This window comes from Macrobrachium rosenbergii, chromosome 18 (assembly GCF_040412425.1).
Source record: "Macrobrachium rosenbergii isolate ZJJX-2024 chromosome 18, ASM4041242v1, whole genome shotgun sequence".
In the NCBI taxonomy this organism is placed as follows: domain Eukaryota; kingdom Metazoa; phylum Arthropoda; class Malacostraca; order Decapoda; family Palaemonidae; genus Macrobrachium; species Macrobrachium rosenbergii.
This window is the reverse complement of record NC_089758.1, coordinates 30,280,420-30,424,598: the sequence shown is the minus strand read 5'-3', so window position 1 is coordinate 30,424,598 and position 144,179 is coordinate 30,280,420. Positions and strand designations below refer to the sequence as shown.

Genomic DNA, 144,179 nt, shown 5'->3' with positions numbered 1-144,179 from the left:
GATGTGTGTGCCTGTGTAGCGGCCTTGAAGCCTTTGCTGGCATGGCCGTCGAACTAAAGCCACCACTACCACCTCCACCACCAACCACCACCATGCCTCTCCATCTTCCTCATCACTATCACCATCATCATCACCCATTTCTCCCTCTTTATTCCTTTCGCATCCCTTTACACCACCAATTCATTCAGCCTCCCTTACACAACAACATCGGTCTATTGCGTGATGTGTAAGTCTACGAGTGCAGAACCCAAAAAGCTTTCAAGTCAGCCAGCGTCTTTGCTATATACATAACGTGTACACACACACACACACACACACACACACACACACACACACACACACACACACACACACCCCTGAGTGTAATCATATCTGCTATCAGGCCCACCCCCTTGTACCACCAGTCTGACTACTCTTTAAAACACCCCTTTCATAACTTAATCTCTCCCAGCCACTTCAGACACAGAAATTCCACAGTGTCAGCCGTTCATTTTTATTGATTTTGTTGGCTGACCTTGTGTGACATATCACTAGGTTACGTTACATATTAAAGAGGTACTTTTTTTTTTTTTTTTATTCAAGTTTCAGCTCTGAGTAGTAACCGGTGAGTAACCAGGCAAAACTGTACTTAGCAGCGCTTGAACGTGAGAAAGCATAATTTGCTTGGGGAATGAACCGGTTTTGTGAATTATTTGGCTTTGCAGACTTCAAGTCGAGTGTGGCTCTGTACTTCATCATTTCAAATTTAACTTTTAAGGAGCTCTAGCATATTAGGATAACGTCTGATAGTTAGGATTAAATTCCCCATTGCCTTCTGTTATTTCTTTCTAATGAACACCATCATATTCTTTGGAAGCTTGAATTTCAAGTCAGCGGCCCCTTCGGTGGGCTTGTTCCATAATTATGTACAGGGTTCGTCTTCTCAATAATATATATATTAATAATAACAAAGGGATTACGTCTTACAGTTAGGGCTGCATTTTACATGACTAGGCTATGAAACACACGAAGGTAAACAGAACTGAACTTTTCCTATGGGCCAACCAGGAAAGACATAGGCCTAACCTGACACTGGCTGTATAGCCCTCCCCCCTATAACCTCTCCCTTATACATGTGTTCACAATGCCACGCTATGTGCTAAAATCGTTGCTAGATAGTACCCTTTTCTCCTCATTCAACGTTACGAAAACAATAAACTACTTTCAGTGCCATCCTATCTCCGCCTATATTTGCAAGCATTTCTCTCTTTCTTCTTTCCCCAGTCATGTCTGCTGAAGTAGACACGTTCGCCTGCTAGCCAGTGGCCATTAGACCGCTACCCATCTGGCATTCCACCAACACACAGACCCAATTACTCAACAATAATACAGCATTCTCGGATCTACAGCCCCCTCTCTCTCTCTCTCTCTCTCTCTCTCTCTCTCTCTCTCTCTCTCTCTCTCTCTCTCTCTCTCTCTGTGACTGATTGGTTGGTTAACAAGTCAACTTTGGGAAACACGTTTGCTTATTGATTTTTCGAGTTAGCAATAAAAACTAAAGTTTTGCTTTCCACTCATCAAGCAAGTTTTCAGGCAAATTAACCTTAATCTTACGCTGAGAAGTGAACAAGTCTGTGTTTAACCTTCTTCTGAAACCGATGAATACAAGGACTACGTAAACTGAAATTTATTAAAACGGAATTTATCTCTCATACGAACTCAAATTTATGTCATGTGGCATTCATCACTGACTGGCGCTCCAATCTTGATATTTTCCAAAAGTTCATAATAATGAAAGCGTTAACAACAAGAAATATGCAATTAAAACACTATACTTACTAAAAGATACCGATACTCTTTTCCGTTAAAGGGTCAATAAACAAAAAACGTCGTTATTTGGGCTTAAGTGGAGATCAGCTTATGCCTTTTTATTCCTTCTGTTTTTTTTCCCAAGTTAAACGAAATTTAAGTTTCAAACACGCCTCTAGAAAAAATGTTGAAGCCTAAAAGTGGCACCACAACAAAGGTATAGTGTGTCTGATGTGATCGTCACTCACAAACAGATTAGGTTAAATTAGTTTTGTTTGTTTAGAAGTCATTCCAAACGTAATAAATGTTTATGACACGGAGAGGCATACGACACCATAGGAAAACAGGAGCCTCCAGCCTTGAGCGTAAGTCCACACTCCCATGGGTGAGGGTAGGGGATCGTGGGGGAAGGGGAGGGGAGGGGAGGGGAGGGGGAGACATACATCTCTAATTTTATTACAGCAGTCACTCGAGGAAGACGTCTGGTGATATGGGGGCTCACTTTAAGACTCTCGGTTACTTAGCCGTCTGGCTAAGTAAATAAACAATTAAACAAACATAGTCAATAAACAATCAAACAAACAGACGGCTAAGTCAATAAACAAACAATCTAAGCAGCTGACTCTGAGGCTAGCGAAAGGGGCAAATACTAAGAAGCAAAAGACGATACTTTCTAAAATAACTTCCGTTGCTTTTGCTTCAGTTCCTGATGCTTTCCAACCTTTCCCGCTTCTTCCTTTCCTTTTTCCCAACCAACGGCGGACGATCGGTGCTTTTATTAAGCGCCGAGCAACAAGTGACAAGCAGCACATCGGTGTGCTGACGGTTGAATTAACGGGAAGAGGGGAAGGAGAAAGGGGGAGGGGGGGGGGGGGTGACGGAGAGAGAGATTTTGAAAATGCTATAGGGGAAGGGGGAAGGGGGAGAGCTAAGGAGTGGCGGCGGTCATACTCAAAAGCTATTCGTCGCCCTCTTGGAAGAAAATAAGAGGGGGGGGGGATATCACTCAAAAGGAACCTCATAACAGTAACTGGATACATATACAGGGGACCCACCCTCCAAACCCTATCTCTCTCTCTCTCCCTCTCTCTTCTTGCAGGAATATAGCATATACTGTTATAGTTTTCATCTTCACAAGCACTAAGAAAATTAACGCCTAAATAAAGCACAACTTAAAGAAAATGTGAAAAGAAAACACTGATCAATACAGCAGCTTACTGCAGTAGGCCTAAGATACAGTAAAAAAAAAAAAATAAACAAGTGCACACTACATGCAGCTAAGGCTTACGGTGCAAGTTTATCATCCTACGTTCTTCTGAAGAGGTGACACCATTTACAGAGTCCTATTATTTCAAAATCGTAATGCTTTCATAGTCACCGAAAAAATTCCAAGTAGGTCAGTAATCTCAAGCAGTTACTATCTAATTCCAGTGATTATCAAATCGTCAACAAGAAGACAAATAGATAAGGTGCAAGTAACCTACTTTAACATATTCCGAATTCTTCCACATTGTCACTAACAACTTACATTCTTCAACTTTGAAGAACAACGTTTGGTGTGAACATTTCAGGAACCTAGGTGGCAATGAATGCGTTCTTCTTCTTATTAGTATTTTGTTGAATAAAATGGCTGCATTTTGCGAAATGATTTTATACTGAGTTTTCTCATTTCTTCTAATAATTCACTTTTCCTGCACATCAATATCAGTCAATAATTGGCCAATGTTCATACTGATTGATACTGATGGGCAGGACAAGCGAATTATCAGAAGGACTGAGAAAACTCAGTATAAAATCAATTCGCAAATTGCAGCCATTTTATTAAAAAAAAACTTGCCTCAAAGAGGGTCTTCTTCCTTCGTATTATTATTATCATTATTATATTATTATTATTATAAGCAAAGCTCCAGCCATGCAAAGTACATTAGATATACCGTCTACAGCAAAATATGCAACTGAAGTTAGGACATTACTCAGTACAAATTGTGTCCCTTTTAAAAATGCTGAAGTTAGTACATTACTTAGTACATATTGCGTCCCTCTTCAAATGATCAAAAAGAACTTTCAAAGGGATTGTCATTTCACTCACACTGTGTTGAATAATTACCAAATTCACATACAACACATCATCCACACTGCCAAAATGATAATCTCATATTCTGCGGATATTTAAATGCGAAGTCAAGCAGAGAAGCAAAAGACGAACAAAAGTGCATAATTGCAGAAGGGACCAACTCCCCACCTCCGGGCAGGCGATCACAAACGAACTTACGGAGTGTATACGCATACCATAAGCTATTGGTCAGCAAGAGGAGGAGTCGGCGGGATCTGTCGGCGTTGGCCAGTGGGCATTGGGTATAGACCAGCAAAGGGCCACTTCAACCACACAAGAAGAAGAAGAAGAAGAAGAAGAAGAAGAAGAAAGGGGAGGGACAAGGCGGAATACTCGCCAAGGAAAAAGAAGAAGAAGACGAAGAAGCAAAGAATGCGAGCCTGAAGCTGATAAGTCAACTGAGTTCACATAAAAGATGAAAATTAATCATAATGAAGGAACGTACGAAAAATACCGAAATAACTGCGAATAACAGAACGGAGGAGATATTTATATGTAAAAAAATGAAAGAGGAAGACGAGGAGAGGAGAGAGGAGAGAGGAGAGAGGAGAGGTATCGGTGGCTCCTCCCTACCGTAACCATAACACAAAAACTTGTCTGCTGCCACCACCAACCAACCAACTCCACCTTCCTTCTCCATGGCTGGTGGTGGCTGCTTCTCCCTTGCATGGTCGATGCCCACAGAGCCTCTCCCTCCCCCATCTTCATCCTTGTGTTCATTCTTCCCCTTCCCCAGGATGATGCTTTTGCTGTTGTTGTTGGATTTCTCTCTCTCTCTCTCTCTCTCTCTCTCTCTCTCTCTCTCTCTCTCTCTCTCTCCCTCCTTCACCAGACGCACTCCTCAACAAAGACCATTCAACGCCCCGACCTTATTCCTAGCCTTCTCCACTCACTCCTTCCCCTATCCCCTCCTCCCGCTCCCTAGTTCTAAAAGTGCATTCCCCCTTGTAAAACTCCGATCTAGATCTCTTCTGTCTTAAAAAGGCAATCAGTCGCTCTTCCTTCATACATGCGTCAAGTTATTGACTCGTTTACTTATCTTCCCCTCGGCGCCGTTCTTCTTTCTCTTAAGAAATGAAATACATGATTGGGAAGATGACACTTACGAATTCTAGACTGAAATACATCCACGGGCAACTGTAGTTTTATTGAACCCGGCTTTTGAGTTCTTTCGTCAAGAGCAAACGACTCGAGAAATCTTATAACTAGAACATCGACTTTCTTTCAATAAATTTCTGTTGTTCATTAATTCCGTTCACAGGATTCTGAAGTACTCTGGACGGGCAAACATACCTCTTCTTCCTGTGTGTGTGAGTGTGTGTATGAGAGAGAGAGAGAGAGAGAGAGAGAGAGAGAGAGAGAGAGAGAGAGAGAGAGAGAGAGAGAGACCCATTCTTTCAAAACGAGGTGTAAGAAATTGAAGCGGTATGCTATAGCTGTAACATAAACGAAGTACAACAGCAAAAATCCAATCCCATTCATTTAATATATATATATATATATATATATATATATATATATATATATATATATATATATATATATTATATATATATGTGTGTGTGTGTGTATAATGTGTCACACACCACATTCCTTAGCCCACACAAGACACATTCGACGGCAGAGTGGGAAACTCAGGTAAGGAAATGTAGACAAGAACAGCGTGAGGGGAGAAGATAAAAGAATAAAAAAAATAACTACAAGCCAAGAACAGGGGATAAGACAACGCGGGGAGCACTCTATATTTGGAGAGAGAGAGAGAGAGAGAGAGAGAACCTCGCTCACCAGCTGATGGTCGCACCAGAGGGCTAACGAAATGAAGACTAAAGAGGGGAGGAATTATCTTCCCAAGAAACAGGGTACGTAATAGAAAAACAGACGCCAGATATTCTCATATATATATATATATATATATATATATATATATATATATATATATATATATATATATATATATATATATATATATATATATATATATATATATATATATATTATATATATATATATATATATATATATATATATATATATATATATATATATATATATATATATGGCGGCACACTACAACATGCATCAAGTTGGAAAATAGCAGAGTACTAATCTTCAAAGTGGAACCTCAAAATGCTGTCAACTGTCAACTTGAAAGTGGAACCTCAAAATGCTGTCAACTTTAAACAGGAAACTAAATTTAAGTGGAACCTCAAAATGCTGTCAACTTTAAACAGGAAACTAAATTTAAGTGGAACCTCAAAATACTGTCGACTTTAAAAGTGGAACCTAAATTTAAGTAGAACCTCGAAATACTGTCCACTTTAAACTGGAACCTCAAAATGCTGTCAACTTTAAATTGGGACCTCAAAATGCTGTCAACTTTAAAGTGTAACCTCAAAATACTGTCAACTTCAACGCGGAACCTAAATTTAAGTGGAACCTGAAAATACTGTCAACTTTAAAGCCGAACCTCAATTTAAGTGGAACCTCAAAACACTGTCATCTTTAAAGTGGAACCCAAATTTAAGTGGAACCTCAAAATGCTGTCAACTTTAAACTGGGACCTCAAAATGCTGTCAAATTTAAAGTGGGACCTCAAAATACTGTCAACTTTAAAGTAAAACCTAAATTAAAGTAGAACCTCAACATACTGTCAACTTTAAACTGGAACCTCAAAATACTGTCAACTTTATAAAGTGGAACCTTAAAATACTATCAACTTTAAAGTGGAACCTCAAAATACTATCAACGTTTAAGTGGAAACTCAAAATGCTGTCAATTTTTAAGTGGAACCTCAAAGTACTGTCAACTTGATAAAGTGAAACCTGAAAATACTATCAACTTTACAGTGGAACATCAAAATACTGCCACCTTTAAAGTGGAACCTCAAAATACTGTCAACTTTAAAATGAAACCTCAATAGACTGTAAATTTAAAAGTGGCACCTCAAAATATTGTGAACTTTAAAGTGGAACCTCAAAATACTGCGAGCTTTAAAGTGAAACCTCGAAATACTGCAAACTTTCAAGTGGAACCTAAATATACTGTCAGCTTTTAAGTGGAACCTCACAATACTGAGAATGTCAGTTTGGCGAGAAAAAAAATTCTACAAGGAAGATGATTTAGATTATGTTCCAACCACCTATCTTGAGACGTCTAAATTCCTAAGCCCTTCTAAGCCTATGTACTTGCTCCTCGTATTTGTTCTGTCAACACCAAGGTCCAAATGCCCATCAGAGCAGCGGGAAGGTGACAAGGGGGATGGAAGGGAAAGGTGACAAGGGGGAGGGGAAAGAGTGACAAGAGGGGAGGGGGAAGGAGGAGAGACATATCAACATGAGTAAACATCCGAGAGGTCTGTTGGCATCTTATACAGTGCTCTCTCTCTCTCTCTCTCTCTCTCTCTCTCTCTCTCTCTCTCTCTCTCTCTCTCTCTCTCCTTAACAGAGGCTTCATAAGGGCTTCTTCGCCTTCATGCTTTGTCACGGGAATCTGGCAGACCCTGGCTGCCTGCAGGTGTGCATAAGTACACGATTTATGAACGCAAGACGGGAGAATGTCACCTGAACTTAATGATCACTTACATTAAGCTTAAAAAGCTCAAGAACAATAAACAAGAACAACAGAGTTAAAACACGAAACGTATTGCTTTAAATGGAAAATAAGACGAGCTATAAAGATGCACTATGCAAAGTAAAGAAACATGGCCGTTTAAAAAAGCATGACCCAAGTATTTTGGAAAGAAAATGCCTCAAAGCAGTTCAGATTTTACTTTTGTTTTGAAACCCGTAGAAAACTATTAAAGTAATCATCTATTGCCTTTAAATTATGTTACAAAGGTTCTTCAAAGGGAAAAAGCCGAGAGTGTAGTCTTTTTAATACTGCACTTCGAAAACATACTTTCTGACCTACAAAGACAAGAACTAAATTAACAGGTTAACAGACTGACATCACCCCTACACATAAAAGATGTTTATTGAAGTTTACTGTCCTATTAAAGCGACTACAGTCAGGAAACAGCATGACAAAAAAAACTACGACAATCGCAAGGTGGCTTAAAACACAGCAGGCCATACCAAGAACATTATTTCTCTTAGCATAATAATAATAATAATAAAAAAAAAGTTGTAGCCATCCTCCTCCTCCTCTTCCTCGTGAGGTCCTTGAAGGAAACTCCCAGCCGAGGAACAGCTGAGCGCTCGACATCCTGACATATTTTCTTCCCCCGCTGCCACCACCTTCGACAGCAACAGCTGCGGCGGCCGTAGGAAGGAATAAAGGACAGCAGAAGGTACAGAACAACCCTGCTGGCCTCCAAGGAAGGTTTACTTGTTACAGTATCTGATTCATTGGAACCGAGGCTTCCCTTGCCTTCGGATGAAGATGAAATCGACTGAGGATAGAACGTGATCTCTCTCTCTCTCTCTCTCTCTCTCATCTAGATCAAAATATAATTTATTAACAATTTATTACCGATATAAGATGATATTCTCTCTCTCTCTTCATCTTAAATTTATAACGGATATAAAATTATATCCTCTTTCTCTAGATCAAAATATAATTTACTAATATAAAGTGATATTCTCTCTCTCTGTCTTAAATGTATTACGGATATAAGATTATATTCTCTCTCTCTCTCTCTCTCTCTCTCTCTCTCTCTCTCTCTCTCTCTCTCTCTCTCTCTCTCTCTCTCTATATATATATATATATATATATATATATTATATATATATATATATATATATATATATATATATATAGTGTATACATACATATATATAAATACATTCATACAATATGAAGTGTAATACACAGAAATACCATTTGACGAATCGTGTACCCATACATTAAAAAGCACCGACGAATAACATACACTCGAACACATTCTAACCACAAAATATCTAACGACGACAGATTACCCAATCACGCCAAAGGAAACAAAGAACAAACAAACGGGAGAAACGAGGCGATAACATCAGCATCACATTATATGACAAAATCTGCTCTTATCAACACCTGCCATCTCGACTCAAAAAAAACTACACAAAAAAATAGTTCGAAAACAACTGCCGCTATCATAACAAGCAGCTGCTGTTGTGAAGAAGACGTTTCCTCCTTTGTTTTTGCTGAAAGAGTCGTTTGAAATACAAACGATAACGCGGGCCGAAGGAAATGAAAACAATTAGGAAAAATACAAAAATGAGGAAACCTCCTCTACCGCACCCATTCAGCGTCAAGAATTGTCCCAATTTCAGCTCATTGCCAGTCCCGATGTGTTTATGCTGGCAAGAAAACAACACACACACACACACACACACACAAACACACACGTGGAGAGAGAGAGAGAGAGAGAGAGAGAGAGAGAGAGAGAGAGAGAGAGAGCTTCAGCAGCTGCAGATTTGTTGACTGTTGACTGAGTGAGTTCCGGCTGATGGAAGTCAAGACGCAACGGTCGCATCCGCTATTGAACGAAAAATTAGCCTAGCTACTTCAAACAAGAGAATAAACTCTCCCTCTCTCTCTCTCTCTCTCTCTCCCCCCGGTCGTACACATGTGAACGTACCAGACTAGACGAAAGTGGTCAGGTTAGTCATGCCATTTGAAATAGGAAAATGTTAATAAGCCGGTCGATTGCCTATCACATTTGAATACCTTGGTAAATTTACATTTTTCCTTAGATGGCACATTATTATTATTATTATTATTATTATTATTATTAATATTTGAAACAGAGCTAAACCCTATTCATATGGGACAAGCCAACCGCAGGGGCCATTGACTTGAAATTCAAGCTCCCAAAGGATATGGTGTTCATTAGAAAGTTTAACTGCAGGTAATGGGAAATAAAGGAAGAGATTACTTATCAAAACAGAAAAAAAATTAACATACTAATAAATAAATAGAAGAAATGTAAGTACATTATTAAAATATATATTATTAAAATACATGGATAATTGTATTTGGGTAGTAATGCATTACATCTGCGACTGAACTCCTGATAATATTTAAACATGAAACCCATATTACGTCAAATGAAGAGCAATTACGGAATTTGAGCTAAATATAAAGACATTTAAATCCATACACCTCATGACACACAACGCAACGTGGACAACTTGAAGTAATTAGGACAGCGTGGTGGTACACGATGATACCACATACACATTCCAAACACTTGTGTGTGTGTGCATCTGCAAAACATCTGTTTAACCTGAGCTGGAACACATATATACGTGGCACCATCGCCCTCTGGCAAAGCATGATATCATTTCAACCAATGGCCAACACGCGATCACATTTTTAAAATACACATGTTCACATTTTTTAAAATATTCATTTTTAAAAAATGTTCATATTTTCAAATATGTTCACATTTTTAAAAAACATTCCCATTTTCAAAAAGTTCATATTTTAAAATACATGTTCAAATTTTAATAAATATTCACATTTTTAAATACATGCTCCCATTTCAAAATACATGTTCCTTTTTAAAATACATGTTCCCATTTTGAAATACATGTTCACATTTTGAAAAACATGTTCACATTTCAAAATACATGTTCCCATTTTAACATACATGTTCCCATTTTTAAATACATTCACATTTTAAAATATGTTCACATTTTAAAATACATGTTCACATTAAAAAAAAATAATTTTGCGTTGAACTCAACTGAGGCTACACTGAAAGAAATACAGACTATATAAAAAAAATCGTTCCAATCACTTCTAAAATTACATGTTAGTTCACGTGACCACTTGTCACTGCGACCGTAAAAAGCAATACTTCCTCAAATTTAATTCTTATCATTCAAACAAATTCCTTCCGCAACAAATGCCAGCCTCTCCAATACATTATTCTGTAAGCCAGTTCACAAAAAAGGGAAATTCTACAAAAAGTGAAGTCTGCATTTATGAAACTAAAAGCAATGCCTCGAATAGGACATGATAAAGATATATATATATATATATATATATATATATATATATATATATATATATATATATATATATATATATATATATATATATATATATATATATATATATATATATATATCTGATTGATTAGATAGGAAATGAAAAGCTACCCCAGTTTTTGGTAAATAATGGTTCTTCTGATGCTGCGTTATATATATATTTACACACACACACACACACACATATATATATATATATATATATATATATATATATATATATATATATATATATATATATATATATATATATATATATATATATATATATATATACATACATATATACACACACGCTTCAAACTGACATGACGAACCTACAGCCTACACGGTGATACCTCTGTTCCCTAAAAACGAACAGACTGACAGACACACCTGGTGTAAAACCCGGGGACCCCTTAACAAAAGAAAAAGAGGAAAAACGGGTTATCAACGACCATAAAAATTTTGAAAGGTAAGGGAAGCTCCTTTCCTCTTCCTTGAATGGACGAGCGAACGAACACGTACACGTTAAAACACACACACACACACACACACACACACCTGCCACGCTTCCCAGCCCGGCATCGACCACGTGGAAGCGGAGGAAGAAGAAGAAAACTGAGAGTGAAAGTTATTCTTTTAAGATTCGACTCTTCTTATAGTCTTCTGTACACAACACTAGTCACGTAAGACTATAATAAACCTACAGTATATATAAGGCCACGTCAGAATATATTCTTCATTCCAGATCAAAAAATACAGGTTACCAACACACTACTCGGGTGAACTGGGCCAAGTAACCTATTCTCAATCACACTGTGGTCGAGCTCCGCATAACTGATATTTTCGAATTCAGGATCCATTTAATTCTCTCGGTGCACTGCTCATAGAAGATATGGCACAGGCAATTGAAGATCCATATCCTGAAACGTACGATAAATCAAAATACTTTATTACAAAGGCGAAAATACATTTAACCAATCAACGCATATCCCCACTACACCCGATGACCAAACGTCACACAAACACCTTCATAATTATGACAGCGGTGATCTGAAGGGCAGAAAAACAAAGGAATGTCAAACTACTTAACACATATTCGAAACACCTCCGTGCAGGTGTGTACTAGGATCTCAGCACCGGTCAGACCAGGTGTACTGCAAGTGTTGGAGGAGGAGGAGGAAAGCATAAAAGGTGATATATACTGTGCATAAAATAACGACATTTCTGCAGCCGACTCGCTTCCCAAGACGCCGAGCAGGAGAACGGACATCCTTGGCGGGAAATTCGAGCACTTGAACCAAACGTCGCTCGCTGTCTTGGCGGGAAACAGGGAAGAAGACTGACACACTCCTCTCTCTCTCTCTCTCTCTCTCTCTCTCTCTCTCTCTCTCTCTCTCTCTCTCTCTCTCTCTCTTAGTAGCAGCAGGTATTATCTTCAAATCATTATCGCCTTTTACAATGTATCCTGAAGACTGGCTGTCTGTTTACCTCATCATAGATTTTTTATCAGTTTTCCATACTTGTCCTTTATAGGTCATTCTACTGAATAACTTATAAAAACAAAGCAAGTTAAACACCAATGAAATGTATGATAAAATAAATAAACGACACCCAATCTACAGGATACGCGAGAGCTAAATATTCAGAAAAAGTCTGTCAGACTGCTACAAGACAAAAATACTGAAGAAACGAAGTGCATAGGAAGCTATCAATTGAAGAATTTAATATAAATAATTGCTTGCAGTATTGTAAGTAATCGGGTAATACCATCAGGACGTGGGGCAATTAGCAAGTATGATTAATGAACGGTTACCAAAAACAATAGGTACATACAGTAAATACTGTGCAGGGAAAAAATAAAGTTCAAGAGATTTCTGAATATCTTTGTAGCTTGGAAATATAAATGAAATGGACCAACCATTGCTGGCGAAAAAAAAAAAACATAATAACTGAGCCTAAATCTGAATCCAAAGCATACTAATCACTTCAAAAGGTGGAGAAATATGCCTTTACTGAGGCATACAATCCGCAAATTCCAGCTGAAATCTCGGGAAATGCACGAAGTATATTTAACTCGCTCCTGCATTTGGCATGCGCATACCACAGCACCTGTGATACTTGGCACCTAGGCTAATGCCCGAGAATTTTGGCTCCTTCAAAGGCCACACACTATTTGGCAAAGGGTACCAACCCTTCCCTCCTTTTACCCATTTCATTCTGGAACCTACGTAAGACTTACGACAGCTCGAATTTAACGGGAAAAGATTAACTCCCCCCCCCCCAGCTTAACCCAGGACCCACTCAACCCAACCTCCGCCCACTAAAAGGCCGCAGTTCTCCACACCGAAGGAGATAGGAAACTCGTGCAACTGCACTGCAACAGAAACTAACATGCACCATGTGACCTGTTATTCCCAAATTCTTAAAAATGCCTCCAGGTCGAAGACAACGTCACACAGAGCCTCCGATTCCCTTTCCCAAGAGGACTCGACTCAAACACGCACAAGACGACACCGGAACTGTCTCAACTCCTCCCCACCCATCCTCGCCCCTCCCGTCATCTACCCAACCAATCGGGGGACACCATCTCCCATGCATGAACTGTGCCAACCAGACAAGGGTTGGGTCGTAGACCTCAAAACTTTCGCTCCCAGCCATCATCATCCCTCCATTGCCATTATTTTGCAAGATGCCTAATGCTTAGCTTTCGTCTCCTGCTAGGTTTTCCCATTCCCACCCCTTCTCTCTCTCTCTCTCTCTCTCTCTCTCTCTCTCTCTCTCTCTCTCTCTCTCTCTCTCTCTCTCTCTCTCTCTCATAAGCAAGTTTTTCTATTGATCTAATATCCGGCCTCGCCCCTTTAGGCTTCAGGAAACGAAACAGGAAATTATGAGAGAATGTGGTATGTTTTCGAAAGAATGAGTTAAACAAAAATTCCCAGAAACAAATGATCCAGATGACATGCAACACAAATTCAGAGAAAACCCTTTGGTTCATTCACACAGTTTTAAAAGTTAAATGCTGTTGAAGTTACGGTAAGTTAATATTTCTAATAAAAAGGCTTTGCAATACTACACACACACACACACACACACACACACATATATATATATATATATATATATATATATATATATATATATATATATATATATATATATATATATATATATAAAGTCTTCAATCAGAACTTCGTATTTTACTGAAGCCAAATCAAACAAAAACCTTGAAATGACGAAAAACTCACTTCCAGCAGTCCCGTTCACCCACACTTGGCGTGTAACCACCTGGTATAATTCTCTCTCTCTCTCTCTCTCTCTCTCTCGGGGTTTATGACCCCACCTTCCAATTTATACACTGCCTCGAATCGGGTTACAGAAACCCTTCGAATACGGGTTATTCGTGTTTCTATATAAATAAAGTTTAATCAACTGTTCAACAGTCGACAAGTTCCACTTCCTAACCATTAGGTCGACGTGTTTGGTGAAAGACATTTAAAACAAACTGACTTCTTAATACTCGAGTAGAAGAATTTCTCTCTTACTGTTAACATCACAGAAAGGAAACTGTGCACCCGCAACTTTCTTAACGTCTTAGGGAATACCCTTCAAAATGTCAAAGAACCTTTAGGATACTACAAGGGATTTTAACACAGTAACCACACAAGTGCTGTATTTCAGTCGACTCTTTCCAATTTTTTTTTCATGTATAATGATGCCAATCACTAATAAGTTTATAATGTTCGATGTGTAAGGAACGAGGTTTATATAACGTAAAAACAGCCACAGAAAAGAAGACCATCTCTTAACAACGTCCTAGGAATGCTTATAATGTGGCAGGGGAGCAATCTCCCCCTCAGCCATCCCCCCCCCCTTTCCCTGGTAGCGTGCTATCAGCTGACATCAAGAAGACAGGCATAAACCCTAGCTGGCAACTCGCGTCAAAAGTACCGTAGCTTGCTCGAATGGAGGAGAACGAAAACCGCTGTTTATTATGGTGATCTCGTCGTCCTCCCCCCCCCCCCCGATAAGAATGACACAAGAAAACGCAGCCATCTCTTGAAAGGGGGGAGGGGGAAATAACTCCTACTTCGGGAGGCACACAACTCGAATATATACGATATGACCTCCTTGAATTATCTCTTCCTTTCCTCCCAGAAAAGGGTCCTACCCTATACCGCAAGTCATTGGTCTCTCTAAACATAACCATCTTCCCCCTCCCTCCCCAACAATCCCCCCGACCTCAAATCCGCCATAGCCCTACCTACCACTAGTCACGTCGACTGGGTTACTGTAACTACTGCTAACTACTATAGCAGGAGAGCTATTCATCAACCTACGACGTGGGATTTTATTGCCAGGAGACTGGGTGCGAGGAAACGAGAGGATAATCACAGCACAGGTACACGGAACAGCTCGCAAATCAAACAATATGCAAAGTAAGTTTAATAATCTCTATAGTGGGCCCTGACATACACACAATACAATCAAAATTTAAAGAATGCTCTTCAATTTAAACCTTGCCCATAACAAAATTTAGATAAACATTTGAAATACTGTTAATGGTCCGTTCAGTCGCATAACAGGACAATATATAATTACCCTTCTGTTTCATGTCCTGATAGACTTGATAACATGAGATTTATGTGGGGGCTTTACAATGGCAATGAAGGCATTAATTATACTGCAAGTGTCAAAATCAAAACCTCAAAGTATGACTGTCTAGACTGAAACAAATCGGTATACTTTCCAGCTACACAGCTGATTACAATAACTCTAGGATTGTACATAATTTACAATCTAAAATACAGGTAATCAATTTTCATTTATTAAGCGTAAGGCCATCCAGTGATGAACAATATATGATTTTTGTGTGCCATCATCTTAAAGAACAGCCATGTTGAACTGAGTTAGGGGAGGGGGCGGGTTAACGACAAACAACCAAACTGATAAACAGGAGGGAGAAAGCGAGAGAAAGCAAATGCTATTACCTCCACAGAGCCAAACCTTTCTTTTCCATCTCCGGAACTTTCACCCATCCACACACCATCCGCACACACACACACACACACACACAGGTCAATTCTGGAATTCACAAGTCAGTTGCAAAAATTGAACCTGTCCTTCAAAAGTCTCCACAGCCTTCTTTTCATACATTTTGCCCAAACCGCACAAACACACATACCAGAGTACCTATATGCAAAGGACCTTCATGAACTCAAAAACTATAAAAAACAACGCATTCCCAAGTCGTGCCACATGCCACTTGTACAAGACGACGCAGGGTGGAACGAGTTCTGTAATCGAGAATGAAAATACAAAGCAGCTGCGGAAACCTTGAAACAAAAGCCCAAAACGATTTGATCACCTTCAGGAGGGTCATTCCCTTTAATGTCATGCAATTCTTACCAAATATAACTGACGCTATAATTTCTCCTTCCCCTAAAAATCAGATCCATATTGTAATTAGCAGGTATTAATAGCACCAACTTCACTTACAACCTGAACGCACTTATTGACCGATAAGATCCAAACAAATGAATTCTAACAACCTAATCAGATTATGGATGGCCTCCATACCCAATTTCAGTCAGTCAAAACACCATTAGCACAGTACGAGGCATGCTTATCCTTTACGTGCCATAAATGCCCAGTATGACGTAATGAACAATTATCCCTTAACCATATACCCATCTCTCGGCCGAATGACCAAACAAAGAAACTCTTAAAACGCTGTAGAACCCAAAATGTAAACCCTTGTGTGATCTACACCACTCGTGGTTATTTCGTATGGCCATTCATTCGCTACTGAAGGCAACAGGAGCACTAATTATGTACTGTTTGTGTGTATATGAACGTGTGTATGTGTCCGTTTCTAGCGGGTGTCATTTCGAACAGAAATGGCTGGTGGTAGCGGTGGAGGTTGAGTGTGGAAGTTGAGAGTGAACGCGTGATGTCAGGGCAGCTTTAACACAGCCCCATGGAATTAGGATCAGGCTGGGAGGAGGAGGTGGTGGAGGGGTGGGAGAGGAAGGGGGAGGTTGTGGTACGTTAAGGGTGGGAAGGAGAGGCGAGCCTTGGGAGGAACGAGATGGCTGGGGATCCAACCTGGGTAGGGGGGAGGGGGTTACTGAGAACGACCAGACAAGAGGGAGGATGGAAGGCGAGGTGGTATAGGTGTTGGGGTTCGGTCGGGTGGGGTGGGGTGGGGTGGGGTGGGGTGGGTGGGGGATAGGGCATGGTGAGGGTGGGAGGAGGAGGAGGTAGTTGTGAAGGAGGAACCAACAACCACTCTCTCAACCCCTCCAAATCATCCTTCGCGGCCTTGCGAAACAGGTTTGAAAACACCATACAAGCTCTCAGCCTTGCCCATAAACTCTTCAATGTGTATGTGCTAATATGTTATCTATATAAAGTACAATTTATGAAAAATGTGCTAAATTTGCCATTTAAATATCTAACAAGTAACATTCGCAGCGAGCTACTGTTTAAAGCTGTTTTTGCCCTCCTTCCCTATATCTGGCAAGTGTGTATATCTAAATAGCTTATAAATATATCAACCTCCTTGATATATATATATATATATATATATATATATATATATATATATATATATACATATAAGAAAGAAAAAGAAACAACCAAGACCAGTCACGGTTACCTGAAGAAGCCTAAGAAGTTTCCTAAAAATACAGTAACCTGACTCCCTTCTGCAAACTCGTGACACAGAAGCCCCTTGACTTCCAAATGGCAGCAAATACTTCAGTAGTAGTAGTAGTAGCAGATGCCTTTACGATTTTTGACACGCAGGTGTTACACTCCTTTCGAGAGAGATTCCTACTATAAATACACTTGCAAGAAGTCTAAGATTCCTCACACACCCCTAAGTCACCACTATTGATGAAAACACTCCAGTTTCATCCTAATTAACACTAAATTCAAATTCACAGTGCTGCATAACTAGGTTATTCTACATACCGTATTGTCTCCACGATCTCATAGGCTCCATCATGCTTGTCCTGAAAAGAGAAGGAATTATTAATAATGACAATTATTGGATTATAATACATTTTCTTATAATACATTTTCTGATCATACGGCATTCGTACGATCTTGTTACTTCCTGTTACTACTCTATCACTACTAAAGAGGTCAAGGAAAAACGAATTAGAAGTTTGACAGTGAAAAAATTTACGTGACCTAATTTAAAAAGAATGAAATTCGAAGTGAATACACTAGTAGGCTATGCGATCATTCAAATGTTCATAAACTTATGACTGACGGCCATTACTTGAATTAAGGTTTGAGCTGACCTTGTTGTCAGCAAAGAAACAATTCGGAGGATGGATTCAACTATAAAAATCCCGACACATTTTCTCGAACGATGAAGCCAAATAGGAAAACTAACCAACCTAACGTGGCCACTTTACTGCCACGTTACTTTCATTGTACAAGTTCACCGGATGTGACGTCAGGCTATCGCGTTATAATAAATACCAACTTCGGATAACTAGTGACCCCTGACTCAAGGTACCTAGAACACATACCTTTCCACGAATTCAAATGAAAGCCTGACAAATGCAACGCAGCCCTTTACATGACCATCAAAGGCAGAAACGTGGAAGCTCCTCATAGCATCTTTTCAACTGAAAATTCAAGACTGACCCAGAAACATCGACAAGACTCTGAGTGTATCAAAATCCATCAATTCTGACGAGGACCAAGACGACCTTTGTATACTAAAGAGGATAAGCAACGATTTTGGTGATGCTGGTGATAGGAACAGAGATTATAAGGCTAAATAACCTGATACAGGTACATATACACCACTGCCTGACCAACCATGGGTAAACAAGATAATTACTTTCACACTGTCTTCCTTGGAGAAAAAGACAGCTGCCAGAGAGAGAGAGAGAGAGAGAGAGAGAGAGAGAGAGAGAGAGAGAGAGAGAGAGAGACCTTTCTGGTGGCATTGTTTATCAGCATAGGCTACCACAGCCTTGAATGATAAGCCCTATCATAAACCCAATTTTCCGAGATATGAAAAAGCACACACAACACTGAATTACACGTTCTCACTGTCCGTCAAGCGTTTGCCTACACATACTTTAGTTTTCACTTGGAATACAGAAAACGCGAACTGTGTCATATTCTAATTCTAAATTAATTGCACTGGTGTAAAGTGGAAACGTCATGATGAAACTTTTCTACAGTGCAAAAGTAAAGCGATACAAATTTCACAACTCAGCACAGGGTAGGGTCAAAGTGACGACACGAGAAACAGAAAAAAAAGAAGAGGAACCCATTAACATTAACAGAAATGACAAGAACTCTCCGTCGTTCTTAAAACAGGAAACCGCGGGAGAGGATATATCTCACCAAAGCAATACACGCACATTCCGTAATGACGGGTATGCACGTCAACGTACGAGGGAAGAAGGTGTTGGCATGATGCCAGGCTTCGTCTGCATGCCCTTCTAATTCTTCGCAGTCGTACTCAACATCGCATGAGAAGAGAGCTCGTCAAGTGTCAAGTAATAAGCAGAGTAGACACTAGGTGTAAATCTATTACGGAAAATTGACGACTTTAGCCTATTTCTGTCATAAAATCACGTACAGTAGGTCGATAACTTTCGTTTGAATATGATGTAGGGTTTACTCATAAACACTAGTTGATACTGATGAGCTATACGTATTGTTCTAGTTATGTTTAACTAACAGGTCCCTTTAATCATGCTCTGTGGACAAAGCTCTGCCACTGACAACAGGTTTGTACAACATTAAGCAAAAAATGGATCGATAATTTCTCTATAGTTTGAAAGTATAAATACCTACTAATACAACCTGTATTTGTTGGAAGGTTCACATCTTTCATGTATTCCCTAATATTCTTCAAAATGGAAGGATTTCTACCACAGACTAAGACCACAATATTCAAGTTTATGACTAAAACCCTTACAGATTGTTGCCTGAAACGTGTTTATATAGGGTCGATACACAGAAAAGACAGTGCTCATTCCAAGAGATTAGCAATGCATTTCTTAGAAACCTCGCTTCTTAATTATCATTGCACAAAGTTATCACATGCTTATCCGCAACCTTACACATACACACACACACAAAAGTTACAGTACTTTTTTTACACACAATGTTCATAAAGACACACAGTTACAGCACTTGCTACACACAAATAATGTTCATAAAGACACACTAGTTGCAGCACTTGTTACACACACAATGTTCATAAAGACACACAGGTTACAGCACTTGCTACACACAAATAATGTTCATAAAGACACACTAGTTGCAGCACTTGTTACACACACAATGTTCATAAAGACACACAGGTTACAGCACTTGCTACACACAAATAATGTTCATAAAGACACACTAGTTGCAACACTTGTTACACGCAATGTTCATAAAGACACAGGTTACAGCACTTGCTACACACAAATAATGTTCATAAAGATACACTAGTTGCAGCACTTGTTAGGTGTACACACACTGTTCATAAAGACACACAGGTTACTGCACTTGCTACACACAAATAATGTTCATAAAGACACACTAGTTGCAGCACTTGTTAGGTAAACACACTGTTCATAAAGACACAGGTTACAGCACTTGCTAGACACAAATAATGTTCATGAAGACACACTAGTTGCAACACTTGTTACACAAAATGTTCATAAAGACACACAAGTTACAGCACTTCCTAAACACAAATAATGTTCATACACTAGTTGCAGCACTTGTTACACACACATTGTTCATAAAGACACACAAGTTACAGCACTTGCAATACACAAAATAATGTTCATGAAGAACGTATTTATTGGAAATTTTTAGCATGTTAGAACTATAAACCCTTCCTGATAAACATACAATGCCAGCATGGATTAAAGGGAACAGAGTTGCACAGCCTGAGTTCTTGCGTGAGGAAAGCATCAGTTTAACTTCTCATAAGCATTCATTTGCGAACACCTGTCAGGTGTTGAAATTACATCTACTAAAAAAATTGTCTAAGCTTCCAGGAAGCGTGATATTTACATATAGATTTACATACAAAAAGCTAAACATACATACTGCTAACGCCTAACATTAAGACCTACTACCTTACAAGTGAGGAAAGAGACAAAAAAAAAGCTAATAAAACACTTGAAAAAACTATGATAAAGCCACTCAATTAAAAGACCGACTCAAAATTCACTACAGGAAAAAAGAAATTGAAAAACGTATAACTTCAAGAGCATCTGCAGTTCATTTTAAAAAATAAAACTACAGACAAATCAGTTCACCAGAAATAAAAAGCAGGAACCGAAAACGAGCCCATGATCAAATACGCAATACACTGCCAGGACTGGGTGTACTGTACTCTTGAAAATCAATAACTTGCCTCAGTTGACAACCTCCCCCCACCCCGGCCCACCCACTAACCCAACACCCAACAGAGCACTATCCCCTTAATCCACCAGTCTCACTCCCACCCCGACTACACTGCTAGCACAAAACCCACACCACACCATACATCGCGACACTGCAAAACCCAAAACGCCTGGAGATATAAAAACGGCCATTTCACACTCTCACAAACTCCGAAAAAGCTAGTGATGATGATCGTTAATGCAACCGTGATATCGCAATCATTGATCTGTTGGCGGAGAACAGTATAATACATCACGATATAAAATTTGGAACCTGATATCTATTTTGGCACGCGACGTTTAAGTACATCAGGGGTGCCAACATGAGTTCAGGAGTTGCTTTCGTTGATGTCATTCTTTCTGGCCGAACGTTTTGTGCACAGTGGGAAATATACTGAAGAGACTTAGCTTCTAGAAGTAACTTCCACTGCGACGCGACAGATTAAAAGACAAAAAATAAATATACACTTGAGTGAAATACGACGCTCACTTTCAATGCTGCAGGTAAGGTTATCAGGTATATACCAAGTTAAACGCACCAAATAAATCATATGGAGGCGTCAACCATTCCAGCCTGAAGATCACGACGTATATAAAATTGACGACTTCTCAAGGTCATGGGACGGCAGACAACTACCAGGTTATGGGCGACAGTGTCTACTATTCCACAACTCAAGATTTTGCCAAATACTATAACAGCAACTGCAATCTGACATAAAACGACGCCTGCAAACAAAATAATGACCTCATAGGAGTAAAAGACCAAAACATATAGGCCTAATCACTACCCACATCGAGATACACATTAGTGCCCTGGGGCAATACTAATAACGGTAGGGATTCTTACGTAATTACTCAGGTCAGTAACTAAATACACGTGAACTATGACACTTTCTTCAAACGAAATGCATTCACCTGTCATGCGAATAGGGGCAATAAAAAATCAAATATACTTGAGAGAATGCAAACACCAGCTTCTAGTCAGGCTCCTTTTGACAGTTAACCTCCTTCTATACAGACACTGCTGCTTTCAATTACGATTGCAGTTTTAACTCAAAGTTAAATATCACAACATTTTCCAATTTTCTTCTTATATAGCCCAAGTTACAAAAAATTCCGTGGCATTTGTAATTTATTCACTCTCCTACAAACCACAATTGGCTTTCCACACCCCACTTGCGTCAAAATTTCGTACTCTGCAATACTTGCTTGCGTATCGTGGGTTCTTGAAATTCACACACTGAGCACAAAAACGTACCTAGAGAGAGAGAGAGAGAGAGAGAGAGAGAGAGAGAGAGAGAGAGAGAGAGAGAGAGAGAGAGAGAGAGAGAGAGAGAGAGAGAGAGAGAGAGAGAGAGAGATTTTGCATGTATTGTTACAAGAACAATGCTAATTATACACTGAAATATATATATATATATATATATATATATATATATATATATACATATATACATACATATGTATATATATACAGTATACATATATATACAATGTAATATATATATATACAGTAAAATTCAAGTGTATAATTAGCATTTTCTTGTAATAAGATACAAATCCTTTCCCCTCCCCCTCCCTGTCTCTCTCAAGGTAGGTTTTTGTGCAGTGTGTGAATTTCAAGAACCCATGATCAGTGATATATATATATATATATATATATATATATATATATATATATATATATATATATATATATATATATATATATATATATATATAGTGTGTGTGTGTATGTAATGCACACACATGTTTTATATATACAGTATATATATATATATATATATATATATATATATATATATATATATATATAATTATATTTCACTAGGCAATTTCAGCTGTAAAAAAGTTAATTGTTGCTGCCATTTGGAACCGCTTACGCTTGCTTGGTAACTTGAATTACTTTGAACTGCAACATCAGTGAGCAATATTCATAATGACTAAAACTGCCAACGAAAATTTGGAATATGTAAGGAATTTTGAAGGGGAAAAGTGGTGCTAATGTGGGCCATAAAATAAAGTTGGGCCCTTAGCCCAAAATACACCAAACCTGACCATTTGTTTGTTGTATACTTTGTTTCAAATAACCACGGAGAGAAAATATTTACTGTCCTTGTCTATTATCACCACTAATAACAAGTAATGTGTACAGAACTTTTAGCACCAAGTCTATAACATGTACACTAACTGAGCAAGACATTCACCATCTGATCATAGGATAGAAGGATGTGAAGGCTAAGGTACAGAACTAGGATACACTCCTAGTTATATTGCAATATTACAGCCTGTACTCGCGTTCCCTAGCAATGTGCAATGCTCAAATGGGACGAATAAGCCTAAACAACCTCCATAAAGCACGAAAATCTTTTACATTTAACCTTAGGAAATGATAAATGAGTGAAATCGTCAAGCAAACGCCACCAAGCATCAAGGCAGAAGTGTCACTTTCAATTCAATTACCAGTACGCCCCCTTTAAGCCAAAAGACTACGAAACAAAGGCCGAGTACTGAAACTGAAATGCGAATAGGCCTAGGCTAGGCCCACTTTGCCAAACTTTGCCCTCACTAGAACACGGAACTTTTCCTTACGGACTCCAAGTAATGTGCGCCCACGTGGTAGAGGCAAATTTCATTTCCAGTAACCCCCAAAGGACGTAATGCCGTTGCGTTACTACAGCAAGTCGACGCTAAGCAACATCATCATCCCCAAGTAGACAATCAAAGACATGTAGGCCTAGAAGCCCAACAGTTTAGGCCTATGTATTAGCTGGCATGTTCCAGTTGGAACCCATCCCCCTCCAAATTGGGGGACTCAAGGTCCTGGGAAGGTCCTGCTTGGGCTATGCATTTTCTCAGTCTGTCTCGAGAGCACACAGGGCAGTACAGACAAGCAAACTGACATTAGACGATGATGCTTCTCCACTTTAACTGTACTGATGGAGCCTCAGAAGCATTCCATGAAAATAAACTATAAACTAGGCCTACGCCAAGCAGGCCTATGTTATGTCGTAAGCCTACAGTCTGGCGTGATTCCACAGAAACCTGAACGACGCCTTTTAGGCCTAACAACGCCACAAACACAAGACCAGACTCGAACTCTTTCGCCTTTTTTCAAACCTGTCTCGAGTCTCAACGGCGTTCGTAGGCCTATACCGTTAGACAACACCAATTTAAGGTACAAATAACGTCTTTAGACACTATACGCAGCTCTAATTATCTTCCTGGGGGCTTGATATAATAGGTAAAACTCAGAATTAAACGACAGGACGTCAAAAACGCGACGAAAAGCGACCGGCTTCGACAGAAAACGATTTAGAAGGCACAACACCATTACACAACACCAACTTAAGGTACAAATAACGTCTTTAAACACTGAATGCAGCTTGAATAACCTTCCTGGGGACTTGACATCGTAGGTAACACCAAGAATTCAACGACAGGACGTCAAAAACGCGACGAAAAGCGACCGGCTTCGGCGGAAGATTTAGATCCCCTTTTTACACCTGTTCATTCGCAAGCGCAGTCTTAAACGGAGTGTTCTGGTGTCACGCATCTCCAGCGGGCCTCGAACGCACACGGTCCAACTCGAGGACCATTCGGAAACAAGTGTGGAGAGCGACGCCACCGGCAACATCATCATCATCAACAACAAAAACAACAACAACAACAACACTCACCGCTCCTGAACCCGACGTCAGCGGCCAGTGATATACAATGGGCTCCACACCAGCAGGACTGTGAAGTTTGAGGTCTAGAGATTTTTCAGACTCCGGCATTATTATTCTTCTTGTAAATCGCCACTTATTGATTCGCGACAAACACTTTTTTCCTTTTTTATTACTTATATATATTTTCTTTTTTATCTATATATATATATATGATCACTGATATCCCCTACTAGACTTCGGAAAAGCCAGCAGCAGCCCCATACTTGGAGCGGCTCACACACACGTGTCCTCACTTCCCATGCCTGAGTCAAACTGGCGCTATTAACCCGCCACTAGCCAGTGCAGCAGCAGCAACCAGTTCTTCTTCTTCTTCTGCTTCTTCTTCTTCTCCTTCTTCTTATTCTTCTTCTTCTTCTTCTTCTTCCTCCCGCGCGGAAAACGCGCCAACGCAACGCTCGGCGGCGCGGAATACGCCAAGGGTTCGGCGCTTTTATAAATATATACAGAAAATACAAAATAATGTTTTTCACTACGATTAGACTAGCAGAAGTTGTCTGCTAGCGTTTGGTTCATGTTTTTCCCTTCGATTAGAGTAGCAGAAGTTGCTTTCTAGGGTTTGGTTTAGTCGTCCTAAATAACATGCTTCTGTTTACCTACTATATTTTATCCTTTTTGTTTTTTTAGTTTTTTTTGGTGGGGATGCCAACTGTCTCTCTGGATTTAATTCGTGAATATGCAGTGGTCCAGGCTGGATTCACTGCTGGATCTCTGATTCCTTTTTTTTTTTTTTTTTTTCGTGCAGATAGAAACGTGGGGAGATTTGGGTGTAAACTGGTATATCAAATTATGCAGGTGTTTTGTTTCTGGTTGTAAAAATCAAGGGAATTCAGTTTTATCCAGACAGAGGACCCATACTATATATATATATATATATATATATATATATATATATATATATATATATATATATATATATATATATAATTGGTGTTCATGAGTGGATAAGCAAAGTTAGATCACGTCAACGCGTGGGTAGGTGACCACTGTGAAGAACGATAGTGGTCAGCTCATAATCCCAATTGGCATTATATATTTATATATATATATATATATATATATATATATATATATATATATATATATATATATATATATATATATATACATACATACGTGTGTGTGTGTGTGTGAGTGAGTGAGTAAGAATTTAAATAACTACTTATACTTGAAATATTCACGCATGCATTCATTTGCACGCAAGCAGACGGATGTTTCCCTAAAGGTTTGAGCAATCTTCCTGAATGCAAAATACTGGTCAAATCTATAAAAAGAAAATAAGCACATGGCTGAAAGCAACGTAATGCATTACCTCGACGAAATGCCAAAGCTGTCAATAACACAGAGGAAAGTAGTGTTAAACTATACATGTACGTCAAAAACAGAAACCTGTTCTTGTTTAAAGTTGGCACACTGATAAAAGTGTTATTAATATATATATATATATATATATATATATATATATATATATATATATATATATATTTATATATATATATATATATATATATATATATATATATATATATATATATATATATATATATATATATATATATATCGTCTGATGTTTACTGATGACATTTACAGCAAAATTAATTCTCGGCGTTAATAAAAATGTGAATAAACATCCATAGCAACATCTTAAACTTGCGCTACTAAAATGAAAACGAGCTAGATTTCAGTTCTCGAGCGAGCACGGCCGCGTCAGTGATTCCGCCGTAGTTCGCCCTGCGACTCACAGGTGGCACCACTCACCAACGTTCGCCTCTGCACAACGTTCCTTTAAAATAACGTTTGGCTTTCTTTTAAATTTGTCTTAAATTTAAAACGCATTTAAGGTAATGATACGGCGAACAGGGTAAACGATTTTAAATCTCATTACTTATCGGAAAAACATAAAGATTTGTTGTTCTTTAAGAAGAGTATTCCTACAGGACGTGATCTTGTTCAAGATTTTTTTAGGTATATTTTTAAACCAAATGGCAGTAGACGTGAAGTAAATGCAGAACGCACAGGAATGCAATAAAGTAAAACCTGTTGCACTTGATAAACAGACTAGATATTCATTAAAATATGTGAAATCTTAGTCAGTGAATAATAATGATACTGCAAAACTGCTACAAACAATAATAGATAAAAATAATAATAATACAAAGAATGAGAATAAGTATAGAATAATGAAGGAGATTTATAAAAAAAAGACACAATTACCATCGTTCAGTATGCGAGTATTTAAATGCTAACGCAATCATACTGCAGAATGTTTGAAAACCAACCGACTACAAACCTTGGAATTTCAAGGGGATGAAACACGGTCTATAGACACGGCTTCGTTTCCCTGGCGATCTCATTCAGACTCTCAGATATTATTATTATTATTATTATTATTATTATTATTATTATTATTATTATTATTATTATTAAAGAAAGAAGTAAGTGCTGTAGGAACGGTTCTTAATAAACATATAAAAATCAACCCATTTTGGTGTAAATATTTGAGTAGGTGAAACAAGGAAGGTATTCAAAATACAGAGAAGAGACGAGACTCAAATTGTCTAGGTAAGCCAAGGTGGGAATATAGGAAGAGACTGTTTAACTGATTCTCCTTTATGGAAGTGAAGTTCTGGTGCTGATTGTGAATGTTCAGTTGTTTGTGTAGCATATGTGGCATCATAAGGAATGTAAAGGAGAGAAATGTGGAGACACAAATAGTGACAAGATCAGCATAGGTTAAAAGATGGGACAATATATTTTGAGATGGTCTGATCATATGGGAGGAAAGGAGGACAACAGGTCGGTGAAAGAGTAAACAATTTGGAAGTCTTCTGCACAGCAGTTTCATCCACAACCCAACAGTTGAAAAATGAATGTACAGTGACTGTAGTCTTGTTTAGTTATTTTGGAGCCATTTTTTCCTTGTCTGAGGGAATATTTTACTGTTGAAATTTTATATATATATTGCAATTACAAATCTACTGTATATATATATATATATATATATATATATATATATATATATATATATATATATATATATATATTATACTGTATATGTATGTATGTATAAACCTGGCCTCTGTACTTAGAATTCTGATACTTAGCGCGCCTACAAAACCTGGAAAAATACAAGTAATAATAATAATAGCAATAATCCTCGTCGCCATCATCTTACATCTGAATTTACGTCAAAACCTCAAGGAGTGCGTCCGAACCAGTCAAAAGTGAGATTTTCAGATTTAGCCAGCAACGGACACACACACACACACAACCACCACCACCACCATCATCATCATCATCATCATCATCATCATCATCACCTCTCGCTTGCAGAGTTTCGCGGTGCGGGAAAACCTGTTGACTGCCCTGATCTTCACCTTTAAGAAGAAGAACTCGCAAACGCACAAGCACACACAAACGCACGCACACTCACTCTCTCTCTCTCTCTCTCTCTCTCTCTCGCTCGCGCGCGTCAATCAGGCAGTCAATATTTCGGACGCCTCTTCCTTCCTACTTCTCCTCCTCCTCCTCCTCCTCTTCCTTCTCCTCCTTCTCCTTCTCCTTTCTTCCTTTCTTTCTTTCTGATCACTTGGAAATCCTCTTGTGGGTGGGTGGGTTCGGTTGGTTGGGGAGTGGGGAGGGGGATAGGGGAGCAGAGACGAAAATATCCTAACTCTCTCACTCTCTCTCTCTCTCTTTCTCCCCTGTTTCTCTATCTTTCTCTCTCCCCTCCGCTGTTTCTCTCTCCCTCTCCCCCCTGTTTCTCTATCTTCTCTCTCCCCTCCCCTGTTTCTCTCTCTCTCTCTCTCTCTCTCTCTCCCAGTTTTTTATCTCTCTCTCTCTCTCTCTCTCTCTCTCTCTCTCTCTCTCTCTCTCTCTCTCTCTCTCTCTCTCTCTCGTTTACCTGCTATATGGGTCATCTATTGTAATGTCTGTTCAAGTTCTTGGACTCTCAATGCCTCTCAGTATTACCCCCGAGAGTAATACTTCGAAATAAATCATTTATGATCAACAACGTGACCTAAATACGAGAATGATTTCCATTTTATTAGATATATGAGTATTTAGTCCCTATGATATGCAAATTATCATCATTTCTTTAAAATCGTCATTGATCTTTATGCTCGTTCATGTATGCAAAGTCGATATGCAACTGAAATATTTATTGCTCTCTCTCTCTCTCTCTCTCTCTCTCTCTCTCTCTCTCTCTCTCTCTCTCTCTCTCTCTCTCTCTATATATATATATATATATATATATATATATATATATTTATATATATATATATATATACATATCTATACACCTATATACCTATGTACAAAATATATATATATATATATATATATATATATATATACAGTATATACATATATATATATATATATATATATATATATATATATATATATATATATATATATATATATATATATATATATATATATATATATATACAGAGAGAGAGAGAGAGAGATAGACTTTAAAACGACACTTGAATTTGACACTTAAAAATTATAGTTTTCATTAAAAAATCACTTGTGTAAAAAATGTATGCCACTTGGTAGAGTCAGACTAAGTCGGCTTTATGCCAGCAGGTGGCCTTGGCCATAGGCTGCCTTTGGGAGCGGCAAATTGTCTTATTCAATTCCTGCACGGGTTCACATAGTATAATCCCACAATTATCCGCTTATCGGTCAGTTAATGTTTATTTATCTATTCATTCATTCATTCATAAGAGGAGTGATTGACCTCAATCTTGACAGGGCTGACCTTGACCTAAATATTTTTTCTGCCCACTTGCAAGGCAAACTGTAGACGTCTCTTCAGTTTCAGATGCATTTCTCTCTTTGCCCCTTTTTCATACATTCTTTTATGTGTCTCCCTGATAAACTGTCCAACTTCTTTAACTTTGCGATAATACTTTTAGTTGTATATGCTTTCCGGGAAGGCCTCCACAAATTTCTCTATGTAACACCCATGGGGACGCCTTTTTTCACAAGAGGTGGTCTGGTAGATATTTCATACCTTGGTAGGATATGAATAAAAGTTAAGTATACCTTAGTTTTACCAGACCACTGAGCTGATTAACAGCTCTCCTAGGGCTGGCCCGAAGGATTAGACTTATTTTACGTGGCTAAGAACCAAATATCCTATTGTGGAATATGGAATATCCTATCGTCGGATATAGAAATCCTATCCTTCAAAAGAGGCAAGACTGAGATATTAGATTACCAATCCATGATTGAAGAATAAGTCGATCGAATTCGGAAGGAAAGTCAAGAATGACATCTCATGAGATCTAGACTCAGAGAAAAATAAAATAGAATATAGGATTTAGATCAAAGGCCTGCCAGGCTGGGGAAGCGGGCCTGAGGAGGACCTGAACCACAAAGGTGAGGGGATCCAAGGTGCCCTAGGCAAGCCATATCGCAGTATATGGATTATCCTATTGTAGGATACAGAATATCCTATAATAGGATGTGGAAATCCTATCTTAGGATATGGATTACACTATCATAGGATACAAAAATCCTATTGCAGGGTATGGAATATCCTATCATAGGATATGGAATATCCTATCATAGGATATGGAATATCCTATTGTAGGATATGGAGTATCCTATCTTAGGATATGGAATACCCTATTGTAGGATGTGGAAATCCTATCTTAGGATATGGGATCCTATTGCAAGATTTGGAATATCCTACAGTAGGATATTCCATACCCTGGATAGGATATTCCATATCCCACCCAGAATATGGAATGTCCTATTGTAGGATATGGAGTATCCTATCTTATGATATGGAGTATCCTGCAAGGACACGCACAAAACTACCAATCTAAATTTAACCAGCTCTCCATTTTGCCTGAAGGACTGGAAAGGTCCTTCACGAATTTAACGATGACCTAGGGTGTTGTGACGCCAAACTTCTGCGTGGCACGATAGATACAACATGAAGATGGACAAAGATGGGCAGGATACAACAGCAGTTGATGGGGATACAATGTAAAATATGCCCACAAGGTTTTGTAACTGCAGTACTTTTTTTTTTTTTAATATGACAGCAATTCTGGTATTACAAAGTCTTTAAAAAGATTTTTTTCTTAACGTTACGTTCCAAATATTGTTTATCACTTAACGATGTTTAGAAAAATGTTTTTTTATACAGTAATTATTGGTGTGGGCCCTAAAAATATTTAACCCTTTCGATCCCTGTAGAAGGAAACTAACAATTTTTTTTTTTATTCTTAAGGACTAGGCCTATATATCTACATACAGCCTTGGAGTAAAAATTGTATTCTTTTAAGCAACACGCAAAAACATCTCAGTATTTAAGTAAAAAAAAATAACAAATTTACATATCCTTCTTTCACACTAATGGAAACCTCAGTCATTTCTGGGCACTGAATTCTACCAAGGGCACTGCAAGCGACATGAAAAATGCTCAGGTCTAAAACATTTTTTATGCTAGTGACCATGACTATATTCTTTAGCATACTTCTTGACTATATCTTAATCTTATTGGATATAGACCTATATTTTTCAACATATGTTGACCTTCTACAACACTGGGAAGCTGTGTTTTGAGAATTTCAATATATAAACAGCAAGGAGAATTTTTAAGTTTAGTGCCGTCTGACAAGGAATTATTTGAATATTATTTAATATGGTGGTGCTTGAGTTATATGTTCAGTTCAACTTTTTTTTCTGTCTTCGTAATTTTTTCTTCATTGTTTGCTCTTAATAGTGATCTTGCTTTCCTTATACGGTTTGTTATAGGCTAGGCCTAGGATTTTCTAGTTTGCGTCGGGCTACCTTTCTCTGTTAAAGAAAATTAACATAGTATTGACTTATCTGTCATAATTTATAACTTAATAGTAGGCTATAGTTTTAAATAATACTTCCTGATTTCTTATATGCAGTGCTATTTTGCATATAAGCAACCTATTATGAAAGAATAATGACAATTTAAACAATGTCACCAAACACGATGGAACATATGATTATGATAGTACGGCATAGAAATATAGAATCCTAATTTATAGAAAACTATACATACTATTTCATGGGGAACTTAAGCAAACTTATAAACTTTTTCATTCCAATATATTGTACTGTAGTACTGGCTTCAGGTGCACTTTAGATGAATAGCAGCCCTATATACTTGTACGAGATACGAAGCTCGTTACAAATACGGGCCAAATAATAATAATAATAATAAATCACATAGGCCTAGCTCGATCTGCAGAAACAAGGACAGGCCTAAGCTGTCGAAATCAAATAGGATATTTGACTGTTGTTATCTGGTAACGTTTTCTCGTCCTTTTGCCAGCAAGACCACAAAAAAAGTTGAACAAGAGTCATCAATTTTTTTTTCGGTTATAGGAGTGAAATTCATTGAGATCTGATGGTAAATGTAGAGACGGCCGCAAGAAAACATCATTTATTAGTGTAATTTTTTTTTTTACTGAAGGATATAGAAAATGGTGTATGTAATGCAGTACAGGTGAGTAATTAGAGAAATGTACCGAGATAGTGAGAGATATACCGTCTTTGTTTATATTTTTACTTTCATTCCCCAAGGGCTGGTACTAAACACGGTGTAGTACCATGTGTAGTACCAGCCCCATGAACAAAAGACGGTAAACTTCCCATTATCTCGGAACATTCCTCAAATTATCTAACCTGTAATGCATTATATACACCGTTCCATATTGTTTAACCAAAAAAATTATATTGATAAACGATATCTTCGTGAGGCCGTCTCCTTTACATTTACAGATTTGTTTTCTGAATATCAATTTTAACTTGATTTTGAATTTAATGACTTGTTTTCACCGACTTCTCCTTCCTTTAGATCAAACTTAATAAGTGGTTACATTACAACCAAAAGGACAATCTCTGTCAGTAGACTACCCACAAAGCAATTTAATCTGTCTTGACATGTAGGCCTACCATGAATTTGGGAAGAGGTAAAGTGGTCACACTTGTCTATTCAGGGCTCCATTTTCATATTTCACCTTGCCACATTTTAGGGACGTCTTTGAACAGCGTTCCTTGCTGGCATAAGACCAGTTTCATCTGAACCACGTCGTATCTAAATCTAAACCGACTAACTAACCTGTGAGCAGAAATGAAACTTGGATAAGAGTTGCCAGGTATATTCTTACTTGATGGTTTTGATGTCCCTTTAAATTTTTTTAATTAGCCTGCCTTAAAAAACAACTAAAAAATCTGTTTTAGAATCTAAAAGAGCATCAAGATAACAGAAAGAAAGTAAACAGATAATGAAAGAAAAGTACATTAAATGTCATTAAGAATGGCATAATTGGCATTTGTTCTCAGTAGCCATTCGTCTCCGATTATCAACAACGACTTCAGAGCGCCGTGAGAATTGGAAGTAGCCAGACGTCCTGCTAATGTGTTCGTTTGCTGCGCATTTATGGTAAGAATATTTTCCCATTTTCACTTTTGTATATCTTGTAAATCCATATAAAATAATATTATTTAATGTATATATATATATAATAAGAACAACAGAGAGACAATACCGTGTTTTAAAATAGGAAGTTACGATATTATTTTTTCAGCGTACACCCTCGCGCGGTGCACTGAAGGCATTATTTAAGGTTCTATGCGGCGTCCCTTAGGCACCTAACTGCATCCCCTTCCATTCCTTATTTTCCTCAACCTTCTAACAATCATTTCAGATTGCACCTGCAAGGTATTCCTCCTATTATAACTCTAGAACCTTTTTACTCTCAATTTCCCTTTCAGCCCCGAATGACCTCATCATAGGTCCCAGTACTTGACCTTTGGCCTAAATTTTATACTCCCTTCTGCACACGCACTCTCAGTAAAATGCCGGTTAAACTCAATTTCGCCAGAACCTAACCTGCTTACTTATAATTGGTCTGCAGTTATCGAAAGACTGAAAGGCAATGATTGTTCTTCCATGACCAGTGAAATGCGGGTCATTTAATGAAATTGACATAGGTAAAAATCTCTTGAATGGTAACTTTCAAGGTTGCTTTAAAGTTTAAATACTACGCGTACAGTATGTTTGTTCCATGTAGTCCTACTTTTGACCGGGCTTGCAGCCTTCTCTGAATAGTATGTGGGAAGCTTTCCACTTCAGTTATATATAGGGTGACCAGACGTCCCCCCACAGTCCCTCATTTCGAATCTCTGTCCCCCCAAAAATCACTACCTTTGGGGGACTTAGTAATGTCCCCCTTTACGGAATTTGCCCGCCATGTGTTCCCCATTGCATAATACAAATCATAATAAACTGCTAATTGTTCAAAGATAAGAGTTAAGACATTTTTTCTCGAAACCTCTAAGCCTCTTGCTGCAGCATAGCTAGGTCGTAGACTGTACGAATTGTGCTCCATTTTCTTTAAACAAATAAAAGAAAATGAAAACAAACGCACCATTTATAAACGTATATGACTGGTAACCTCTCCTGCACTCGTCCATGTATGGCTAAGTCCAGCTACTACGTGTTGGGGTCCTAAGGAAGAGACGCTGCTAAGAACCGTAAGTAATGCCTACAGCGCACCGTGTGAGGTACACTGACGGCACTGTCCCCCACCACCCCCCACGGAGTGACATTTATTAAGGGTATTTTTTTGTAAACCAGAGGATCAGTAATGGTAGTCATGGATGAATGACAATATTAAGAGGGAAATTCGAACAACGGAAACATATGCTATAATGTTCCTTGTTAATGTTAGTTGTCATTAACAGTATTGAAAGACTGGGCTTAAATAGTAACGTATACTACGTCACGCCGTCAATTACGTCATTACCTTCTTGCTTTGTAACGAGATTACCCGAGCTAAAACATGCATTACCATTTAGACAATAAAAACGGTTTAAGCTTTCCCTGGCTTACTTTTCAATTGATTTACAAGATACAGTGGATATGCCTTTATAAGAAATTCGTTTTTTGACCAGAAAAATCCTTTTGAGAACATTTTAGATTGTTCCTTACAACCAGAGGATTATTTATTACTCCCACAACAAACAGAAATGTCAGGAATGGCGTGAAATTGAACAACTGCTTTGTAAACGACTACCCACTTCCCTCGTTGTACAACTGAACAACGACAGCTGTGAATTGCTTTGACTCAACGAGGATTCCTCCTGCGTGCTTGCAGAATTCCTGGGCTTCCTTCCACGCCAGGAGCGGAACGTACTTTTGGACGTAGAAACACTTGCCAAGGACGTGGGTGTAGGACGGAGGACCGGTCCTGAAGCTTGAGGCAGGATAGAGAAAGATAGGCCTAGAAAAAAGCTATCAAGGGGGAATCATATCGGATTTTGTTTTTGTTTTTAATATATTGTTTTGTTTAGATATACTTTATTACTTTACTGAAAGCATCACGTGTAAAAACTTCATCTTTCTACCGCTCCCTTTCATCTCTTTTTCGAACACCTGACGAAGGGCGCCGGTGAGTTCGGTGACGCCCGTTGTGGGTTAGCTCTCTTGGCAGACAACCGGTTACGACCAGAAGAGGAAACACCACCGTCAGGGCTACGGCAAGTTTTCCTCCCAGGGAAGCCAACGTCATATGTTGTCTGAAAGCGCCTTTTAGGTTTGGAAAAGATATTAGTATTGCCGTTGCAGTTTCTCTTATTTTACTACGGAATTGGTCAGTTTATCATGTATATCGTATATGGCATTCTAGGGTCCCGCAGAGCGCCTTTCGAAAATTGTGCATACTGCACAAATGATATGCACGAAATAAAACCAGCATGTAATCCAGTGCCCTTACAACACTTAAGGAAGAACGTACATTTTTTTAGACAGGAAATACTTCTCACCGAAGAGTTTTTTCTTAGGCCTATGTTTCAGCTTCGCATCATATTTTGCAACGAGCTGCTTCTTGTTTGTGAGAGCAAGACGTCTTAGGGAGAGTTTTTTTCAACTTGACAAGACGAGGCGTTTTTCAACCGTCTCCATCAACTAACTATCTGACGCCCTTGTTAAATTTGGAGGAGGTTTTACCGGAAACCAGTTCGCGAAAGGTTTGAAAGTAGTGTTGCTAAGTGTAGTTTACCAGATTTTATTCTTTGCTTCAATCTGCGCTGAGAATTGTTTCATCCTCTGGTATAAGATGTTTTGTCGTACTTACCTACGAATTTGTAAAAGATAACATCAGTGTAAAGTTTCCGTCTGTGTTTAAGCAGTTATTGGAGTGATTGGGAAATTCGTCCAAATTGGCAGTTATACAGCACAGAAGACCTTGGCGACAGTATTATTATTATTATTATTATTATTATTATTATTATTATTATTATTATTATTCAGAACATGAAACGTATTCATATGGAACAAGCCCACAGTGGCCATTGACTTGACACTCAAGCTTGCAAAGAGTAAGGCGTTCTTTAGGGAGAAGTAAGAGGATGTAAAGTGAAATACATAAAGAAGAGATCCCACGTATTAAAAAAGAAAAAATAAGTTAATAAAGTAATAAATAGATAAAAATTTATTAAAAAGCAAGGAGAATAGTATTAGGGTAGTAATGCATTGCATCTTCTCTTGAACTTCTGAAGTTCCAGTTGCCAGGCATCCCCTGGAAGCCTGTTCCAGTCCAGCAGTGTGAGAAATCAAAGACCTCTGGAACTGAGAAGTTCGACAGCGAGGCACATTTACTGCATGTTGGTGCTGTTGTTCAGGGAATCTGAACCTAATCTATTTTGACCTAAGGAGATAAATGTAGAATCGTGATCAACTCTCGATAAAAAGGCTTCGTAACAGACCAATTTTTATTTTCACGAACTCGTTAAAAAAATGTGGGTGGGACCTTAGTTTGTTTATAAATCCAGCCACTGAAAAGACTTCACATACTCTGATCAGTCACTAATGCTTCGTAGTTTCAAGAATGTTGAAAAAATAATGATAAAAAAAGATTTTACTAACCTTATTTGTAGTTCTAGTTCAGCAAAATGCTGCTACTTTTCCTCGTAGGCCTATAAAGGGCTCAGCGGTGTTGTCAGTTTATATTTGAACAACTGGATATGAGATGTTTTCCTCAAAGTGTTCAGTGCACAAGGACAAACGCTTTCATTTCTGATGTACTCACTCTAACCCAGATGTAACGCCAGTTTTAGCAACCATAAATCAATCAACCAACCACTCAATCCCATGGGATTCACAACCTTATACCAGACACGAAGCATTAAAATTCCAAGCCATTGGCAATATTAAGGCGGGTATAAGTACGTCTGGGACTGAGTTGGTATTGGTGTGACTGGGAGCAAGGACAGATTCTCTCTCTCTCTCTCTCTCTGTCTCTCTCTCTCTCTCTCTCTCTCTCTGTCTCTCTCTCTCTCCTCCCCCCATACCAGCTGCTTGTGAAATATGAAAACTGCTTCATGCTACGGGCCTTACGAAACTATGGTATCTCTCTCAATCAACCCTGACGGGAACAGTTCTATAGTGACCCAGACACGCTCTGACCTCAACACAGCTCTCTCTCTCTCTCTCTCTCTCTCTCTCTCTCTCTCTCTCTCTCTCTCTCTCTCTCTCTCTCTCTCTCAGCTGCAGAGTAGATTAGGCAATTTGATTATTCTTATTCTGCCGCGTGTAGGCAGAGCTTTAAAGTGTTTATAGTACATGGGACTAGTCCTTCCGTAAATCCAGTGGCTTGCGGGATTTGCCGGGGGGCGGGGGGCAGGGTGATTGGAAAAGAGGTGAGGGAAGAGGAATTCTATTTTAATTTCTTCAAGGCCATTCGTCCATTTTTCAATATTCAGATTGGATCGGTCAAGGCTCGGTGCAGTTCAGTACTCCCAGGATTAGGCGTAATACTCAATTCTTCCAGGACTAGCCTCAATACTCAGTACTTCCAGCATTATCCCTAATACTCAGTACTTCCAGGATTAGCACGAATACTCAGTACTTCCAGGATTAGCCCTAATATTCAGTACTTCCAGGATTAGCCCTAACATTCAATGCTTTCAGGATTAACCCTAATACTCAGTACTTCCAGGATTAGGCTTAATACTCAGTACTTCCAGGATTAGGCCTAATACTCAGTACTTCCAGGATTAGCCCTAATACTCAAAACTTCCAGGATTATGCTTAATATTGAGTGGTTCCAGGATCAGCCCTAATGCTCAGCACTCCCAGGATTAGGCCTAGTGCACAGTACTTCCAGAATGAGGCCTAATACTCGAGTACTTCCAGGATTGGGTCTAATAATCAGTACCTCGAGGATTAGCCTCAACACTCAGTACCCCTAGTATTAACCCCAGTACTCAATACATCCAGGATTAGGCCTAATACCGTGACTATCTTTGTCAGCTTCTTCAGTGTTTAAATCATTATATATAGAACTTGATGTTTTAATCCTCTTTACATACTCATTCTTGGTTCTTGAAAAGAACGATTATTACTTAAGGTAGGCTACTTTGCAGCGCCCCTTCGGCCCCTAGCTGAAACCCCTTTCATTCCTTTTACTGTGCCTCCGTTCATATTCTCTTTCTTCCATCTTACTTCCCACCCTCTCTTAACAATTGGTTCGTACTGCAACTGCTTTGGGGTTTTCCTCCTGTTGCACCTTTCAAACCTTTTCACCGTCAATTTCCGTTTCATCGCTGAATGACCTCATAGGTGTAACAGGAGGAAAACCTCAAAGCAGTTGCACCATGAATCAACTATTAGGAGAGGGTGGAAAGTAAGATGGAAAAAAGAGAATATGAACGGAGGTACAGTAAAATGAATGAAAGGGGTTGCAGGTAGGGACTGAAGGGACGCTGCAGAGAACTTAAGTAATGCCATATGGTGCACCGCGTGAAGTCCAATGACGGCACTAACCAACCACCCGTTCGGAATTTATTCAGGTCATAGGCTAATTTTAACACCATCACTATACTTAGACCTGTCAGAATTGTATTTCTTAATGGCCGTATTGGAACAACATTCCTGAAGACATCGTGCAATCGGAACTTCTTCTTCAGAAGTTCAAGCGAACATGCAATGCATTGCTACCCTAATGCTAATCTACTTGCATTTTCATACATTTTGATCTGTTTATTAACTTATTTTTTGTTCTTTATTTCCTCTTACTTCTTCCTAATGAACTCCTTAATATTCTTTGGAAGCTTGAAATTCAGGATAGTGGCCCCTTTGGTGGTCTTGTTCCATATGAATAGGTTACATCTACTGAATAATAATAATAATAATAATAATAATAATAATAATAATAATAATAATAATAATAATAATAATAATAATTATTATTATTATTATTATTATTATTACTATTATTATTATTATAATGAATGAAGGATCTTATTTGAGAAAAAATGCCTTTTCGTTCTGACATGTTTATTTAACCTGGTTGTTTGCCAGGGTTATACGTCCTGGTTAATGAAAATAACGTGAAAACAAAGATATGCATTTTGTATGAAAATGTCAAAAGTAAATTTGGTGTTAGTATCGTTTAAGACAATAATTATTATCATTAACAGGCAAATATTATCAGTATAACTTAAGTACAGCGGTCAACTACATATATACTTTAAAATTAAGCTAATATTCGATGCTAGAGTTGCTGAAACGTATAATAATAATAATAATAATAAAAGTAAATATATGGAAGCTTTACAGTCTCTCATAGTACTAGTTAGCACTGATGATGCACGCATGCGCAGTTATCACTGAGCTGCGACCATCTTGCTCACGAGCGGAGATCTTGGAAAACAGTGAGCTGAACAAATCTCTGGGGGTGATGTCCCAATGACTGGTGTCCCAAGGACATCCCCTGCAGCAGACCCAATTCAGACCCAATTCTCTCCTCTGCCAGAACTTGTTTTATAATCAAGCGTAGATGGAATGGAACGGATGTAAAATTGAAGCCACAGGGCAAGCACTGGGACCTATATGGGGCCATTTCAGTGCTAAAAGGTAAACATTTTCTAAAGTCGTAACAGGATGAAAACTTCACAGTTGCATTATGAGACAACTGTTAGGAAAGTAAGATGGAAGAAGTAGAATATAAATGGAGGTACAGCAAAAAGGAATGAAAGTGATAGCAGCTAGGGACCTTAAGGGACCCTCCAAAGAACCTTGCGTAGTGCCTACAGTGCACCGCGTGACGTGCACTGACAGTACTACCCTTCTCAGGAAACAGCCCACATAGGAACTGACCTAAAAAGAATTTTTATGTGAAACTTGCTGCAACTGGCTGATGAGCGGTAATTTTATAATATAAAATTTACAAACTTGTAACTTGTTCGTAGTTAACCTTTCGGTTGTAGCGTGAATCCATAACAATTACAAAACATGATCGACAAAGCAAAGACGTAATTATCGGTTATGCCTTCGTAGAATCTAAAAAATCGGAAATACACTGTAGGAGAATTGAGGAATTCCTTGTATTTTTTCCGAGTCACCTTCAGAATGCTCACACATTATCAAGGTGACTAACGCAGCTAGGGGAGAGAGAGAGAGAGAATTTACCCATAAGTTAGAGCTGTTTGCAGAGAGAGAGAGAGAGGGAGAGAATTTGCCCGTAGGTTAGCATTGTTTGATCAGGAAAATATAACTTTCCCATTCTATAATTATTTACCTTAAGTGATATCACGAGATTAAAAACGAGGGAATTTTGATAGCCTGTAGATAAACGTCTTCTCAGTTTCTCCAGTAACTGGGAAAGTGGTGATTATACTGTGAAATTTTTTTGTTTCCTGATACTTTGCCGATAGATCCCAGCCAATCGTTGTGAAAATACATTCACTCCCTCTTTCTCTCGCTTCGTAATGTGCACCTTTCTGAATTGCAGGCTGCTCCAGGTGCGAGAAAGATCCCGTGATATAGTTATGATTTAAAACTGACAGCTGTTTGCAATACAAATGTCGTGTACCGGAAATATTCGAACGTAAATGCCACCAAGTCTCCGAAGAAAGAGAAGAGTGAGTATTGAAGAAGTTCCATTTTTAAATGTCATATAAGTTCCACTTGAATACTGGTTAAAGTTAACTTCCATACATTTCCAGCCCGATTATACAATAAATTGCATAGTTTTCCAGCTCGATTATACAATAAATTGCATAATTTTCCAGCTCGATTATACAATAAATTGCATAGTTTTCCAGCTCGATTATACAATAAATTGCATAGTTTTCCAGCTCGGTTATACAATAAATTGCATAGTTTTCCAGCTCGATTATACAATAAATTGCATAGTTTTCCAGCTCGATTATACAATAAATTGCATAGTTTTCCAGCTCGATTATACAATAAATTGCATAGTTTTCCAGCTCGATTATACAATAAATTGCATAGTTTTCCAGCTCGATTATACAATAAATTGCATAGTTTTCCAGCTCGATTATGCAAATGTTTTATGAAAGCAAAACACGAGAGAGAGTAGTTTTAAAAGTCGACGATACTCTCACACTCCGCGACAACCTCTTGTGACGCCAGTTTTAGTAGTTATAAACCAATCAATCAGTCAACAAAACAACCTTGAGATATTCAAATTAATCACGAACATTTTTACCCTCGTGACGCCAGTTTTAGTAGCCTTAAATCAACCAATCAAGTCAATGAAACAACCTTTAGAAATTCAAATAAATCACGAACATTTTTACCCTTGTGACGCCAGTTTTAGTAGCCCTAAAATCAATCAATCAATCAAGTCAATAAAACAAACTTTAGATTTTCAAATAAATCACGAACATTTTTTACCCTTGTGACGCCAGTTTTAGGAGCCCTAAAATCAATCAATCAAGTCAGTAAAACAAACTTTAGATTTTCAAATAAATCACGAACATTTTTACCCTTGTGACGCCAGTTTTAGTAGCCCTAAACTCAATCAATCAAGACAACAACCTTTAGAGATTTCGACAAATCACCAACATATCGTGCACCTTCTTCCCCTTTTAGGGCAACTGGCAGACGTAATGCGTCTTGCTCTTGCAGTCCTTGGCCCTGAGTTCGAAGGGCCCGTCCTTGTACATCGTCAGCATGACGCAGTCGCCCGTCGCATCGTCATAGATGGGGTCATCCAGCTCGGAGACGGGGTCCTCGATGGGGCGACCTGAGGTCCACTTGAATTCGGTGCTGTTGGGGCTGACTCGTTCTCCGCCTACCCACAGGCGGTTGAAGATGCCCCGGAAGATTTTCTCGGCCACTGGAGGATGAGAGAAAAAGGGTAAGTCTCGCTTACAACGGCTACTGGTTCGTAAAACTAATTTTTCACACACATATATATATATATATATATATATATATATATATATATATATATATATATATATATATATATATATATATATATTTGTATGTATATACTCACATACAAAGGCCACCGTTCATTAAACCAAAACGAATTTTTCTTATATATATATAATACACATACACACACACAACTCACTGCCGGTGTTGTACAACTGAGCAACGACTGCTCCGAAGTGCTTGGGCTCAGCGAGGATGCCTCCTGCTTGCTTGCAGAAGGTCTGTGCTTCCTTCCACGTCAGTAGGGGGATGTACATGTGGATGTAGAAGCACTCGCCGAGGACGTGGCTGTAGGGCGGAGGGCAGTTCCTGAAACCTGAAGAAGGAGGGTGACGGATGAACCTCGCAGATATCTTTAAATAGACGTCGAAGATTCAGTTTGTTTGTGGATGACTGTGACAGTTTATGAGACGTCGGATCTTTGGAAATATTCAAAGGGGTTGAAAATGTTCGGATGGGCTTTCAATACAGGGCAGCTTTACCAGAGAGTGATGCTTAGAAATGTATACGAATACTTAGTAATACGCTACAGTATTCATCTGGGTTTGATGACTGACATTACAAAAGGTTGGTTTTTGTGTCTATTATTATTTATTGAATTATATTTTATATAGGAATAATCTACGCGCTATTATTCTTTATCGGTTATATTTTATTAAGGAATAATCTACGTGCCATCTTCAATCAAATTTACAATTGACTGAAAGCGCTCATACTTCTGCTTCTTTTAACGTGCTCTTTTCCCATTTGTATGGGGTAAGCACGATGCCTTCTTTTTGAAGGACTTTGATTTGGCTTTGGGGTAGACTGTAGTCTCGATCGGCTGCCCTGCCTGTCATCGCTTAGACCCCGGTAGCGTATGTACATGTATTGTACCAGTCACCAGCGCCCTTTCTCCCAGCAGCGAGGAGACGTTGCGCGGTTAGGTCGACAGCCGAGACGTGTGAGGTGTCTGTTATGTGTTTAGAAGATGTTGGAGTGGCTTTGTTTGTGTGTGTGTTAGCCTGTAACACCCATTACAGAAACCATTAAACCCTGATTGTATACTTCCATCCAGTCACAAGAAAACCTCGAGCTTTCTACCGCTACCTTTCGTCTCTTCCTCGAACAACTGACGGAGGGCTTCAACGAGGCCTGTCTCTCCCGTTGCGGGTTTGGTCTCTTGGCCCAGGACCTCTCTCTCAGCTCCTGAAGCGAAGAAGAGGAACCCCACCGTCAGGGTTAAGGCGAGTTTTCCTCCCAGCGTAGAAGCCATGGTCTTGCGCTATCTGGAAATTACGAGATACATTTAGAAGGCATCCGGTAAATTCTGACACAGTATCTCGCGTTTTACTAAAAGAATTCCATATTTTATCATTTTAATAAATATATCTTGTATCTGAGGCCGTGGGGATTCATTTACGCACGTCGTGGGCACCTCTGTAAAAACATAAGCATGTTTCGTTTTATTAAAAAATGTTGAAATAATGTTCTTATATCTCTAATAAATCGTGAATGTTCTCTTTCTCTCTCAGCAGGTCGACCACACAAAAAAGTCTTATATAATGAAGTAGATAATAAGAATGGATACCTCGAAATAAAGACAAATATATACATCATTGGATTTTATACAATAACCAGAGGAAAAATGAAAAATAAAATTGCACCTCTACTTAAATTAACAAAAACACTGACGTATTTTTGCTTTCTAAAAGTAATTCCATGTTTCAATGAAATCAATGAAGGCCTTTTTATCTTCTCTAAATCTTCATTACAACCTCTGCTTCTGGTCAGTAGTCTGAAGGCTATTTGGTACAGGAAAAAACTCTACCAACATCCAGTGTACCCCGTAGGGGAATAGTGTCGTCAGTGCACCTCATGCAGTGTTCTGTAGGCATTACTTCAGGTTCTTTGCAGCGTGCCTTCGGCCCCTAGCTGCAACCCCTTTCGTTCCTTTTACTGTACCTCCTCTCATATTCTCTTTCTTCCTTCTTACGTTCCACCCTCTCCTAGCAATTGATTCATAGTGCGACTGGTTTGAGGTTTCTCTCCTGTTACACCTTTCAAACCTTTTACTGTCAATTTCCGTTTCAGCGCTGAATGACTTCATTGGTCTCCCAGTGTTTGGCCTTTGGCCTATAAATTCTATGTTCAATTCAGTTCAATATCAGGCCACTCTGAAAACGTTGTAACTGGAATGCTGTTGTGTGGGAGATTTGCAAGAATTAAATTTATTATTATTATTATTATTATTATTATTATTATTATTATTATTATTATTATTATTATTATTATTATTATTATTGTTGTTGTTGTCGTTGTTTAAAAATATTCACAGTAGCAAGAGTCTTGAAATGGAGAAACAAATCCACAGTTATGTACGAGTACAAATTGTTTTTGAAAATAAATTAAACAGAGCTTTCGGGAATCCGTTCGATTCCCCCTTTTCGAACAGATTCCCGAAAGTTCTCTGTTTAGATTTATTTTTAAATATATCTGTACCCATAAATAACTGGATTTGTTTCTCCATTATTATTATTATTATTATTATTATTATTATTCTAAGCCATTCAGTAAAAGGCGTTAAGAAGAGCGAGAGGAGAGTAAAAAAAAAATTATTAAAAATAAAGCAACAGTAAGCAAAAGATTATATGTAATCATTAACGGCGTGCAGTTTGAATCGGTCTAATTGTTACAAAGAACGATCCCTGTAAACACGAATTCCCGCCATGCGTCAAGGCGTGTTTTGGCTATTTAACGGTCGGTTTCTTTGGATTAAACCGGTCTTATGCATCTGGCCTCTCACAATCTAAATGAGAGGAGTATCTAATTAAGTTCCCAAAACCTAGATCAGTTTTAGGTAGACTACTTTCAAATATTCGCAAGCGGCTTAAAAGTGTGGTTTCATTTCTTTTCGTAAACTGTGTTTTGAGACTAAGGTTTCCGGCGTTCGAAGCCTCAATTGCACGCATGAAAGATGTCTTCAAGGTTGCCCTCAGGAAGTGACGATGGGGAAAATCAGAACACACACACACACACACACACACACACACACACACACACACACACACACACACACAGGTAGAATGTAAGATAGGACGCAACCATTACGCTCAGCCCAGTGATCTATTCTCTCTAAATACGGGGGTAAACGCTCAAATTCTGAAAATTGGTTAAATTTTGCCAAAATTGCGCGTGACAAGTGACCCCTACCTTATACCTTGAGGGTGTGAGCGTTCTGACAGGCTCCTCTGAAAACGCTGAATGAATGGGTTGCTGAATTGTTATAGAGTTAACACATTCACTGAAAAAACGTGAAAAAGGAGACGCTAGTAAATAAATGAAAAAGAAGTAACAGTGTATGGCATTATGACGCTTTCACATTACGAGAAGATGGCTTTTGAGAGAAACAAGACTATGGTTACAGACACATTCATGCTTTTAACAGTGAATCATGGATGAGCATTTTCAAAATAGTCCATACACATCTATATAGGCCCTATATAGATGTGTATGGGGCTCGTCAGGAGCGCACTGAACTGCGCACAAGCGCACTGCGCCATTGCTTCTCTGTCTGTGGTTCTTAACCTTTTTCAGTGCCCGTACCCATAGATGTCTCAGAAAATGTTTTCGTGCCCCCATCCAATATAAATACTAAACAAACATGTGATAAATAATGGTAAATACTGTCTATAGTACCATTGCACTGCTTATCATGTCTCGCACCCCCTGGTTTAAGGTTTCGAACCCCTTCACTGTCCTATATCTTGCACGTATTCTCATGTTTCTTAATATATATATATATATATATATATATATATATATATATATATATATATATATATATATATATATATATATATATATATGTGTGTGTGTGTGTGTGTGTGTGTGTGTGTGTGTGTGTATATAGTGTGGATGAATACAGAATTGCGTAGAATATTCGCGTCGTAAATAATTTTTTTTATCTTTTATTAGTCGTCGTAAATCGTTAATAGAATTCCTAACCTACATTTATGAAGACTATCACCTAAATTTTACTGGTTTCCCAAAGTCTTCCTGCTCCTTCATTAAAAATGACGTATATTGCAGAAATAGTATACAAAAACCCATGTAATTAGGCGCCCTTTTAACACTTACGGAAAAAAAGGAACCACGAACTTCTGCATGTATTTTTTATTTAACCAAAAATACTTCTGACCGAAGAGTTGTTTCTTAGGCCTATGTTGAAGCTTGACATCACTTGTATTGAGTTTAAGCCTTACCTGTGAATGCAGAACGTCCGAGGGAGAGTTTTTTTCACTTCACAAGACGGGACGAGGTGTTTTCACTGGCACTATGCAACTGTCTGACGCCCATACTAAACTTGGAGGAGGTTTTACCGGAAACCAGTTTGTGAAAGGTTTATGAGAAAAGTTGCCAGGTCGAGTTTATCTCGGAAATGTTCTTCCTCACTTCGGTTTGTGTTGAGAATCGACCCAACCTGTAGTTTAAAATATTTCGCTGTATTCTCATATAAATTTATTATAGATAACATCACTGCGAAGTTTCCTTCCGTATTTAAACAGTTATCGAAGTGATTCGGAAATTCACCCAAACTGGCAACTCGACCGATATTGGCCTTGGCGGCAATAATCGGAATGTGTTCTTATTTTGACGTAAAGTAGATAATGTACAGTCATGATCGTTCCTAAATAACATGGTTTCGTAGCAGAGCAATCTTGCATTATTGTCAGACTCGTAAAAATATGCTGGAACGGACATAAGTTATTTTTAGATCCAAAAGACTTCGCGTATTCTGATGAGTCACCCTTGTACAATATAGTCTCAAGAATTAGTTAGGTGAAAAAATATAATGCAATTCACCATTTCGTTAACACTGTTTTATTTCAACTTTTTTTTCTATATCAAAGTAGTGCTATTTTCCACTGTAGGCCTACATGAGTCTACAGTGTTGTCAGTTTATACCTGGAAAACTGAAGAAGGTTTTTAACCTTTCAATGCACGAAGGCAAATAATGCTTTCACCTCTCACGGCAAGGGAAATCGGTAATCTCTCTTTACTGCTTTCACTCGACAGTTGCTTGTGTGTGAATTTTTGCTCAGTTAAAATCTTAGATTAAGCCTTAAGTGACCCAGACACCATACAGGATGGTAAGAATGCTATTACTGAAGTTCCTGAATCCTATAGTGATAATGTGAATGGTATAGGTCTATTGTGAAAAGGCTTTTCTGCCATTTAGATGCCCTCTCTCATAAGGAATTCAATAATTGTGCCTGTGTTAGTGCATAGATAGATGAATGTTACTCTCTCTCTCTCTCTCTCTCTCTCTCTCTCTCTCTCTCTCTCTCTCTCTCTCTCTCTCTCTCTCTCGTTCCATACCAGTTTCTTGTGAAATACGAAAACTGCTTCATGCTCCGGGCCTTACGAAATTACAATATCTCTCTCAATCAACCCTGGTAGAAACAGTTATAGTGACCTAGACTCACTCTGACCTTTAAACCAGGTCAACTACCAGTTGGCTGGATGAGAAGAATCCTCCCCCACCACGTCTCCACCCCTGGGCTCTCTCTCTCTCTCTCTCTCTCTCTCTCTCTCTCTCTCTCTCTCTCAGCTGAACAGTGGGTTACGTAATTTGACCTTATTTGTGAGCTACGTAGGATGAGTTCTGGTTTTTTTACATTTCTTTTTTTCTCAAACAATTTCTTTGCCTAAAACCACTCCGACGGGACCGTGGGGATTAGGGTATGAAGGATCGGTAAGAACCCGGGGGGGGGGGGGAGTTGTTTGCTGGTGCCGACAGTGCACCTCACGCGGTTCATTTCAGGCATTACTTAAGGTTCTTTGCAGCGTCCCTTCGGCTCTTAGCTGCAACCGCTTTCATTCCTTTCACTGTACCTCCGTTAAAATATTCTCTCTCTTTTCCATCTTACTTTCCTTAACCCTCTCCTAACAACTGATGCATGGTGCAACTGCTTTGAGGTTTTGCTCCGGTTACGCCTTTCAAACGCTTTTTCTTTTCAGCGTGAATGACCTCATAGGTCCCAGCGCTTGGCCTTTGACCTAAACTCTTTATTCTGTTCTGGATGGGTAAGGGAGGGGATGGTTTATCTGTTGTTTTTTTTTTTTTTTTTTTTACAAATTGAATAATAGTCTTCGCTGCATTGCATTATCATATTCAGGTTTCTCTATATATACATATTGCATTCTACTTGTTTTTTAAAGCCTTTTTTTTCAGGGCAATTTGGTTTTTAACACGTCGAAACTGACATAACATTATGAAACTATATCTTTACTGATAAATTACATTGGTATACCCGTAAGCGATTTTTGAAAATTATCTTCAAATGTATGATATTTGTCTTTTAAGTTGCAGCGCATTTTGTTGAATTGTTTACTAACTCATGAGGAAAACAAAGTAAAGATATAATGTAACGACCGAAAGCAATTTATTGCACGTGCCAGGTCAAACAAAGTGTAGAAAAAATGTTTGATAGAAATGTGATCGTGCGTTGTATGCATCTTCCTAATGCACACCGTATTCTTTGGAAGCTTGAATTGCAAGTCATTGGCCCCTGTGGGCTTGTTCTTTATGAATATGGTTCATATCCTGAATAATAATAATAATAATAATAATAATAATAATAATAATAATAGTTATTATTATTATTATTATTATTATTATTATTATTATTATTATTATTATTATTATTTCTGTCCACTTTATGATGAATCTCTCAACATATCCATTGGCTTGATTCGTAAAAAAAAAAATACCATTATACTTATTACTTGGCTCTTGTTCATTTCATCACTTTCATACCTGTGGAATTATTCTAGCATAATAATCATCCCTGCTTTTTCCTCCCGCCTTACAGGTGCAGAGCCGTCCATTCAAAAGGTTTTTATGCAAATGAAAGCGGGGAATTATTCTTGGACGTTGAGGCAAATGAGCAGTGAGTAGAAAATAATGTTTGTCGAAGTGAGAGAGATACATTTTCGTCCACTGTAAAAATTTGCTAATACTATGTACAGATTTTAAGTGGATTTCATATATATATATATATATATATATATATATATATATATATATATATATATATACATATATATTTATTTGTATGTATATATATATATATATATATATATATATATATATATATATATATATATATATACACAGTATATATTATATATTTTAAAGATAGATAGATAGGGGTGGGACAAAATACTAGCATTGTATTTCAGAGATTATAACTCATCAGAGGTTATTGTTGAATCTACAGTTTATTCGTAAAAAAATATCATTGTAGCCAATGCACTCATCGTCCTAAGTAACAAATTTTTAAAGGGTGTTGAATTTGTAGTGAAACGTGACGGTAATTCAGATAGATTAGACTGCTGTATTGGTAATAGTATCAGGATGTACTTTGTATTTATCATATGAGCAATAATCGTATAATAAACTCATTTGTCACTGAAATGTAACTGTGTGATCTATAATCGCATTGGAATATTCCTTCAAAAAATCCAAAGCATCTTTTATGCTTTAAAAAAATACGAAACTTTAAAGTTTTTGCGTGCCTTGGAAGAAATGAAGTTGTGTGTGAAAAAACACACACACACACACACACACACACACACACACACACACACACACACACACACACACACACACACACACACACACACACACACACACCTTACCTAACCAAACCAGTGACGAATTCTTTCCTGTATTATAATCATCGTCGGTCTTCGAAGAACTGTTTCCGTTTAAGAGATTTAGGTAAGTATACCTTAAATACACATTTTCTATTATTATATTATTATTATAAAAGAAAACTAATAATTTATGGGATACTACGATATTTATCTTTGCTTTCTCTTTTGAAGAGACTTCGTTGTGTAAAAATTGGTGTAGATTTTTTTCTTACCAACAACTTCATCATCATTCTACTGAAATGTCTTTCACAGTAATAAAACTTCGACATTCGTTATTAATGTCAAAATTTAACGTAAACAGGTCCGCGTTTAATTGTACAGCAAGCCATCTATACGCAGGCCTGTCCGGTGCGATTTCATTTCAAAAAATATAATTAAAACTATTTCTTCCCCTTATGTTTACGTATTTAGAAATAAATAAACGAAACAGTTCTCCACATTTTCTAATAATTTACTTACATTTTTATCGACTATTTTATTTGTTAATTTATAATTTCTTTTACGAGTGATCTCTTTCACCTTCTGTTACTTCTATCTAACGTACCCCAAATTCTTTGGAAGCTTGAATTTCAAGCCAGTGGCCCATGTGGTGGGCTTGTTCGATATGAATAGGGTTCATCTTTTGAATGATATTAATAACTACCTCCTATCAGGGAAGGCAACGTTATATATATATATATATATATATATATATATATATATATATATATATATATATATATATATATATATATATATATATTAACTTTATCACATACACAATTGTTCTGTGCATTAGTAGAATTACTAAAGGACCTCATTCAAACTGGATGGTATCTAATGGAGTTTTTATTCAGAAAAAGTTACAAGCTTTCTTGGACAAACAGTCCAATTTATCAAGTACCTGTACTTGATAATGTGGACTGTTTGTCAAAGAAAGCTTGTAACTTTTTCTGAATTAAAAACTCCATTAGATACCATCCAGTTTGAATGAGGTCCCTTTAGTAATATATATATATATATATATATATATATATATATATATATATATATATATATATATATATATATATATATATATATATAATGTGTGTGTTTGTAGCGGTGGGTTCGCATAAAATGACGGCAGGATTTGTGTCCTGCATTTTACATAACACACTTTTAAACTTATCATGCATACAGGCAAAACATGTACTGTTAAAGTAAGTTTGATCTGCGTAATTACAGACTTATAAATCCCCGAGTCCTCCTGACGCAAACCAGTCTCTCCAACACGTTTTAACAAGTGTATGAAGAGCCCGGGGAAATCATCCTTGTAAACGGTGGTCTCTCGTACACCATAGCAACAAAAGTCGTGTGTTCTTTATGTAAGTTTTTGGTCCGTGTGTGTATACGCGCGTGATTGGCTTTACACAGAAACGCATTTGGTTAAGTTTGAGTCTTCCATTTTGTTTATTGAGACTATGTCAGGCAAAGCTTTGTACTGTTCAACACTTCCAAGATTGATACTTCAGCTATATATTTCGACAACTTTTTCAAATTGCATAAATCGGTTTTTAGAATTCGGCATTCTTAAGAATTTGACGCTTTCACTTTCTCCTACTCCATTTTGGTTCCTGAAAAGATAGGGTATGAGTCTGTGATCGATTGATATATGGTGACTGAAACTGGAGTCACAACATGCAGGCTGTTGACGCCGGTATGAGTCTACAATTTAGACCTAACTTACCCTGTGCATTTCCTGTGATTATGGATCTCCCTGCCTTGTGGATTTCTGGTTAGTTTATGGCTTATGCCAGAACAGGCTCTTTCACTGTCACCGCCAGAAAAGTGATGGATTATTGTTTAAGTGAATAAGAGGCTTGGTGTGGACCTCTGAACGCTACAGATCACCCGAAGTGTCCCGTAGATGTAATTTCTTTTTTAATCTTTATGGCTCACTGGTTGCTGCCCCGGTTTTTTTTTTTTTTTATCTTTTCAGAGATTATCCAAACTTCACGTAGATGTTTCTTGGTAATTTTAGTTACAAACTAAACAGAATATGCAGAGTCATTGATATCCCCCCCTCCCCTCTCTCTCTCTCTCTACTGAAATTGACCGGACGTATTGCATAATTTTTGTAATGGATATCCAGACTTCACATGTTGCTAAGCAGTTTTAATTTCGAAACTAAACAAAATATGCTGAGTCATTAATATTTCTCTCTCTCTCTCTCTCTCTCTCTCTCTGTACTGAAATTGACCGGACGTAAGCCCCTTTCCTCTCCAGCTTTTATTATGATGGCGATAATAATTGTCATTTTTCCGTGAGGTCAGAGCAATTATATTACTTTTGCTATATTTAGTATGTTTGTAAAGCTGGCCTAGGTCTAATATTTCGTTTTTATCATATCACTGTTCTGAATTGTATTTCTAAATGGTCTTTTCAGTCGTTCGGTGTTAGCTTCTAAATGATTTGATATAATGTATGAATGAATATTATGCTTGTAGCTCTTTATGGAAAAATCTTTTTATTTCAGAAAATCGTTTTAGTTTTTAGTTTTCTGTAAAAGAAAACTAATGTGCCGGCTTTGTCTGTCCGTCCGCCCTCAGATCTTAAAAACTACTGGGGCTCGAGGGCTGCAAATTGGTGTGTTGATCATCCACCCTCCAATCATCAAACATACCAAATTGCAGCCCTCCAACTTCATTAGTTTTTATTTTATTAAAGGTTAAAGTTAGCCATAATCGTGCATCTGGCAACGATATAGGACAGGTCACCACTGGTCAGTGGTTAAAGTTTCATTGCCCGCGGTTCATACAGCATTATACCGAGACCACCGAAAGATAGATCTATTTTCGGTGGCCTTGATTATACACTGTTCAGAAAACTCGATTGCGCCGAAGAAACAGGCGCATTTTTACTTGTTTATTTTCCTATTAGTATTATCATTATTATTTGTCTTAATAATAATAATAATAATAATAATAATAATAATAATAATAATAATAATAATAACACCATGAATGTAATAATAATAATAATAATAATAATAATAATAATAATAATACCATGAATGTAAGCGTCATTCGTAAAAACATGAAATTTGACAACATTGATGATGCACGCATGCGCAGTGATGAATAGGCTGCAGCCATCTTTGTCATGAGCGGAGATCCTGGAATAAAAGAAAAAAAAAAGTGACAGAGTTGAACAAGTCGTAGGGGTAATGTTCCAATGATCAGTGTTCCAAGGACACCGCTTGCAGCAGACGACCCAATTCTCGCTTTAGCCAGCTCTCTCTCTCTCTCTCTCTCTCTCTCTCTCTCTCTCTCTCTCTCTCTCTCTCTCTCTTTGTTGGAGTTACGTTAGCAAGCATGCTTTTTGGCTTTCTCGATCCCAATAATTTTACGTAACATTCGAAATAATTTATTATTTTAGGCCGGTAAAAGCTTACAAACTTGTACTCTCTCTCTCTCTCTCTCTCTCTCTCTCTCTCTGTTGGAGTTAAGTTAGCAAGAATGCTTTTTGGCTTTCTCGATCCCAATAATTTTACGTAACATTCGAAATAATTTATTTTGGGGGGGGATACAAACAGCCCACATATGAATTAGGCCGATATAAAGTTTACAAACATGTACATGATTCATAGTTAACATTTTACCTTTAGTGGGAATCCATAGCAAATACAAAACATAAAAAAAAAAATGACTTCCGTTCATTCGTCCACGGAGCTTCAAAAAAATCGGAAATACCTTTTAGGAGATTTGAGGAAGTCCTTTCTTCTAGGAGTCACCTTCAGGATGCTCCACCATTATCGAGATGACTAACGCCGCTAGGGGAGAGAGAGAGAGAGAGAGAGAGAGAGAGAGAGAGAGAGAGAGAGAGAGAGAGTCATTATAAAGAAGTTCCATTTTTAAGTGTTTAGTACTTGAATATTAAGGTATGGTTGAGTCATGATGTAGGCCTATGGACTTGTTTAGTTAAGCTTTTACCTACCTCGCTATTAACCTTTAATGGTGATAACGACAATAATATTTGTAATATTTTGATGCACAGTAACTTCGCTTACTAGCTCAGGTTAGTACGCATGCGCTCCTGTGTTACGTAAGGGGCGTGCGCGCGCCCCTAAGTCTCACACTGACGAAATTGGCAAATCATCGTTCCCTCTCAACGTGACGTGCATACCATAATGGCGGGAAGCAGTCAAGTACCCTACTTAGCGTGTTTAAGCTTTTTCTTCATTACCATTTTCTTAGAGTTTCTTGCAAGGAAGCAGTTGAGAATTATTGTAATCTTTGATTGCGAAAATATCAGTTCGTATTGACCTGTCATCGTTCTATTCATGGTTTATTGTTTTTTCCTGTTTTTGACAAAGTTTTCTGACAAAGAAAACTTTGTCTGTTTGCACTTTTTCTGTCCGCTCTCAGATCTTAAAAACTGCTGAGGCTAGAGGGCTGCAAATTGGCATGTTGATGATCCACCCTCCAATCATTAAAAATACTGAATTGCAGCCCTCTACCCTCAGTAGTTTTTATTTCATTTAAGGTTAAATTTAGTCATAATCGTGCTTCTGGCAACGATATAGGCCAGGCCACCACCATACCGTTGTTCAAGTTTCGTGGGCCGCGGCTCATACAGCTTTATACCGAGACCACCGAAAGATAGATCTATTTTCGATGGCCTTGATTATACGTTGTACAGAAAACTCGATTGCGCCGAAGAAACTTGGGTGCATTCTTTACTTGTTATTAGCCAACCGTTAATAAGCATTCCCTATTACCCAAAAAGTAAATCGGAATGGCTTCACGAAAACTAATGATGAAAACAGTATTTCTTTTCTAATGTACGAGAAAACATCACTTCCCACCAACCAGATTAACCCACAACACACATGTAAGACCTGGTTAGGAGTTTAACAAACATTTTCCTTATTTGTTTTCTTGCGAACCAAAATTGTACTTACAACGTACGTATCCATTCATAAAGACAGTTGTACTTTACTCTCACTTGGACTCACTGTTGCTAAGGCATAGGATTAGTGCATAGAGGCTCCTCCTTTCGCCGCTTGTCAAGGATTCGTGGAATATCCTTTTGTATTGTTCACCCTCATATGTTTTCGTTCAGTAGACGTCATAGGTAGAGACTAAGGAACGTTGTATTCATGCATAACGCTAAACACTACGAACAATTATTCGTTGGCCTGCGGTAGAGGAAATAACTCGTTATTTTTGCAAATGTTTATTATGGTATTCTAGCTGAATGCAGTATTATGTTCTTATGCAAATGCTCCTCATTTGTAATGTCATTGAAATCTGAGTAGTCCACAGACTTTACGCCGCAAATATAGCTGATTTGTAAACGGAATTTCTCTCTTGTCATCATGAACTCAAGCAAATTCACTCCTTCAAATCCAGTGCCATATGTAGGCCACAGGTGCCAACATGTCTATTTTTCATCTTTCACATTTAGCTGCTTTTGAAGTTCCAGATAATTTGCTTATGAAATGAAATTTATTGAGAGAATAAGCTTTAGTCCACGGTAAACAAATCTAATTCTCTAGTTCACTGTAAAGGAAATTTTCCAGTGAGTTTGTAAGTTTAGGGAAGTGGCCGCCCTGTCACCTTCTGCTCTGTGCGCTCGAGCCACAGCCGGCACCGCCTGCATTCCTCCTCAGTTTTGGCGGGAAGCCTCGCCCGCGATGTCGATTCACTTGACCAGTCCGCCACATGGTAGACCCAAGGGTGACGCCCACGGGGTAGACCCAACGGTAGGCCAAGGGTTAGACCCAAATGTGGCAAAAACGGCGGTTTGTTTTTGTGAGGATGGGCCGCATAATTGCGAGAATGTAGACGCTATTCTTACAACATGAAGTTTTTATTTCCTCGACGCTAATTTATTTATAGATGAAACTGTGTAATTTGTAAATAACCGAAATTCAGGCACGACTTTATATATTATTACCAGATATCACCCATTTCAAGGCGATCGCGGTTGGGTACTATAACGTCAAATGCTGCTTTTATGAAAACTATTGATATTTCTAAGTTCATATCCTAAGCATAACAGAAATTCCATTCATATTGTTTATTCATATTTATTTAATGAATTTCAAGTCAAGGTTGTCTGTATATTTCCTCTCATTCACCAGCAAGATACGTTGTTGTTAACACTTCAGAGAGGAAGAGCCTCTCTCTCTCTCTCTCTCTCTCTCTCTCTCTCTCTCTCTCTCAATTCTGCCATCCGTCGGCAGCCTTCTCAGATGACGTTAAACAAGAGCTTCGCTGATGATAATTTTATCGAGATAAAAAAATGAAATGTTTGGTTTATTTATAGCCTACGATTGTAAGCTGTGCGTCCCTAAACAAAATACTTAGACTGAACTATTTTATATATATATATATATATATATATATATATATATATATATATATATATATATATATATATATATATATATATATATTCTTTATCGAAGACAAATATCGAAGTTTTTCGTTAATCTTGAGACCGTAAGACGTAAACCTCGGATTAGCGTAATCGATAAACTCGCCGGCAGGTTTCTCTTTTACTTGATTTTCTTTACATTTTTCGAATACTCTTTTCTTGCCCATCAGGGCAGTTGGGATTTTATAACCAGCCGTACATTTGTGGTATGCTTTTCGCGTTGATAAATCACATAGGTAATTCCATAATAATATAATTCGTGAAGTTGATGTAACACGCTCGTTATAGGTCTAATTTCATGCTTCACTTAAATGCTTATCTGTCTAGATATTTCTTGTCATAATTATTTTAAGATGGTGAATATTAGATGCTGGGTGCTACCATTTACATCTGAGTCGACTGGTGAGTTGTATGCTAGAGCCACGGACCATGCAAGTGTTATTTAAGTGCTGTGCCACTTAGGCGGGAGAGGATATCACAGTGGTAGCTTAAATGTTTTGTAGTCTGTCAATCTTAGCGCATACTTTCCATCTTTTTCATTTGGATTTTTTTTCTTGCTTTCCGTAAATAAATTATTCCTTATTCGCGGAGTAGATACTCTTCCCATCTGCATTCGAGATTGTCTGACATGGAAATAGTGCATGAAGATAACAAATATCAAAATTGTTTACTTTTATTTTTGTTATAGGCGCAGTTATAGTTTGCTCAAGACGTGTGAGAAATGGGACTAACATTCTGAAGAGAAAGAATATAAAGAAAAATATTAGTGCATCTACATAAAGAACAGCAGGGGTATTGGACTTTTATTAGACCTAAGCGTAGGACTACAAAGATTCTTAGTGTGGTGTGATCAAAAGGCTTACTGTTTTGCTTTTTTCTCCGGCCCACATCTCTCTCTCTCTCTCTCTCTCTCTCTCTCTCTCTCTCTCTCTCTCTCTCTCTCTCTCTCTCTCAAATAAGTAACACGATCCCGTGTTGACAGTAGGCCAGCTCCACACACTTGCTTCATACAATACCAGCATCTATCTATCTTTCTCTCTATCTATCTACCTATCTGAATGCCTTCCTGGTTAATCCACTCAATAAACAAGGCTTCCAGTTGACACAATCAACATTCGTACTGAAGAAGGCCGGGGTCTCGCATTGTGCATTGAAAGCAGTCCACTCTATACAGATTGTTTGACTTGTCTAAACCTGAGGTGTTTGCTAAGCGATCAGAGATAAAAAAAAAGTATGCAAAGGTTTTTGTTGTTGTTGTTATTATTATTATTATTATTGCAGCTGTTTTGACAATGTATGGTCACTGAGGTACATATGAGGATATTTATTTAGGAAATCCATGGAATTGTTCCGAGTTGTTATTTTTCATTGTGATTGAATTATAAGTCAGATTCTCTCTCTCTCTCTCTCTCTCTCTCTCTCTCTCTCTCTCTCTCTCTCTCTCTCCATAGACAGCATTTCCATTTATTGCTATATCTCTCTCTCTCTCTCTCTCTCTCTCTCTCTCTATATATATATATATATATATATATATATATATATATATATATATATAATTATATATATATATATATATATATATATATATATATATATATATATATATATATATATGTATATAATCGTTAACCAAAAAGTAATTGAACAAAAACTTGTTATATTCTGTTTGAGAAAGAAAGAATACTGTGCATATATACAAATGCATCCATTGAGATACAAGCAGGGATACTTGAGCATTGGGTATGCAATGTATGACGCTTGTCATAAATTTTGCTGACATTTAATAGCTACTTCGTTCCAAGATATTCCAAGCATATTGCATTTGCAAACCTAATTATTATACCACAAAGAGTGATCTGTGCTGTTCATTACGATCATAATAAGTAATTATATTTATAGCAGATTTTGGATATTAAATTTATAGCAGATTTTGGAAATTAAATTTACAGCAGATTTTGGAAATTATATTTTACAGCAGATTTTAGAAATTATATTTTACAGCAGATTTTGGAAATTAAATTTACAGCAGATTTTGGAAATTATATTTACAGAAGATTATGGAAATTGTGTTTACAGCAGATTTTGGAAATTATATTTAGGCTACAGCAGATTTCTGAAATTACATTTTTAGCGTGTTTTTTTTAAAAATTACATTTGCATCAAATTCTGGAAATTATATTTTCAGTAGATTTTGCAAATTATATTTATAGCAGATTTTGAAAATTAAATTTACAGCAGATTTTGGAAATTACATTTTACAGTAGATTTTGGAAATTAAATTTACAGTAGATTTTGGAAATTATATTTACAGCAGATTTTGGAAATTATATTTACAGATTTTGGAAATTGTATTTATAGCAGATTTTGGAGATTATAGCAGATTTTGGAAATTATATTTTTAGCAGATTTTGGAAATTATATTTTCGGCAGATTTTGGAAATTATATTTACACCAGATTTTGGAAATTATATTTACATCAGATTTTGGAAACTATTTACAGCAGATTTTTTAAATTATATTTTCAGCAGATTATGGAGATTATATTTAAAGCAGATTTTGAAAATTACATTTACAGCAGATTTTGGAAATTATATTTTCAGCAGATTTTGGAAATTATATTTATAGCAGATTTTGGGAAATAAATTTTCAGCAGAATTTGGAAATTACAGTACAGCAGATTTTGGGAAATATATTTTCAGCAGATTTTGGAAATTACAGTACAGCAAATTTTGGAAATTGTATTTACAGCAGATTTTGGAAACTATATTAACAACAGATCTTGGAAATTATATTTACAATAGATTTTAGACCATTATATTAAGAGCAGATTTTGGAAATTATATTTACAGCAGATTTTGGAAATTATATTAACAGCAGACCTTGAAAATTAAATTTTCGGAAGATTTTGGAAATTATATTTACAACAGATTTTGGAAATTAAATTTTCAGCAGATTTTGGAAATTAAATTTTCAGCAGATTTTGGAAATTAAATTTTCAGCAGATTTTGGAAATTATATTTACGCCAGATTTTGGAAATTAAATTTTCAGCAGATTTCGGAAATTACATTTACAACAGATTTTAGAAATTGTATTTACAGCAGATTTTGGAACTTATGTTAACAAAAGTTTTTGAAATTATATTTACAACAGATTTTTGAAATTATGTTTACATCAGAATTTGGAAATTCCATTTACAGCAGATTTTGGACATTATATTTACTGCGGATTTTGGAAATTATATTTACAGCAGATTTTGGAAATTACATTTACAACAGATTTTAGAAATTGTATTTACAGCAGATTTTGAAACATATTTACGGAAGTTTTTGAAATTATATTTACAGCAGATTTTGGAAACTATTTTCGGCAATTTTTGAAAATCACGTTTACAGCAGATTTTGGAAACTTTATTTACAGCAGATTTTGGAAATTGCATTTACAGCAGATTTTAGAAATTACATTTACAGCAGATTTTGGAAATTACATTTACAGCAGATTTTGTATTCCACCCCATTATAGCTAAATGTTACGTTCTTTATATTTTCTCAGGGAGTTTTAATTCGAAGAATTGTTTAAAAAGTTGATTCTATTGGAGAACATTGTGGAATTCAGCTGAGATTTCCGATTGTTGCGCAATGTCTCAACAAAACGTTTTATTATTTATACACTATAGGTGCTGCAAGCTTATTTCCTCCGTCGAAATTTTCTCATGGAATAAATTGAGGTCACGAATGAGTTACAATAAAAATAACCCAAAATTTTGGATAAAATTAACAATTCATTATTAGGATTTCTCAGTCACCAAAATCATTATCAATACGTAATTTACATAATTTCATCTCCAATTCTCTCTCTCTCTCTCTCTCTCTCTCTCTCTCTCTCTCTCTCTCTCTCTCTCTCTCTCTCTCTCTCACACACACACACACACATCCTGTTTGTTATTTTGAATACGTTATTTTGAATACGTTACTTTATCTTAATCTCTCTATGCTTGTACATTTCAGTGTAGCTTGTGACAGATTATTTATTATTATTATTATTATTATTATTATTATTATTATTATTACGGTATATATATTTAAGATTTTTAGTTTTTAATATCCTGCATATCAAACAGCTCTTTGTTTAATTTACGGAAATTAATTATACAGTAATTCATTATTATTATTATTATTATTATTATTATTATTATTATTATTATTACGGAGTTTCAACAGAATTTATTTAACTACCGTCGATAGAATTCTTGGACATGACGTATTTGACAAGCATGGTAATGAGTAACCATTTATTCTTTGTATTCTAAGAATAGCTAAATAAGTAAAAAAAAAAAGTCCAAAGGTCAGTCAGTGACCCTAATTTATTCTTATTACGTATAGGAGGTCACATGACCAGAGACGGGATCATACGTTCCATTTCCTTTGCGGCTTCGTGATGTTTGGTTTCATTTTGTTCAAATTGTATTGCGATGTCACGCCGATGAACAAACAAAATCTACACCGAAAAACAAATTGCAACTGAAAATATTTAGTGGGGAATGTTTTGTTGTTGTTCATGAGAGTGCCTTTGAATAATGCTTGTTTTTAATTCTGCGTTTTTCCTTCGTAAGGGTGGCTTCAGCTGATGTTTTCAGGATGAGGTTGCTAGCCCTATACCCTAGTGCAGTATGTATATATGTTTATATATATAAATACTGTATATGTACTGTACATATATATATATATATATATATATATATATATATATATATATATATATATATATATAAAATATATAAATAAAGACAAAATCCACGAAAGATAGAGAAACAATGGAGTGCTGCAAGGCCTTTCGACTTACAGTCCTTTACTTAGCAGCCTGCTCAGTAAAGGACCATAAGTCGAAAGGCCTTTAAGCACTCCATTGTTCCTCTTCCTTCGTGGATTTTGTCTTTATTCATATATTCGTCACCTATATTTTCGTGATTCAGTTACGTATATTACATATATGTATATATATATATATATATATATATATATATATATATATATATATATATATATATATAATATATATATATATATATATATATATATATATATATATATATATATATATATATATATATATATATATATATATATATATAATATATATATATATATATATATATATATATATATATATATATATATATATATATATATATATATATATATATATATAGATAGAGAGAGAGAGAGAGAGAGAGAGAGAGAGAGAGAGAGAGATGAATCATCGGTTCAGACAAGGCATTTAAACATAAAAATAAAATTCATACCGTTCACGTTTAGTGATCTCTCTCGGAGTTGCAATCGCATCCACTTCCTTTGTTCATTAGAGTCTAGTAGACCACCTGTGCGTCTCTCTCTCTCTCTCTCTCACGGAACCAGTCTGAAACGCGTACTGACGAGTCCAAGGAGAGGCGAACGTTCGATGAGGAACAAAATGGCTGCCTCCGTGACTGTGTCGCCTTTGTACACACTGAACAAGTGTATTTATTTGTGTTCACATTTATACATTCGCACGTTGCTTTTCTTAACTTTTTGAGCGTCATGACGTTAATCACATTGTACTGACGTCTACTGATGCTTTTGTTATCGCTGCTATTTTTTTTATAGTTTCTTTTTCCCATTTTCATTAGATCTTATTTTACTAGTTATATTTTATTTATAACTTTACTTGTTGTTTCAGTATATCGTATTTTCCCAATTTCATTTTTTAACTCTACGTGTTTCAGTATATCTTATTTTCCCAATTTCATTTTTCAGTTTCCCAATTTCAGTACATCTTATTTTCCCAAAATAATTTTTAAGCTTTCACTATTTCAGTATATCTTATTTTCCCAATTTCGTTTTTTAACTTTACATGTTTCAGTATATCTTATTTTCCCAATTTCATTTTTTTTTATTTTACATATTTCAGTATATCTTATCTTCCCAATTCCATTCATTTTTCACTTTCCCAATTTCACCCCATTTCAAAAGTTATTGTTTTAAATCCTTCTGCGACAGGAGACATGATTGTAAAGCGACATTGCAAATCGCTTACGAAAGCAAAACGGAAAATAAAATCTTTGCATTACTCGATTTTATTATCAATTCCCTCAGTTGAAAATTCTGTTCCTTCAAAAGAAAAAGGATTATTGGGTCATTTTCCTATTTTTATAGTTCAGCTTAACTTGTCAAGGGCTTTAATGATGTTTTCAAAGACTTTTTTTTCTAGCTCATCTTATTTAAAAATTCAGTGGTCCTGGTTGTCAGTGGATGGCTGTGGGTCGCAGCTTGGGGCGGCCGAAGAGAGAGGGACTTTAAAAAAAAGTACGAGTGTGTGTGTAACTTCGTGACGAAATGGAATGGCCTCGACGAGGTAATACGAAGCCATTTCTAGGATATAGCTCTCTCTCTCTCTCTCTCTCTGTAGATATTTGTAGACAACCATTCCTAATGTATAGCATATTATTCTCTCTCTCTCTCTCTCATTAGATATTTGTGGAAAGCCATTCCAAATATACAGCATATTATTCTCTCTTTCTCTCTGTAGAGATTTGTGGAAAACCATTCCTAATATATAGCATGTTCTCTCTCTCTCTCTCTCTCTCTCTCTCTTTCTCTCTCTCTCTCTCTCTCTGTGGATATTTGTGGAAAACAATTCCTAATGTAAAGCATATTATTCTCTCTCTCTCTCTCTCTCTCTCTCTGTAGATATTTGTGGAAAACCATTCCTAATGTAAAGCATATTATTCTCTCTCTCTCTCTCTCTCTTAGATATTTGTGGAAAACCATTCCTAATGTAAAGCATATTATTCTCTCTGTGTAGATATTTGTGGAAAACCATTCCTAATGCATAGCATATTATTCTCTCTCTCTCTCTCTCTCTGTAGATATTTGTAGATATTTGTGGAAAACCATTCCTATAGCATATTATTCTCTCTCTCTCTCTCTGTAGATATTTGTGGAAAACCATTCCTAATATATAGCATGTTCTCTCTCTCTCTCTCTCTCTGTCTCTCTGTGGATATTTGTGGAAAACCATTTCTAATGTAAAGCATATTATTCTCTCTCTCTCTCTCTCTCTCTCTCTGTATATATTTGTGGAAAAACGTTCCTAATGTATAGCGTATTATTCTCTCTCTCTCTCTGTAGATATTTGTGGAAAATTTCAACTTGGATATAAAGTGTCATTTTCAGTAAGTTCGTGTTATACCATACTGTCTTTCAATAACGGTCTATTGTTTATACATGCAATGCATTTCATTATACTTGAGAATACTTCAGCCACTAACTCTTATGCATGAATGATACTAATTACAATGTCCATTTATTGCCTTTCATTCTTAAATCTAAGTGAAATAGAATATAGAATTTAGGCCAAAGGTCAAGCACTGGGACCTCTGGGGTCATTCAGCGCTGAAAGTGAAATTGAGAGTAAAAAAGGCTTGAAAGGTGTAACAGGAGGAAAACCTCAAAGCAGTTGCACCACGAGTCAGTTGATAGGAGAGGGTTGAGGAAAGCAAGATTAAAGAGAACACGAACGGAGGTACAGTGAAAGGAATGAAAGGGGTTGCAGCTAGGGGCCGAAGGGACGCCGCGATGAACCTTAAGTAAAGCCTACAGTGCACCGCATGGGGTACACTGACGGCGCTACCCTCCTACCGGGTCAAATCGAGGTAAACTTTGCGCTGTATGGTTGGGTGGTTGGTTTGAATCAAGGTCAGTCAATAGATCTTGGTTTACATTAAGCTGGTTTTCGACTTTAAGTGTGGTAAGGTGTTAGGAGGTAGATGAAGCTTAGTGTGGACCTCTTGTCTCTATGCCCACCCAGCCGAGATTTTTACTCTTTCATTAAGTATGCATCTATTTCTGCTCTTTTCTCATACATGTATACATATATATATATATATATATATATATATATATATATATATATATATAGAGAGAGAGAGAGAGAGAGAGAGAGAGAGAGAGAGAGAGAGAGAGAGAGAGAGAGAGAGAGAGAGAGAGAGAGTTAATTAACAATTCTCAAAGAAAGATAGATTGTGTAGGTCTCTAATGAAAATGATCGGGTTGCGCAAATTCCGCCCTTATGCAAAGTTCTATCGGCCTACTCAATTCAGTTTCAAGAGATATTCTTTTCCCCTTATCTAGGACGGGCAGTGAATCTTTGTAGGACAAACATTTCGTATCTAATACTATACTCCATTTATTCACATACAACGGATGCAAAAAAAAAAAAATGACTCACGAAGTGCTGAAGAGAAAGGAAAGCTAGACGACATTCAACGGGAAAATAAAAATTAAATGAGATAACTCCGTTCTTCGGCTCTATCAAGGATGATGCAATATTCAGGACTAGTTGCCGCATCTGTTCCTAGATGGCGCCAGTGTCGAGTTATTAGAGTCGAGCAGATCTGACGTGGCCTGGCTACCACGCCTCCACTCACTGACTGATAACGGTCAGTTATCTCTTGATTCCTGGAAATGTAGGAAATGAAGAAGTGAAGGCAGTGATTACTAAAGTTATTATCTGTTACGTATTGTTGGAGGCATTTTCCATTACGGAAAATAACTGGTTTGGAATCGCTTACTGCATCGATAAACTCGTATGATTCCCGTAGGAGGGTAGTGCCGTCAATGCATCTCATGCGGCGCACTGTAGGCATATTACTTGAGGTTCTTTGCAGCGTGCCTTCGGCCCCTAGCTGCAACCCCTTTCGTTTTACTGTACCTCCTTTCATATTCTCTTTCTACCACCTTACTTTTCACTCCCCTCCTAACAATTGATTCATAGTGCAACTGCTTTGAGGTTTTGCTCCTCTTACACCTTTCAAACCTTTAACTGTCAATTTCCGTTTCGGCGCTGAATGACCTCGTAGTTCCCGGCGTTTGGCCTTTGGCCCAAATTCTGTATTCATTCCAGATGATGCCATTGACTGGCTGAATAGATCAACCGTCAGTCTGATAATTCTCTACCCAGATTATTTAAAAATAGACCCTTTTCCAGTCACAAGTTCAACGGTCGATCAACCAGTCATTCTGATAATTCTTTCCCCGGATTATATATAAAAAAAGAGAGTTTTCCAGTCAGAAGTTATCAAACAGCTGTTCAAGGCTCGACCTTAATAGGCTGACAAGGTGCGGGAACGTGTTTCAAATCAGTTCTACAGATAACAAGTGTGTTTTATTTGGGCTGTGATGAAAGCTCGTTTGGGTCACGTGTATGTAGTTTAATGAAAAGTGCGAATGGGACTTACGTTTATCTAACTGTCTAGAATATATATAGACAAACATATATATATATATATATATATATATATATATATATATATATATATATATATATATATGTGTGTGTGTGTGTGTGTGTGTGTATCACACATCCTTCTCCTCTCTCTCTCTCTCTCTCTCTCTCTCTCATCATATTTTAATACGTACGTCGAAGCTGAGTTGGACTGCATATATGTATATGTACATATACATGTACATATATGTAGTCCAGTTCAGCTTCGACAAACGTATTAAAATATAATGAGAGAGAGAGAGAGATATGAGGATGTGTGACACACACAGAACGACTCACAGAGAGAGAGAGAGATAAATCCCAAGTAGATGCCTGCACTGCGTTGTCGTATTTTAGGATGATGCGTTAGTTCGTTTCTCAGTACAAGATAAGAAGCGATCCTACGTGGCTTGGGACATAAATATGTACTCATGCGAGAATCGATGTCCTGTCAAGACGTCAGAAGCATGTGAGAGAGAGAGAGAGAGAATGTATGACACGTAGGCACCCACATAACGATTTATAAATTCTAATTTTTTTTTTTGTCGATATTCTGTTAACCTTTGTTGTACGTGTGTGTGTGTGTGTGTACAGTTATCAAAACGTATTTTCAGGTAGTACTTACAGTGTTTACGAAGTCGTTTGTTAAGTTTACAATGAACTGTCAGTCGTAGAAGAGAACAGAAAAATCAGCTACCGAGCATTTCACAAGGGCCAGTTAGTTATCATTGGATAGAATAACGAGTTATCATTGGATAGAATAACGAGTTATCATTGATAGAATAACAAATTATCATTGGATAGAATAGCGAGTTATCATTGGATAGAATAACGAGTTATCATTGATAGAATAACAAGTTATCATTGAATAGAATAACGAGTTGTCATTGGATAGAATAAGTCGTTAGAATAACAAGTTATCATTGGACAGAATAACTCGTTAGAATAACAAGTTATCATTGGATAGAATAACGAGTTATCATTGAATAGAATAACGAGTTATCATTGGATAGAATAAGTTATCATTGGATAGAATAACGAGTTATCACTGGATAGAATAACGAGTTATCGTTGGATAGAATACGAGTTATCACTGGACAGAATAATTCCATCGTGCTCGTTTTCCAAAATCCAGTCATTGCTAACTTTACAGGTTTCACTGGATAACAAGTAAAATATGCGGCGAAATTTCTTCGGCGCAATCTAGATTTCTGTACAGCCGCTACAGCGTATAATCAAGGCCACCGAAAATAGATCTGTCTTCGGTGGCCTCGGTGTAATGCTGTATGAGCCGCGACCAATGAAACCTTAATCACGGCCCGGTGGTGGCCTGTCCCACATCGTTACCAGATGCACGATTATGGTTAACTTTAATTAATATAATAAAAACTACTGAGGTTAGAGGGCTGCAATTTGTTATGTTTGATGATTGGAGGGTGGATGATCAACATAGCAATTTGCAGCCCTCTAGCCTCAGTAGTTTTTAAGATCTGAGGGCGGACAGAATAAAGTGCGGACGGACAGACAAAGCCGGCACAATAGTTTTCTTTCACAGAACTAAAAATACATTTTAACTTTACAATTTTCTGTACACAGTTACGTCACTTATGAATGAGTATTCTCTATTTTCATTAATTTCATGTTAATTAACATAAACCTTTTTCTTTCTCATATCTGCGTTACTTCAAAAAATGGATTTTCATTCTTCTGGATTTATTAATATTTGGCATTTTTTCCCAGTTTTATGCAAATAAACTTGTGACGTTTTTTTCTCCACGTCTGCGTGACGTAACAAATGTTTTATTTATTTTTCGAGGAATGCATATTGCTATCCGTCATTTGAAGGTGAATATTGAAGTTATTTTTCTGGTCAATGTATTTTGAAAATACCCAGCTAATTTTCAAAAGAGAACGGAAATGTAAATGCATTTACCAGAAAGGTACTTTCATTTACGTTCTCTTTTAGAAATTTCCCGTAGGGGGGCAGTACCGTCAGTACTTTAGGTTCTTTGCAGCGTGCCTTCGGCCCCTAGCCGCAACCCCTTTCGTTCCTTTTACTGTACCTCCTTTCATATTCTCTCTTCCATCTTACTCTCCACCCTCTCTTAACAATTGATTCATGGTGCAACTGCTTTGAGGTTTTCCTCCTGTTACGCCTTTCAAACCTTTTACTGTCAGTTTTCGTTTCAGCGCTGAATGACCTCATAGCTCCCAGTGCTTGGCCTGTGGCCTAAATTCTATATTCCGTTCAAACTCTTTTAGAAATTGACTAGGAATTTTCAAAGTTAGATTAGCTATAGGTATTTTCCAAACTGAATTAGCCAGGAGGTTTAGGAGTTTTGCAAGCTGAATTAACTAATGTTTTCCAACTTGTCAGGTAAGGAAAATAGACATTTTTTTTTGTTTTGCTAACATAGGATTAAATAAGTCAGAGAGAGAGAGAGAGAGAGAGAGAGAGAGAGAGAGAGAGAGAGAGAGAGAGAGAGAGCGAGCTAGTCAAGAATTACCATGTAATTATGCACCGGACTTGGTTCCTTTACAACCGCGAGTTCATTCGTAATTTGGGGGATCTCAATCCTTGCCCTTCGTCAGGTCTTGCAGTCGTGAAAAGAATCCTCACCATTTTTTTTTCTAGACACTGCACTGTAGACCACCCAATTATCAGACCATTAGCCCACCGACCGACCCATGATTCCCCACCCCACCTCCCCCCCCCCCAACAACTCCAGTTTATTTTTTTTTTACCCACTTTCAGACTTCAGACTCCCCTTCTTCCCTCTTCTTGTTCCTCTTTTGGATGAAGGATGAGGATGGTATCATATTTCCTCCCCCTCCTCCTCCTCCTCCTTGTTGTTGTTGTTGTTGTTGTTGTTGTTCTTCTTCTTCTTCTTGGGAATGGGAGACGAATCTGACGTAATCTTGTGTCAAAGCTGATGGTGTTTTGTTTACCAAATGTTCCCGATTGTGCAATCTGAGAATTCCTTCAAATTACATTTTTCTCTAAACTACGGAAAATGAGCTTCGTCTCTTTTTTTTCAGTTCTGTGCTCTAAAAAATTCCTTCAAATTACATTTTTCTAAATTACGGAAAATGAGTTCTGTCTTTTTTTTTCAATGCATATACAATCTGAGAATTCCTTCAAATTACATTTTTCTCTAAACTACGGAAAATGAGCTTCGTCTCTTTTTTTTCAGTTCTGTGCTCTAAAAAATTTCTTCAAATTACATTTTTCTAAATTACGGAAAATGAGTTCTGTCTTCTTTTCATTGCATATACAATCTGAGAATTCCTTCAAATTACATTTCTCTAAACTACGGAAAATGAGCTTGGTCTCTTTTTTTCAATTCTTTTACAATCTGAGAATTCCTCACATTACATTTTCCTAGACCAAGGAAAATGAGTTCTGTCTTTTTTTTCAGCACTTATACAGTCTAAGAATTCAATCCAATTACATTTTCCCAAACATCGGAAAATGAGCGCTGTCTTTTTCCTTTTTCAATTCATGTCCCGAGATGAATCGGACAAAACTCATTTTCAGTTTTGTGTTGGTTCGACCGCAAAAGACCCACCCATTGTTGACGGGGTGGATGTGCAGTGTTGCTAGCAACTCCTTTCTCCTCCTCTCCCCCCTCCCCCGACTTACCACTTACCGATGGTTGCAAGGGAGTACCAGCGTGTTGCATCCCGTCGAAGGACCTTTGCAAGTGACGCTTGGTGCGCTGGTCCACGTGGTACAGTCAGGAAAAAGAGGGTGTTACCTGTTCGCTACAGAACTTGGACAGAACACATCCCAAAATGACTCCTTGAGATTTCAGTACGGAATGGAAGGGTAGCTGTTTATTGGCTGCATGAGTTCTTGATCTTTCTAATTGTGCTGTTTATTTGTAGATATTTGTAAAAGGAATATTCGTTATGTGAATTGTTTATTGAAGACAAGAAAGCGAGATAACGATCAGGCCGGGGCGTTTTAAAAGCACAACAAAAGGCCCAACAGGTGAATCAGTACAACCTGCCCAGAGGTCGAGAGGGAAACTTGTTTATAAATACTGTCTGAAATTTAGACAGGTTCTGTTCAACCTAATTTTGTAAAAGTTTAGCAATGAGATTCTACAGTTCCGTAGACATTTGATATCCATGGAAAACCTGGATGGTCCAGCATCGTTGACCACAACCGTTGAGACGCCAGTTTAAATAATTTAATCTGTCAGCCTACGCCAGTAGAAGATCTGCATCAGGAAGAAAAGTAAACATGACAAAAGAAAGGAGTTGATGGAACTTGCCTCATCGATAACGTAACTAGATCTTGAAGTTCCATAGGTTATATGATCTTGGAAACACAGGAGATGGTATAGAGGTCCACAATTTCAAGGTGAATGATAGAATGGGACTGACCAAATTAGCTGACACCTGTTACCGACTTCAAAAGTGCAGCTATACGTGACCAACAATCGTGGCTCGTTCTCAGACATTTTTCTTCTTCGTCTTTCTTGTTCATAATCTTTACCAGAGATAAATTTAACATTTTCGGAGTCTATACTTCGAATTAAAAATAAAAAAGGAACCATTATATGGGAAGAAAATGTCTACAGCTTCATGAGACAGTCGGAAACATAGTCTAACAATTTCCCCGAAATGAAATGTGTTCATACGCCCGGATTTACGTCTAGTGCCTTTTGAATGTTAGCAAAATATCTCCTGAAGGAATGTTGACTAAACCCGGGCAAAACATAGATTGGAATGGCCCCTTTTAGTTGTGGATATCGACGAAGATTATTGGCGATGGTTTGTCTTATCCAAAAAGAGAAAACTATAGAATTCTGTCGAAATCTGAGATGATTTCCTCTCGTCTAAGTACCTGTGAAAGTATGTGTGTGTTTCGGCATTTCAGAAATGTCCTCTGGTCATATTTAAATCAGCCGACTCGTGAGGCATTACTGTTATGTTCTCTGGTTATATTCAATTCAAATTATTCGTATCAGCAGTACGAATATGTTCTCTGGTCATGTTTGATTCAGAGGCATTGTTTGAACAACTCTGAAATATTTCCTGTGGTCATGTTATTATTAATGAACCTTTTCCCCCAAGTGGGTCAGATCTAGAGGCTGTTTTATTTATTTGTTTATTTATTTATTTTATGATACAAAAAACATGCTTCTTGCAAGCACCAAACACTTTCCAAACGCGTTTTGGACGCACGAGAAGAGAGGGAGAGTCGAATGTTGAATATAATCGACCATCAGGTTGGATCACGCCTGTGCCTTTTGTGTTCGACTAAATAAAGAAACAGATTCTTTTCTGGTGTCCCAAGTCTCTGAATCTCCTTTTAATTCGTCTAGTTATTATTATTATTATTATTATTATTATTATTATTATTATTATTATTATTATTATTATTATTATTATTATTATTATTCAGGAGATGGACCTATATTCATACGGAATTACAAGCCCACCACAGGGGCCATCGACTTGAAATTCAAGCTTCCAAAGAATATCATGGTGTTCATAAGGAAGAAGTAAGAAGAAGTAAAGGGAAATATAGAAAGAAGGGGTCACACTTATTAATAAAAAAGAAAAAAATAGATTAACAGATTAATAAACAGATAAAAATGTATTCAAATGCAGGGAGAATATAGTATTAGGGTAGCAATGCATTGCATCTCCGCTTGAACGTCTGAGGTTCCAACTGCGCGACATCCTCAGTATAGGGAGGCTATTCCACAGTCCTGCGGTGTGAGGAATAAAGGACCTCTGGAACTCTGCAGGGGGAGTTTGACAGAGAGGCACATTTTGCTGCATATTGGTGCTTCTGCTGTTCAGCGAATCTCTTCAAAGGCTTTCGGCGGTGACAGGGGGATCAGGGATCAATTGTGAATGTGAAAAGTCTCTGTTGAAATACAACTTATGAGAAATTGACAAACAAGAGACCATCCGTCGATGGTCCAAGTCATAACTGTGCTAATACTTCAAAGTAAGGTGGCCTTATGCCAGCGCGGGCTCTTGCTCCTAGAGCAGCCTTTAAATACGACAGGTATATATATATATATATATATATATATATATATATATATATATATATATGTATGTATACCTGAATCACGAAAATATGGAACATGATGAATATATAAATAAAGACAAAATCCACGAAGGAAAGAGAAACAGTGGAGTGCTGCAAGGCCTTTCGACATGTCGTCCTTTCCAGGTGGATTTTGTCTTCATTCATATATATATATATATATATATATAGTGTCGGACGGATAAATCAAGCCAGCCGGGAGAGAAACAATAATATTCTTGTTTCATTCTTGGATGGTCGACAGAAGTTAAGGTTCTGCTGTCCTGAGTGCTGAAGGATCATTATCTAATTGAACCTGTTAGCGACGCCACGTGGGGTAGAGGCGAGGTTGTCAGCTCTTAGTTCCCTTATCTTCATCATCATATCATTATCATCATCATCATATTATCCTCATCATATCATCATCATATTATTATTACTATTATTATTATTATTATTCTTATCGTCATCCTCGTATCATTATTATTATTATTATTATTATTATTATTATTATTATTATTATTATTACCATCATCATCATCATCATATCATGTTATCATCATCATCATTATTATTATTATTATTATTATTATTATTATTATTATTATTATTATTATTATTATCCCCTCCGATGCCTTGCGACCGCCAATGGTCTCTGCGTGAAATTCTGTCACTCATGTCTTTCTGGTGCTTTCACTTCCATGAATCTCCACACGTCTCTATCCTGTGGGGTGTACCTAGAGAAGTCTGTCATACACTGCGGAGTGCTGCTCTTAGTTGAAAAAATGCTTAAACATTTATTTCTTAATTTAGACATGACGTATTTTTCGTTGAGAAATAAGGAATTATAAAGAGATGGATAAGAAATAAGAAATGATAAAGAGATGGATAAGAAATAAGAAATGATAAAGAGATGGATAAGAAATAAGAATTTATAAAGAGATGTATAAGAAATAAGAAATTATTTTCGCATTTTTCCAATCCTGAAATTAATAATAATAATAATAATAATAATAATAATAATAATAATAATAATAATAATAATAATAATAATAATCCTGAAACTTGAGTATGTTGAAGTTTAATTTGCATTTTATCATAATAATAATAATAATAATAATAATAATAATAATAATAATAATAATAATAATAATAATAATAATAATAATAATAATAATAATAATAGTACAAACAGGTCAGAAACATGTGATCAAAACATCAGGTCGGCAGATGCAGAGAACTAGGTAGAATTCTGATGACTAATTATTTACTAATTTATTTTCAATAATACAAGTAAAATTGAAGTATATTTGCACATTGCCTAACTGCAGGCCAGAAAGTTAAAAGAGAGAGAGAGAGAGAGAGAGAGAGAGAGAGAGAGAGAGAGATCAACGCTCTAACCTATAATTACAGCACTTCGTCTGATTCATAGACAATGCGAAACAAACAAACATTATCTCGGTAATCTCTCGTTTGAATTCTCGGAATATATAAATCTAGAGCGCAAAGAGAATAATAAAAAAAGGGATTTGAAACCTTGATTATAGTCCCAACGCTCTCATTATCCCTTGTAAACGTGCTGGAGAAGTAGGGCTTATGCCAGCACGCGGACTCTTGTCTGAGAGAATTGTTGAAAGGGAGTAAGAGGCCTGATGTGGACCTGTGAATCTTGACGAGCTAATACAGATGCTTTTTTTCATGTGTTATTTTATAATTGCATAATTAAAATTATATATATATATATATATATATATATATATATATATATATATATATATATATATATATATATATATATACATACAAACCATACTCTCTGCAAGTACACTCAGCCAAGCTTGAAATCAACACACCTTTGATACAGTGGCATAGCAGAATGGAAAGTCGACGGTCTGTCGAGTTCTCATCCGCTTGGATCTTCTCTGCGTGATTTTGCATTTCATAAAAGGTGGAACTTAGCATCAGCGTTCGTATTTACTCATTGTTAATTCATTACACGCAAGGGACTGAAGGTTCCTTTGAATGCTGCCGTGTTTATACTGTTCAAGTCCAGCGAGCAACGTAATCTGTGCGTTGTCAGGGGCGTAGTTTGATTTTAAATACTTTTTTTTTTAATGATATCACTTCATAGTTTTCGAGTGGGGTACGTATATAAACATATATGTGTATGTAAATATATATATATAAATCTACGGTAGGATCCAAAGCAGTAATCTTGATTATAAAGACCAAGTGTATTTGTATAAATATATACAGTTCGTCTTTATAGTCAAGATCGTTACTGCGGATCTATAGGTAACTGAGAAGCACAATAATGTGTTTTGATGTTATATATATATATATATATATATATATATATATATATATATATATATATATATATATATATATATATATATTTATATAGCTTAATGATAAATAATATTGTCAAGACCAGGAAGAACATTCTTTATTGTACGAGCTTTCGAGGTATAAAACCTCATCATCAGGCTGAAAAAACCGACAAGGATGAGAATCAATAAAATTACAATAAAATGAATTGTCATAATAAATCTTCAGCAAAAATACTAACGAAATATATAAAATGAACAAGTAAATACAAACTAAAAGGGTGAGACGTAAAATAACGAAAAATTAAAAACACAAACATAAAAATATGAAAATAAAACTAAGGTGAATTGTAAACAAACTACCACTCACAAAGTAAAATATTTAACGACCTAATTGAGTACCTACTATGAAATTACGCGATAGCTAGTTGAATACCAGACGAGTTGTTGTTCAATTCCGGCTTCATCTTTTTAATAGTCAGCGACTCCGAAATTGAAAGGTCCAGTCTATTTGAACAAAAAGACAGTACCCGAAAATCCAGGTCAGTGAAAGGATGGTCCTGTGCTAAACTGTGTTCTCTAATGGCAGAAAAGGGTGTTTTGGAAAGGGGAAAACTAGTTCTAATAGAAAGACCTCTGTGTTCCAAAATTCTGTGTCTGAGCCAGTGGGAACTGGATCCCACGTATCGCAGACCACACTGCGAACAAGTGAACAAGTAAACGATACAGGAATTAAGGTCCACAGGCAGAGTAGGTTTCTCTCTCAAAAGTGATCTTATTGTAAAAGGATTACAGAAAACAAACCGGAAACTAATTTGAGGGAAACAATGCTTAAGTATTTCTTGTAACTTTTTCCGGACCATATAGCTACGATGACCAAGGTAAGGCAGTTTAATGTACTTTACATCTTTACTAGCAGTACTATACACCGGTCTGGGACAAAACTTTTCATTTAAAACATTTTTCAGAACTTTGTAAAATACAAAAATGGGATATGAGTTTTCAGAAAAATAATTCTGGAGGAAAACCATATCTTGATGAAATAAATTAAAATCACAACAAACATTGTAGGCTCTATTTATCAAAGTGCGTATTGAGTTCATCTTATACAACTTTGGCGAAAAACTAAGGTAATTCAATCCCAAGCCAGTAAAAGTACTTATCCTATAAACAGAGGTCTCAAATTTGCCACTATTTCTGTATACCTGTACATCTAAAAATGACAACTTAGTATCCTGTTCCGTCTCACAAGTAAAAGAAATGTTAGGGTGACGAGAATTAAAATATTCAAAAAACAAATCAACATGTGATAATTCCTTAAACACAAGGAAAGTATCATCTACATACCTACGGTAATACAAAGGTTTGAAAGCACTAGGGCATTCAGACATCCAAATCCTTTCACAATAACCCATGAAGCAATCCGCATATACAGGTCCAAGGGAATTTCCCATAACTACTCCATCTATTTGATTATATAAAATTTACCATCGAAAGTAAAAATGCCATCAGCAGTTGCTAAATGTAATAATTTTTGCAAGTCTATTTTATTAAGTCCAAACACTGATAAATGGTTTTCACATATATTATTAAGAATAATGTCGGTTGTTTCTTTTAATGGGATATTGGTGAAAAGAGAGGTTACATCGAAAATAGCCATTACAACATCTTGGTTAAAGTTGAAAGAGCATAATTCTTTAACAAATTTGGAAGAATTAGAGAAAGTGAATTTAGCAGAGATGGTTATAACTAAAAGTACCAATTGAGGAAATATTATTTCCTCAATTGGTACTTCTAGTTATAACCACTCTAAGTTTCTAGTTCCAGTTTTAAACCCTCTAACTCAAAGTGAATTTAACATCTCTAATTCTTCCAAATTTGTTAAAGAATTATGCTCTTTCAATTTTAACCAAGATGTTGTAATGGCTAGTTTCTGATGTAACCTCTCTTTTTCACCAATATCCCATTAAAAGAAACAACCGACATTATTCTTAATAATATATGTGAAAACCATTTATCAGTGTTTGGACTTAATAAAATAGACTTGCAAAAAATATTACATTTAGCAACTGCTGATGGCATTTTTTACTTTTGATGGTAAATTTTATATAATCAAATAGATGGAGTAGCTATGGGAAATTCCTTGACCTGTATATGCGGATTGCTTCATGGGTTATTGTGAAAGGATTTGGATGTCTGAATGCCCTAGTGCTTTCAAACCTTTGTATTACTGTAGGTATGTAGATGATACTTTCCTTGTGTTTAAGGAATTATCACATGTTGATTTGTTTTTGAATATTTTAATTCTCGTCACCCTAACATTTCTTTTACTTGTGAGACGGAACAGGATAATAAGTTGTCATTTTTAGATGGACAGGTATACAGAAATAGTGGCAAATTTGAGACCTCTGTTTATAGGAAGTACTTTTACTGGCTTGGGATTGAATTACCTTAGTTTTTCGCCAAAGTTGTATAAGATGAACTCAATACGCACTTTGATAAATAGAGCCTACAATGTTTGTTGTGATTTTAATTTATTTCATCAAGATATGGTTTTCCTCCAGAATTATTTTTCTGAAAACTCATATCCCATTTTTGTATTTTACAAAGTTCTGAAAAATGTTTTAAATGAAAAGTTTTGTCCCAGACCGGTGTACAGTACTGCTAGTAAAGATGTAAAGTACATTAAACTGCCTTACCTTGGTCATCGTAGCTATATGGTCCGAAAAAGTTACAAGAAATACTTAAGCATTGTTTCCTCAAATTAGTTTCCGATTTGTTTTCTGTAATCCTTTACAATAAGATCACTTTTGAGAGAGAAACCTACTCTGCCTGTAGACCTTAATTCCTGTGTCGTTTACTTGTTCACTTGTTCGCAGTGTGGTCTGCGATACGTGGGATCCAGTTCCTCTGGCTCAGACACAGAATTTTGGAACACAGAGGTCTTTCTATTAGAACTAGGTTTCCCTTTCCAAACCACCCTTTTCTGCTATTAGAGAACACAGTTTAGCACAGGACCATCCTTTCACTGACCTGGATTTTCGGGTACTGTCTTTTGTTCAAATAGACTGACCTTTTAATTTCGGAGTCGCTGACTATTAAAAAGATGAAGCCGGAATTGAACAACAACTCGTCTGGTATTCAACTAGCTATCGTGTAATTTCATAGTAGGTACTCAATTAGGTCGTTAAATATTTTACTTTGTGAGTGGTAGTTTGTTTACAATTCACCTTAGTTTTATTTTCATATTTTTATGTTTGTGTTTTTAATTTTTCGTTATTTTATTGTCTCACCCTTTTAGTTTGTATTTACTTGTTCATTTTATATATTTCGTTAGTATTTTTGCTGAAGATTTATTATGACAATTCATTTTATTGTAATTTTATTGATTCTCATCCTTGTCGGTTTTTTCAGCCTGATGATGAGGTTTTATACCTCGAAAGCTCGTACAATAAAGAATGTTCTTCCTGGTCTTGGCAATATTATTTATCATTAAGCTAAGCTTTCAAGTATACGCCCAATTACCGAGAATATATATATATATATATATATATATATATATATATATATATATATATATATATATATATATATATATATATATATATATATATATATATATATATATATATATATATATGTGTGTGTGTGTGTGTGTGTGTGTGTGTGTGTATGTATGTATGTATGTATGTATGTATATATATATATATATATATATATATATATATATATATATATATATATATAATATTTATAGAAACACGGACTCTGTGATGACCACCATGTTCAGAAATATTACATTAACCATTAGTCGTTTCATACCACTGTACTTATAAAACATACCAGTATTATCTCATTTCATGTAGCCAAATATTCCTCTATCGTTCTATTTGTCCTACTTTGTATCTCCTTCGTAAACTTGGGTGAGAGGAAGTTGCGTTTGTCGTGACTCATTGCGTTGAAGATACTCTGCTCGTGAGCTTAAACATCAGGATTCCTTCCTGTTTATACAAGATTGCTGTGCAAACACATTTTTCCTCTTGTTCAAAGTTATTGTATTAATTTCGCGTTTTCATTATTTTAATCCGTTAATTTTGCAGTTTTAGGTTTCTCAACGCATGAATGAGTACAGTTTAATTCTTCCTACGAGAGAGAGAGAGAGAGAGAGAGAGAGAGAGAGAGAGAGAGAGAGAGAGAGAGAGAGAGAGAGAGAGAGACTTTCATGTTTTCATTCTTTATGTTGCAGTTTCAGATTTCTTAACGAATATGTGAGTATAATTTATTTCCTTTTTTACGAGAGAGAGAGAGAGAGAGAGAGAGAGAGAGAGAGAGAGAGAGATATGAATGCATGAAAGACTTGAGTGTCATGCACAGCTTAAGTATTCATCCTACATCGACCTACTTTTTCTATGACAGTTGCTGTATCGTAGCATAATACTATGTCTAATTTCATCAGGTATACATACCACAAGCTACACAAATACGCGTTGATACACACACTGTGTGTATGTATGAACAGCATGTATATATTCTACTCTGCACTTCAGCAACTCGATATCCCTTGTTGACGGTTGCAGCGCTGAAGGTCAAGGTTTTCATAGCCGGCGGTATTCGAAAATGACGTACTTGTATTGTTGTGTTCCGTTTCTTGGGCATATTGACCATTTATCATTAATTCTGTAGTTTTTTTTTTATAATTTGGCGTTTCAATTAGTCTTAACTTAAATAAATATTCAGTCTATGATCCGTTATAATAACTGGTTTTTATAAATCTTGGGAAGTAGTTTTGAGCTATAGGACTATTGATTTTTTGAATAAGAATGAACCATAGTCTAAAAGTCAGAAGATTTTCATCTTCATTTTTGCTTGAGATTCAGTCTTTGTCACATGTAACATTCAAGTAAAAACGGATAAACCGTTAGTCATATACTCCTAAAAAAATCTTCATATGCTCCAAACCTAAAACAACGCATGCGCAACGACTTCATTCTAGACCCAACCGGCTTTTATTCCCGCCAAAGTACGCTCATGTTGCTATGCAGCAGGACATCAGTAACCATCCTCCTGCCGAACTTATACGTTAAACGCAACAAACTCCCTCTGAGTCCCTCCCTCCCCCCACCTTCCTCCCTTCTTCCCTCTGCAACGTCACCTCTCACCAAAACTATTTCCCTCCCGCTCCAGCGTCAAGGCCTGTGAGGAGAAGGCGATGGAGGAGGAGGAGGAGAAAGAGGCGTCCTCCTCCTTCCGTAACTTACACGATCAGGATTTAACTCGATCCTAAACCCACCCATTAAAAACAAGGCGCTTCTTATGTCTCATTCATGCACAAGTACAGTACATCGACAGTGTGATACATCATAGCGATGTTGGTCTGGCACATTTTTTGTCAGTGTAATAGTTACGATAATGCATGTTTTTTTCTGCGTCATCTGTAACTGGCAACGATTATCGTCAGAACTAATAATTGTTTTGTTTTGGCTCACATGGGTCTAGCAGTGACAGCACAACATTGCTCTCTCTCTCCCTCTCTGTTTTACACACACACACACACACACACACACATATATATATATATATATATATATATATATATATATATATATATATATATATATATATATATGTGTGTGTGTGTGTGTGTGTGTGTGTGTGTGAATGAATAAACCGCACTGAACTAGATCCATGTATATGAGTCTAAAGCCTGCCACAGAAACTCTTACACAAACAGGGTCACAAGTTCAAAGTTTCTTCAAAATCTCTTTCCCTTTAATCACGCGCGTGTTCAGAATAGTCAAGATGCACGCACAAACTTTTAATTTACGTTGCATGGGGTGATGCAGCCCAAAGCATTAACGCTTGGGCGAGGTCGGGTTATGCTACGTCCTAGACTTTTTTTTTCTCACTCTTGGCGGGACTATTTTGTTTTGATGCCGGGATGACTCACACACACACTGGGGCTCGGCTATTGTTTTTCATTGATCTTAGCAATGCCGTTCGTGCTTTTATTGTTTGCAGGACGTGACTGATGAGAGAGAGAGAGAGAGAGAGAGAGACAGAGACAGAGAGAGACTCTATATTCTTTGAGAAGCAAAATCGCTCGCAAATATACAGCTGATGTCATGTCACTCACTCACTGTATCGTATTATGGCACTCGATCGCATTACTTTAGCCATTCGAGTTATGCCATTATGAATGATTTTTCTTCCATGATCGATATTAGAGGGTTTACAATAGGAAGTATTTGGCTTGTGGTTATATTTCTTATCGGATAAATAAAAATTAAATGCAGTCTCCATAAATTTCATTTATTTCAAGTTTAAACTCGGCAGAATATTCGGCATACTTTTATTAATAAATAATACACTTCGTAATGCATTCGAACAGTAAACCGCAAGTTCCTTTTTGTCATATTTTAAAGGTAAAGAAAAAAAAAACAAACACTGACAGCCACACACTCGCCTCTTTTACAGAAGCTCCGCCTCCTAGGCGCGTATGGGCGTCGTGATTGGCCAAGAGGTCAGGGCTGTCGCCGGCCACCCGACCTTTTTCAGCCCCGTCCAGGCCTCTGATTGGTCAGTTTCTCTCGGGTGCCGGCTTTTCCTGCTACTCCACGGAGGAAGAAGGATGAGGAGTAGTGGTAGTAGGGAGTGGGATGTCGTCAGTGTAGCTAGACTGTGTCGGTGCTCTCGCGAACCGACGTAGACTCGTGAAGCAAAATAAGCAACCACGTGGTCCCGTGTTTGTTTGTCGACTTCGCTGTTTTTAAATTTTTAAAATTTTTTCGAGGACATCACTTTCTTCGACAAGTGACATTGGAATAAAAAAGGTATTTATTTATTGTTTTTGTTATTCGATTTTATTTTAAAAGTTAATTTGGACCCGAGGTTTTAAAAACTGGAAACGACCTTCCTTCCTTCTTTTCGTCCCTTCGGGCATGTTTTGCTCGCGCTGCCTTGCACCTGCTGTTTCCTGCCAGACTTGTCATGATGGGCATGCGCGCCCATGAGCATTCTTATTCTTTGGTAAAGGCTGAATCTAACTCTTTTGTTTTCTTGCGCATTTGTATTGCAGCTCGTTGATTTTTGGTAATTATCCGGTGGTTACGGTCTTTAGGCCTAGGATTAGGCCTAGTCTGAACCTTCAGCCTAAGGATTAGTCTGAACCTCATCCTGTCATCGAAGATTTAATTTGATAGGGTGGGTATTTTTATACTGTCATCAAAGATTTAATTTGATAGGATAGGTATTTTTTTCTCAGTGACGACAGTTAAAAATGCACTTGGAATTCAAAACTTGTTTTAAAGCCAGCTCGTATATATGAACTTTACCCTTTACTGAACGCATAATCAACTAAACAATTTGACATACGCATTGGCAAATTGGGTAAGTGATGATTGGGTTAGGCCATACAATTGGGTAAGCAACAGGTAGCATTTTAGTATTAAAAATGTAATGCATCCTATTCCTCATATTCGTAGATAGGCCATATTTTCGCCAAAGCAAAATTGTAATGAAAATTATTACTGCCCAAGTGCTTGGTGATAGACCTAGTCCATTGTCCACTTGAAGAACGAAAACGTTCGCAACCTCCCACACGAACCTGTTTTTGACCCGTTCGCGAATTCGGGTTACAGAAACTTTATATGCCCGCTTTGCCTCCTAAGCTGTCACACTGATTAAGCCCATTGGATGCTCTATTGATGACAGTATCCTTCCAATAATAAGGTTTAGAGAGGTTATTTTTGGTTCGATCACGTACCCCATATTTATATGGGTAGTTTGTGGAAGTAGGGAGACAAGGCGATATATATTTCTCTCTCTCTCTCTCTCTCTCTCTCTCTCTCTCTCTCTCTCTCTGTGTGTGTGTGTGTGTGTGGAAAAGTAATTGCTAAATAAATAACAAGCTGAATGCAGTAGTAGGCACTTGTCATCCCGCTTTGGGAAGTATGAATATGGCAGAAACCATTGTGTTGTTCCTTTCTCCACAGCTACTCCGTGTTAAGGGGAAAAGACTCTTGACATTGAAAGCTTTCATTTAATATGTTTTGGCATTAGTAGAGCACCGCCGGTAATAGTAAGGCAGGTAATCCAAGCAAAGCCCCAAGAACCGTTTTGCTTCCTCCGTGTACAGCCCAGACGCGGACGGGTTCAGCCTCCACAAAAACAGTACCCGTCCGTCCCCGTCATTTGGCGCTGCATGCACGTGTTTGTATTCCATCGCGAGATGTGGTGGTGGTGGTGGTGGGTGTTGAGGGGGGAGGGGTGGTGATAGAGAGAGGGGTGCGTGGGCGAAAGGATTTCTCGGTTAGCGAGGTGGGGTGGGAGGGGTTGTCTTTGCTGCGGGGGTGGGAGGGAAGGGGTGGGGGTGGTCATGAAGAAGAGCGTCCTTAGGAACGGGGCGCGCGTCTGTTTTGGTCAATGTTCGCGTTTTGACATGTTGCATGCACGCATGTACTCTACGCTTTATGCAATATTTTCTCTCTCTCTCTCTCTCTCTCTCTCTCTCTCTCTCTCTCTCTCCACCAGTTCTTCTCTCTCTGCACAGTTCTTGCGTCTGCACCCTTGGAATCAAATTATGACCTGCGGTCGGTTGTCCCGTCTTCACCAAAAACTGACCGCTGCTGCCGTTGTTATAAAAACTGAATTTTTCCTTAACCCTCGCCAATAAAAAGCTATAGAACTCTCTGGTTGCCTTGTGTAAAATAAACTTTTGTTTTTGACAGGTTTGAGTCCTTTAGATTATACATGATACTTCACAAATGTAAATTTTGTAGATTATATTGGAAACAATTTTAAAAATGTACAAAGTAAAGTGTTTACATTGCTACAGGTATATCAGATATATGGTGAACAACTATTTCGTGCACGACTTTATATTTGAATGTTTGTCTTATTTGTACAGAGACTCCTTGCCAAGTCTCTCTCTCTCTCTCTCTCTCTCTCTCTCTCTCTCTCTCTCTCTCTCTCTCTCTCTCTCTCTCTCTCTCTCTCTCTCTCTCTCGTAAATTCACTAAACAAAACGTGCAGTTAGAGATTAGCTGTTTAAAGTTTAAATTCTCTCTCTCTCTCTCTCTCTCTCATGTCAAACAAAACTTGCAGTTAAATATAAATAAGTTTCAAGTCATCAGAGTGTATTGTGAAAGGTCTTCTTGCCTTGGTATAGTTGTGAAAGCGTGTAATTTTGTTAACGTATTGTGAGATGATTATCGATGCTGACCACTCATTATCGGCAACCTACCTCCCTACCTGCGGGAGCTTCAAGGTTTGACATATATTTTACCCTTTTTTTTCTGGCCGGGGAATGGCGGTGGCTCTTTGTTCGTAATGCATTTTTTTCATATGTTTACGATGAATGTGTTTATTTATTTTTCATAATTACAGAGGTTTGTAGTCTCAGTTTTACGCATTGTACCCTGAAGCATACTACACGAGGAAATATATTCTATATATATTAATAGCGTAGCACAGGAAAAAGCATAACCTTGAATTTAAATGAGGAAGAAAATAGACCGATGTTGAGCATTACTTTGTGACTGGTTGCTTGTGGGGTTGAAATAGCGGGATATAATTGCTACTCTCTCTCTCTCTCTCTCTCTCTGGCTTAGGTCTGTTTTGATTAACTTTACGCGATATGTTTACTTTATCGCTGCTTATCAGCTAAGGACTTGAGCGTGAAGTGTGCTGCGTCTTGACCGGACTTTCTTAATCTATCAGCGTATCTTGGATGGCTTTGTTGTGGTATTTGGATGTGTAATCCTGCTTATATTGATTCCTTTTTTAGTATATTATTTTGACCAGTATTAATGCTTGTTGTGCCTTAGATTAATATAATATAGCCTGTATACAAATAAAACTGAGGCAGACACCTTTGAAGACCGATGACTGTAAGAAGTCATTGTATTTTACCGCCAAATCGTATATTTTTTGACCCGTTGACGGACATAAACTCTAATCATTATGTGCTTTTTTTTTTACGAAACCCTGCAAGATATCAACACTCCCATAACAAGGTTGCCAATGGAGAGAGTTGCCAAACAGACACACACCCTCCTGCATTGTCGAAGATAGCTCTATGCGATTACGTATTTGAGCTAAAGATAGCTCGCGTGATGTCACTTGGTCGCACTAAGTTACATTACGCATTGCCGGCTTGAGGTGACTCTTTTCAAGTACCGAAATACAATATACCTGTATTTTTGTATATTCTAAGTGCTGCTTCCCAACGAAGTAAAAATAAGTGCAGTAATCGCGATCAGTTGATGCAGAGTGAATTAGGTTTAGTTAAGTTGTCAATGATCGTTTTAATGATAGGAGAATGGTACATCGTTAATGAGGTTCACATTTTAGATCCTTAACGTAATAATTATTTGTGTTTATGTGTATGTCTGTCTGTCTGTCTGTGAGAGAGAGAGAGAGAGAGAGAGAGAGAGAGAGAGAGAGAGAGAGAGAGGCTGGTTGCCTACAGTGCACTTATCTCAAAAGAGCTCTCGTCAGTAAGGAAGTGAGTTATAGATAAAACTTTTTATGTTTGGTAAACGCACTGTGACTAGTTTACACTCACGAACGTGTCAGAACATGTTCATTGTTACGAAACGGTTATCATCGAACGTAGTCATGATGTATTTCACCATGAAATGTTTTTTTTATCTTTTATTAAATATAACGACGAATGACCGGTTCAGTTATGTTTACGTAAAATTCAACTGTTAACAGTGAGGCGTATATGTATGATACTTTGACAGTTGGTTACACTTTCAGCAATAGAATAATGTAGTGGTTATCGAACGTGTTGGCTGAGTAGGAAGCCGGCTGAAGCTTCCATCGCCCAACAGCGTTGTTTGGGCGGACCGTCGAGTATCGTATGGGTCTGTGGATAGCTTTTGATTTTCTTTCTACTTCTGAGCAGACCCACTTGAAACCGCAAGTTGATACTCCCCGCGTTAATGGTTATTGGCCAGTGATATGCGAAAAACATTATAGAATACAAGGACAGGATTGGGATGGGAGGAGAGAACAGATGTACGATTAAAGAGAAAGTCACAAGACTATTTCTCTGCATCGTTTAATTCGTTAAAATGCAGCACCTCAAGATGGGGTGTGACTGCAATAGTTATCTGCTGACATTTAAATTTGTTATTTTCAGTTTTCAAATTTAAATTTTCTCAAAGTGGTTGATGACGGTTGACAACCCGGCCATTGAAATATATTTTTTTGTGGTAAACTTTTCTTTGTTCGCGTGGTATAAACTTTGTAGACTCATAAATCTCGAATAGGTTCAATGCCATTTGTTGCATCCAGGTTTTGAAGACTTCCTTCTTAAGCTCTTTATACATTTGCCAAATGGGCACCCACGCTAATCCTTTTAAGATATTCAGCAATGTGGAGCATCAGTTTCAGCGTTGGTTTCTGGGAACCCGGTCTCACCATCCCCCCCCCCCCCTTCATCCTGGGTTGTAGACTTTAGTTTCATGTTTCTGGGGATTACAGATGGGATGTAGTGTGAGAAGAGTCTCATTTCAATTATGTTGTGGGATGCTGTGAATTGTATTTCGTCAGTTTCATTCGTTTTCCTCCCGTGAATGATAAAATCACTTATCATTGCAATCTCCGTGTGTTTGTTTGTTTTTTTCATCTGGCAGTTTTCAGTAGAAAAAATTGTCGTGTATAGTACTAACATCGTCAGCCTTTGCAGTAAACTTACACATCTGTTGTTGGATGCACCAAGAGATTCGTTCAGTCTTGCACTGGCGTTTCCTGTAAATTCACCTTTTTTTTTTTTTTTTTTTACTTCTACTCTTACAGGATACATTATACACAAGTGAATAAATTTCACACAACGCAAGCTATTTGCATAGGACATAATTCCAGCAGCCTTTGATTATTAGTCAATGAATTTTTGTCTGCCTACTTCCAGCGACAGGAAAATCAGTTCAGTTAACAAATAAATCAGTGGAATGTCCTTCAAGCCTTTTTATCCAAGTTTAATTCTGGGCAGTACCACATTTAATTTTTTCCATTTTATATAAAAATTTATTGACATGTTTGAAACTAGCAGTGCTACATAGTCAGTAGTCTTGTTATATTACTGTCAAGGCAATTTATGAGAGAGAGAGAGAGAGAGAGAGAGAGAGTGGGGGGGGCGGGGTTGAAATAGAATTTAGAAATTTTCTCCTGTCGCCGAGAGCAAAAGCTCGTAATGGTATAAGGCCGGATTCATCTAACAACAAAGTGTTTAATTGGCTAAGGTACAGTTAGGCTTTTCTTATCCGTTTCGGAATGGAAGTTCCCGAGAATACGATTAGAATATATTAGACTAATATTTGTGTTTGTATGCATACGTGGTAATGAATATAGAAACTAAACTTGGAGACCGCTGCTTTTAAATGCCTCTGGAGCTAGTTGGGTGGTATCGATGGTTGGGACAGTGTTTAGCCGGTGAACGAGGTGTTGACAACCATAGCCTTTACAAGACCTGTGCTGCCGACCTCTTCTGTGGCCGTAGGGCATTAATAGTTTCTTCTCTCGGAGGATATGCTTCCTGTACAGCATGTTTTTTTGGCGTGAATAGTTTTACTCTCTCTCTCCCCACTTAACATAATATCTTGCCCTTACTCTGTTTTCATTGTATCGTTGTTGAATATGGTAAAAATCAGTTCGGGAAAAGACCAAAGGGATTTAAACGAATAAATTTGGATAATTAACGCAGCTGGTAACTGGCGAATGGGCCTATAGCCGCTGTTTTTAAAACCGCGTTAAAATTTATAAACAGCAGGTAGGTAGGTACCTGGATGGGTGTTTATCCCCACTCGGTAATCCCCTGAAAATCTCTGGAGGGATCCAAATTAAGCAGAAATAGACGATTGCCACATTAGCAGCCGTGGATGTATTCGTCGGAGAGTTTTAGACAAGGAAAAGACTGCAACTGATATCACCATAGCGCAAACGAGTAATGACCACTGTAGTTTGTACAAGGCAGGGAAACTTCGGACCTGTTGCTTTCCCGACCTTGTTACCGAGAAGCAAACAAGGGTTGGATGGGAGAGGATGGTACTTGTTTGTCTCGCCAAGCAACAAGATCCTTGTTGTTTAGTCCCTCACCCCTTCCCACAAGTATCTTTCCCCCCTTCTTTTCCCCACCCCCCTTCGCCGTACTTGACCGTTGGCCGAGGTTTTCAGATACCTACAGGCATTCTGATGGTATAGTCTTCTAGGCCTAGGACTGCATAAAAAAATTAATTCCTTAAGGGCGTTTTTGTGCATTTCACCCAGCTTTAGAATACGGAGCAGCTTGATGAAAATTAATTTTGTTAACCTTACGGGTGAAGAACACCAAAAAACAAGGTCATTGTCGCGTATGGTACTCTAGCTGGTTCAAATGCCTTTCTTGTCCGCACCACCGGATTCGGTCTAAGGACATTTTTGCCCTTAAGTAATTTTACTAGTCTCAGAAACAGCAAACCGAATCTCCATTTGCTGATCTTTTTTCTTTGGTTTTACAAAATCCGTTTCAGGAACTTGTTTTATTTTGTAGGTGTGCCCCCTTTTCTTCGTACATTTAAGGTTGTGTTAGTTTTGTAGCTTAAAAAGCCAATGCACCTTCGTTCATACTTTTTTAGGTCATAATCCCCCCCCCCCCTTGGGTCTTGGGAAGTAATTATACTCTTGTATGTCCATTATAGCGTTGAGCAGTATCTTGATTTTGTAATCCCGTTAACATTTTTATCACATATATAGTGTAATAAACTCCACGTTCATACAGCCGTTCTTAACATGGTATGATTCATGATTTCCCAAACCACTCTCTCTCTCTCTCTCTCTCTCTCTCTCTCTCTCTCTCTCTCTCTCTCTCTCTCTCTCTCTCTCTCTCTCTCTCTCTCTCTCTCTCTCTCTCTCTCAGCAAGTACGAGATATGAAGACCAACCTTTGACATACACGACCACACTTCAGTAACTTTACCGGTTTTTTTCACGCAAGAAATATCTACGACTTGTGATATTATCGTCTTATCGTCTACGTAAAGGCGGTAACATTATCTGTTCCCAAGGGGCCTTATCTCGGGTTATTACCGTGTACGAATTTTTTACTGTTTAGTCTTTCTACCAAACTGGTTTGACTAATTCGTGTACTAACAATAATTTGTTTATCATTCAGACATGAATGTTTATGGCTTGGCAGGTATAGAGATATCGCTTTATTTGTATTATGAGAGAGAGAGAGAGAGAGAGAGAGAGAGAGGTTAAGTCTCTCTCTCCCTCTAAGACAAGGGATGTCCGGTACCCCACGTGTTCTGGACAGTGGATAGTTTACATTTTTAATACTTGATGCGAAGGCAGTTGAATCGTTTGTTGAAGATGAGAGAGAGAGAGAGAGAGAGAGAGAGAGAGAGAGAGAGAGAGAGAGAGAGAGAGAGAGAGAGAGAGAGAAGGCAGTTGAATCGTTTGTTGAAGAGGAGAGAGAGAGAGAGAGAGAGAGAATATCCGGTTTTACCCACGTATTTGTAAAATTATGAAGACGACGATGAGAAAGGAATGGTCTTCGCCAGGAAAATACATTAAAATACACCTGAATGCGTAAATTCTTTAGAGCAACCCCATTATCTTTTTTTCAAACCTTAATCTTTCCTTCTGGTAGGGTCAACAGCCAGGTCTTAGACCCCAGGTCCATTTTGGGGGTCGGGGGTGGGGTTGGGGTTTTGCTTGGGTAGTTTGCCATCAGTCAAAGCTCTCGGTGGACCGGCGGAGCGGGCGGTCTCTCTCATCTTCTGCCGAAAACGTACTTTATGTTATTATCGGATCAGCGGTAAATCTGTGACGCATTTCCGGTTTCAGTCTCCTACTGCATTTTTCATCTTTTTGTTGTTGACCTTTATGACTGGATTACCTTTTATTGTGCCTTTTTACTTGGACCAGGATCGATCCCCTCCCCACGAGGAAAGTTAGGAATATAGGCCTACTGTTTCAAGTTGAAAACCCTTGCACTTATAGTATTCTTATTTACCCGTCTCCCATTAATGTGTGATGTTTTCATATTACCGTCGATTCTTGACATGTTATACCACTTCGGACTTTTCGTGATATATAAAAAATATAAAAGAATTCTTGTACATGGGATACTAAACGATCAGATGCTTATAGTCACGACTTTGCATTTGTTACGCGTCATCATGTGCTTTGATGTTCAATAGTTATTTGTGAACTAAATTGGGAGTATTGCATTGTAATTCTAGCGTACGACTACATCGAGCAGTCATATTTATTTATATATTCACCTGAAGTTATTAGGTACATCGTTTAACGTAATCTGTGTGCAACATAAACTATAAAATGGCAAATATTGACAGTTGTTCCCTTCAGTGCAAAATCGTGTAGTAACTATAAACGGGTCATATTTTTGGCGGCGTTGTGAAAAATTAAGGGAAGGTTAGGTAAGCCTATGCGCAAATTTTTTGCATTTAATTTCCTTTGGCTTTCAGGAACGTAGAAATTTGGAGGGTATTGGCCTAGAATTAACCAAAATTTGATACAAAAAATAAAATGAGACTTATTACGTCAGAATGAATATGGGAGAGATTAGTTTAACGTGTTAATAGTTTAAGAAATATGATTACGTATAAACAGAGAGGAAAAGCAGCAATCGTCTCAAAGAAATCGGGGAAAAAAATTGAAAGATTCCTTGGTTTATGCCACGGAAGATATACAGTGTATCCGAGGAAGAAGGGCATAGGCTATAGGCTAATAAGGATCGATTTCTGTATCGTTTTTTGTTGTCTGTTCGCGCTCAGAGGAGGAAAGGAAGACCACTTGTGACGTCAGCATTTTACAAAACGTTTGGTTGCACCCCCATCCAGGGTTGGGGCACCCCACCCTTGTCCGTCATAAGCTACACTACGATTCTAGGCACCCGGAAACCCTTGCTTAGTTTTTTGTTTTGGTATATATATATATATATATATATATATATATATATATATATATATATATATATTTTTATATATATGGTCAATAATTATTTTTATCAAAACAGTTTAACCAGACCACTGAGCTGACTATCAACTCTCGTAGGGCTGGCCCGAGGGATTGGAAGCCAAGCACTGGAACCAAAAAGGTCATTCGTTATAGTGGTGAATGAATGATAATGAAATTAAAAACTGCTGAGAGGCACACACTCTCATACTGGAGCACACACACAATAAATACATGCATATTCACGATTCCATATATACTGTATTCACTAAAAAGGTATATTAAAATTTAAAATAAATTTATTGAAATTTTAAAATTGTTGTTCTAAAATTCATTAGACCCCTAAGGGTTTTCGTATTTCTATTATTTGCTTTTCATATTTTATCAGTTAAATCACAGCTCCTCATGAACATTAAAATTGCTATTACTGAAATTGTAGGAGATTATGACAAAATTTCCTTCATTGGTCTATTCCCAAAAGTTGATAATCGCATGTTATATTTTGGACATACACATAATACATGTGTGACAATTATCAACACTTTGCAATCTGGGCATTTGGGAGGAGGGCCAATGGACTGTTCATTAAGTGTCCATGTGTCAAACGAGTGTGGCCTATTCGAAGACGCGTCAGAATACTTGTGTGTGTGTGTCTCTCTGGTATGACGAACTCCATTTTCCAACACTGGATTTTATCACAGCACTTGATTTTATCTATTTTATTATTTTCAGGTTCTTCATTCCATATATTCTGCCATTTACATATAATGATTGTTTTTATGACTTGAAGTGTTAAGCTTCAGTGAAAATTTTGATTAGTCAGTGATTTGTCCCATAAATTAAGTAATTGCTAAAAGGCTCATCATGTAATCAAGACTTAATCAGATTGACAAGCATCAAATTTACATAATCGAAGGGAAAAAAGTCTTTGGTTTGATATTGGGTTACGGTTGCGATCGAATACAAAAATAATTTTTAACTTCACTAAACCGGAAAGCATGGATTCCCGTCAGTAATATATCCGAAGAACAGTAGAATAACGAGGAAAGCAAGTGTGATTTGGTAGCGTAAATTAATCGCCTGCTGACCTTTGGATTGACTGAGTGATTTATGGCTACTAAAGCTGGCGTGACAACATTGAACCTTTGCATTTAGTCAAGAGGAAAATGTTAAGTGCCATGCAGTCACCCGTTAAAATACTCAACGAAGATGGTGGGATGGAAAAGAAGCAGAGAGAGAGAGAGACCCACCCACCCACTTTTAGTAGGCAGTCTTTGGGATGGGTACGTATGCAACACCAGTTGGCATTGAGTGGGGGTCGTCTTTTGGACTAAAACGTTCTTCCAAAAGTGTGGTACGAGCCCGCTTCCGAGAGGTTTTTCTGTGCGCCGTTGCTGATTGCCGTTGCATCATATTGTGGCTGGAATTTAGATTGAGTTGACCGTCAGTTTCGCTGTCTTCGTGGTAGGTGAGTTTGTGTTGTCGTAAAGACATAATTCTCTCGCTTTCTTGAAAGACATAATATTTTGTGTATATATATATATATATATATATATATATATATATATATATATATATATACATACATACATATACATATATTATATACACACACACACGATAGCCACACAACTTCACTGTGTATATACTGTATATTCCTGAGTTTACAAAGTACATTTATGTTTTTCTTTATTTTTCTTGAATAACTTGTTCTTCCGTGACATAGCTCCTTCCTCTTCTTCTTTTTCTTCTTCTTCTTCTTCTTCTTCTTCTTCTTCTTCTTCTTATTATTATTATTATTATTATTATTATTATTATTATTATTATTATTATTATTATTATTGGCCAAACTGCAATAAGCCCAAGTGATCCAATAGCTAAAAGCAACCCAGAACGAAAAGAGAAACGAGAAGTAAACTGTATAAGAGAAATAAAAGAAAAACACGCTACCTAACATACCATCCCTGAGTGTTCTTCCCTAAGGTGTCCACAAGTTTTCACTCACTTTCAGTTGCTGGACTTCTTATGGAATAATCTGGGAGCTGATTTATTCACAGGCTATTTTTGCTCAGGTTCGTCTTCTTGCAGCTAGTCCCAATAATCTATAAATTTATCGAAGCTCTTCTCTCGTATTTATAATTTCTGTGTCATATTTCTGTAGGTCTTTTACATATTTATGTGTTATTACGTTAAAAAAATCTGCTTTCAGTGCTATGTAACCAAAGAAACTCGTTAAAGACTGTTAGTATGCAATTATGAGTAGACAATCATAGACAGTGAACAAGTCTTGTGATGACGTAGTTATGTACAGGCAGCATTGTCAATGCATTCATTAATATATTTATTAATAATTCACGGATTAGTAATTCGTTTATGTATGGACGTCAGGATTCCAGTAGTTTTCGTCGCCCTCACAATTGCTTTCCGTTATGTCTTTTATATTTTTTGTTTGATCATAAATGTTGTGTGGCAGATCTTTTCGCGTGGTAGTTGGCTGTTGACTTTTGATCAGCCAGAACATAATACTTCTGAGTAGTTGCGAAACGTCATTGTAACCAATGCTATACAGTGCATGAGTTTGCTGGCATACAGAAGATGCTCTCTCTCTCTCTCTCTCTCTCTCTCTCTCTCTCTCTCTCTCTCTCTCTCTCTCTCTCTCTCTCCATAAAGGCAACTGTGGCCACTCATCACGTTTAGTTGCCAGCTAGTTTAAAAACAGATAGCATTGACATGCATGTCTAGAAGTGTAGGTAGTGTGTGCATGACTTCTCTTCATAAAATTTAATAAATACCATTGAATATATGTAAGAGGTATTGTATCACTTGCAAATTCATGTAGATACACACTGGAGACGATTGAAAAAAGTGTAGTGGCCATCTGTTCCGGAGTTGGCGCGACGTTTTAAAATCCACGTGAGTAATTGAGGCCCGAGAAGTTTAGTCTTCAAGTGTGAGCTTCAGAGTGTGAACGTACGAAAGAAGCTGCCTTAGTGAACACCCACGCAATGTTTTACTTCTAATTAAATTGTGAATGTTAGAAAGGAAAGATAGCTGTAACATTAGGAGAACTGACGTGCGCGGCATTTAAAGGTAAGGAGCCTATTGGGAAGGAATTTTCCGTGTGTTGCAGGATCGGCAACTCCCGGCATCAAGGTTATCCAAGTCACCAGCGGGTTGCTAGTGTTTTTTGACCACTTCTGAGTTTTGCCCGCAACGAAATATTTTTTGTTAGAGGCTTTATAAATTCAGGAAGATTACAGATAATGAATATTAGAGTTAAAATGCCCCTTGTCATCTGTAAGGATCGGGAATCATCTCTGGGCGTCGTAGCATGCCCAAAGTTGCTTGACCCGGATTAGCAAAGTGGTCTGATAGCTAACCGATTTCTTGCCAACTAAAGGAGCCATATATTTCCCCCAACTGGCCGTCTCCCGTTTCATGCATTTCTCACTTGTTGATGTTGCAAAATAACCTCCTGTTGTGTGTGTGTATTTCCGTTAGCACAACGTATATTTTTACCATTATTGTATGTCATGTAAATTTGACTGACCAAAAGTCCATAAAGCTCTGTATAAGCAATTGGATAAATATTATATATATATATATATATATATATATATATATATATATATATATATATATATATATATATATATATATATATATATTATATATATATATATATTATATATATATATATATATTATATATATATATATTATATATATATATATATATATATATATATATATATATATATATATATATATATATATATATATATATATATATATATATATATATATATATATATATATATATATATATATATATCAGGAATCAGTCACAAAACACATTATAAGGGCATTCCACAGTGATAATTAAAGAGATGCATCGTAAGCTTACCTTTCCCAACCTAGCCTAACTTGAGGTGCTAGGTCCTGCTAACTGGGCTGCCATAGCCAAACCTGACCTATAGCACCATAAATCAACGTAATACAGGTGTAATACAGAAGTTCATCCCTTGCAAACCTTGCATACCAGGCCATAGTGGTAAGGTGTACATTTTTGTATTCCAATTCCGGTAATTGAACGTGGTGGAAGAGGTGCTTTTCCTGCCCTGTACTGTTTTCCCTTTTCTTTCTTTCCAATCCACTCAAAAGTAATTTTGCACAAGTTGGTTTTCAGGTCTTGATTTTCCATTCTGCTCATCCAGACCTCCCTCCCCTCTTCCATATATCTGTGCCTATCTATGTAATACCCTTCATTATTATTGCTATGATAAACAGCCCAGATTTAGCTCCTTCCAATGCATGTGCCACTGCCTTTGTTTATACATTGCTCGTTTTTCTCAATAAAAGTATGATTTCACTCTTATTGATTTGGAACTTGAATGTTCAGTGCATAGAAAACTAGAGTCATTAGTATACAAAGTAAAATGGTAATTTCAGATGCCAGATCAACTAATTTATATGGGTTTTATGATATGACTTATAAATAACACACAATACACAGTTACAGGCTTAGGCTTCTCGTGCTTTTGATCAGCTCTCGTTAATTTTTGATGCAAGGACAGCAGTGAAAAGCCAAATACTGTGCTCATTTGTAGAGTGAAATGGGCGTTACGTATAATTGAGAAATTGACCAGTTTTTATATTCTGATACAGGGAAAGTAGTCTCACATGAAAATGTAGAATTCAGGCATTTAAAGTGTTACTGTAATTGTAAATCACAGGGATGCATAGTCTTGTAACCTAACCTGGGCCTTCCAGTCCTACCTTACCTAGGGCATACTAGATTCCTCCCCTTACCTTGTGCAAATATTATTTACTTGATCTAATCTAGGTCACTGTACTTGATTTTCTCAACCCTGCTTGAATATTATACCTGGGGTAATTGCAGGGATACATCCTACCTAACCTAACTCGACCCTAACCTAGGGCCTTTAACTTGAATGGCAACAAGCATCAGAAGGTCAACATGGTTAGTATATCTCACGTATTTTAATGGAAGAAGGTATCGGTGTTTCTTGTACATCTTCATTTCAATCCTAGTGTTTCAGGTATGAGGCTTTTATTTGACTTTAGAATGCATGTGCAGTGTATTATGATTGTTTCTTTTCTGTAATTTAACATATAGAAGCTATAGTTAATTTTGAATTTAGAGTAAACCTAAAAAAAATTCTCTTTATCCATATACTTTGTACTACACATTCATTACAATTTATCTGAATTCCTCACCCAACTTCTATTAGTCAGGGTTGACATTGTGGTGGTGTTTGTGTCTTGCATATTTTCTTAATTTTTTCCCCATTATTTTCACAGAAAATGGAAAAAGAAGAGCAGCTCTTGAGTGATGACATATATGATATGATCGACCAAGATCTCTCTCAGGGGATAAATGGAAACTTTGAAAGTTTGGTGGAATCCCCACACCCTGCTGAGCAGAGGGTGTTTACAAGTTTGGTGGAATCACCACACCCTGCTGAGCAGAGGGTGTTGACCAATCATTCACAACATGCATACCAGTATAATCAAGGCACTTCCATTTATGTTGGAGGTCAGCAGCCTGGCATTCAGTACCCAAATCAGCTGGAGAGAGAGCATTTGGTTGAACAGGGTTTTGATGGGCACCATGCCCAACAGAGACGTGAGGAGCAACAGTCAGTACAGAATTATCAAGACGGGCAGCCTTTCCAGACTATGCCATGGGATTCAGTGACGGAGATGGTGAGTGACTGAGACGTACAGTACGTGCGTTATGGCTAAATTTTAAGAAGTACAGAATTACATTCAGTATTGTATAATGTACCAGTAAGGATGTTTTTGATGTGCTTACCCTGTACTAATCTAGGAATTCTCTTTGCTGGTCATGAGATATTACTTTTATGGTGTGTGTCGGTTAATGGCAGTAAAAGTGTGAATTGACGATAAAGTTCGTCGTGAGCAATGGATTTCTTGTTATTTTTTGGTGCATAGAAAAATCAGTATTCGTATTTGGCAGTAATGTTGGTGTTTTCCCCATCATTATAGTTACACCTTTTACAGTGCGTTGGAACTAGTTTTCTTTTGTCATGCGCTTTTACTTGAACCTTAGGTACGTTGTTGATTTACTTGAACCTTAGATATATTGGTACTTTTTAAAAATTCAAGTCACTGTTATTACTGGGTATATAAGGGTTCAGGTATTTGTTGCAAGCAATCCATGCACACATTCCTGTGGTTAAATTCAGCTAATTTTATAGCACCTCAGTGGGAGAGTATATTTATGGGAAGGTTGTTTTTTTCCCCTCTCTCTTCATGGAGTTCAAAAGCTTGCCTTGGGAGATTTAGGATTAATAGGATTTGTTTTACTTAGGGATTATATTTGATTTAGAATTGAGTGGTCATGATCTGTTAAAAGTTGTACTGTATTCACAGATTTCAAGAATTTACGTTTAATCCGGGTTGAGGTGCGTGTGTATGCAGTGACAACGGAAGTGTATGGAATTACATGAAGTGTATTTGCAGTTATAAAATGTATACAGTCCTACCTAGATTAACGGACTTAATCCATTCCAGAAGGCTTTTCTTGAAATGAGTATACATAAGCTGAGCGAAGTGTTCCCATAGGGAGTAATGGGGATGGGATTAATCTGTGCCAGACCTCTTAATTTAACAAGCCTAGTGTGCAGAACTTATGGAAAAAAAAAAAAAAGTAAATAGGCAAAATGAATGCAAATTTGTTCTCAGTTATACAGTAGGCTAATTGGGAGAGTTGATGTCATGTGTGAAAGGTGGTGAGGAAGATAAAACCTTTCCAGTGGTGTTTGTTTTTGCGTGCAGTGTAAAATGTTCTTAAAAGCAGATACAAGCAGTCCCCGGTTTACGACGGGTTCCGTTCTTATGCCACTTTATAAAGTGAAAATCGTCGAAAATAGTCAAATATCCAAAGAAAACCTTGCTTTTATTGAGTTTTTCATTAACAAAAAAAAACTCCAAATTTTATTATTCTGCTGTTTTGGAGCCATGTTTCTTCCGTCGGATCGGCGTCGTAACCCTGGAACAAGCGTCTTAAACTGGGAAATAATTTCAGATGAATATATTTGAAAAGCTTTGTAACCACGGAACGTAAGCTGGACCCGTCGTGAACTGGGGACTGCCTGTATATCATTGTTATTCAACGAGTTTATAATATGGTTTGTTACAGCTTTGACAGGGTTATATCTTTTCAAGGAAACCATTGTGTTGCACCCAGTTTTGGCAACCCCCCCCCATGTTTATGTGTGTGTGTGTGTGTGTGTAATGAATCAGCAACATCCTCCTTTCCCTCTTCCTCTTTTGAAGGCAGTTTGTCAGCTGTTTTGTTGCTGGGCCCTCTGAAAGTTCTGCAATAATGTGGTGAGCTCTGCTTTATGCTCCTTCACCAATTCCTCCTCCTCCTCATCATTACTTGACTTCCAAGCCCATGGACTTTCCCAGAGGCACAATATCCTCTATAACAGGCTGAGCTTTCCTCACATCTGTAGTATTTTCAGGGCCCAGATGACTTAACTAATTACATGCAGCCCCTGCTTTACAACGGGTCCGGCATATGACGTTCCAAGGTTATGACGCTTTTCAAATATATTCATCACAAATTATTTCCCAGTTTACGACGCATGGTCCGGGGTTACGACACGTTGTATGCCGATCCGATAGAAGAAATATGGCTCCAAAACGGCAGAACAATCAAAATTTGGAGTTTTTTTTTTATGAAAAACTCAATAAAAATGCAGGTTACTTCATTTTTGATATACTCAAAGCATTAAAAGTAAGGTTTTCTTAGGATCTTTGACGATTTTCGACGATTTTTTGGTTTTTTGACGATTTTCGGTTTGAGATGCGGCGTAAAAACAGAACCTCCGTCGTAAACTGGGGACTGCCTGTACTGTGCTTAGCACTCGATAATAAAAAAAAAAAAATAAGTGTTCAGCAGAGATGTGTAGTGAGACTCACATGTAGACTGAAACTTTCCCTTTGTGCAACTAGGAACACGATGCATTATTCTCATATATACATGATTTAGTTGGTTTTCTTTGTACATTCTTTAACCAAGCAAACTCCTGATAATGGAAACCTCCTTCAACTGAATTGCTCGTTAATCAAGACGTCTGTTGACCGAGGTATGAATGTAGTTGAAATAAATACTCTACTGCTTATTTTAATGTAATTTTTAGAGTAATGAAACATTTTATACAGTACCCAGGACAGATGCTGACAGTTTCACTTTCAACGTTGGAATGTGTCTAGCTGCCTCTTACTTAAAATTTTCATGTTCTGTAAAATAAAATTCATTTGTATTCTATGTAGTGGTACCACATATAAAGCTACAGTACATTAATCTCTAGCCGTCAGATGTCGGCAGACCTGGGTTTGTTGGTGACTCGTCATTGCCAGAACTAACAGCACCTCCAACTGTTGCTCCTGTTTTACCATTTGGAGTGCCTTCTCTACAGCCTTGGACTGGTCAGTTTAACTTCACTGCCTCAATTACTACTGACAATAAAGACAAAAATAAGGTATGTACCTATAACACAGGTACTTTCTGCGTGCCCTTTAAACTTGAAAGCTTGCAAAGATTCTGTTACCTGTCATTAACACTAATATTGTTTGTTTGTATGGCCAAAGTTTAAGGCAGTAAGCTTAGGAAGCTGACAGGTTAAAAAATTTTATGTGGTAGAATTTGAATTTGCAACCTTCAGAGAAGTAGTTCCCGAAGTGTAAGGAATTTACTTTATCCTTTGTATATTTTATGTAGATTTTTTTTGTTATTCAGATGTGATTTTCTATATACAGTTTATTAATTTACTGAATATTACTGCAATTCTACCAGTTGCGTTAACAACTGCTGTGAGGAAGTCTAGGGTTTTCTTGATTAGCTATAGTAGCCTTTGTTTGTTAATTATTTTTTTAATTTTCTTCCAGTGGTGCTACAGTCAGACCATGAACAAGCTGTATGTTGTGTCTCAGATAGCAGTCCCATTGAGCATCTCTGTAAATCCCTCGGTTGAGGGTACTGTCACATTTACCCCAGTCTTCAAGCAGAGTCAGCACATGAAAGATCCGGTTCTGAGATGTTACAACTGCAAAAGTCAAAATGGTAGTGGTAAGATGTCAACTACAGTTGCAAATTTTTTGGTTTCCCGGCAAAATGATAGCAAATGTGGATCTCATGAAAGCTTTTAATTTATTTTTATGGTACAGTGCTTCCATACTATTACCCCTTCAGTATTTAGGCCTATGGCCCAAGAACTGATATGAAAGAGTAGCAAGTTTCTGTTAAGCATGTGGAACAAGTATTTGAAAAAAAAAAAAAATGTTGAATTTGGTGTCAATGTACATATTGTAGCCAAACTTGTAGTTATGTAGGTTAAAGTTACTTGGTCTTCCTTAATTGATGGCTCTGCTGACTGTAAACATAATTTGGTAAGAATTATTGGATTTTTTCTTATTTGCCTTGGAAGAATTTTAAATAGAAAAACTTGCATTTGTACTTCTCTATGTAGCTGATAACTGGGCCCTCTGCTTTTAATAGTGCTAAACCTTTTTTGGTCCATCGAACCTGACAAACACGGCTTCTGCTCGTTCTCCCATGGTATCCTAGTATGAGGGGGGATGAGAGTGTGGGGTCGTCACAACATGTGCTCTCTGACCATGGCAGCCCTTGCATGTCTGCTAAAGATTACCCTTGCAATGACTGCATTGAGAGGTTGCAGAGTGCACTTCCCAACCATGGCTTGTGGTTTGCCTATGCCTGCTCCGGCTATGCGGGCTCATCAGGGTATGGTGATGGAATATTTGGAGTAGAATAAGATGATTTGGAATACCCTCATTCATGTCATTCTTGGACCACTTTCAGCTAAGGGGTCCATATTTGATATTGCTGATGTTCATACTGTCTTGGCTCAAGAAGTCAACCTTGTTGACCCTCCCATTTCTGTTTTGATTCCTGTAAGAGAATCCCAGTTTCCTCCCATTCCTGGTCTTTGTCTTCTATATGCCTTGTCCCTGTCCTAAGATTTTGTAGGTGTGTAGAGTGGTAAGACTTCACACTAGTTGGGATGACAGCGTACATTACCTTCCTTTGAATGTACTGCTCTAGGTAGGGTTGGCTTGGAGATCTACAAGCATTATTATTATTTTATATTATTATTCAAAAGATGAAACCTATTCTGATGGAACAAGCCCACAGGGGCCATTTGCTTGAAATTCACGCCTCCAAAGATTTGGTGTTCATTAGGAGGCAGGAAGAGAAGGTGAAGAGAAATACATAAAGAAGAGATCCCACTTATTACAAAAAGAAGAACAAAAAAGTTAATAAATTGATAAAAATGTATTGAAATACAAGGAGAATAGTGTTAGGGTAGTAACACATTGTGTCTTTGCTTGCTCATGATCCCTCCTCTTCCCTTTCTTCTTAGAAGTAGAAACTCTTGCCCTGCCTTTGGGCTTTTCCAGAGGTACTGTGCGGGAGTCAGAGGTGCACGTATTTCTTGTCTATTCATATCCTCTGGGACCTGTTTTAAATCCAGCTCACAGGAGTAGGTGATACTCGATACCAATAGACAATGTTGCAGTGGCTTGGGAAGCAATCCTGGCTAATCTTTATCCTTTGTAACAATTTTGACTCCCTTTCAAGTGCAATTGACTTCCTCTTTCTCACATACCAGTTTCCAGTTTGTGCTTGTAGTACCTCTGTGTAAAGGCTCCAGTTCTTATAGCTTGGAGAAATACACATTATTTAGAAGAAAAAGTAATTTTGTATGCTTTATAAAAGGAAAGACTAAACTTTTTAGTAAATGAATTATGAGCCTTGTTTGAATACAGTTGTCAAGTTGATGGTTTCAGGTAATGAGTGTCTTGATTCATTTGTGGTATTGTTTATGAGATTTGTTAGTTGAAATAATAATGTGCAATTTGGTTTATTTCTGTGCTATCTCTCTCTGGTCAGTTTGCATTGCACTTATTTCTTATAACGGTAATTATTAGAAACCATATGATGGTGGTAATTGCAGCCTAGCCTGATGACTTGTTTGACATAAAGTTACTCTTTCTCGAATGGCTGATAAAATACTCTGTTTTGATTCATGGAAACAGTGATGCTTCAAGAGTTTACTTTTTATGGATTCCAGTGTGTCAGTTGGTTTTCTCAAAATGTATACAAACTTACTCTTTCATATACAGTATGTGGAGTATCTTGTGCGTTCTTTGCTTCGGCTGTTATTGAACTAAAAGATTAGAATAAGATTAGGGAAAAAAAGTATTTTATGGTATTTTTATAAATCAGTGTTTTGTTTAGCAAAGTAGATGTAAAAGGTAGAATTTTTTTCCTGAACAGTTGAAGAACTGTTAGTTTTAAGGTTGACTTTTTTCTTAGCAGGTGAAGGACAGGTAGCTGATCATATTGTGCAGATAGAGAGTTCACATTGCCAGTATAGAACACTTCCTGATGAGCGACGGGTAGTTACTGTACCTCTGCCTCAACCACCACCAGGGGAGAATTATTCAACAATACTTTTCAAGATTACGTGCCTTACATCATGCATTGGGGGCCCTAACAGAAGACCTTTTTGTCTTGTTTTAACACTTCATTGCAGGTTTGTGTAAATTATTTTGGGTTCATTCCTTCATAATGTTTATGACACAGGAAGCACAAGCTCCACATTTGGAACATGGTTATTATGAGTAAAGAGGTTTGTATATTTCAAATGTGACAATATTTAAATTTATTCACTTTGCAGTAAGACTGGAAGGGTGATCGGCCGACAGATTGTGGATATAAAATGTTGTAAGTGTCCATACCGAGACATGGCGAATGATGAGAAACAAGTTGTGAAAACTACAAATTCCGATTCAAGTAATAACACAGTAAACACACAAAATCTTGATGAAGGGACAGGTCAGAGGGTAGGTATACTCTTAGTGTTCTTACAAATCAACAAAGATCCTTCCCAAGAGTGGTCTCTCTTATTTTCCTGATATTACCAGTAGTGTTCATAGTCAAAGTTTATCAACTAATGTATTTGGTAAACAAACATCTGTCTGTACAATGCTGATTTGTTACTGTACTGAGCAGTGGAAGTTGTCTTTTATGATTTGAATTCCTGTCCTTGCAGGAGAGTTGAATAGATTACAGCATTACTGAATGATGGCTCTGATCCACGTGTTAGTTACTTGCATCATATTATATCTCGTAACCAGGGTTTTTCTCATTACCTTTTAACTGTATTTACCACTTACAGGTAAGGAAATTAGCTTCACAAATTAAGGTTGGACAGAAGCGTAAAAGGCCAACCAGGATGTATGAGGTGGAAATTGTTGAAAGAACTGAACCACGAGTGCAGTCTGGTTTTGTTAATATATCTGTAAGTATTACCTTCTGTACGCATATCATCTAACAAAAGTCAGTGTAATATTCTAATTTTTAATGGTAAGGGTAATTCATAAATTTGCTCAAGTTTGTTACTCAATAGATATTCTGGAAAGGTGGTCACCAAGTGCTGAGATTTACTGATGGAGTTTGTTGTCTTGAAAAGGATTTACAATGGTTGTGGCTCATCATAGGGAAGAGTTGCCATCTCATATGCACATACTGACTGCTTGCCAGTGAGATGGTAAAGAAAATCATTGAAGAAAAAGGTTCCATATAGGGGGGGGGGGTTGTTGGGTTTAGTGCCATTAGTGCACCTCACGTGATACACTGTAGGCATTACTTATGGTTTTTGCTGAAAACACTGAGCTGCTGAGAAGCAACACAGTGCTGGAAGTGGAAGGAGCCTTGCAGCACAGATAAGTGTGCATGCACAAAGGAGAAACTTGGCACTAATGAGAGCATGATGCAGTGACTTAAAACAGCTCAGCTGAGAACAAAATGATGAGGTAGGCTGTCTCTGGTTACAAGATAGCTGGGTCTACCCAATAGGATTTTGTTTTCCTGACTGTATTTTTAGTCAGTGACAGCCAAAGAGTGCCTTGCGTGAGAAGCTTCATGTATGGAAGTTGTGGTTCAGTTTGTATACCTTGGAAAGTTACAGAATACTTTAAAATTTGGAATTTTTCTTTAGTTTGCAGCTTGCCATGCAACATGAGTGGCAAGTTGCGAATTTTTTTGTTACAGTACTTATTTACTTTTGAATACAGTACAGACCTTACACTAATAGTAGATTTGGTGTTTGCTTGTGGAAAACTCTTTTCATCTAATTCCATTCATTTTATGTAATCTTGAGACTGTGTATCATTTACACAGTATTAACGTGCTTTGTAATATGTTACATTGTATTAATGTATTCCAGTACATTGTATTGTTACATTCAGCCATACCCCTTTCCCACAACATTGTATCCTGGCTGGACAGTCTCTTTGTTGAGTTACTGACTTTTAATTATCACCTCCATTCCCTGCTTTCATCATTTAAACATTCCTAAGACTTTAATGAGGGTTCTGTAACCAATACCTCTCTTGGGCAACTTGCTGTATTTATTTGTAGGTTCTTCTGTTATGATGATGAATGGTAAAGGACTGCTGTTATGATGATGAATGGTAAAGGACTGGGGGTGAAAGTCTTCTGGTACACCTATCACTTTTTATTTGTTCAGTAAATCTCCAATGTAATGGTTATTTGATTGCTCATTTTTGTATGTAGTTAATGCTTTATTAATATCCACAAAGAAAAAAAATTTTCTTAATATCCACAAGGGAAGCTAGAGTAATCTGATAAAGTAGCACAGTATAGAAAAATGAAAACTATATGAGAGAAATAAAAAAAAACAAATAGGATTAATCAAAGTAAGAAATTATGCTAGTAAGCTCAATAAAAAGCATTCAAACCCTGTTGGAACTTTTGAGGCTTCAACAGTGCTAGTGCATGACTAGAAAGATAATTCCACGGTTTGGTCACAGCTGGGATAAAACTTCTACAAGGCAGTTTATCATTGACCGTCACACAAGAAAAGTCAAGATTGTTGTATGTATATCTCATACTATATGGTGGATGGTGAGGTGGAGAATATTTGAATACGAAGGAGAATAACTGAATTATGAAAAATAAATGACGCATGCATTGTAAGTTAATTGAATGAGTGTCACAGGTTGAAACTAAGATCTGGAGTAAGAAATTTAATGGAACTTAAGTTCTCATCCAACTAATTAAAATTTGAGTCAGCTGCTGAAAACCAAATTTGGAAACTACTGAAAACACATCTGTGTACCAAAAGGAAAATCTCCTCAGGATAGGCAGATCTGCAAGGTTTATTTTAATGAGGAAATGTGCTTCGTAATATATGTACATAAGTTTTTTTTTTTTTTACGGTAACAGACATTCTTCATGGGGTATTATCAGTGATGAAAGACTAGTTATTATAGGCTATATTTGCAGTTGTAAGTGCATATATTATTGGTTGTAGAATGGCATCTTATGATTGCATGGTTATATTTGGTGCTTGTGGAGCTATAAGCTGTGTAATTTTGTCAGTGTTTGTAGTTACTTTTGCTCACTGGAATTTTTAATTTTAGGTTCCTGTTGAATTTGAGGCAGAGGTCAAGAGGTTTGTGAATGGCCTTATGGCAACCAGACATCTGAGAAGAAATTGCCCAGATCTCCTCCTCTACCCAGAAGCTGACAGTGACACTACAGGTGAGAGAGGTGTATGTTAACATTGTTTTAATTTTGCCTGCAGTTGAACTCACAACATTGTTTTATTCTAAAATTTTTGCTTGCAGTTGGCTCACTTTATTATATGTTTGGATCATGAGAAATGCGCTGTTGTTATTTGCTCTATTAGCTCTACACAATTTACTGCTGTAACCTAATGCAATAATTGCCTGGCAGAAAAGTTTTAGGATTAATCCAAATTAAAAATTATAATTTATAAAATGAAAAAATTTTTTTTTTATAAATGAGCTGATAATGATAAGTCAACAGTTAGTTAGTTGCATCACATCCTCAGGGAGGTTTGAGTTTATGGCAGTGTTCGTGAGTTTTGCATTTATTCTTTCCACTCTTTATCACTATCATGAGCATTTTTCTGTTTATCCAACCAGAAACCCAGTACTGTTGTGGTATTTTACAGTAGTTTGTGTGGTTGACCATTAGTAATAGTATAATTGACATCATTAAGCATTTCTATGTTGAACCCAATTCTTGTGTAATATTAGAACCTAATTTGTGATGACTTATGAGATTGGTTTCATACTGCTGATGAAAAGCTGTGTTAAGTATGTTCTGTACTAGAAATCTATAAATTTTCTTTTTCAACAAGATAATGGGGTCTGGTGGTGTTCATTCCCAAAAATTTTGCAACATTAAAGTAACACTACCCAGTCTTCTAACTAGTCACACTCATCTGAACCATAAATATTGGTAAGGCACATAACCCAATCCTAGAAACCAGAAAATGCAGATCAACCTTTGGTCCAACAAATCTTAATGATTATCCAACTTTCAACTAAGCATACACCAAGAATTGGACCATATCCTTGAAATAAGTTTTGTCAGAATCCTTATAATTTTCATTTTGTGCAGTCAATAAATTTGTAAGAAGAGAAGTTGCAATATATTAAATAGGATCCAATGTCACTAACAAACCTTTTGGTTCAGCCCTGTTAGAGTTTGAATGCAAACTCTGTGATCTAGTTAAACTATTTATTAGTAATAATTGTTCTTATGAATCATCTGTTTTCTCTTATAGTTGCTAAATTTTGTCGGTTACTTTCTTCGACATTGATTTATACACTGAAAAAATGCTGGTGATCGAATTCTTCAGGAAATTTGGTTTTGCGCAAATCCTTCACCATTTTTCAAGCACCTGTCTATGTATAATGTTTAGAGTATGAAAATTCCATATCGTGGCCATTCATTGTCGTTAAAATTTGTTCTTTACAGAGTCTGAGAGAGAGACTTTTTGATAAGACTGCCAGTGAACTTCCTAAATGATGACAAAATAATGTACAAGGCTGATGATGGTATTCAACAATTTGCTGCTTTTGATTTAACTTTAGTTTTATGTATGATAGCATTTATAGATTATTCTTTAACACTAAAGTTTAGAGTTTAATTCAAAGGTTACAGTTCATTCCATGTATGTTTTTAGATAAGAAAGTTTTGCTCGTGCATGTCAATTTTGAAATATTTGCACAACCATTGTCAGCATTTGTCCTTGGCTTAAAAAAATTATGGTGTTTGCTGAAGAGGAGAATTTATTTTATCCAATAATTATAAGCTCAAACCATTGTCTTTCAGTTTTTCTGAGAAAATATTTTGTATAATGTTGCAGGTTATTAATGACTAATGTTTTCCTAGCTGGTAATTGGCCAAGTGCATTTCGGAATTCCAGTTATGTAGTACTTGTCTTTTGAAAATGATGTTAGTGAAAATAGTAATTGCAGGAATGGTTTTGCCAAAAGTAGTATACAGTTTATGTATGTGAAGGTCTCAAGTTGTTTTTACATTGAAGTTAATGTAATGCAGTAAATTAATTGTATCAAGGTAAGGCTGTATATTGAAATGCCCAGTGATGTGATGATGTTTATGCACAATACTAATGTTCAGTAATGTGATGACTGTTACACCTATGTACTTAAACAGCATGGATGGATTAAGATTCTATAATTAGGTTATGACAGAGCAGTTTTGTTTGAAAGCCTGCCATCAGGTTTCATAATTAAGACAAAACTTTGTTGATTATATAAAGATTCTCAAAGGGCTAGCTTGAAAAATGTTGTCTTGAATAAATTTTAGATAATTGAGGTTGGACAGACAGAGAGGTTTTTCTTTAGTACTGTAACAGGAGTGCTCCACATCTTGGCAGGATTTTATTAGTCTTTTTGGTTCAAGTAGTTCCATTAATGTATTTTTACAACACAGCATTTCCAAGAATTTCATAGTGAAAATGAAAAGCTAATCAACCCATGGTTGACCTGGTTTACATATACCTCATGCTTCTAGACCAGTGTTTTTGCTTAGCTTTATTTATTTGTAAATATTGCCTGTTGAAATTACCTTTAAACACCTTACATGTGCTACATGGATCATGGTATAACCCATTACCATTTCTGATTACAATACTTTTATTTACAAGTTCTCAATTTGTGTTGCACCCCTAGCTTATACAACCCCCCTCCCTTTATTTTGTAAATTCTTATAGGCGTAATTTTTGGGCTTGACTAATCTTGTCATACAATTTTAAATGTTGATATGGATATTTTAACTGATGCTTCAACAGAGTGGTGTGGTCAAGTTTCCAGTAATAATTATGGGCATAAATTAAATGATGATATGCAGATTTTGCTTAGTCTTTCTTTTTTATTGATAATTTTCGTTTTTAATGCATTTTATTGGTATTGTATGTTTGGAAAGTTATGTTGCAGTGCTTACAAAAATGGGCCTTTTCAATAGATTTTTTTCAATATATCTTTTAATTTTGATGTTAGCCTGTGATTGCAAGATCCTAGGATATATTTTTATTTGTAACATTTGTTTGCCATGTACTCTAACGGAAGTAAATGGACAAACTTTTACAACCCTTTCCTGTGGTTGTGCCGTTAACACTGTATCATCAGTTGGTAACATCTTGCAGGGGCCTCTGTTTTAGTACTCCTGTAACATTCTCAAATAAGGGGAAGAGCAATTAAAGACTTGCTGTTCATCTTTTATAGGCATTATTTAGCATCTTTTACTGGTATATAATTTTCACTGCAGCCATGAATTTGTTTACTGTATAGATAGAATCTGATTGAGGCATTGTTGAAGAGTCTGATTGATGAGGCATAACTCAACATTTAAATCTGGTGATATATACTTTTCACTGCAGACTTGGATTTTTTTTATTGTATATAAAGAACCAGCTTAATGTCTTCTTGATGAACAGCTTTCGTTATGTTCGTCTAATTTTTCATCTTGCTTTTAAGATAACCCAATGATGAAAAACTGCAGTTTAATCCTGGGAGAGTGATAGTAAAACATTGCTAACACTGCAGCTACATAAAAGACTGAGTAGGAGCTACAACACTGCAGCCACATAAAAGACCGAGGAGCAGCTGCATCATAAGTGTGACTGACACGTGCATTTGTGGCCTCTGATCCTGAACGGTATAAATTGATGCAACTCTGATATTTTGAATGTGCTACATTATAGCAACTGCCTCTGTTCCTCTTTCCATTACTTTGTTAAACTTTTTCCTGGTACCACTTGCTTATTAGGTTTGTATGCCCTGGGTAGCTCATACTTGACTGGTTTGAAGAATTGCAGAATTGCCAGTTACTTGCAATTCATGAATTTTGTCCTACATTTCCAGGTGTCTTAAGGGCTCCTGTCATTATAATGCTTGCTGTTTGTAGTTTATTCATTCTTCTTTCAACAAAAATGCTATCTTGAAGATTTTCTGCTGTCTTTGATATTTTAATCCCATGCTCTCCATGTTAATCTCCTTGTTGTGTTAGCCCTGCCTTTCCTTGTACCTCAATTCGTGCCTGAGCTTGAAGGCTTTGTTCTTGTACTGCTCAATTCCATGACCATGTTTTACTTGGTCTGTCCTTCCCATTGTCACAACCTATCTAGAGCCTTAAACCTTTCAGGAGTTTCCACTTTCCAAGTTTCATTCCTGTGTTTGTTGACAATTTTGTACCATTTTGATTTACGTTCTTCATTCTCATGTTTTAATTTTTAAATTTGGCTGCCTTTCTTCATCGTTCTGTCTATTACTACCAAATCATATTACAGCAATCAATGTTGTATGAAGCATGCATCACATGGTATACTACAGCAGTGTTTCTTCAGTGCTTGAATTCAAGCACTGGTTTATTTTTGTAGTTTTAACTTCCCTGTTCATCCTTCAAGACAGATCTGTCGGTATGACATACCCTTTACGTCTTGTGGTGTTTATACTTTTAAATGCCCAATTTGTTGGTTGCATTTTCAATAAGTATTACAAAATTAGTTCCCTTCTTTGCAGTGCTTGTGCAGGTAACTTGTCAGTATTCACTTCTTTCATCTTAGTATTCATTTTCTTACCTTTCTTTGGCCATCTTTGTTCGTATTGCTGTTGTGTATTAAATCAGTGGCTATTTCTAGAGGTCCTGTTATTTAAAAAAAATATACTGCAAAGAAAAGTATATTACTGATTCTGAATCAGATCTTACATAAGCCATCCTTGTATACAATGTCAGTTATACAATGAATAACCCTAGGAATTGACTGAAATGTATTTGGCCAAATGTATGCATGCAGTTGTTATATGAATTTATTGAAGTCATTGTTTTATATGATTGAATGTTTTCTACAGCTTTAATTTAAGGTCCATTTTTTTTTTTTATATCAGTAAGATTAATTGTGAAGAGTATTTTTTTTTCTAAATACAAATAAATTACCCTAGAATTTTTTGTGGTATAACAGTGTTTTACTCGTATCCTTTCACTGTCACTGCCTGAACTGTAAGGTTAAAAGCTGATCAGTGCCTGAAATATAAGATTACTAGTTGATTATGTACTGCCCTGAAAACTGATTTTTTCTTTGACTAATCCTTTTAGTGCTAAATAATGACAATGAAGTTGAAAGCATGATTAAAACATTGCCTTTACCATACAGTTTTGGCTACAATACATATTAACAAAAGTAGAAAGTCAGTGCAAAACAGTACTAAGATAATTAGTATCTGTATTCACTATTAGACAGCTGTAATTACATTACTTTACAAAGTGGGCACTGGTGAATTGCTCATATGTTAAAGTTCACTGGAACTAAGATGGGGAGGAGAGGAGGCATCCACTGCAGTTAGCCTGCTTAGGTATCCTGAAGGGGTTGTTTGTGGGGATGGGGGAGACAGTCGGTGTTAAGGTGCCACACTTACATCCTGAATATGAATGTTCACAAGCCACTTGCAAAGCATTTTTTAAAAATAGAAACAAATGGAGTAGCTGGTAGAACTGAAAGTCTGCCAAACAGGAGTGCCACAGCTTTAGTTGGTGTTTAGACAAGGAGGCAATACAAAAGCCACAAGCAATGGGTGGACAGGCAGGAGCAGCAGCAGTAGCCTGCAACATTAACACCCAAATAACTAAGCAAAGTCATTCATGCATTGCACTTGCCATTAACAGCAAAATGTTTAACGTTAAGTGATGAAGGAAAAGTCTGTAAACCACTGCAGGCCAACCCTGGCCAATAAAGCAGCAGCTGGAGATTGTCGTCTGCAGATGTGAAGACGAGATGGCTGGGCAGACTCCCAAAACAAGGAAGCAGCAGCAGCAGCAGGTTTGGAATTTAAGGAAGGGGCGTTATATGCAGGGGAAAAACCAAATTTGAGGAATCCACTGAACACTTGCCCATGGTATAGGCATGAGTTATTGCAGGGCGGGGGAGCCCTGGGACCACCAAGGCCAGTGAGAATAAACCTCAATGATGGCAATGGGGATATGGCAACCTGCTCAAATTGATCAGCCAAATAATCCGGAAAGAAATACCATGTCTGCTGACATAAACACTGCTATTGTGTGGCAAAGTAAAATACTCGAACCACAATGTCTCAGCTTGAAAAAAAAAAATGAATTGCAACCTCAAAATTAAGGAAATTCACATGATCAGAGATAAAATTATATGGCACAATACAAAAGAGGAATTTTTAGCAAAAATAAAAACTTTTACACAAAACTGAAAACAAAAGCACCGATACAATTACTGGGCTAAGCAGGATGCACAAATGTCAACCTTTTGCCCTGGTCAAGCTGGTGAAACTTGCCACCTGGATGACAATCGACACATATAGTCAAGTAATACCCAAAACCATGAAAAACTTTGATATAGTAACACTGAAAATTACACTTGAAGCACAGGCAACCCCCTGATTAATAACTAGGTAAAAATTAAAGTTGCTGGAATGCAACCAAATATAAAAATGGATGCACAATGGTAAAAATAACTTGAGGATAAATCCTGGTAAAGCAATGCAATGGTGTGTTGACTCTATAAAGACACACATAAGTACAAAGTCTAAGGCATCTGTATCCATATACCTAAATTTTGGACCACACCACTCAACTAAATTACTTTTCTTAGGGGTATGACACCCAAATACTATCACACATTTGTGAACCTTGAAAGGCCATTTCATATGAATGCCATGACAAATAATGAGACTAAGGTATTGATGTCATTCTGGCATAACACCAGAGCCAGAGTGAAGACAATGATCTGTGTACCAGGTAATTTTGATATAAAAGTTGGTGTCCATTAATGTGCAATGAGCCCTCTGCTGCCCACCAGAATAATTGAAGAAATTGCAGAAAAGCACAGAAAATGAGGTTCATTAGAGCTGCTACAGCAAATGTCCTAGTGTTCCGTGCAAATTATGAGAAAGGTCATGAAATGTTTACAAGGTGCAAAAGTGGAATGGAGAGTAAAACTGTAACTAAATACTAGCATAGTAACCGCGTGATGAACTCAAGACATTTACAGTACTTCAAACAAATAACACTTATTGCAATATACTGCTCACTTGTGCAGAGAAGCACAAGTGACAAAAGAAAGGTACTGAAATCGTACAATAAAATCAGGCTGGTGCTCTGTATTGGACTTTGTAATAAAACAATAACATTACCATAAAGAAAAAATTCTTCCCCAAGATTAAAAACAAAGAGAAAATATAATACACTCACTGAAGTCCGCTACTTCATTAGTGAAATAAGGAAAAATTATAGTGATTGGAAACATTATACACATACTGAACAGTCGCAACAAAATGCAACTGCCATATATGATGACTAGCCTTGTCTGAAGATGAGAGTATAGTACAGTATATGATGGAAATGGCAATGAGGTCATTGTCATTACAAAGCACTCTACCAAGACCAACAAATCACATGTCTAAATCCTCACTCATGGTCTACTGAAGCATGAACCAAAATCCAACTTAAAGAGCCAGTTATGATGGTCTGATGCATCATTCCATCAATTTTCATCTTGTTAGTATTTTGATATTTTTCTTTTATAGCATAATAAATTACAGGCACAGTACACTATTTTCATATACCACCCGTGTGAATATCATGGTATAAATAGTAACTTTGCAGACATGGAGAAAACAGCCAAAATCTAGTAGTGAAAGGAGTACTGTAAGAAAAAAGGGCAATTCTTGATTTGGAAATGTCTTATTCGGTGTAATTACAAGTTAAATTTTTTATTAGGAGAACTCAGCACTTTTTTTTACTAGATTTCTGGGCATTAAGGCAAAAGTAAACTGAGAGGTTTGTTTGTTTTTTGAAATATCTGCAACCCTACGAGAAAAAATACACTGTACATACCTTTTGATTAGCAGTCAATTAAATATTGTTCTCAAGCTCGAAGTTAACTGATTACCTTAGTGGTGAATTCAGTTGCTGTTGTGAGCTGCATTTTAAGTGTTTTTTGATGTCAATCAATCAACCTAATTTCAACAGGAACAGATTTTGAAGGTCAACAACATTATTTGACAGCGGTGCTAATTTATTTAAAAACAATTTTTTTTTTGTTTCATTATTTGAAGTAAATTCTTTTGAGCTACTGCTAGACAGTGTATGCAAATAACTTAAGTAGTTACCACTCTGAGATAACAAGACTGACATAACTAAAGATGGACCTGCAAGTTACATATACAATAGGTAAATTTTGTCATGCAAAATACTGGAAGAATACAATATTGATTTTCAGTCTGACTGACAACAAAACTAAAGAATGTTCTATTTTTCTTAATAAATTAACTGCAAGCACTCCACCAAACTCCACTATACTGCCTATCAGTAATGGAATACTGTAACTTTAAGCCCTGATTCTGTAATAATGTGCAATCAATGCTTTAGATTACTTATGTTTCATAACCTTGAGAAGGCTACTGAGCACTTGGAAGACTGTATTACTAAATTTTACAGAATGAAGGGACATGATCAATTGGGTGTCACAGTGTTGTATGCTATTACTGTCTGCTCTGTACACTTATGCTACAACTACTGTTGATGCAATCTGCTTGTGCCTCTTGTCTATTAGCTTCATAAATAAAGTGGCTGTTTACCTGCCCACCTGCTATTCTCGTCTAATTTACAGGAAAGGCATTTCATTCGGTGAGGTTTAAATCTTCAGCACTACCATTCCTTCCTTCTGGGAATCTGCTGGCCTAATTACATAACTCAGAGAGAGATGACTTCTCTCCTGCAAGTTTTCACATTTCAAATTTTGGTTTTCATCTTGTATGGCAATGCTGATCTTTCACTTTTAAAATGATCAACATCTGAAATTATAAAAAAGTTATCATCCTTCTCATGATTCATATAATAATTCAAGTCTCCATGTGAAAAATTGCAACTAATCCTCCATTACCTGCAGCCTTGAAATTCTGCAGTCATGAGACACCCTCAGGGTAATTTGAGAATTCATAATAGTAGTAGTCCTTGACTTTATCAATTTCTGTAAATGTTGCTACTGTGTTTTCTTTGGGGGGGTGGGGGCCTTTCAGTTTAGTTGTTGCACATAAAGGAACATGCCAATTCCCTTTATACAAGCATCAACCAATACAAAGAGAATGGAGCCTATACTGTATATATGACAAACCCAAAACTTTAAATAATCTATAAAATTATCTTATTACCATACAGAACTGGATCTCTAGATCAGAAATCATTTAGTTGGAAACCTACACCACCATGTATTTAGCTAGGCCTAATCATGAATACTGAATACAGATTCTAAAACCCTGGGTTTACAGCACAAGGATCATGTAATCATTATCCTCTGTTTGAAAGCCAAAGATATGAAAATTTTTATGAAATTAATTATTTGGATACTCACCTACTGTTAAAGTTAACTTTAGAATAAACATTCAAAATAAACAGAAGAATGACACTTGACTGACTGCAAGGACTGTATCTGTAATGACCGGAAACTTTACAGAAAATGTGTGAACCACTAATAGTGAGAGTGGATTCAAAGAAAGAGAGGTCTATAACTCAATAACTCATCAGGAGTTTTAGATTCAACAGCTGAGTCTAGTGAGAATGATCCAGTGAACCTTCAAGATGTTACACCTAAAATATCAAGGCCAGGTGTTGCGAAGACTCCAGCAAGAGATAATGGAAAATCTCGTCATGGAAGAATTTGAAAAAAGCCTAACTGGCTGAAAGACTATGCGTGCTAAATTTGAAATCAGAAATTGGTCAAAGAAATTTACCTGTAATTTGATTTAAGATATTTTCAGAAATTGATTTCGGGCAAGACACTGAACATTACGGATATATTTACTTTAAGTGACATTAGTTTGATTTTCAAGGATAGATGTAATTGATTACACAGATTTATGGATACAATAAATTTCAAAATTGTTGCCGAAGCAACGGTAAAGTGTAATATTACTGTTGTGTGATTTGAACAATTGTGTACTGACATGTCAAATACTGACTGTCAAGGTGTAAAGGATGCTTTAGCATAGAGCTGAAGCAACTGAAATTCTTTAGGTTATAAGTCACATGTCTGTGAAAGTTAAAGACAACTTGTGATTGTCATACTGATGTTTAAAGTAAGAGTTACAATTTAAAGACATCATAATTTGATGAAAGCTCAATTCACCCAGTTGTATTTTGGATTAAGATAACTGATTAACTCCATAAAGTTAAAGTTTACATTTGATTAAATTGTAAAATAGTTTATTGGCCTTTTAATGATAATACAGTACTAATTATACGACTCATGAGTTACAGTTAAAGTTTCAATTTGAAGCTTGCTGTGAAGTTGTAATATGTAGATGTAAAGTTATTTTATGGAGGTCAATTCTAAAATTGAGGGATAAGATAAGATAAGACATCCTCCTGTGTGCATTTGGAGGTACTGTTATGTAACCCCGCTTTAGCTTGTGTTTATAGCGGGAATCCTGCAACTTGGGTCCTCATTATATTCTCTGTAATCATATATGTAAAGACATTAAACCTATAGGGAATGGAAGAGTAGGAGGGGAAGCAACACCAGAAGAAGGAAGAGACTGAGTAAGATACGGCAGGCCTTAACGAAGTGTCTCTGTAATCTATCAGCCTCTCGTATTATTCTGATATTTCACAACATTATTCATCCTCTCCTTACTTTCTTCACAAGGAAAAGAAAAAGCACACTCATATCCTCAAAGGTAGGCTAACCCACACAGTATAACCACCATTCACAACCGAAACATTAGTTTACACAAAACTTGTTCCTATGCAGCCTGATGCTTCTATCCCTGCTTGCTGTAGATGACATACTGAAAGAACAGAAAAAAGCACAATACCATCCAGGAGAAAATCAGTCAGAAATAGTAAAAATTACTACCAACAATTCACACCATATGCACAAGGACACAGCATGAAGAATTCTAACAAGAAGATAAACATTCCACTGCTGCCTGTTGAGATTACAGACAGTCCTTGCTGTCAGCCAAGTGGTTTTTATTTTGTTTATTTTGGGTACCGATCATACATAACAGCGCAAACATATAGCTAAATTCAACAGTAGGTGACATTCATTCCAAATATATTAAATTGCAAATCTTCACTTGGTCTACAAGCCAAAAACACACTGACAATTGAAAAGGGTAAAAGAATATATATGCCAAAACATTAAGCTGGAAAAGAAAGATCTGCATGAATGCCTTATACACAGGAACTGAAACATTCCTGCTTTTGTCTCCAAAGGGTGAGTCCTTCAATTTCAACAGTATTTTTAATGTTGAATAAATCTGTTCAATACTACTTGGTTCATGCTGGACTACTGGAAGTTTGAAAATCTGTGACATCACTGACTTTGTTTCCCTGGCATGGAGGGGTGATGTTCCTGAGAAAATTTGTTCCATAAAGAGCTATATGACCTAACAGTACAGTATTTCCTCTTCTGAAGGCTCCAGGAAAATCATGAAGGTGGAGACAATCAAGAAGGCCATCAGCCATACAGCTAAAGACAACAGAGGTGAAGGCCCTATACTCTAGAAGGTGAGAATGTACAGACCACTTGTGTCAACTCAATTTCTACTGGGTAAAAAAATGAATACCTAAATGTGATTGTTCATATTAAAAAATTAGTTTAAGAGGACAACTGTATCACACTGATGTGATGACTTCATAGGGTTCTATGAGCATGCACGTGTATGTCATTTATTCCAAGGCGGCTGCTTATCCTCAACAACTTCACTAAGAGGTATATACTGTAAATCAGATCCGGCAATAGGTTCTCTGCTTCTTTTGGGGTGGCTTATTCAACATGTTCAAGGCCATGGCATCCACAAAATATGAAGACTGAGAGTTTTACCACCCTTTTATTACTTTCTTGTTCAGAGAAAAGGCAGAGTGAAGATTTAAAAGCCTTCAATCAAACCTATTTTTTCAGATTTGATAATTACAATTGGTACTCGCAAAAACTGAAATCTGCAATGATTTCCTAAGAACCTATTTGTGAATAATGAGGAACGGCTAAAACTACAAATACTGGATAGAATACCAGCAACAATAAAATTTACTGTGTTTAATGTGCTTTAAATTATGAGTTCCTGGTCCCAAATGAATGAAAATACCATCCCATAACACCTAGAAAAAAATGTAATTTTTCTTAGATGGTCAATTATTTAATTAAAACCCAAGCCTTAATTATACACATTAACTGGCAGTCACCTGATCTATGATAATGGGTGACATGTCAGTTTTGAAAGGATGCTGTTGGAAAAGTTGTGAAAGTAACACATTGTCTCATTTATTGATCAAGTTTCTCTAAAACCTCAAGCACATAAGCATCTTGTGGTCTTAAAGACCCAAGATGCTGAAGAAATCTTCACATACCTCATTCATTGACTTAGGTTAAATAATGCTTTATAATCTATTCACCAACTGTGCAAGCTGGGATAAAACCTTGGATCGTATATCAAGTACAGCTGCCTTTAAGAATTTAATTCAAATCTTTGTAGACAATATCAGAGAACGGAACAACTGGTGTCTGTTTTTTAAACAATCAGAAAAGTACAAGACTAAGACTGGACTAAAACTGTAAAGGTACTTTTGACTGAACAATGTTTACCTGATATATATAAAGTCCACCGGCAAAACCTCTAATGCTTGAGGGTTATTGCACTAGACTTTATTTGCACTAGCTCCTCTTCCTTGTTTCAGTTTATTTTGCGGACTTTTCCTGTAATAAACCTGTTAAATCTTAAGGAGACAAAGTCATGTTTGATAAGATGTCAATCCTCCTAAAGAATATGCAGCAATTTTAACCTCAACTAGGAGAGGAGTCTGGTTTGTCTACTTTAAGACGAGGACTTTTGACTTCTTTCCCTAATCGCCGTGCCCTACGAGCTGCTGATGCAGCAGCTTCTTTAGCCTTGACAAGTTTAAGCTCCTCTTCAGACATTGCCATTCGTTTACGATGTCTTAGTTCTTTTTGTCTTTGAGCTTCACGTGATCGGTAAGATTTGAGTTCTTCTTCAGTCATGCTACTCATCCTACGCCTACGTATTTCTCTTTGAGTAATTGCACTTAATGTTCGCCTAATATGTATCTCTTCTTCTGTCATTCTTTCCCTCTGTCGCCGTCTTGATTCTCTTTGATTGGCTGCTAATACTGCAAGTTCTGCCCTTATCTCTTCGTCTGTCATTTTCTCTCTTCTGCGACGCCGAACTTCCCTCTGTGCTGCAGCTTGTGCAGCTCGTTTTGATGCAATTTCATCATCTGATAACTTTGTACCTTTCCACTGTGATGGCCTACATTTAGGAGATATAGTTCTTGGAACTGAAGGAGGCTTTTGTATTTCAGTTTCTGGACTACATTTCTTTTCTTTCGGCAATTCAGGACTATACTGCTTTTCACCTTTATCGGGCACATTTTCAGATTGGTGTCTATCACTTTTTTGTGGTGTATATTCAACACAGTTAGCTTCCTCTGGCTCCTCCTTGAGTTTCTCCTGCACAGGATAAGGGTGTCCACTATTATTAGCATGTGATTCCTGCCTATACATGTAACTGGGGCGTACATACGTAGGTTCTTCTGTATTATGGATCATGCCACTAATATTCTGTGATTCATATATAGGCATTTTATAAGGAACATCAGGCACATGTTTTCCGTGACTACGGTCTATGCTATCCCTGGAACCGTGGAGCTGGAAAATAAAATTTAAGAAACAAGTAAATGATAAACCCTGGGTCACCTCTTTTCAAGATCGATACTCAACTAATTCCCTGAAGGTATCATTGTATTTGAAGTTATCCATGCAGGCGCCACATGTAGTTAAATAAAGTACGAATAACTATAACTGCCCCTTCACACTGCACAAAATATAAACATTCAAGTTACTTGTAGTGTATAAAGCCTCTTATTCTACTTATGCATAATGCCAAAAAAGGCAGAAATAGACAAGAGTAAGAAAATTAACCTACAAACAATCCAAGCTAATGTTTCATAAACTTTCAATCTCTCTTACTCACATTAGATGAATGATATACACAAGCCAAAAAAAGCAACTCAATCTGTAATGTGCTATGAGTAAACAGGTGCTAGTTCACTAGGTATTTAATGTGCTGGAACAGCCCTCGTTTTACTGTGCGCACATTCCCTTCCCTAACCGTGGTGGGCAATTCAGTCTTCAAATTACCAGTCTCTACAGTATTTGGAAAAGACAAGGTCAAAATTTTAGCAATTTGATCAATCCTTTGTGTGTATTACTTCTAAAACACACAAATTGGCATTCCACTGTTCCCCAATTCCTTTGACTGATTTTGGTTTAAGAAAAAAATTTATCAATTCAAAAGAGTACAGTCCATGGTCTATCGATCACTAATCCTTTTATTTTCTCCCTTCCTCTTCTCAGTCTCTCTTAGACATAAAACAAAAGTCAGTAACTGAAAAAAATAAAAAGGCAGTTGCCCTTACCTCAAAAACACTATGTCCCCACTCAGATGTCAGAGCCATTAAATGTGCTTGATCCTGTAAACTGTGAGACTGAGTTAATGGTTTCGAGTTCCCCGTTTCATGCGGCTGATTTTCTCCAATATAAGTCATCCTGTAGTGCTGAAATCATTAAAATCAAGAATAAATGGAAGAGTTTCAAATAACTAGAATTATGTACCTGTATAGCTCTAACAATTTTTAAAACAATGTAACTGTTAAAAAACCAACCTTTACCATAAATAAAAAAGCCTTCAATTACCAGTTTCAACAGTGAAAAGTTCTTTTGAAACCAAAACTTGCCATGAAATAGCAATTACAATAATAATGTGTAATACCAAAAATGTAGATAAGTTTGGGCCTAGGCCTCTCTTATCTGTCTGTCTCTCTCCAAAGTCTGAAGCTTGCAATCACTGTATACTGGTTAAGTTCAATAAATTGCTTCACACACTTAAAAGCCTTGAAAACAATTTATCCACCCAAAAAGGAAACAGGTGAAAGGCTAACAAGAAGGAAGAAGCCTTACCATTTCTTCAAGACCAATTTGTGATTATTTTCCTCCAAATGACTTTTATGAACAAGATGTAACCAATAACCAACTTGAGGTCTTTTTGTAAAGAATTAACTGACAACTACATCAAGGATGTGCTATCAACAGACTGGCGCCATTGATAATAGAGCTGAATCTACATTTGGAAGGTTGAAACAGAATATTGCAGTACAGTATATCTCTTGTTGAATATGGTGGTATCTGGTGGCATGGAACATGTTTCAAACAAATGTTTTGTTCCTTGTATACACTAGCCCATATATGATCCCATTCTTGTGCCACGACATAAACAGTTAGCCAGTGAAAGTATATATGCTAAAGAGTTTCTGTGAGAAACAAGCATTACATTGTTGACACTGAACCTTCAAGAACACAGGACCATCCTTCTCTTAGTGATGAACCAAAACATAAAAACTCCCAAACTTAATGTAATCAGTAACTTTTAAGATAAATTAGAGGATGGGGGGAAGGCTGGTTGGGAAGGATGCTCCGCACTAAGTTAGGTCAGATTAGTAAATGTCCTGTTAGACTACACTGACCTTATGCCAGGAGAGGCCCTTGCTCATAAGAGCTGCCTGTTAGATGGGTTCCCTCCTAGAGCAGATGGGATGCTGTGATTTTTTAAAGTGCTCAAAAAAATGGCTAAGTGCATTTTTGTTATTCATTCAATTTTTGTTGTTGACCATCTGTCTTAATATAGTAGATGCAAACAATTTACACTATTTATCAAGTAGCTATTTCACATACTTTTCTCGTGTACTAAAATTACCAAGTATAATTACCAAAGTATTGGTTAGATGCAAAAATTATAACTAGTTTACTTTTATAATAATGTTTTCTAAAACTTTCTTGTAACTCAGCCAATGAACTGATTCCTTGTATGTTTTGCCCGTTTAGTGGCATTAGTTTCGCAAGGGTTTTAGGTGCATTTAGTAACAGATGCTCCATCTTTGATGAACATATCTTTCCAAATGCATCAAACCGTAACATTTCAAGAATTTAAAAAATCTTTCAAGAATGCTGGTTCACATACATTTTTCTTTTTGCTAATGTGGTGCCTATCCAGTTGGTGAAGTGTCCTCATATGGAATAAACTGGGTATTCAGAACAGAATTCGGTATCTAAAGGTGTACTGTTTTCAAAATGGCAGTTACAGTACAATACTTATAAAGCTACATGACTTTAAATGTCAAATATGGTTTTCCTGATATTTTTTGTGATTTTGACAAACCTGACATCAATTCCTATAGAAAATAACTGGCTAATGCATTATAATCCTGGCCCTGTCTCTAATAATTATGGGGGACCAAGGAGTCAGTTCTAAGTTTTGGATAGGCTGTTGGGATGCAGGTGCCACCCAATAACTTTGGGGATCATTATGAGGATGATGATAAATATTAGCAAGGCAAATATTGTTCTCTGTGATTTAGGCCACCCTAGTCAGGTTGGGTGGGTGGGGTCCCAAGGAGGCAAAGCCCCTGGTCCAACAGGATGCGGAATCCTTTGTTAGGGAAGGTTATGTTAGCATACAACCCCGTATTTTACTCTGATTCACTGTGACCTAAGTCAGGGTAGTTGGGGAGGGGGTTAAAGGATGTGGGGTTCCCCTGTGGGTAATCCCCCTCTCTGAGCAGTGATGTAGATTCAGTGTCCAGGTGGGATTACATTACATTAGGATGCCCTGTATTCTGCTAATTTTCATTCTCCTCCACCTATTAAACTCCAATTTCTCTTGTTCCTATTGTTGTTAGATATACTGTAATGGGGGGGGGGGAGTGGACTGAAAAAAGCATTTAGAATTGAAATGAACACAAATTTTTCTCAATGGCATGAAAAACTAAATGTATATTTTACATTTGTACTGAATTACTAGAGTAGCCTATGAGAAACATTTATATCTTTGACTTCCTAACTGCCAACAGATTCACCTAAGCTCTTACACAACAAATAGAGATATTTGTGAAAATTCTACAGGTTGAAAAATTTGCATTTCATGGTAATGGGCAACAAATCCTCATTAGCATGAAGGCAATACTGTAAAGCATTAAAGTAAGACTATATGTTGAGTAAATTGCTAAAGAAGAGCAATTATATCGTATAAGACAATTATGATCCAGTGATCATCTAGTGCTATTTGAAGGAACATGACACAAACTAAACTATGCTAGCCCAAGTGCACTTCTGTTCAGTGCATATAAGCCAGCTTTATGTTCAGTGCACATAAGCCAGCTTTATGTACACTTACAGGCTGCAGATGCATAGTAGGCCCAGTCTTCAGTTTTACTGACCTCGTATGACTGTCCTTTGAACAACCATAAGAGGTCGGTAAAACTGAAGACCAGGCCTACTATGCTACCGTGGCCTGGTTCCTGTCAACTGGGGTATTTACCGTCTATTATTTATGTCTTTATGTTTATAATGTTCATCTTGTTTTGGTAAAACTACAGAACAGCTCCACACGAACTATTACCTTGGAAATTTATTTTTCCAATACTTTTAGTGCTGCTGATGAAGGCGGTGGTGATGTTTATTGTCGGTCTATCATTATTAACCTCATATCTACCCAACATGGTTGGGGACCCTTTGGGAATGAGGGGTTTTGGGTGAGGGAAATTGTTGGAAAAAAGACCAGACTGCCATATTGGTGTTATTGAATGGTTCTGCGTATGCATAAGTTATTAGGAAGCCATATGTTCAAGAAGGGACTGGCTACGGGAACCTATTATAAAAGAAACTGTACTAACCTAACATACCCTAACCTCTTAGGCCGTGTTACTTAGCTGGGGGACTATGGCTGCTGGACCCCACAGTGAAGGAAACTCCACTTTTTACCAAAAGCTCCTGTATAACGCTGCGCACGCACGATAGCATCCCTGGATGGCCAACATACAAAAACATATCAGTTCTGATGTTAATTACAGTCAATCAGCAAAAAATCCGGTAAGTTGTTAATAAGCAACCAAAATACTACAGGAAAAGTCAATTTCCAAGGTAATTCCCAATGCAGAGCAACCCCATGGTTCTACCCTCCTCTTTTATTTATATCTTTGTTTATGTTTAAGTCTGCTGTTTATGTTTGGGCTATAATCCTTATCATTTTTTAATTACGCATTTATATTAATCCAAAGGGGATGGGACTAAACCCGGTGCCCATTTTGAATGTAAACTGGTATCTACCAAACCTAGAGAGGTACAGCAGTAGTCTTTAATTTTACCTAAGGGTAACCTAGGCTATACATCATGGCATCATGTCATTACCAAGTTTTTTGTGAGGAACAAATGTGTGAGGGTAGGCCTAGACCTAATACAGTACTCAGGTGGGAATTAGGCCTACTATCATACCCGCGTTAACTCATGAAAAGTTAAAACTTGTCTTTTGACATGAATGACAATAATAACCTACTGCTTGAAAACGCAACTAATATAAAGCAACATAGCTTAGGATAAAGAATAGACAGAAGTCTTGGTAGAACTAAGCAAGTGCTCTGCATTTGGTATTACTTTGGAAATTGAGTTTTCCAATAGTATGTTGGCTGCTTATTACGAATTTACCATTGTTTTTTGTAGGTCGACTGTAATTAACCTCAGAAGTTGTATGCTGGCCATCCTGGAAAGCTGTCGTGCATGTGCAGTGTTATAGGGGAGCTTTTGGTAAAAAGTGGTTTCCTTCATTGGGGGTTTTGGAGGGCTCTGCACCCCCCAACTAAGTTATACAGCCTGCTAGGCCAAGTTAGGTTAGAATACAGTAGTTCCTTTTGTAATAGGTTTCTTTAGCCTGTCCCTTAAACATATGGCTTCCTGATGACTTGCGCATGCGAGGAGCCATTCCAAAATAACAACATGGTGGTCCCGTCTTTCTCCCAATGTTCCAAAAACAGTAATTCTAAGGCGTAGCTCCGCGGTGAGCTAGACTATGGCAATTGACGTTTTCCTGTGTCAGTTTACTTGATTTACAAGAATTTAAAGTAATATTTTGTTGGCCGTCTGTGACTAAACTGTAACTGACATTTGAAGATTACACGACAGGGTACAGTTTAGTTACAGATGGCCGACAAAATATCACTTTAAAATCTTGTAAAGCAAGTAAAATGACACAGGAAAACGTCAATTGCCATAGCCCAGCTCACCCCGGAACTACGGCTTAGAATTACCCCAAAACCACGTGTTCCCAAAGGGTCCCCGACCATGATGGGTTGATAGGTATGATCTTGATAACAACTGACGGACAATAAACACCACCACCTCGTTCATCAGCAACACTCAAGTTAGGATAAATCAATTTCCAAAATAATAGTCCGTGCAGAGCCATTACGTAGAAATAACATTAGGCCTAACAGCCCTATCATACCCACATTCCCCCATGAAAAACTAAAGCTTGACTTTTGACATGAATGACGATAACAAAACCTACTTCTTTAAAAGGCAACTGACATAAGGCATCATAACTTACGCTAAAGGAACAGATCATAGGCCTAGCGTCTCATTCTCACAAAAACACGTGACTCTTGGTTCCTCTCTTAATAAATCCTGATAAGAGCCAAGATAAAAGCCTTTGTCTAACATAATCTAACTCTATCTTAGTGTTTTGGGAAACCTGGGATGTTTCTAATTAAAGGAAACAGTCTCCCGATAAAATACAAAAGTATATAAATGGCACGACTCGAACCATTTATGCGAATATTTATTATTATTATTATTATCAACAGAAGTCCCAAAGGGTCAAGTCGCCCGATCGCCTGTCACTTTGACACTTACCTCGGTCCGGCTCTGCGAGTAGTCGCTCATTTTGCGAGGCGGGAAACAGTTTTATCCTCTTGAAAAGCGTCGCGACGAGCTTCCCCGAGACCAAACGACGATTTTCGACCGTAATTGCCGACAGGAGGGCGATCGAACTCCGTTCATTTGAACGACGAGAGAGAGCGACGGCGACGGTCTCGTCTCCCCCCATCCGACGAATGTAAACAAAGGCATATTCTCGATCGTCGCCCCTCCGAGGAAAACCGTTTCGGCAACAAAATGGGGAAAACAGCCTATTCAGGATGCTTCAAGATGATGTCACGCCCTAATATATTCCCCGGGGTCTGTCTGCTCCGTTCTTGACCCCGGGGGCGGTAATGCATAAAAACGACACGTTCACAACGCACGATGGACGTTTGCAATTGCGTTGGTGGACGTGTAATGTACGGAATTTGCGCGTCCCACCATTATGCCATAGAATCTCACTTTTTTGGGGGGGGACTGTTGGGGACGGGGGTGGTGTCCTTGTTTTCCGTCTTTCCTTCACGTTCGTAACTCAAAATGATCGTTTGCAATTGCATAACTAAATGCAAAATTTATGGAATTTGCGCTTTCCACCATTAAGCAGCAGAATCTCACTTTTTGGGGGTAGTGGGGGAGTTCAGGGGTTTCTGGCCCCAGGGGTCGTCTTCAGTCTCTCATCCTTCGATAATGGCATTCCTACTCACAGGATAAAAACGTTGTGCAAGTCAGGTCGAAAGACATTTGACCCATAACCGATTCTAATGCAAGAAACTTTCGTCGTGTAACAAGAGTTCACGTAACATCAGTATTACAGGCATCAGCTACATAAATAAACCAGGAAAATTTAGTACCGTGTCACAGAAGACCAGAGGCATATCCTATTTTTTGTGAAATTCTTGATGCAGAAAAAGAATACAATTTACTTTTAACATGATTCATTTGCCCTCCTCAGTATCCTTTATTTGGAGGCCACTATTTCATTTTTGACATTTCATTTTGTTGTTCAGTAACTATCACCTTTCCAAAGATTAATGATAATCCTGATTCTTCGGATACTATACCAGTAATTGCTTTTTGGTTGTCAAGTTAAAACTAATATTTTTATTTTCCTATATGTATCCCCAGAATAGGCAGTTCTACAGTCTTTGTGTAATATATATATATATATATATATATATATATATATATATATATATATATATATATATATATATATATATATAATGCTCAAATTGCTTCTCTTTCACCAGGACCTTCTACTCTCACTAACTCTTATCTGACCTAATTAATTGTGGTTCCAGTTATTACAGATCAATATTCCTGCCCTTTCTCCTTCTTTAGTCCAATGCACTTCCATTTTTAGAAATCACAAGCAGCTGTTTTCGTTTCCTTGGCCAATTGCAAATTTAAACACCTCCCTAATTATGCTTTTAGGATCACTGTAGGTTACAGATGCTCTGTTCATCTCCTGTAAGACATGGTATAATCTTTAACTTTGGCACTTAATAGCTTAAGTTCAGTAGAGGCTGCTTTGTGGCTGTTAGTCGAACTTTTTTCCTCAATGTTGCCCAGGTATCTTCAAATATTATATTTAGCACTTCAGTCAGCAAGTAAATTAGGTCCTAGAAGAGCAATGAAATTCCCCTACTCCCCAAAATGCTGTAAAACTTTGAAACTTGCTATTTATTTGAAGTGTAGTCGAGTTTTTGGCACTGTCACACCAATTAGACCACTTTCCAGCTGGTTGTATGACTGGTTTCAATATTTCATATGGAGTTCATACAAAGCTATATATATGTGGCTTCCAGGTGCCATAACGATTTTTGTTCCAGAGTAGTTTCCAGTGTCGATAAACAATTCAGGACTGGTGGCTTGACTTTCTAGTGTCACTGCCATTAACAAATGGCTTTATCTATTTTCATTATTATTCATAATATGCAAACTTTTATTTAAAACTTTTCTGCAAACTCAAAATAAAACCTGTACACAATGGAAAAAACCACAGCCGAGAGAAGAAACTTGTTTGAAAATACAAATGAAAACAATAGATAAATATAAACAGGGTGATGACTATACAGACCTGTAACCAACTGTAAGAAAATGAGTGCGGAAACTAGCCCACCAAGATTTGGAACTAGTAATTCACCACCCTATGCCTGTTGAGTCTCAGCATCCATCTACTTACTGAGGACCGAACTGCTGGGGTAGTCATTGGTAAATACCCTGTAAATGGCAATTTCACCTCCTTTCCTAATGCCAACGGCAATCATGATCTGCTCTCCTGTGGGAAGGTAGGAAGGGAAAATAAAAGCTTTCTTGTTATTTTGCAAGGGCCATTGCAGAAAAAATAGGACATAGCAAGGATATACATTTATTTACAAATATTTTTCTGCAAAATTAACACGTGCTAAACTTCACAAATAATTCGGTGTTTATTTTGCACGGTATTTTCATATAAAACGATTAAGTACTAATGAAATACATACTAAACAAATGCATAGTAAAATTGCTCAATAAGATGTAAAAGGAGCTAGAGAACAGTTGTGATTTTAAAGTAAAATTTCATCGTTCCTGTTGAAAGAAAACGGGAGCAGAGCTATTTGGAAAAATGGCCTGTATGGGATTCCTACAAATCAGATTTTAATGAATATGACTACATTAACTCCAAATTTACTTAGTAAAATGATTTTTACAGTTTGTATGTTTTTGATCTATTTGGTCTAAGAATTAATTTTGGATGAAATTATCAATTGGTGATAACCAAGGTTAAAAGTGTTCCATTTGATTATTATATATATAAATCATAGACTAACCTGTGAAAAACCTACGCAAAGCTGTGAATCTTACTTTTCATTCACTTACCAGGGACCCAATAGTCCATATCTTTGAAGGTCTACTTGTACATGTAAATATATGGCAAAATAAAACAATATTTTTTGCTAATTTGATTTAATGATTTTCTTAATACTAAAAATATTACAGGTTAGTAAAAATTATGGCTTTGAAGACATCAGATGTATTCAGGGTTATACTTCCCACCTTAGCAACTACGTCCATTTTTTTTCATATACAAATGATCAAATACTAACACATTCCTATATACAGTATATATGTAAGCTAGTGAATGTTCTATACAGCCATTACTGAACCAGCATCACTTAAAAGGCTTCAAAATAAATTATCGTGATTAAAAAATAAAATAAACGAAGAACTGCCAAATCACTCCTTTGAGATGCTTGAAAAGTTTTCATATGAAACACTTGCATGAAACCCCATTTGGAAAGAAGCACTAACGTGATAATGGTCCACTTCTTTCAGGAAGGAGCACAGGAATCCACACTGCCAGTTTTTTAATGCCAGTTTCTGTGAGGTTATCAAAGCAACAAGGATACACTGGTTAATCACACTGGAAACACTTTCACTAAATATTCCCGATTGCACTTGAACAGTCTTCACACAAGCTAAGGAGAGTTTTCAAAATTAAAAAATGGATGGCATTTACTGCATGCTTCACCAAAAGCACCCAACACTACTCTTTCAGAACGGACAAACTGTGTATCTTGTTTTCTTTTCCGGCAAGTTTATATGTCCAACAGGTTTGGCATCTACAGTCTTAAAAATCATGGTCCCCATTAGTTTCCACCTTTGTGGGGTACATCCTCAGATTCAGAAAACAATTGACACAGTGAACATTTCAAATTAAAGAATAATACTAATTTAGAATCACATTTTCATGAACAGTGGCACTAAACTGCTTTCATACACCATACATACTTGTACATTCACATATAAATATAAATTAGTGCTATAAAAATATACCAAAAATAATTTAACGCATCATGTACAATTTTCAATTCTTATGATTAAAAAAATTCATAACGCAATCGCAGTCACTCTACAGTCTCTATCATCTTGAGTATCTCCTTGCTACTGCTGTGTCAAAGGACTCATACACCATCTGATCTCCCTGTGACTTTCAAACACATCTAAGCCCAGGAGTTACTGATGTATGTTACGCATCCTGCTGATCTATGCTAATAAAATGCATAGACTGTATTCAAGTTCAGTAAAATACAGAGCAGAACATCATGCAGCAGACGAATCCCATATCTAACAGGTGTTGAAAATTTTCCTTCTTTTTAAATACCATTTCACATGAAATTCATACTAAATTTTTAGTTACGTTGGCAACTTCCTCAATATTTCCAAGCTTTTCAATACTGAAAGGGGGAGGAAATTCTAAACAGACTAAAATATGAATGTTTACATGCATTTAAAAGAAAAAAGCATAATAAAACAAGCAATGCCAGAGCAAAGTAAAGCACCTTAAATTACATAGCAAAAATTTATGTTGAATGGATTTAATAAAAGGTGTGATGTACATATCATGACAAGCTTTATGAATCTGTGGAATAAACTGGCTCAGAAGAAATGGCAACAGATACTGCATGTTTTTGTTAAATCAACATCATTATCAAACTGCTCAAGCATATTAAATTAAGCAGTGTTAAATGTTCATCATAAATGGGGAAAAAATCTGACCTCAAGTAGTTGCAGATAAAAATAGTACTGTACAGCATAATTGAACTTATCTTTCTTGAGAGAGAGAGAGAGAGAGAGAGAGAGAGAGAGAGAGAGAGAGAGAGAGAGAGAGAGAGAGAGAGAGAGAGAGAGAGAGAAAACAATACTTTTCATACTTAATACAATTATAGTTTGTGCTTTGCAATAATAATATGTCTATAATTTAGTTTATCATCAATGTACATATGAAAATGTGGAAATAAGCCGACATGCCTGGCTAAGTACTACAGTATACTAAAATGTCCACTGTAAACAATTTTTAATGATTGACTTGCAAGATTCCGATGTGCCAAGCTGCCAAGTAAAGAAAAATAAGCTTTGTGTGTTATCTAAGGAGGCTGTTATGATAAAACAAAAAGGATGTACTGCTGACAGGCTGTTCACATCAGTTGTGTAGTTACACCGATGACATTACCAACAAAGTTTCCCACATTGTCAAGTATACAGTATTTCAGGGTATAGACTGCTTCACCTTTCTACTCAACATTAACTTTCTAATTGCATATTTAAATGGTAATGAGGGAAAAAATTTTATTTTATGCTCTACTCAGTTGCATGAAGTCACAGACTTATTTTGCATTTGTTTATCCCAGTACAATGAATCACTACTCAGAAAATGAGACAGTTAAGTTGGATGCAGAGGAGGAAGTGCAGCGTACGGTACTACTGAGGGCAGTGTGCATGATCCATATGCATCCTCTTTTAGTATAAAAAAAAAAAAAAATGTTTTTGAGGCTTTGACGTTAAGTACCTTCTCAGCAAACTTCTATGCACTTATAGTAAAGTGATCTGTGAATCGTGCTGGCCACAGTTTTTAGGACCCTCCTTTTTTATTTGCACTCCTTGCAGTTTGTCTCTCAGTCGAGTTATAAGTACCAAGTTTGTGTAAAGTGGATATGGTTGGGAACTTTACACTTTGTTCTCATAACGGATGAATCTTGCTGATTTTGCTTAAATTTTCCTTGTCTTGGATTCTGCACTTGCATGTATTAAGTTAAGTATACCTTAGTTTAACCAGACCATTGAGCTGATTAACAGCTCTCCTAGGGCTGGCCTGAAGGATTAGACTTATTTTACGTGGCTAAGAACCAATTGGTTACCTAGCAACGGGACCTACAGCTTATTGTGGAATCCGAACCACATTATGCCGAGAAATGAATTTCTATCACCAGAAATAAATTCCTCTAATTCTTCATTGGCCAGCCAGACTCGAACACGGGTCCAGCAGAGTGCTAGCCGAGAACGATATCGACCTATCCAATGAGGATCCATAAACAGGTAGAATTTAAAAGGAAACTGTAAGTAATATTTCATAATATTCCAATGAATATAGAAGCATCTAATGGTGATACCACAACTGCAATTAACAAGAAATACTTGTATGCAAGAAAACCAATTCAATTAAGGAACAGTGGCAAAAGTTAAATCAAGCTAGACTAATTTTCAGTGGCTGTTAATAACTTTATAACACTTGCATTTGTCATTCATTTGAAATCCTTGACCCCTCAAGAATATTTAAGAGTTAAGATTTTTACTTGTATTTCTAAATACAATAAACTTGAAGAGATTTTAATACTAACTTGTGACTCATTTTGAAAGTCCTCTCTCACTACTGTTGGCTGCACAAAATTAAGCAAGGCTTCAATGGCTGGGTCCAAAAAATTAGTTTGACTAAATTCACACAATGTCCTGTATCCAGTACAAGGTTCCAAAAATGGAAATAAGGCCTAAGTGAAAAAATAATGCTTACAACTGAAATATTGCAAACAAAATTCTTTGCTTTTGTTTCAAGAAACATCGTTACTAACTATTCACTGTGGAGGGGTATGTGAGGCAAGTGCATAGGTGGATTAAGGACAGTAGTTCAGCAATACATTCAACAATGAAGTATAGCATAGTACCACAGCATACCATAACCTTTAAAATTCAATTAAACAACTTAATGTGAGTGCTAAAATTCTTTTTACCAAATGAAACACCATGAGTGGTCAAAGATGGTCAACTCTTTTGATGCATTATTTTACGTGAATAATAATTTTTTGTAAATAGTGTGAGCACATTAATTTTGATGGTTGAGTTTGGTCCAAAATAGATGAAAAACATAATACTGTATTCTTATTAAAACAAAATAGTACAGGTATATTATTAATTGGTATTAACAAATGTGAAGTCAGGCAAATACCAATAACAGCAAGCCACGAAATGCAACTAAAAACGAAGGTGATGCTAACAATAGTGCAGCGTTGTTCCCAATACTGTAATACCATCAGGGTAAAATCTGACGCTTCTTCCACTTACCATTATGTAGTTTCTTACAACAAATATAAATAGTTTATTCCAACAGATTTTGCAAGATCATGCTGTGAGACTAAACCACTTGTCTGGATGCTTCCACAACACAAATATACATAACCGAGAATGTAAAAACCTCTGATCTGGCAATATGAACGTACTATTTGTACATTTAGTATATATATATAGCAAAGGGACAGAAGAGTACATTGCAGAAGAGGACAGGACTGTGATCTCCAGTGCAATCAGCTCCCTAAATACAAACTACCACGGGGGTTCGATTGTTTCCTTACCTTACAAGGCAAAAAACTATCAGGGTTTTCTTATGCTTTGCAAGGTAGAGCCTGTTCAAGGGAAGAGATGTAATTACTATATTACTGTTTCTTCGTACCAGCAACTGAAGTTGCATTCAACACAAAGTAAATTTTCACAACAGCATAATTTTTCAACCAAGTAAGAACACCTCCCAGCCTGCTGAGCTTGCTCTGTGACGTTCGGTATTTAAAAATAGACTATGAGACTACACACAACTTATTTACAAGTTACCTTAATATCTACTACTAGAAACTTATTGGCCAAGGAACTAGCTTATCAAAAGTCTGTACTTGAAAGCAAACATTTTTTCATAATGACTAATAAAGGGAAGAAAATGCTATGGGCAAGGAATTGCCTCTTCACAAAATTATTGGATGTTGCACACAACCCCCTTCCTCTCTGGTACTAAAACAACTTAATTAACCTTGCAAATTATGATGAACAATTACTTGAATTGTGCATATCCTCTTTGCATTTAAAATAATACTGTGTGGGCATTTTTACACAAGCCTACCTTTAAAATTAATTCACATGATACTACATGCACTTATCACTGAAATGTAAATAAAAAAAAATTTCAAAGTAAAACACTATAAACATACAATTCTTACAAAAATATGAGAAACAATATACATTTGTGCAAATTTCAAATTCATATTAAATAAAATTCCTACAGCAATACTTACAAATTGAGAAATTTATGCAGTGTGATCACTTCAACCAAGTGATGAATTACATGACAGACACCAGCTTCAAAGCAAAAATTAGTCTTCTGCCAAAGTGCTTTCATGTCCTTTGAATGAATGGCGTGTGCCTCAGCAGGACTGAATGGTTGTTTTTACCCCCTTTTAAACTAACATGCTTTGGGCATGCACACCTTGGCAAGATCTATGGAGAAGGTAGTTTGACTGGGCCATCCAGTTCCCTTGATACTGTATATAAAATTTCTTGGAAAATTTTGACAAAATGTCTGGCATACACAATGTTGAAAAACTGAGGATTGTAGAGCATGAATGCACTTAGGGGGAAGTTGTGTCCCTCTACTCTGAATTTGGTATTTATCTTGAAATGTACATACAGAATTTTTTCATTTTCACAGAGAAAAAATGAAATGTATAAAATCAAATACATAGCATGATAACTGCAATAATGGCAATATATTACATACAAGTCTTAGTTCCATAGCTTTTTTTTTTTTTCACTACAAGAAACACATGCATTATATTAAATGAGTACTGAAATGTTCTCTTGTGATGCTGGCCACCTATCCTGGATAGTTTCCTATTATATCCTACGTAGGCGAGCGCAAAAATCACATGACTATATTGTCTCCAAACTCGGTTTTATTAATGTTCACTTGCTGTACCTTGCTTGAGTACATTTAAGGAAAACTGTTGCAACTCAAGCACAAGTTCTACATCACAAGTTTTCTGTGTTCTCTTCTGGGCAATGAAATGCTTTCTTTGCTGACTTCCAGAAAATAACTACACGATGTCATGATTGCCACACCTCGTAAGACTCCAAAGTAGCACAAGAACAGAAAAAAAAGTGACACACAGCAGATGTCTCTGTCTCTGGTAGTACTGAATTACACAAGGGTAGCCATGAGACAATGCTAAACTACTGTACTTTTTTATCTTATACAGGAGGGTACAAGACCAACATAAATGTGGTTTTGGATTCCAATACTTCTTATTTTGATGCTCTATAACCTTTTGAAGAAATCTCTACCCTAGTATATCTACATTACTCTCATCATACTTGTTAACCTCCTCTCTTGCAGCCAAGACAATTGGGTTGTGGTAATGATACGCAGGAAAAGGGGAGACGTAACTATTGATCAGTAATTTCTTATTATGGGCAGTGATTTCTTTTGAACTATTTGATATCTTGTCAGCAGTAAGGGCATTCACTGGATCAAGCTGGTTTCGATTCATAGGATTTTCAAGGGATATATCTCTGATGCCTACAGCATTCATCGCAACCTGTCCATTGGCGGGGTTCCTGACACCCATTATATTGGCTGCAAGCAGTTCAGTGCCATGGTTTCGGGCAGCTAGGGAGTTAACAGTTGCCAAGTATCCAGTAGCCTGGGCTCTTATGTCATTTGCTTGGGACCGGGCATTTAAGGAGGCATGAGGGAGTAAATGATTAGTTTGAGTTCTGGCTGCCATTGAATTGATAGGCTCACCTGCCTGTGATCTAACAGCCAAAGAGGTAGGTACATGGTCATTTGATAATGATCTATCAACCATACTGTTAGCTCCAATATGATCATTTGCTTGACTCCTTACAGGCAAGGTGCTTCCCACAATTTGGTCACCTACCTGAGTATTAACGCCAATGGAACTGTTGGTCACCTGCTTCCCAGATCGAGCAGGGCGTCGGTCATCCATGTCACCATGAACCCCTAAATCATCCGATTCATTTTTGATCCCAGGACGTGGCTCTTCTTTGACATAATAAGGAGAGGATTTATTGTACTCTGGAGAATTCCTGTTCAAAGAACTTCCGTCACTGAAATGACCGGACACGCATTCAGCTACTTGTGCACTGGACAAATAGCCGCCATCACCTGTTGGCCCAGCATGAACGCCCATGTGCTTCTTTAAATGAACATTCTGGGTAAATCTCTTCTGACAAATGCTACACTGGTAAGGCCTGTCTCCAGAGTGTACAGCCATGTGTGTTTTCAAGTTACCATTACGAGTAAAATCTTTACTGCAGACATTACACCTGTAGAGTTTAATTTCTGATGGCAACAAAACAGAATCATGTGCAATATATACTTCGGGAACATCATTTGTGTTCCCGCCATCATTCGAGTTTTTTTTCTTTAATGCATGAACTACCATGTGGGACTTCAAGTTAGCTTTCTGAGTAAAGGATACTCCACACACTGCACACTTAAAAGGTCTAATCCCCGAATGAATTCTGAGATGCCGATCCAAATTCCCTCTCTGGGTGAATTCTTTATCACAAACACTGCATTTGAACTGTTTCAAACCTGAATGCACTGCCAAGTGTGTCTGAAGGTGTACCTTCTGGGTAAAACCTTTACCACACTGAGTACATCCAAAAGGTTTCTCGCCTGTGTGCACCATCATGTGGGTCTTGAGGTGTCCTTTTTGTATGAATGCTTTACCACACTGGGTACAAACAAAAGGTTTCTCTCTACAGTGGACTGATACGTGAGTGTCCAAATGGACTTTCTGAGTGAATTCTTTCTTACAAACAATACACGTAAAAGGGTTCTCAATGGCATGGACCAAGGCATGCACAGTCAAAAGATCCTTCAATGGAAACTCCTCTCCACAGAGCGCACAGGCGTGAATTTTCTGGTCAATGTGTAAACCCATGTGAGTTTTCAAGTGAACTTTTTGAATGAAGCCTTTACCACATATTTCGCAAGCAAATGGTTTCTCTCCGGAATGCTGCATTAGATGCGTCTTCAAATGAACCTTTTGGGTGAATCCACGATGACACTCGGGGCAGCTGAAAGGTTTGTCTTCACTAGAGGTTGAGGCTTGGGTATGAATTGAGGTGGTCGGTATACCTGGAATAACTGTAGAAATTCCACTCAAGTCAGCATGGAACATCATATCAGCTTAGTCACTTTGATGAAAAGCCTCTACATATCTACCAAAGTGGCATACACTGTATGCAACTACTAACATCCTGTTTAAATGCTAGACTTTTGCATTTGTCAGACATTTTGCAAGAGTAAGGAAAACACACACAAACTTCATGCATAGCAAAATTCTGAAAAAATGTAAACACTTGACAGGTCCTGCTATATAAGCTTAAAGCAATACGCACACTCATATCCCTATCCTTGCCTAAAACTAACATTAACAACTCTAACACTATGCAATTTTTTCTTACAAAATTACACAGAACTCATCACTGCATGAAAAGTTCTGACAGATTATACATATCATCAGTTCTGTCTTAAAATTGTAAAAGTCAATAGATAAAAGGCTATAAAGACTTTATGAAATGCACACACACAAACACACTCTGTATACATACACAAATAAAAGTTTTACAATATCATTACCCTTAAACTTAATAGTTTCATTTGAAATGCAAAAAATGTAGCAAAATAATTGCTATAGATCTGTTACTTATTATTTACAAATGACACAGTTCACTGTGTAAATTCCTGAGGAGTGAGAGCCACAAAAGTGATGTATCTCTTTACGTCTTAAAACTGAAACACTTCAAGAAGAAAATCTACGAAGAGTTACGGCAAGCAACTCCTTACAAGTCGTCATCTTGGTACTAAGATGTCTTTGCTTGATAGCCGAACAGTTTTCTCCTTACATCGTTCTCGTGTGCTGAAAAAGTGCAACAGTAGCTGCATTTAAATGCCATTTATCTGCAAAATGAAAAAAAAAAACTAAAATGACAAACCAGTACACAAAGGTTCTTGACATAAATTACAATATTTTGGACAAAAGAATTTCAGGGTAAATTTTACAATTATATATATCAACTCTATCTAAGAGACTTTGTATCGTGGACATAAATAGCAGTTTTTTTATAGTGTGAGTAATTTTTCATGACAGAACATGAGGATCTTTTTCAAAGCAAAGTTTAGTAAGAAAGCTGTCGCAAGGCCAGATCCAGAGAGGACACCAGTGAGATTCCGTTTTCGGAGAATCAGCTCCCTTTTTAAATTCCTGGGATAGGAGTGAACACAACTGAATGGAAGAACCAGCTCCCTCATTTAAAACCTGGGAGACCTCTTGAAGTATAAGAAATGCAAAGTGGTACCAAATAAAGATGTACCCACTTCCATTCTAATTTCTTGGAGGCTGCTGAGCCGCCACTAATAAAAGCCTCTATTGCTGGTTCCTCAAAGCACCCACAAGGGTGACAGAGACAAAAGAGAAGTCCACATTGTCTTACTTCTTTATTATTCATTGTGGAAGAACAAGAAAGATGAGGATGACAACCACACCCTTGAAAATTAATCCTCAATTGCTTCAAACTGTCATAGTTTTCAGTTCAATAAACATGTCTTGTCTATTACAATAAATAACACTATATTTCAACTCTGGGATTTTATGGCATCAAACAAACATAATTTCCTGAGATTCCAGAGAAGTCTTCGACAGATAAAAAAAAAAAGAAAAGAAAAATGAGTCATAAATATTTTGACCAGTAGAAATGCAATGATGCCTGGAAGGTGCTGGGAAATAGTTTAACTTCATCACCTAAAAAGAGTAGGGTCCATTCCAAAACGATTATTACTAAATTAGATATACGTAAAAAATTTAGGATGTTTGCCTAGTTTCCTTACATTTCTTGTGTGCAATAACACTCATAAATTGCTATAAACATTTTTATCAAGAAAATGATGAACCTACAAAATGTGTCCCAACCGTCTCATTCCGTTTTCCAGCAGCTCAACTCCATAACTTGCCAAAATTTCATTTGTAATACGATTTCACTGCACTTCCACCATAAACCTATCGGCTTTTCTTAAAAGATTTGCCATTTTCCCCTGTAACTGCCTTTGTGAATAGAACAATGCAGGAATAGAAAAAAAAAAAAAAGATAACTGAGCATTTAGAAAATTATATATGGTTCATATATGCAACTATTAAGAATAAGCAAAAGCATGAAAACATGGCAACAGTAATAAGAAGAGTGCAGCACTTACTACCCTAACCTCACCAACTTGACCTACGACCCCCAGATCCTACCAGACAGGGACAGGCTCTGTCCACTTTGTATAACTCCATACTTTTGGTTTAAGTAGCAAACGCAATTACAGGGAGATACACCCTAACACCTAATCTTACTAATGGTGTTGTGTCCTTCCTGGCTTGATAATTTTTGCTGACCTCAATTTTTTTTATATCAAGCCTTTCAGTGGTGGATAAGTTAAGAAAATAAGCACTTATTTGGAGAATATTACTACAATAGAGTATTTCCCCCCCAAAAAAAAACTCATTTGAAGGTTTTAAAATAAATAAATAAATTGATTACCATTCACACACTGTTCATTTCAGCAATAAACCAGAGATAGTGATGATTATATAAAAAAACTATATACTGATCTATCTCTGCTGTTTGCTTCCCCAGTCCTATTTCCTAGTTCCACAACCATCTGAATAATCCAAATTGATTTTTCTTCACATCCCTCTACAGATGATAGTTATACAGTACTGATTAAATGAGGCTATGCAATTTGGGAAATATTAAATGGGCTGACATTTTTATGTATTTATCTAGAAATTGATATCGACGGTAATATTAAGTAATGTGCCTGATGCTACGGCACATCCACACCATTGCATTCTGCAAATTAGCCATTATTAAAAAAAATTACAACTCTCAATTTATGTAGCAACTAAGGTATTGCTGATACTGCACATGATACCTTGATGGTGCATTTCCAGTACAATCTCATGCACACTAATATGATCTAATTCACGTAACTGTTTTAGTAAAACTGACACAGCAAGTCCCACTACCCATGTCCTAGAGTAGGATTGGGTGTCATCGTGTGATTTTATGGAAGCATAGCTAGTTAGGCAAAGAAGCTGATAACATTCAGGTTTTTTCTTGATACATATCATAAAGTCAACATAACAGCATTGAGTAAACGTGCCTCATTCTGTATCTTAGTAGGTATAAGATAAATACATCTTAGTTTAACCAGACCACTGAGCTGATTAACAGCTCTCCTAGGGCTGGCCTGAAGCATTAGATTTATTTTTCGTGGCTAAGAACCAACTGGTTACCTAGCAACGGGACCTACAGCTTATTGTGGAATCCGAACCACATTATGACGAGAAATGAATTTCTATCACCAGAAATAAATTCCTCTAATTCTTCATTGGCCACTTGGAGAGTCGAACGCTGGGCCAACAGCATGCTAGCCGAGAGCTCTACCCACCCCTGCAATGAAGAACTTTTAGTAGGTATAGGCTAGCCTACAAATGATGGGGATAATTATCTGGCTAAGTGGAGTGCCTATGGACATTTCACTTACATTTGGCAGCTGTAGCATGAAGTTACGTACCTAACAAAACTATACCTAAGGGATGCAGGTTAGGCTAGCCTAGCCTACTGAACAAAGCAAAAACAACTAACCTACTGGGATAGGTTAGGCTATGCTGCGTTCACGGGTATGACTGGTTATATCTCAGGCTTATATCAATTAAAGCTATAGGGGCCTGTTGAGACTGACAGGCAGGTTCCACCTACGAAAACAACCCTAACCTTTCCCAGAATGCCGTGTCCTGACCTAGCCAGACCTTATTTTCCTAAAATGACTTCACAGCGCCGTGCCCTGACCTGACCAGGTGAGAGGGGTTTGGCCCCCAATGGACCCCCTCAAATAACAATAACCATCCAAAACATGGACTAACCTTATCTTTTGCTCAGAGGCAGTGATAGAGCCTGCTCTTGTTTTTTGACAACCCTAAAATTGCATAAACTGACTTAATATGCAGACATATGCTAGCCTACTTCATATAAGCCAGCCTCAATATTATATGAGGTTGTATGTGCATCAACACATACTAGAGTAACCTGGTCTACTGCAACTTTTAGAAAGATCTACCTTTAAACTTCAAAATATACTAAAAAGGGGGGCAGGATTAACAAAGGGTGTCGCACCTCGGTGTATTTAGGTGTATTTAGCCACGTTGCGCAGGCTGGCCTAGCCTACACAGCCCACCAGCCCAGCCTCGAGAGGTGGTATTTACGGACTGACATTTCGCGTAACTACGCCTCCCTAACCATACCCCTTATCACGGACATAGCAAAGGTCATCGCCAGGGACGAGAGCGAGGGCGGATTCTCCCCGAATGCCCTTCGGAAACAGTGGGAGTTTGATCGTTACAACCCCCTCGAGTCCAAACTCAAAGACGTGATTATCACTCACCTCCATACGGCGAAACAGGCCCTCATTGGGCGTCATACCCATGACCCGGGCGTCCCTTGATACGCGGGCTAAATGTCCTTTCCAGTCAGGTCAGCAAGTCCCGACTACAACATTTGAACAGTGTAAAAGGATAGGACACAAGAGTTATTCCCATTCGACAAATGTAAACAACGCTCAGTTTAGTACATGGCGTATTCTCGATGCCCCTCGCTCAGGTGTTCGAGAATGTGACCCCGAAAATGTCAATAAAGGCGTATTCTTGACCCCCCGCGTGACGTCATAGCGATGGAAGCTTGGTATTCAAATGGTGCATTTCTTGGAATATTTTTGAAAAAATATTAATTTACATCATGGGAATTAACTCCCGTTTAAAGCGGATAAATTTAATCTTGACGCCAAACTGGTGGGGCATTTTGAAAACAATCACCAAATGACTTATACGAGCGTCTTCGACTGCCTCCGAAGAGCAGCCCCATATTTCGGGAATTGTATGGAAAGTCTTATATAAGGAAACGATTACAACCTGGCGCCTACAGTGACACAACTCTCTTTATTTTTTAATTTCAGCCATGAAAGCTTACTACGTAATCCTTACAAACGTAGAAAATGCATAATTAAAAAACGCTACGACGTGACAGAAGGAAAGACGCAGCCTTCTCACATCTTGAGAGAAAGGAGGCAGAGGAGGAAGCAGCATCCTGCATCAGAGCAGACGCCTCGGAAGAAGACGACGGGCGCGCTAAGACCCGTAGAGGCTTGCCAAGTGACGTCACCACTTTGTAGAGGGCTTTACAGAGGGGCACGACAGGAATTTGACGCCTCTTAAGGAGTATCGTTCGTTCGTAGTAATTCTTTAAAAGTTTATTTTCTTATCTGTATTGTTTTGGGTTACGTTAGACGGCATCGTATGTTCATATTAATGATTTAATTTATTCTTTATCTGAACTGTTCGTGGTACCTGACTCGGTCTAGGATGCGTATCTGAGACGCAGAATGTACTTTTAACTGTTGATGCAAATATTCGTTATATAATTATGTATATCTTCTACAGAACGATGTACTCTTTCTACAGAACGATGTATTCTTTCTACAGAAGTATGTATTCTTACTACAGTACAACTCGGTTTTCTGACATCTTACTCATATGGAATGTATAGGTTCTGAAATTAATTTCAGCAATGTGTTAAACCAAAAAATTATTATTATTATTATTATATTATTAGTATTGTTATTGTTATTCAGTAATAAGGAAATATTCCTATAAAAGAAACAGTCACTAACCTTATAACCAAATCACTAAAAGCTGTGATTCCTTGTATTGGTAATATTTTTATTTATATTGTTTTTCTGTTATCTTCATTATTTTTATTCTTATTTTGTAATATTTTTATTTATATTACTTTTAATTTTTTATTATTTTCATTATTTTTATGATTCTGCATAATTATTAGGCTTATTAATATTTTTTCATTTATATTTTTACTGAACAATACGAACAAAACTAAGGAATAAAAATAAGTTAAATCTGACAAAGGTTATTATTTTGAAATATTTTAATTTATATTATTTTTTATATTTTTTCTTACGATTCTTAATATTCATTAGGTTATTAATATTTTTTATTTCTATTTTTAGTGAGCAATATGAAAAAAACTAACGGATGAAAATAAACTACAACATACAAAAATTATATCTGATTAATGATTAATTTCTTCTGTTTATGGTAAAACCCCCGCAATCAATGTATATACACGCATGTATGTAGCCTATGTATGTATACGTATGTATGTATATACTGTATGTATGTATATATATATATATATATATATATATATATATATATATATATATATATATATATATATATATATATATATATATATATATATATATATATAAAACCTGTTCACTGATTGGATAGGTAACCAAGAAGATAAATCAGACACCATGGGCACATAAACCCACTGAAAATCCATGGGGTAGGGTGTGGGTCCAGCAATGCCATGCCATTAATACTTTCTGCAAACTGGAAGGTTAACACCCTCTGGTGTTATGTTTTTAGTACCTTTAAAGGAAAGAGGGTATATGGTAGAACACTATATATCCTCATCTACATCTATATCTCTCTGTATATCTATATATCCACCTATCTGTTGAGGGCACAGACCAATATGTCAGTCTTCTGTGTTATGTGTAAACCTCAAGCGTCTAAGTTCATTTGGTAGTCAAAACAGTTAATGGGATGTCCAGGGAGTGGAGCCCCCCATCTGGTGGGACCTTTCTTAGGTTGGGTTAGGTTAGGTTGGTTAGGTTAGGCAGGCTGGTTAGGTTAGGTTTGGCTGTGTTAGGTTGGTTAGGTTAGGTTAAGCTGGGTTAGGTTGGTTAGGTTAGCTTAGGTTAGGTTAGGTTAGGTTAGGTAGTGTTAAGTTGGTTAGGTTAGGCTAGGATGAGTGGAGTATGGATATATTTTGCTAATCAGGAAGAATAAGACATAAATATGACATACAAACACCGTCTGATGTACATGTCATTACGACTGCCTTCAAAATATGGCAGCTGCTTTCGACCGATTTGCGCGTAATAAAAGCAAGTAATATACGCACCCGAGATCCTCAAGCTGAAACTCCATTTATCGTAGAATTTCTCGGGAGTATTAACGGTTCACTTCGATATATAGCTTGGAAAAGGGAGAACCTGATGATTATAATGTTGCCCCTGGGGGAGAGAGAAATTCCGGCACAGAGTTTGTGGTAAACGTAATGAGGCCTATTTCGAGTCAGCCTAAAAAAAAAAAAAAAAAAAAAAAAAAAAAAAAAACGAACTCCCCTTCGCTCGTTTACATTTTGGGGTGAAGAAGGGAAAATATTTCTCTCCTCGAGGTGTTATAAATGTATTCATATAATTCTGATCCAGTTTTTTTTTTATTTGTATTTATTTCGCTTATATATTTTGATATCTATCATTTCATATTTTCATGTAGCATAAGTTAAATATATTATGCCACATGTAAATATGAGATAAAAGATATCAAAATATCAGCGAAATAAAATAAAAAACATGACATTTAACTCGGAATGTCACGTGAGGAATAATAAATAAATCATTTTTTCTTGAACTCAAATAAATATCCGTCAATTCTATAAAAATAAATTAAAATTTTTTTTGTTAATATTCGGCATTAATATTAAGTCCTCTTGTTACATAAGGTATTCATTTCCGTAATGTAAAAAATAAAGATCCCTCTTCCAGTTACAATAAACGTCTGTCATTATTTTTTATTAGTTTTATTTTGCTTGTATCCTGACATTTGTTATTCTACGCTTTTCAATTTCTTCTGCAAGGCATTTTCTTTCGAATATACCGAGAAAAAATATCACCCAATATTCTTTATATATATATATATATATATATATATATATATATATATATATATATATATATATATATATATATAATATATATATATATATATATATATATATATATATATATATATATATATATATATATATATATATATATATATTTTATAGCTTTGATTCCTTCATATTTTGATACCTGTTATTCCATATTTTAATGTCACGTAAGGAATAACATCAGTTTTCGCTATCTATTGTGCATTCACATCGCCTGGGTCAAAACGGCACGGATATAACAGTGTGGTATAATGGCACGGTTACAGAATACACGATTTAGAATATCGAATTTGGCCAAAGGCCAAGCACTGGGACCTACGAGGTCATTCAACGCTGAAACGGAAACTGGCAGTAAAAGGTTTGAAAGGTGTAACAGAGGAAAACCTCAAAGCAGTTGCACTTTGAATCACTTGTTAGGAGAGGAGGGCTGAGGGAAGTCATCCATCGGAGTGTACAAGACAAAACAACGGCATCTCGTTTTCTTTCTCTAATGGAACGCGATTTCAACCATACAATATTTCCGTCTGTTAATCCCTAACCATTGTTGTCTTGATTTATGTACAATCACCACTACTTGCTTTGCCATGCAAGCATTCTGATCATGTACTCATAATGTTCCACCGAATCTTTTTCATCAAACTGTAAGTATGTTTCTGTTTGTGAAGACGCCAAACGTCTCGCCATTTCACATATATTATGCTACTGCATTGTATTCATTAATCTGTCTTGGATCTCATGCAATTGGCCATATGTAGAATTTCCTGGCCTTTCCATTGATATATGTTTCATCACTGTATGTTAATCGTGTCTCTCAATATCGCCATCTGTTTGTCTGCCGACAAACACAGATGCCCGAGTCTGTACCTCCGTTTTTACCTGTGTGTAGACGCTACCTTACCGCTCGCACGCGTCGATAACATCTTCGAAGATTCTGGAGCAAGAGCCCGTGCTGGCACAAGGCCAGCTAAATCTAAAACCACAACAACATATACATTTATCTCAGTAAGGAACTACCAATAAACCAGTTAACACCCAGCCAGTACGTCACTCAATTCCCAGTCCTTACAAAAGCAAGATGGAAGAAAAAGAATATGAAAGAAGGTACAGTAAAAGGAACGAAAGGGGTTGCGGCTAGGGGCCGAAGGCACGCTGCAAAGAACCTTAAGTAACGCCTACAGTGCACCACATGAGGTGCACTGACGGCACTACCTGCCCCCTACGAGGATTTTCCCTTCCAACTTTCTCACTGTAGCCTCTCGGTATTTATTGTGCTGTGTCGCGTTGCTCCGGTGTCAGTGCGTCGTCGTCTCTCCTTCTTCGGCAGGAAATGCATCGCGAGAGATTGCTGGGCAATTTCGAGGTGGCGGATAATTTCAAGAATGGCGGCAATTACGTCGATGATG

At 37.1% G+C, this 144,179-nt stretch overlaps 5 protein-coding genes across 18 annotated transcripts in view; 1 reads left to right on the top strand and 4 right to left on the bottom strand.

Moving 5' to 3' along the window:
• LOC136847999 (uncharacterized) overlaps nt 1-138 on the bottom strand; it is an 80,334-nt gene extending 80,196 nt beyond the window's left edge. Inside the window, exon 1 of the mRNA XM_067120010.1 lies at nt 12-138. Within this exon, the coding sequence (XP_066976111.1) occupies nt 12-138 (127 nt within the window). The remainder of the gene's footprint in view (nt 1-11) is intronic.
• A 39,207-nt stretch (nt 139-39,345) lies between these two features.
• Nucleotides 39,346-46,697, bottom strand: LOC136848251 (secretory phospholipase A2 receptor-like). The gene is made up of 4 exons (XM_067120627.1): nt 46,520-46,697; nt 43,365-43,543; nt 42,415-42,591; nt 39,346-42,171 (listed from the first exon to the last, which is right to left on the bottom strand). The coding sequence occupies exons 2-4, from the start codon at nt 43,528-43,530 to the stop codon at nt 41,921-41,923; spliced, it is 594 nt and encodes a 197-aa protein (XP_066976728.1). The 5' UTR covers nt 43,531-43,543; nt 46,520-46,697; the 3' UTR covers nt 39,346-41,920.
• A 34,005-nt stretch (nt 46,698-80,702) lies between these two features.
• LOC136848248 (cellular tumor antigen p53-like) lies at nt 80,703-109,434 on the top strand. Of its 13 annotated transcripts, none has more exons than XM_067120618.1 (9): nt 80,703-80,897; nt 95,357-95,761; nt 98,401-98,571; nt 98,978-99,158; nt 101,430-101,649; nt 101,794-101,959; nt 102,295-102,417; nt 104,564-104,684; nt 105,933-109,434. In XM_067120618.1, exons 2-9 carry the CDS (start codon nt 95,360-95,362, stop codon nt 105,953-105,955), a joined length of 1,407 nt encoding a protein of 468 aa, XP_066976719.1. In that variant the 5' UTR covers nt 80,703-80,897; nt 95,357-95,359; the 3' UTR covers nt 105,956-109,434. The 13 variants fall into 13 exon arrangements, with proteins under 13 accessions (XP_066976719.1, XP_066976721.1, XP_066976713.1 ...); XM_067120620.1 differs by having other exon boundaries at nt 80,707-80,897; nt 101,433-101,649; XM_067120612.1 differs by having other exon boundaries at nt 80,708-80,897; nt 107,957-109,434.
• A 7,319-nt stretch (nt 109,435-116,753) lies between these two features.
• Nucleotides 116,754-124,882, bottom strand: LOC136848250 (uncharacterized). Its single transcript, XM_067120626.1, has 3 exons — nt 124,261-124,882; nt 118,941-119,078; nt 116,754-118,170 (listed from the first exon to the last, which is right to left on the bottom strand). Exons 1-3 carry the CDS (start codon nt 124,288-124,290, stop codon nt 117,289-117,291), a joined length of 1,050 nt encoding a protein of 349 aa, XP_066976727.1. The 5' UTR covers nt 124,291-124,882; the 3' UTR covers nt 116,754-117,288.
• A 3,594-nt stretch (nt 124,883-128,476) lies between these two features.
• LOC136848247 (zinc finger protein ZFP2-like) lies at nt 128,477-139,581 on the bottom strand. Of its 2 annotated transcripts, none has more exons than XM_067120610.1 (2): nt 139,361-139,573; nt 128,477-135,835 (listed from the first exon to the last, which is right to left on the bottom strand). In XM_067120610.1, the coding sequence occupies exon 2, from the start codon at nt 135,054-135,056 to the stop codon at nt 133,182-133,184; it is 1,875 nt and encodes a 624-aa protein (XP_066976711.1). In that variant the 5' UTR covers nt 135,057-135,835; nt 139,361-139,573; the 3' UTR covers nt 128,477-133,181. The 2 variants fall into 2 exon arrangements, with proteins under 2 accessions (XP_066976711.1, XP_066976712.1); XM_067120611.1 differs by having other exon boundaries at nt 131,311-135,794; nt 139,361-139,581.
• Nucleotides 139,582-144,179: the final 4,598 nt, after the last annotated feature.

Excerpts from the sequence above, each read along its gene's own strand:
- LOC136848251 (XM_067120627.1), bottom strand. The coding sequence starts at position 43,530 with ATGGCTTCTACGCTGGGAGGAAAACTCGCCTTAACCCTGACGGTGGGG. Across the intron at positions 42,592-43,364 it reads GTTCGAGGAAGAGACGAAAG|GTTTCAGGAACTGCCCTCCG; the intron begins GTAGCGGTAGAA and ends CTCCTTCTTCAG. Across the intron at positions 42,172-42,414 it reads TCAGTTGTACAACACCGGCA|TGGCCGAGAAAATCTTCCGG; the intron begins GTGAGTTGTGTG and ends CTCATCCTCCAG.
- LOC136848248 (XM_067120612.1), top strand. The coding sequence starts at position 95,360 with ATGGAAAAAGAAGAGCAGCTCTTGAGTGATGACATATATGATATGATC. Across the intron at positions 98,572-98,977 it reads ACAATAAAGACAAAAATAAG|TGGTGCTACAGTCAGACCAT; the intron begins GTATGTACCTAT and ends ATTTTCTTCCAG. Across the intron at positions 102,418-104,563 it reads CTGGTTTTGTTAATATATCT|GTTCCTGTTGAATTTGAGGC; the intron begins GTAAGTATTACC and ends TTTTAATTTTAG.
- LOC136848250 (XM_067120626.1), bottom strand. The coding sequence starts at position 124,290 with ATGAGCGACTACTCGCAGAGCCGGACCGAG. Across the intron at positions 119,079-124,260 it reads ACTCGCAGAGCCGGACCGAG|CACTACAGGATGACTTATAT; the intron begins GTAAGTGTCAAA and ends TAATGATTTCAG. Across the intron at positions 118,171-118,940 it reads GGGGACATAGTGTTTTTGAG|CTCCACGGTTCCAGGGATAG; the intron begins GTAAGGGCAACT and ends TTTATTTTCCAG.
- LOC136848247 (XM_067120611.1), bottom strand. The coding sequence starts at position 135,056 with ATGATGTTCCATGCTGACTTGAGTGGAATTTCTACAGTTATTCCAGGT.